A 137,197-nucleotide genomic window follows, 5' to 3' on the forward strand; every position below is an offset into this window, starting at 1 on the left:
AGGGAAACCTGGAGGGATCTGCATGAACTGATGCTGAGTGAGATGACCAGAACCAGAAAAACACTGTACACCCTAACAGCAACATGGGAGTGATATTCAACCTTGAAGGACTTGCTCATTCCAACAGTGCAACAATCAGGAACAATTTGGGGCTGTCTGCAAAGGAGAGTGCCATCTGTATCCAGATAAGGAGCTGTGGAGTTTGAACAAAGTGCAAGGACTATTCCCTTTAATTTAGAAAAAAAACAGATACCTTATTGTCTGATCTTGTTACCTCTTAGACTTCTGTTCTCTTCTTTAAGGATATGATTTCTTTCTCATCACACCCAATTTGGATCAAGGTACAACATGGAAACGAAGTAAAGACTGACAGATTGCTTTCTGTGGGGGGTGGGGGAGGGAAGCAAGATGGGGGGAAAATTGTAAAACTCAAATAATATCTTTAATAAAAATAAATTTTAAAAAATGAAGGGAAAACATCATCATAGACCTTCAAGCATCTCAGGAAAGAAAGTAGAGGTAATTGCATGACAAAAGCTTGATCTTCAGGAAAGTTTTTCTGGGATGTGGGTAGTAAGGTTTACAAGGGGAAGGAATTGGGAAAGAGAATATTAAATCTACTTTAAGTCTTAACAAAATAAAATTAAAATCAATTTTTTAATTTTACACTTGGGAATAGTACACTTGTTATCAGGTCAGAGGGGGCAGGTTTAAAGATGGAAGGATTCTTTTTTTTCAGTTTTTTTTTTTTTGCAAGGCAAACAGGATTAAGTGGCTTGCCCAAGGCCACACAGCTAGGTAATTATTAAGTGTCTGAGACTGGATTTGAACCCAGGTACTCCTGACTCCAGGGCCGGTGCTTTATCCACTACGCCACCTAGCTGCCCCCTCATGCCACCTAGCCACCCCCTCATGCCACCTAGCTGCCCCCTGGAAGGATTCTTAATCATGTCTAATGTGTTCATTTTATAGATGAGGAAAGTAAGGCCTAGTGGCAGCTAGGTAATACAGTAGAATTAGGAGGACCTGAGTGCAAATCTAACCTCAGACACTTACTAGCTGTGTAATGCTAGGCAAATCACTTAATCCCCTTGCCTCCAAAGTGGGGGGTGGGGGGAGGAGAAGGAAACTAAAGACTGAACAGGCTTTTTACTTACCTGTAGTCCCAAAGTAGTCAGTGCATATTGTCTCCTTCACTGAGATGTAAGGGTAAGAGCTATTTTTGTTTATCTTCTATCTTCAGAGTTTAGCTTTGATGCTGGGGAAAACTGTAACTGACTAAATTTTTGGGTGGAACATGGAAGAATTCGTGTAAAAGACTGACTCAGAAGAAATTTTAGAGATTAAAAAGGTTTATTCAGTATTGTTAAGATTAGCAGAAGCTAAGGGGAAAGAGAGACTAAAGGCAGGCAACCCTAAGCAACCAGAGCTACCATGGAAGGTTGAGTGATAAGGAAAGGTATAGGAGCAACATCAAAGACATAAGCTGTTATGAGAGGATGAGCAATAATGAAAAGTATAGGAGCAAGAGAAGTTATGTAGGGAATTACTCAGGCTGACCTCCCAAAGGGGGATAAGCAATCAGGGAATAAGTAGTAAAAAAGGGTATAGGGGCATCTAGGTGGTACAGTGGATAAAGCACCGGCCCTGGAGTCAGGAATACCTGGGTTCAAATCCGGTCTCAGACACTTAATAATTACCTTGCTGTGTGACCTTGGGCAAGCCACTTAACCCCATTTGCCTTGCAAAAAAAACCCTAAAAAAAGGGTGTGAGTTTGGGGATGATGCTCCCCAGGATTGGGCCCTCCCAAAGTTAAGATAAGCTACTTAACTGAGAAGTGAACTTTTTTCTTTTGGTTTTGCAAGGCAATGGAGTTAAATTACTTGCCCAAGGTCACACAGTTGAGTATTAAGTGTCTGAGGTTAGATTTGAACTCAGGTCCTTCTGACTCAGGTTTTCTATCCATTGCCCCACCCAACTGCCCCTTGAGAAGTGAACTTTTAAAGGGGCAGGAAGATAAGATAACTTGGTTATATTTTGATAGGGTAAGTAACTGAGAACAGAGATGAGGTAATACAGATGAAGGGTGATAAGATAAAAGATTTAATCCTTTCGGACTAAAGTAGGGCAGTTAGATGGCATGGTGAATAGAGTACTGGTCTTTGAGTCAGGATGATGGGAGTTTGAATTCAGCTTCAGACACTTGACACTCTGTGACCTCCACTTGTTCTGATCCATATCTGGCCACTGGACCCAGCTGACTCTGGAGGAGAGTGAGGCTGGTGACTTAGTACAGCATTCCATTATTCAAATTCAGTTCATGTACTTGTCATGGCATCACTTCCCTGATATCATAGTTTTCTTTGAGAGTGAAGAATTAATATTAGGGCAGGGAACCCTTGTTTTGTTGATAGAGACTTAATTTGTGCTTAGGGGCAGGGTACTTGTCAGGAGGGGCATGGAACTTAACTAAAAGTTCACTGACCTCATCTCATACCTTGGCTAATGGAATTGGGGAGGGGGGTGTGTGCTGGTGTTAATGTAAGGTAAGCTCGGAGGGAATAGATTATAAAGGATTTTTCTGTCCAATATCCCCCCTACTTTAGCCTAATGTCTGGCAAATAATTTTTAATAAATTCTTGTTGACTTGATCTGAATAGAGTTTTGCAACCCAGTCCTTCCACTTCAAAATATTACTTCATAAAAGCACCCCCAACTACAGAGTTCAAAGAAGATGAGACTGAAAAGAAAAGGTCATTGGATTTTGTAAATTGTAGGGCCCCCACTGTTTAGTCACTGATAATGCTAGAGAAGGCAGTGGTTGGGGTAGAAGTTGATTATAAGGAATTGAGATGAGTGGTTAGTGAGGGAATGAAGATCTTAGATGTAGAAATTTTATTCAAGAAATTTAGAAATGTGGGATGGTGAGAGATGAGAGGGGCCAAAAGAAAGTATTTTTAGAATTGGGGAGATTTGAGCATGGTTGCAGATATATGGAAATGAGCCAGTAGGCAAGGGAGAGCTTCTAGAAGGTGGAATGGATGAGTGTAGAGAGAGGTCTTGGAGTTGATGGACTGAATGGAATCAATCATGAAAGTTATGGTAGGGATGCAGTGTAAGAATTCTGTGAAAGAAGACAAAAACTAACTGCTGCTAATGTTTGAGGAGGGCAAAAGAGGGTTGAGGAAAATTGAGGTTGCCTCAATATTTTTAGGGGAGGAGTTTAGGTCATATGACAAAGATGTGGGGTTTGAGGTACACTTCATAGTTATGGAAAGAAGGCTACTACTATCTGAAGAGGAGTCCTCACTGAATTTTAACCTTAAAACTAATTAAATTCAATATGTGTCAACTCTCAGAGTTTGTCCTAATAAGGAGTAAACATTAACGTTTTGAGTTTGGATTTGGCCTTTAAAAAATAGAGCAAAATAGAATTAGGCTAACATATACACAAATTATTTCTCTAAATTTGCTGATTATGTGGGCATGTATGTGGGGTCCTGTAGAGAACCCCAAAATGGAATCATACAGTAGCGTTTTTATAGTTTTGACTATCAGTGTTTGCCCTTCACTCTTGAAGAAGACCATGACATCAGGGACATGACAAACATATGAATTACATTTGAGTGAAGAGGTGCTGTACTAAGTCGCCAGTCTCACTTTCTCCTCCAGAGTCATCTGGGTCCAGATGAGTGATAAGGAAAGGTATAGGAGCAACATCAATGAATCAGGATGACTGGAGATGGCCCTGGACATGAAGCAATCAGGTTAAGTGACCCCCAAAGTCACACAGGAAGTGTCAAGTGTCTGATTCCACATTTTAACTCCTGTCCTCTGGATTCCAAGGTCAGTGCACAGTCCACTGTACCACCTAGTTGCTTGAGGTGGGGGTGGAGAAGCTAGACATCAGACATTCCAGTAAAAGGAGTGCCCTGCCAGTTATGTTAAAGACCTTCAAAAAAGCATTGGGAGCTTTTTCCTTTCATACTCTAGGTGCTATCTAGGTGGGATTTGGAAGACCAGAAGGTCTTTTTTTTCTTAGGTTTAAGCTGCTATTTTTACATTCAAATTTATATCTGATCTCAAAGACTAGGTTTATCTTTTACAGTTACTAATTTGTTCTGATTAAAAGGAGGCTTTCTTAGTATTTATATGAAGGATGACTTTTGAACCAACTTTTCTGTTCTTAAAAGCCAAGTAAAATAAATTTCTCTCTCTCTCTCTCTCTCTCTCTCTCTCTCTCTCTCTCTCTCTCATTAAAAAGGGCAAAAGTCACCATTCACAGATCAAATGAAATAATAGTTAAGTATTTAGAACAATGCTTATGCCACCTAAATGGGGAATGAGATAATGAATATAATATAGGTAGAGGAAGATTGTGGAATAACAGGAAAGAACCCAGTTGAAAGCCCTAACATTTATAGGGCAGCATATATTTATACCAAAAGAAAGTAAAATTTTATGACTTTTCTCCAGTGATAGAGCAGATACAGAGAAAGTCAAAAATTATCCAATGTTTTATAATTCAGGAATGGTGGAGGGTCAGAGGGTAGTCTAGGGTGAGACAGTCAAATAAAACTTTCAAAGTGCTGAAAATTATTAACACATCTCACCAAATCTTCCTGTGAACAATTCTAGGAAGTGTGCTTACTTTTAATTATTTTTCCCCTCTTCACAAATGAAGAAGCTGCATCTCAGAGAGCTTAAGTGATTTGCTTGTGGTCATACAGCTAACTAATCCTCAAGGAAAGGATTAATATTGGCATGTCTCCCAACTCAAAGTTTGATGTTCTTTCCCCTGTGCCACATATCAAACCAGAGTCAGTGATAGGTAAACAAAGCAAGGTGGGGGGGAGTAGTCTATTTCACTTTTGGATAGTGCTGATCATTAGGAAGTTTTCCCTTTCATTAAACCTCAATTTGCCTTTCATGTAATTTTGCTCCTAATTCCTAATTCTCTTTTCCTGAGATCTAAAAGGATTAAGGCTAATTCCTTTTCCTTATAACAGCTTTTCAAATACTCGAAGACATATAGAAATTATTTAATAACCAATATCTTGAGGAGATTCAGGGTTCTCCCCTTTTTTCATTTTCAAAACTTCAATTTTCTTGAAGGACATTAATGTAAGAGATTGCATTAACTATCTTTTTGGTGTGACCCATCCAACTTTGCAAGAACTTCATTTTCAAAGAATACCTTGACATCAGGGAGGTGATGCTATGATAAGCATGTGAACTAGCTTTGAGTAAAGGGGTGCTGTTCCTGAGTCCCATCTGGGTCCAGTGGTTAGAAATGAATCAGAATGACTAAAATATGGTCCTGCATGTGAGGCAACAGTGACTTGCCTAAGGTCACACAGCTAATAAATATCATGTGTCTTGAGACCAGATTTGAGCTAAGGTCCTCCTGACTCCAGGATCATGCTTTATTCAATGTACCACCTAGCAGCCCCAGCAAGGATTTAATTTAGGGTGGGGAAGCCCACCCCATTCTACTTAAGTTTGAGTGGAAACAGATTCTTTTGTTTACAGTCTAAAGTTTCAGGTGGCCTGAGATAATTTCTCAGTTCCTAGTTAAACATCTAAGGATATGCAAACTGTGTGCCCCAAAACCATGGTTATCTTTGGACTAGGAGAGATGGCCAAATGACTAACCTTTTATTAGTCCATTCACCTTGTTAATAAAATGATTAAATTACCCCAAAACTGTGTCTCTTGAATCTTTTTGAACATCACAATATCATGACTTTCTCTCCACTCTGTGACTCCCCTCCCCACTCCCCCCCAGTCTTCTCCAGGATTATTGTCTACAGTTCCTTCAAGGGATTCCTACAGGGTATAATCTTAATGTCCTTCAACATCCCTGTTACTTTTCAGGATCTCTAGATTAAGACTCTTTCTAAAATATGCCTAAAACTGAACACAAAATTCCATATGTAGCATGACCAAAGTTGAGTACAACATGACAATTACTTCCCTGGTCTTGGTTTTCCTTAATGCAACCTAATATTAATTGTGCTTTTTTTTTTTGGTGGGCAAGTTGCTCTATTGACTTATACTCGACTTAGCACTTATAGTGCTATATAAATATTATCATTAAATTCCACTGAAATTCTCAGATCTTTTTCAGACAATCTGCCACATTCCACAGTACATACTTGTGAAGTTGATTTTTTTTTTTTTTTGCAAGACAATGTGGTTAAGTGGCTTGCCCAAGGCCACACAGCTAGGTAATTATTAAGTGTCTGAGGCTAGATTTGAACTCAGGTACTCCTGACTCCAGGGCCAGTGCTCTATCCACTGCGCTACCTAGCCACCCCAGAAGTTGATTTTTTTTAACCCAAATGTAATCTATTTTTGTTATTACGATTCTTTTTTTGATTCAATTCTCTATGTATTTTATTTTATTTTTTTGTCTTTGTTCTTTTAAATTTATTTTTTTATTCTCATTTTGTACAAATGTTTTTTTACATTAATAAAATATTCTTGTTTACAAGTAAACAAAATACCCCTCCTCCTCCTCCCCCATGAATATAGATAGACTTGTTTGGGCGAAAAAAAGTAAAGGGGAGAGGAAAAAAATTAAAATAAAAAAATAATAATAGTAATAATTGTAGGTATGGCCAGGTGGCACAATGGACGAAGCAACAGCCCTGTAGCCACGAGCACCCGAGTTCACATCCAGCCTCGTAAACCCAACAATCACCCAGTCGTGTGACATGCAAGCCACCTGATCCCCACTGCCCTGCAAAAACCAAAAAAAAGAAAGAAAAAAAAGACCCAAAATAAAATAAAATAGTAATAATAGTAGGGGTGGCTGGGTGGCAGACAGAGCATTGGCCCTTGATCCAGGAGCACCTGGGTCCAAATCCGGCCCCAGACACCCAAAGATCACCCTGCTATGTGTCTCCAGGCAGGCCATCCAGCCCTACTTGCCCTGCACCCTCCCCCAAATAATCATAACAAAAAATGCGCTTGAGTCTTTGTTCCAACACCAACAACTCTGTCATGGGTGGATCTCATTCTTTATGATAAGTCCATCACAAAAGTTATTTCCATATTTTTCCACCATTGCCATTGTTGATCGCAACTCCTTCCTCTCTTATTTCTCCACTACCATGTACTCTATTTTCTCTCTCCTTTCACTATGACTCTGCTGTAGGGTAGCTGAGTGGCGCAGCAGACAGATACCTGGTCCCGGGGCCAAGAAGCCCTGAGCCCCCATACCACCCCTTAGGCCCAGAATCTACCTGGCCCTGTGGTCCTGGGCAGCCCTTCCATTCCCAAGCCCCTTGCAAGAGGTAAGAAAGAAAATGTGTTATATCTGGCCACTCTCCCCCCATGGTTCATCCTCTCCTCCTTTATTCACATCCCCAACCCCTTCCCCCTGCTCCCCTCTCCTTCTTACTCCAGATGTCTATACCCCATTGAGTATATTTGCTGTTTCCTCTCCTAGCCATCTCTGATGAGAGCAAAGTTTCCTTCATTCCCCCTTGCCTCCCCCCTTCCATATCATTGCAATAGCTCATTGTAATAAAAAAAATCTTATGTGAAATATCTTGGACTATTCCCCCTCTCCTTTTTCTTTCTCCCATTCCATTTCCCTTTTTTTTCTATTGACTCCATTTTTACACCATATTTTCTCTTCGAATTCAGCTTTCTCCTGTGCTTCAACTATAAAAGCTCTCTCTACCTGCTCTATTAACTGAGAAGGTTCATATGAGTATTATCAGTGTCATTTTTCTATGCAGGAATACATGCAGTTCATCGTCATTAAGTCCCTCATATTTCCCCCCTCTCCTCCAATCTCCATGCTTCACCTGGGTCCTGTATCTGAAGATCAAACCTTCTGTTCAGTTCTGGCCATTCCAAAAGGAACCTTTGAAATTCCCCTGGTTCATTGAAAGTCCATCTTTTTCCCTGGAAGAGGACATTCAGCCTTGCTGGGTAGTTAATTCTTGGCTGCATTCTAAGCTCTCTTGCCTTCCAGTATATTGTATTCCAAGCCCTACGAGCTTCCAATGTAGCTGCTGCTAAGTCCTGTGTGATCCTGACTGCAGCTCCATGATATTTGAACTGTGTCCTTCTGGCTGCTTGTAATATTTTCTCTTTGACTTGGGAGTTCTGGAACTTGGCTATAACATTCCTAGGGGTTGGTTTTTTGGGATCTCTTTCTCTGGGGGATCGGTGGATTCTCTCCATTTCTATTTTGCCCTCTGCTTCTAGAATATCAGGGCAATTTTCCTGTAGTAGTTCTTTGAAAAGGATGTCAAGGCTCTTTTCCTGATCATGACTTTCAGGTATTCCAATAATTTTTAAATTATCTTTCCTAAGTCTGTTTTCCATATCAGTTGTTTTTTCAATGAGATATTTCACATTTTCTTCTAATTTTACATTTTTTTGGTTTTGAAGTATTGATTCCTGATTTCTGTTAAATTCATCAATCTCCCTGAATTCTATTCTTTGTCTGAAGGATTTGTTCTCCTCAGAGAGTTTTCTTATCTCTTTTTCCATCTGGCCAATTTTGCTTTTTAAAGCATTCTTCTCCTCAATAACTTTTTGAACTGTTCTATCCATTTGACCTAAGCTGGTTTTTAGCATGCTATTTTCTTCAGCATTTTTTTGGATTTCCTTGACTAAGCTGCTGGCTTCATTTTCATGTTTTTCCTGCATCTCTCCTTTCTTTTCCCAGTTTTTCTTCCAACTCCCTCATTTGATTTTCAAAGTCTTTTTTGAGCTCTATCATAGCCTGAGCCCAATTTCTGTTTTTCTTGGAGTCTTTAGATGCAGAAGCTTGTGCTTCCTCATCTTCAGACTAAGTATTTTGGTCCTTCTTGGGCTCATTTGCAAAATATTTCTCAATAGTCTTCTTTTTGTTTCTCTGCTTGCTCATTTTCCCAGCCTGGGCCTGGTTTTTGGGATGCTTCCTGAGCTTTTGGGACACTCCCACAAGGGTCTCAGTGTGTGAGGTTCTGTCCTCCCTCCTGGTCTGTGAATGACCATAAGCGCCCCCCTCTGCCAAGGGGCTGATGTGGGGGGGGCTGCTGTTCTATTGGGGGGGGGCCTAGACTGTGGTCAGGATCTGAATGTGGTCAGAGCCCCAGAGTCCTCTTTTAGGGGCAGAGGACAGAGCTAGGCAGTCTCTCTTCACTCCCCTCCCTCAGCTCAATGGGCTCATGCCCTGGGGGCTCCTGCTTACTGGCTCTGTCTGCTTCTGTTTCCTGGATCCCGGCTGGGGAAAGGGGATGCTGCCTGCTGTGTGCCCTGAGGGCTGGGCTCCACGTGCTCACTCTGGCAGAGGTCCCCCGCTGTTCCCCCACTTTGTGCCTGGTGCTCCTCGGGGTGCAGCTCAGGAGACTCTCCTGCTGCTGTGAGCTGAGGCTCCCAGTGCCCTGGGGCTGCCTCCGGGAGGCTGAAGTTCTTTGGCTCTGGTGGGCCACCCCTCTGGCGGGCCGCCTCTCCGACCCCGACCCCGGGGAGCAGAGACTTTCTGCTCTTTTCCAGGTTACCTTGATTAGGAGAACTGCCTCACTGGGTCCCTTTGTGGGTTCTGTCTCTCGAAAGTTTAGTTAGAGTCCTTAGCTGATGAATTTTATCAGAGAGCTCCTAAGACTGGATCCCTTCTTGTTGCCATCTTGGGTCCGCCCCCTCCTCTATCTGTTATTACAATTCTTACTAGATTCTAGTGAGTTAAATTGTCTTAGGAACATAAATGTCATAGTATCCTAACATTTCAGAGTTAGAAACTCAGACATCATTTAATTCACCCTTCCCATCTTTATAAAAGATATGTAAACAGGCCTAGGGTAAGTGACTTATCCAAGGTGAATAGGGCAGCAGCAGGATAATGATGAGCAGAGATGAGAATGGAACTTATGACTTCTGATTTTAGGTCCAATATTACATCTATATTACTTGACACCAATTAAAGAGATCACCCCTTCATTTTATAAATGAAGAAACTGAGGACCAGAGATGGTAAATAATTTCTTTTGAGTTCACACATTGAGTTAGTGGCAAAGTCCAATTTAGGGTTCAGCTGTAGTGTCCAACCCTCTCACTTAAACATGGAGAGAAATTCATTTGTCAAAGGTCATATACACAGATAGGTAACTGATGGATCCACAATATGGAGCACATCCACTGCTATTCATCACAAGGCATCCAGGTCTTTTTTCCTTTATAATTTTTGTACAGGTCTAGACTCCTCCATAGAGGAACTTGCCAAAGTCCTACCTTCCTGGGTATTCTGATACTGCTATTTCAGAAATATTAGTGCAATACTCTGGCTGTCCCTTGGCTTTTCTTTTTTCCCAGAAAAAGATTTTAGATATTGCTATCCATAGGAATGTCAAGATCTGCATCTATGTATATATTTACATATATACAAACATACACATAAATACATATATACACATATTTTTGATGATGCTTAACATCAGGAGAACTTAGTATTTTACTTACCAACTACAATTTGTAACCTTGAGGTAGAAGTATTTAGCTGGTGGGGAAGAATTTGTTTCCTAAGACCAGAAAGTTCATATTTAACCCCAATATAGATTGTGAGAAATATGTGGGTGTTTGGGTTCCACAAGAATATGAAGAGAGAATTGTTAGTTTACATTAGAAAGATTGGGATCTACCTATATTTTTGCCTATGGGCAGATAGCCTCAATCTAATAAATAAAAAAGTGAGATTAGGTCAGGTCCATCCCACCTATTTTTAAGTTAACTTAGGGTCTTGATCTCCTTTGCACATGTTCAAGGAGATAACTGTTCTTGCTCATTAGTATGATGAGCAGGGTAGGGGAAATGTATGGGGACCAATGTATCTATTAGATTGTGACCCCAGTCTATGATTGGCAGGAAATGACAGGAACAAGCCTTTCAAACTTACATAAAAGACCTTCCATTTCTGGGATTCCTTGCCCCTTTCCCAACTTGGGAGAGGTATGGCATTTTGTTACGATATCTTAATAAAAACCATTTTAATCATTCTGGACTAAGTATTCACAAGCCATTTATAACAAATTGGTCACTCGGGGTCTGGGATATTATAATGTAAAAATCTCTTTTTCCTAGTATTTTCCTGGAAGAACACAACAAAATGAGTGCACATGGCTTGATTTCAAGCCTACTTCCTTGTGTTCTTTGCTAGGGAAATATCTCAGAGATTCCTGGGAAGATTGGCCCAGGTTTGGAGTTGAGAGTGATTAAAATGTCTGGAGGTAAGAACCTCGTAAGGAGTGATCCCCAGGTTTGGTGGGTAATCTGGTGGCCAGAACTGCTCTGGCTGGCTCATAAATCCTCCAGGTGGGAGATCTATCCTCAAGGAGAGACCAGAGGATAATAGGGTGCCCTGAAGGGAGGGAGGAGGATTTGAGGTTTCCTCTCCAAGAATTTCCCCCAAATCTTAAAGCCCACTAAGGGGAAGGTGGCAGGCTGGACAAGGAAGCCACGTGGACAGTAGTTGGAAGCCAACCATGCTGGAAGGAAGACCATTGGATCCAGTCTGATGTATGAGCCAATTTGAATATTCCCTCAAGGGTGTGTATGTTTGTTCTATGACCTGTCTTGTGTAAGTGATCTGGGTTAGTAATTTCTGGGTCTGGAGACTGGCTCTAAGTTTTAAACTGGGGGAGCTGGGAGTTGGACCCAGGAGTTTTGGCAGGTGGGGGAGGAGGAAGTAGGTGTGCAGCGTCCCCCTTGTGGAGTTCAGCCCCTCCCTCACTGAGGTGGGGATAGCTGTGCTGGTAAATAGAGTTAAAGAGAGAAAGGGGAGGGGGACTCAAAGAGAAAGGCTGTGTTTGGGGAGAGTTTAGGAGAGAAAAAACTTGTAAGGGAAAGAGTGATAAGTTATAGGAGGGAAAGTTTCTTACCCTTATGACTGTCTGGGAAAGATCCCATGTTTTCTCCCTGGATTGGGGGAAGGGGGTGGTGGGTTGGACACTTGTAAGTCTTGATCCTATCCGCCAGCTTGTTAAGACCTAAACTCTAAACTGAGTTCAGTTGAGGAATGCCCTGTCCATGGGTGGGGAGGGGGTGGAAGAATTAAACTGCTTAAACCTTGAAGGTAAAGAGACTCCATCACAGGTGTGATTGGGAAAGGAAGAAAATATAAAATCCAGGGGTTAGAAAACACATTTATTGAAAGGAAATCATGAATAAGGAATGTCTCTGCTCTGGCCACATGGCTTAAAAGTCCTGACTTACTCCATTGTGAGGATTGACCCGTTTCTGAACTGGAGTTTTGGGAATCACTCTGAGGGTTGTAAAAGAGGGGAATTAATATTGCTACATTCTAACAAAATTTGTAGAGAATGGGAAGAATTAAATAATCTAGAATTTTTAGATGAAAATACTTAAACTGATTTCTTTTTGGCAAAAGCTCTAATTCATTTTAATGTTAAGCCTTATAATTGTATTTTTATTTTGGCAATTGCGTGGTTCCATTGTAAGATAACATTGATAAGTAAGATGTATATATCAGTTATGTGATATTCTTTTGTAACTGCAAAGAGATTATACTTCCAATATTTGGTTATCTTTTGTGAATATATAAACTATTTAAATACTGTATTGTTAATGCCTGGAATTAACATGATTACTTTGAAGGGGAATAAGGGAAATATAAAAACTATGACCCCTTTTGGGATAGATCTTTGGGTTTATGAATAATGTAATAATGGAAGGATTGTTTTATACAATCTAGTAATTTGTGTGTTATTCTTATTGCTGTTTGGTACCTTGGAATTAATAATATATGTTGGAAATTTGAACTCACCTAAGATGTTGTAATGGTTTTAAAGAATTCTGAAAGTAATAATTTGTATGTTAGAGAATAGCTAGGTGGAGCAGTGGATAGAGCATAGAGCACTGGCCCTGGAATCAGAGGACCGGAGTTCAAATCTGGCTTCAGACACTTAATTACCCAGCTGTGTGACCTTGCGTGAGTCACTTAACCCTAATTACCTTGCAAAAACAAAAAAAATTAATTTGTATGTTAAATATGGCTAGTTGCTTAAACAAGTTTATGTATAGAAGCTTCAGGCTATATATGTGAATTGGAAATATTTTATATTCCAAACCTGTGGTTGTCATTTTGAAATAAAATTACCTATATAAGATAAACACAAGAAAGATAATTTGAGATTTTTTTCTGTGACAATATTTAGCTTATGTGAGAATTTAGGAGATGATAGGCAATCTCCTGGCCAAAGGATGTATTTGTTTTAAAATACAACAAGCTAGAAGGAGGGTTCACTAGCCAAGGGGAATCTGATACACCATATTTATATCGGGATAGAGTAGATATTATTTTAGACAAAGGGATGTGGGTCTAGGGATCAGAGGCCTTGAGTAAGAGGTAGGAGATGAAATATGTAGGGCCAGCTATTGTTAGGATTCCTGGTTCTAGCAAGGATCCAGGAAGGATACTCAGAGTGTTGTGTTAAGTAGGGGATTTATTAATTGGGACCCCATTAAGACTATAATTGTAATTTAGTGAATTGGACTCACTGGAAGTTCCAATTAGGTAAAACAAATATTTTAGATCATGGGACTTTTAATCAATTTTCTCTTTTTATGTCATATACCGGAATGATCAGGAAAAAGGAAATGTTACTGGGTCAATGTGTTGTTCTTGGAGTCAAGGAAGCCAATGGGCTGAAGATGTTAGGTGACAAGGATGTATAGTTAAAGGGGTGGCTTTTCAATATGGCCTGAGACTGGACCCTTTTGACTTGATTTCCCCAATTGGATAATGACTTACCTGAAAGAATAAATCTGGCCTAAGACATCTGACTACACACATGACCACTGCTTGGATACTGACATTCAAAAATTATATCTATAAAGGTAACTAAGGAAATCAGAAAAAGAAGTTTTACATGAATTAGATTTAATAGCCCAGTTGGGTTAGGTGTGTGGTGCTGACACCTGCTATCAGCTACATAGGAATTAAATTTCCTTAATTTAAGGGGAAGAATGGGAAATTCTTAGGATAATTATAGTTTCAAGGTCTGATTTAGGGAAAGGAATGTGAGTCAGATAAGCACTTCAGGAAAAGGAAAATCTATGGTATTTTTGGGAAAAAAATTAATTCTGGTTAAGGATGTTTGAGTCATTGTAATGAGAGCAAAAGGTTAAGAAATGTATGTTACAAGCTTAAGTTAATATGGTAATTCTCAGTGGAGTTTACTGTAAAACTCTTATGGAAGTTTATTGTGTTAAAGTGAAGTGTGTGTCTCAATATGACAGTAAGGCAAAAGAATGTAAATTGTATTAAGCTCCAGAATCTCATTGTCTTGTGATGACAATGAATTTTGATCTGAATAAAATGTTAAGCAGTTTCTTTACCAGAAGAGGGGGTCTCAACAAGTCACCTGAGTTGGAGAGGACCTTCTGGAATAGAGTCAGAAGATGCAGAAGGACATCAGATGTTTCCAGGGGAGAAGAGAAGAGAGGAGAGACGCTGGACCAGTTCATCTCCACCTTCTCTCGCTTATGTGTACATCATTTAGTCAGGGGGATCTGTACCTGTAACTTCCCTTTGATTCTGTAAGTGCAACATCCCTACTTTTGCCCCTTTCCTCATGGAAAGGAGGAGAGGCAGGGTGAAGATGTTCTCCATTGAGAGAAAAGGAGGTTGAGGTTATTGGTTGGGATGATTATATCCTACATAAGTCTGTATATCCTACCTAGGGAGAGTGACTTAGACAACAGGGTATTAGTAATGGTGGGAGGAGAATCTAGCTGACATAAGTCATGTCCCAGGTTTGTGGTGTGGCTAACTGTTGGACTTGCAGTGATCCACAGCAGTTTGAGAATTGGCCTTGGGTGCCAGTATTTCTGGGTCCAGCCTAGATTCTCAGTTTCTGGTCAGAGGTGCACTGTGGCATAGGATTCTCTAACACCAGTGGCATAGGAGTGAGTCAGTTCAGGGTGACTATTATTTATATCAGTCTGGCCAGAGAATTTTCCTGGGGAGTAGCAAATGTCTGTAGACTTATCTGGATACACATATTCTGAACTGTACAACCTAAAGAGAAAGGTGGACTGAGGCCCATGTGAGATGTAATGATCCCTTAACAGGATCCATTATGGTAAAGGAAATTTATAACCACTGCATATACCCATCTACCAAGGGTTGGTCAGGAAGTTGTTATCTAGAATTATGGGCCTGCAACCTGGGCATAGGATGGGAGTTGGGGTGATGGACCCACAATTTATATACTGACTAGATTCTAAACTGTAGTGGAAACAATGACCAATTATACAGCTAGAGCCCTGGACTTTCTGGCTAAGCCACGCGAACAAGAGAGAGAGAGTTATTCAATATAGAATTGTATTAGACAATCAGTTGATTGAAGGAGTTTGTGGTAAATTGAATCTATCAAGTTGCTGCCTAAAGACAGATGACAATAAACAAGTAGTAAAAGGCATCATAAAGTTGGCATGTGCTTCTGTACAAACCTTGAAAATAGGACTAGTCCATGTCTCTAATAAGGAAGTAAAAATCTTGATAGAAGAAAAAGTTGGTAGTCATGTCAATAACAAAGACTGTGATTTAAGAAAGAAATCACTAATAAGGTGTGGAATTCCCAAGTTCTTATTATAAAAGAAGAGGGGGAGTTGTGAAGAATATGTGGGTATTTGGGTTCCCCAAGAATGTGAAGTGAGAACTGTTATTTTACATTACAGAGACTGGGCTCTACTTATATTTTTGCCTATGGGCAGGTGGCCTCAATCTGATCAAAAACTGAGATTAGGCCAGGTCCAGCCCACCTATTTTTAAGTTAACCTAGGGTCTGGACTTTCTTGCACATGCTCAAAGAGACAGCTGTTTTTGTTCATTATAATGAGTATAGTGGGGAAAATATAATGAGTATAATGTATCAATTATATTGTGACCCCAGCCTATGATTGGTATGAAGGGGCAAGAACAAAGCCTTTCAAACTACATAACAGACCTACCATTTCTGGGATTCCTTGCCCTTCTCCTACTTTGAGTTATTTTTTTTTAAGATATCTTAATAAAAACCATTTTAATCACTCTGGACTAAGCATTCATGAGACATTTATAAACTCAATACTGCTGCTAATAAAACTTTGTATGTTCTTTTCTTGGGTTCTGATCTCCTTGTATAGGTTTTCTCTGTCTCACACACACACACACACACACACACACACACACACACACAGACACACATCTAATTCTTCCTGAGTCTTCTGGCATATTTGAGAAATCTTAGGCACTTAATTCTTTTGAAGCTAGCTAAACTTCATTGAATTTTATTTTGAGAAAACTTTTTTTTTTTTGCAAGGCAAATGGAGTTAAGTGGCTTGCCCAAGGCCACACAGCTAGGTAATTATTAAGTGTCTGAGACCGGATTTGAACCCAGGTACTCCTGACTCCAGGGTCGGTGCTTTATCCACTGCACAACCTAGCCGCCCCTATTTTGAGAAAACATTAAAAAAACCTTCAAAAAACAAAGACTTCACAAGATGAGGACATCCCAAACATCAACAGTTCCAAAAAGTTATAACTGCAAGTGACCAAAAAGGCAGTGATAGACTGAAGCATAAATAACAGAAATCACTGTTACCCAAGATATGCTTTAAAAAAAAAAAGGATGGCCTTCAGTATGCTGGGTAAATCCATGCCAGATCTATAGAACATGAAATAATTATACAGTATTAGGTGGAAGTAGGTTGACCTCTACACCAATAATGCAGATTAAGCTCTATTAAACAGCATCAATGTATTTAACTATCAGATAGTTTAAAAAAAATTTCAAAATAAGATGTGTTGGATTCCTCAAAGGAAGATTGTGCTAATTTAGTTATTTTGCAAGTATATTATGCTAAAATCCCACTATGTAAACTACTGAACCTTAGGGCAAGAAGAATTTCAAAGTGTTTTTTGAATAGCTCTAATTGTTAGGAAGTTTTTCTTCCTGTTAAGATTGGGTGATGGATTTAAATGGGATAACTTTGAAAGCCTTTTTTTGGGGGGGGGCAAGGCAATGGGGTTAAGTGATTTGCCCAAGGTCACACAGCTAGGTACTTTAGTGTCTGAAGTGGGATTTGAACTTGGGTCCTCCTAACTCCAGAGCTGGTGCTTTATTTAACCACTGTGTCACCTAGTTAACCCTGAAAGCTTTTTTTTTAGGTTTTTGCCCAAGGTCACACAGCTAGATAATTATTAACTAAGGGCAAATTTGAACTCAGGTACTCCTGACTCCAGGGCCGGTACTCTATCCACCACAGAAGGCCTTTTGATGAAGAGAAATGATATAAAACTTCTATGTGACTGAGGGATTTCATTATATCCTCTGAATCCTGTATAAATTAAACATCAAGTTAATTGGAATTGGGAGGTTTCTGCAGAAGGGAGCAAGAAAGAACTTTCCAGCACGCTCCTAAAGAGCAAAGGTAAGACTGAGCTAGAGCAGAGAAGAGATACTGAAGAGTCATCTCAGGATGGAAGACTTGGGCTGAGGGAAGTTTTGAGAAAAGGCTTCTTAGTGTCTGTCTACCAAGTCCAGCAAACAATTTTGCTTTAACTCCAAATGGGTGACAGGTTAACTAGAGGTAGATATAAATGTAAATTTCGGTAGCTCCACCTCTGTTCAAATGTTAGTAATTTTACTAATTCAGGGCTTATAGTCATTGTGATTAAATTCATAACTTTTTGTTGAAAACAGAGGTTCTTAACTTGAGGTCCGTAAATTTATTTTTAAATGTATGTATATGTGTCTATATATGTGTATATAAACACAGAGACAAGTGAATTTCAATATTACTTGTTTCCTCTGTAATCCTATGTATTTTATTTTATACATTTAAAAACATTATTCTAAGAATGTACACAACAGGCTTCATCAGACTAGGAAAGGGACCTGGACACAAAAAAAGTTTAAGAACTTTTAGTCTAAAGTAAACTGTAAAATGAAAGGTGGTGGTAATGGTGAGGGAGTCTTAGGAGACATTTTGCCAGTGGGTTTTAAAATAAGCTAATCTAACAAGATGTTAGACTTTTATATTGGATAAATCAAGTTGTAGGTTTGCTGAATATTCAGTTTTTCTCCATCAGAATTTTCCTTTTATTCCCCTTCCTGTGGGTTTCTCTAGTTCAAGCCGCAGCAATTTGTCTCCAGACTCTGGTGATGCAGCAAACAAATATTGAAAGTCTAGTGTACAGAAAGCAAAGATCAACAGTCTCCACCCTGAAAAAGACAGTATTTGCATTTCATAAAGGCAAAATGGTTAAGTATAGCTGGAAAGAGGTTTAGAGATCTGCAAGGGGTTAGTAGATTGTAAACTAGTAGGAATCAACAGTGTGATATTAAAAAAAAGCAAACCAAAAAACCATGAATGGACCATATTTGGAGTTGGAAGATTCTTAAAGGTCATAAATTTCAACCTTCCCTCCACAGTGAACTGAGGTCCAGAAGGGTTAAGTGACTTACCAAGTGGTTACAAAGGTGTTAAGTAGCAATGGTTAGATTCAAAACCTTACTTTCAGAATCCAAATATATATAATTACCCCCCCATTATAATGTCTTTTCAAAATTGTTTTAACAATATTTCTCTATATAGTAATTCCTCCTAATATATTTCTATATGAAGATAAAAATCACATTTCTATATAAATTAAATAATTCTATAATTTTATAGATTTTTGAATACTACACTTAATTTGTGAAGTAAATGTCCAGCTAGTAAAATAATTCCTATTTCCTACACAGGGATATTTGACAAACTTTGTTATTAAAATTCAATATGGGGGGCAGCTAGGTGGCACAGTGGATAGAGCACCAGCCCTTGGAGTCAGGAGTACCTGAGTTCAAATCCGGCCTCAGACACTTATTACCTAGCTGTGTGGCCTTGGGCAAGCCACTTAACCCCATTTGCCTTGCAAAAACCTAAAAAAACCCAAAAAACAAAAAACTCAATATGGGAAGAAATCAGAAGCTAGGCTTCATAATATTCATAACAAAGTGAATAACAAGTCCTCAAATGAAAAACTAAATTTAGACTTTAATTTTTTTTCTAAAAAGTTTCTTCATATCTTTTCTTCCCAAAATATTCCACCCCCCCCCACTTATACCATCTGTTCAGCTATATGGATGTCTTAACCTATACTAATAAATGGGAACTTCAGTATACAGTTGATTGTGGAAGGTGGCTCTAAGACAACTTGGAAGCTGGCAAGTCAAGAGAAACAGCTGAAGGAGTATCTATGCTCCTCCCTGGTGGAGATCCATGTACCAATACACTGTAAAAGAAACCAACTGAAGACTTTTTGACTGACACCCACATTTCAGCAAAGGACAGGCCCAAACTTCAATACCAGGTCCACACACCATTTTAGGCTACCTTAAGAGGCCTAATACTTAGGTTTGAGGTGGTGATCTTTCTTGCTACTGTCTTCCCAATGGAAGTCTTTTGTGATAGTTCAGAGAAATATTTTAGGAAAAGCATTCAAATCTAAATCCATACTTCTTGTAAAGGACTCCACCAATATTGTAGTCACAAAATTTTGCAACTTGGGGATTATCCCCAACTCTTCATCACATTAATCCCTTTCTCCCACTCCCATTCCCAATCCAAACATTTGTCAAATCTTTTCAGTTCCACCTCCTCAACCAACATCTCCTCTCTACTTTTATCCCATCTATCCTAGCTCAGTCTCACCATCTGGACCACTGCACTGGGCTCTTGGGATCCTGGCACTCAATTTCTCCATGCTAATCTCTCTTCCATATAGATGCCAAATAACAATGCTTAAGAGCAGTTCTGTTCTGACAATGTCATTCCCCTTTCATAAGCTTTAATGACTTACCATCACTTTTTTTTAGGTTTTTGCAAGGCAGTGGGGTTAAGTGGCTTGCCAAAAGTCACATAGCTAGGTAATTCTTGTGTCTGAGGCCGGATTTGAACTCAGATACTGCTGACTCCAGGGCTGGTGCTCCATCCACTGCACTACCTAGTCGCCTTAAGATACAATGACATTTGATAACCACTCCCCTCTTGAACTCATCACTGTGGCTAAACTGTCCTACCTGCTGTTCCATGTACAGGTGTGTGCTCTTCTAAAACTTTGTATAGGATGTTTCTCATGTCTAGAAACATGTCTCACTCCTCACATCCACTTCTTAGGACCCTTGGTTCTCCTCAAGGGTAGGTTGAAATGTCACCTCCAAGGGGATTTTCCTAGTTCCCTTGTTAGTATTCCCCACTTTCCAACAGAAATGACCTTGTATTGATTTGGGTGTCCTACATCATGCACCCCCCCCTTCAGTAGAATATGAACTCATTGAGGGATGTTTCATTTTTGCATTTGCATCTCTAGTAGGCATTTAAATTTTGTTGCTATTTTTTAAATGAATTATCCTCATTTTATAAAGAATCTAGTGGCTCAAATTAAGTTACCTGCTTATGTTCACATGCATAGTACTTATCAGAGGTAGAATCTGGACTCAGATCCTCCTGATGATAAGTCTAGCATTACCCCTCCCCCTCCAATATATTCTCTCATGCCATGAGCACTGGCTTACGAAATGGAATATTTAGCAACTACCAAGATCCAGTTAATGGTTGTTTTTGTTATCTGAAGGGTTGTTATGCTCAATGGAAGAATCAAGACTTTGTGCTTTGGATCCAAAGTAGGAAATAGAAACCATGGCAATCTGACAAGAGTGGAAAGAATGCTACCAACTTGTAGTTTAGGATGGATGACCTCCCAAGTCTGTCCTAGCTTTGAATAATCTGATATTGCAAGGAAGCTAATTTCAATTTAATGTAACAAAAAATTCCTAACAATTTTAGAGCTATATGAAAGTGGAACTGGCAACTTGAGGTGTCAGGCTTTTCCTCACTATAGCTCTGTAAGCAAAGCCCAACTGGCCACCTGTTGGGCATATGGTGGAAGAACTCATGAGCTTCTGAGGTATTTCAATATGTGCCTTTCATCAGCATGGACAATTTCCTTTTCCAATGCAAATGTTCACACCTGGGTGCCTTCTTATTCTGTGATACCTATCTGTAAACTTTTCATTCCACAACCATGAAGCTGCTTATGGCTTTTCCTCAGTGATTCAACCCTCTCATTTTACTGATGAGGAAATAGCTCTAGGGAGATTAAATGATTTGCACATGGTCCTGACTCCAGAGTTAAAGCTGAGCCTTTCTGCTACAAAACTGATTCAGTCTTTTCTGCTAATAGGTATCATTTGATGTCTTTTATGTCAGTAGAGATATACAATCATTCAAACAATATCAAAGTGCTTAGATATACAAACTAGGTTACAGTGCATATTCTTTCTTTTTTGAAATGGATTGTATTCATTGGAGATGGCATTTGAACTGGTCCTAGAAGTCAGGCAGAAATTAAGACAGTAAGCAGGCAGAAATGAGAAAGGAAGAGAAAAAGGAATTTCACAAGGAGGGAACATTGTGACAAAAAAGAGGTGGAATGGCTTCCAATTTTGCTTCTCATGTTTTGCAGAAATCCACCACTCTTGTATCCATAATGCAAAAGATTTAGCCTTGACGTCTAAGATAGGTACATAGGCAGGTTAAGTTGAGAGAGTAAACTGTCCATAAGGCTTCAGGAGAACACTTCTGGATACACTTTTAATTGATTTGGTTTAATTATCTTAATTCAGAGTTAATAGCTCTGATACGAAAATATTGTTGAGGCAGAAAGAAAAAACATTTAAAATGGTGTGTGAACAGGAACACGTTTATTACAAAAGAAAAACCTCAAAACAAATAAAATTCACATTGTATCGAGCTACAATATGGGAGTAGATAAAAAAAATATTACACAGTTCAAGGTAGCCCTGGCAAACAGAATGCATCACTGTTGCTATATGACATTAACATAGGTTTTTAAAATATTCAGTAGCGGCGAGTAAAGCGGGTGTCATTAGGTCTGTTCCCTCTGTCCTGTTCTCCAAATTCTCCACCTTGCATTCCACCACCCTGCATCACATGGCCCCGGGAATTTCCACCTGCAAAGCTGCCACGCCTAGGAACAAATTCAAACTCTTTTTGTCCCCAAGATTCTTTCCCACCCCTGTAGGCCGCTACCTGTACATTTTCAAGGAGGACTGTTCAGTATGATTTGGAGCCATTAACTCTTTATCTATTGCCTTCCCCCTCTTGATCAGTTGCATCAGATGATAGACCCATGAGATTGCTTTATAGGGAACAACATATGACTGATCACACATGGCTTTAGGTAACAAAGGTTATTACTTGGAAAGATTTCATTTTGTTGTGAAACCTTCAAATCAGCAAGTTAAACAAACATGCAAAAAAGAGGCTGTTATAAAAGGAAGAGGAAGGGAAGCGTGAAGAAAAAGAAAATCAACTATCCTCGACGAAACTTCTTACCCCGACATCCCTCCTCGATTCATCACATGGCCTGGTCCAGAGTGACCAGACATACTTCTCTCACCACCTAAAAGACAAGACAGTTTTCAAACATCTGGAGAAAATTCTCCAGAAACTACAGTATTTTGGTATAATCCTTCCTCATCTTATTTCCCACTGAATGAAAATCTGAAGGGATTAGTAATTGGAATCTGGCTAGATGCTTCCTGCACTATTATTAATACATGTTACAATGACTGTAAAAGATATTGTCTACTTTGGTCCATGGCAATGACAAACTAGGCAGACTATCATTTGCTTTCTTTTACTTGTAACTTTTTCTATAAATATCTAAAATTACTCTATAGGTCTGTAGAGTCCAGATGTCTATAACATTTTCAGAAGTGTAAAAGGACAATTTAGAAATTTTAGGACTTCAGGACTGAAAATGACCTCACAAAGAATCTGTTTTTAAACTGGAATCTTTTCTGTAACACTCCCAAGAAAAAGTGATCAATCAACCTCTGCTTCAATAGTCTACTATCTTTAAGTAGTCTATTTTATTTTAGAACTCTTTTATTAGGTTTTCCCCTTATTTTAATGGCACTGAAGTTAATTTTCTACAATTCTCACCCACTGCTCCTAGACCTATTCTCTGGGATCATGCAGAACAATCTAACTGCTTGTCACCATGACAGATGTTTAACTATCTGAATATAGCAATGATATTCCTTTACCTTCCTTATAGGGCCTCTATCTGACTGCATCATCCCCAGCTCCTTCACCCTCCATCACCTGGCTGCCTTCCTTTGAATGAATTCCAGCTTACCAATGTCCTTCCTCAAGAAAATCTCCATAGAAGTATGTGGTAGGACCAGGGAAGAAGACACAGCTGCTACTGCTTCCTTAACTGTGAACCTTATGTTTTAACATTTTATAGCACACCACATGTTCTAATAAATAATCATCATCCCTCCTTAGGCACCATACACAACAGCTTAAGTAGAACTGTGAGTAGTACATCACCTTTCATTTTTGGTAGTTTACCAATTATTAATTAAGAGGATGTTTAGTTTTTTCCTTTCAATCATTTGGAACCAACTTTCCCCATTATACAAAGAATTTTGCATGAGAAAGTAGAAAGGAGTGGAGTCTGAGGGTCAAGATTCAAATTCTGCTTCTGCCACTTACTATGTGACATCAGGCCCTATCATTTGACCACTAAATCTTTTCCTGCTCTTTATCTATGATCATGTTATTGTAGACTTTATGTTTGTTATTTTTGAGTGCTTTCTTCACAGAATTCATTAAGACTCAAGGTTCTCTGAATTCTTATGATGCAATAATATTCTATCACAACCATACACCCCAATTTGTTCAGCTATTCTCCAATAATCAGGCACATAAGTTTCCAGTTTTTTATTACAAATAATACTACGAATATTTTGGAGGCTGAGTCAATTATTTCTGTCATTGACATCCATTAGGGATTTTAAAGATTATCTCATCCAAACCATTCTGAACAATCTTTTTTTCACATTATAAACTGAGAAGTGATCTTTTAGTCTTTACCCAATGAAGGGAAAGTAAAAGAAAACCACTACTTCCCAAGGCAGCACATTTCCTTTCTGGATAGCTTTGCTATGGAGTTGTTTTTTTTTTTTAACATCAAGACTATTTTCCCTTTTTTGCAACTTCCACTATTGCTTTGGATTTTGTTCCCTAACGTCAAGCAAAACATTTGACTTTTTTTCCATGACAGTTTTTCCAGTACCTGAAGATAACTGTTTTGTCTAAATTTTCTCACCTTTTCCTTTCAAGCTAAATATATATATTTTCAATTCCTTTATTGATCGTTATGGGGCACTAACTCAAGTCCTTTCACTATCCTTGTAGCTTTCCTCTGGACACTCTGGTTTACCAATGTCCTTCTTTAAGTGATGTACAAATATGGTCTGACCAGAGTAAAGTGCAGAAGGATTTCCCTAATTTCAGATACCAAGCTTCTCCTAATGCAACCATTGCCTCTCTTGGCTGCCAGAACACATTGTTGACCCATAATTAACTTGCATTTCATTAAAACCTTAAGATTTTTTTAGATGAACTGCTGTCTAATCATGACTACCTCATATTGTACTTATAAAGGGAAGGGCAAAAAAATTATTTCTTTTTTCATTTCAACTTCATTAATTCATTTTTTTTCGCAAGGCAATGGGGTTAAGTGGCTTGCCCAAGGCCACACAGCTAGGTAATTATTAAGTGTCTGAGGCTGGATTTGAATTCAGGTACTCCTGGACTTCAGGGTTGGTGCTCTATCCACTGTGCTACCTAGTTGCCCCCACTAATTCATTTTAAAAAAAGTCAATTTCTCTAATCTTTTGGCATCCTGACATTCAAAGTGTTAGCTTATCATTAGCTTTTTGAGTTATCTGGCAAATGTGATGAGCATGTGATCTGTGTCTTTTTCAAAATCAAGCAGGTATCTGAGATATTTTACTATAGAGACTTACATCTATTTGGGTGTGGTTGTTTAAATGATACAGAACCCACTAGAAACTATTTCCTTTTCCTATTAATAATATAAAAGATTTTGCCAATTCCTTTGTTAACATCTAGATTTACTTACAAGCATTCCCTATATTGGGTTTTGCCCCAGGCAAGAAAGAAAGTGAGGTTTTCCTGATAAGTCCATCCTTGATAAAGTCAGGCTAATTTTTTATGCTCATATGAACACCAACCATCTCCTTTCATAATAATGGGATCACATGTAAGATTGTACTTAGTACTCAGTTTTCTTTTGTATGACAACTTCTAAGAAGCAGTGGTCGCTTCCTCTAGTTTCCTATCATTTCTAGCCCAGGGCTCAGGTTCTCCTTAGTGATAATAATCAGATGCAGAATGTAATTGTTCTTGGCTCTTCATCACTAATATTCTGCTCTAGCAGATGTGTAAAATAAGTCTTCCAAATACTACTACATCATGCCTCCCTGCCAGATGTTTGTTTTTTGAATTCTCATCTATTTTATTTCTGTCCATTTGGTCTGTGATCTAGTCTTGATGGCAATATCACTTCTGTTTCTCCATTAACCAAATGCTCTACATGATGCTTCTCCTGATATTATTTTTGGTTATCTGATCATGACAGGGTCTTAAATTATAATACTTATTGTTTACCTAGCTTGTTTCTTTTGAACAAAGTATGTCCTTCAAGAACTCCTATATTCCAGTCCTAGATCTCATCTTAGTAAATCCAGATCATAACTCTTCAAATTTGTTTTGAGTTAGGATTTCTATTTTAAAAATAACATGGCAATTTTTCTCAAACATTTCCAAATTGTTTAACATAGCTCCAAGCAGGAGGAAATTGGTGTTTCCCAAAGTTTCTCCAAAAATGAATTTTTTCCTTGTTTGCATCTTTTTTCATTTTGAAGGTGATTATATCAAGAGTCATTTTAACTCTTGATCAGAACTATTTTCAAAGTTGCTCACAGTCTACATTTTTGAGACCTCTTCCCATTTTTTTGACCTTACCTTTTGGAGTATAGCTTAGAATTATGCAGATTCATGTCAACTGATCACAGATATTGGATGACTGATTTTTATTATAACTACAACTTATTTTAATTTTTATAAGTCTGTTTTGTCTTTTGTAATCTCTATCCTGAGTTTAGTTATGAATTTTTGATTTATTAGTTAAATCTTTTGTGATTCTAGTTTTAAAAATATTTAAATCATTTATCCACTTGTAATTCATTGTGGCAGTAAGTAATAGCACAAACCTATTTTCTTCCAAATAGCTTTTTCTTGCTTGAACCCCATCCCTTCTCCAGGAGCTTCTGTTCTCACTTATTTTTGTGATAACTATCCAAATATGGAATACAATTTGAGTTCTAATGGTGCAAGATTCTATTCATTCCTCTTTAAAAATTTTTCCTTGACATTCTTATTATCCAGTTTGCTTGATAAAACTTTGTTCTTGTTTTGTCTATTTCTATAAAATGTCCCCGGGTTAAAGAATAATGTAAGCAATGTTTAGACTGTTGTATCTTGACTAAGAAAGATCTGGATGAAAAGTCCTGCCTGGACCCTTCCTTGCTATGGGCCAAGTTGTGATCACAGCTTGTGAAGGGAGCACCTACATCAATGAAATCAGGACACTGTAGCCCTGATCTAAAGGAAGTTAGGTTCATCTAAGTCTTGAATACTTCTTGGTAGCTTAGGTCCCAGATGTTTTTTACTTCATGCAAATAGAATTTTTTATCTTTTCTTCTTGGTTTTGGTTAGTAACATAAATACTGATTGGTTCCGGCATTTTTCCATCGTGAGCAGTGCTAGTTTTGGATAAATGTTTTTGATAAGGACTGATCCTTTCAAAATATCAAAACAGAGACAGAAAACTGAGCAAGGATGCCTCAAAGAAAAAGGCTCCCTCCAGACCCAAGCAGAAGAGCTTCTAAATAAGGAAAGCTGACTGTGGTCAGACTTAGGACATATACAGATTAAAAAAAAAAAGTTCTGATTAAATGATTTTAGTTCTTTTACATTTTTGTTAAAAGGGACGGTTCTCTGGGGAGGGAAGAGAGGAAAGTATATTCTAGAAATGAAGGTGACACAGAAGAGCAAAATAGGGAAGCATGGTCATTTGAAGCCTCCATGCAACATCCTATAAGTTAAAAAGGAGCCCAGAGTGACTGGTCTGAAAACAAGTGGTGGCTTCTCTGGTTCTAGACCCAGCAATCTGCATCTGCTGCCTTCCTGTCTATGTCCAGGCAGATGTTATCTTTATGCCATTTTTCATTGATGATTTTACTTCTTTCTGATTTTTGTCTTACACAAAATAGAGTGCTTTCTTTCCCTGTTTTTGAGAAGACTTAATGTAGCACAGGGATCAATTAGTCTTTACACAGGATTTGTGATGAAAACAAATCACTTGTATATAACTCTGGCTTAGTCCTGATTTTTCTTTGGACTTCATTTATGGCTTGAAAAATTGTTTTCCCCTGAGACTCAATCACAAAGAATCATCATTAAAAATAATTTAGCAGATCAAAGAACACTATTTTCATGGTTTTTTCCTTTGCTTTTTTACAAAGCATTTCTTCTTTCACGACATGACATGACACAGAATGAATATATGACCACACATATAACCTATATAAAATTGCTTGTGATGTCGGGGGGGGAAAGGGAGAAATGTTGAAATTCACAATTATGTTAAAAATGATTATTAAAAATTGTCTATAAATAATGGGAAAAATAAAATACTACTAATTGGAGGAAAAATAATTTGGGTATTTTATAGGTTTGTAGATATTCTAATTCAGTTCCAATTTTGTAAGGATATGGTTTTATATAGAAGTTTTTTGATAATTTTCTTTGTTATGTAATCTCTTTATTTTGGGCACTATTTTTCTCACCTCTTTGGGCAGTCTTTAAAAACCAGCCTTTTTTTTAAATCACTTTTTTTCTTCAAATGTTCAACATTTCTTCTTTTTAGGGTTACCAACAGGGTGATATTTTAGCTTTTAAAATCACAGTTTGTCAATTCTTGCTTTTAACAGTGTCTTCAAGATGTTCGTTTTCCTTAAAAAGAACTTTAGTTCCATTCTATAAATTAAGGTACAGCAACACACCCTTCTTTCTTAATAATTATTGTTTCAATGATTTGTTTTTTGACATTCAGGATTGTTAATTACACTCAATTTGAGTCTTAATATTGTTCCTATAATTTTATTGTATTATGGTCTATAAAATGTATGTTTCCTGTTTTTCTCCCTTTACCCATTTATTTTTAAGTTCTTTATACCTTGGTATATGATCAATTTCTGTAAAGGTACCATGTGATGCTGAAAAATTTCACCATTACAGTTCAGATAAAGAATATCCTTATCTTTATATATTAGATTTAACAAACTATGAAAGGCAATGCTAAAGTCTCTACAATGACTATTTCATTCAAAGGACTGAGCTTGTATCAATTGTTAAGAGGTTTTTTAATCCACAAGGTAAAGAAAATAAAGATAGGGTGAAAATGTTTATTCCAAAGTAAAATTTGTGTCAGCTTACACATATGGTCCTTCTAGTGTTATACATAATGCAGTTTTTCAATGTTTCTAGAAATTATTTTTACTATTGACTTATCTGCAACTGTGATGCCACTTTTTCTGTAATTGCAAGTATACTATATTTCAATCCCTTAACTGTGACTGTTTTATGTTTTCCTTGTGTATGTGTGTGTGTGTGTATATATACATGCATAAATATATGCATATATAAACAAACTGTTGGGTTCTGTTTTCTAATTAATTTTGTAACTTTTTCTGATTTAAGGATGACTTGGGTCCATTAACATAAAAAGTCTGTAATTTTAATCTGTAATTTCCCCACCATCAAATTACCTTAAAAATAAAATGTAAAACTCAGCACTTAGTAACTTGCAGTTTATCTTAAAGTCAAACAATTTGATCTTGGTCTCTAACTACCCCACCAGATTCCTGGCTATAGCCTTTAAAAAAAAAAAGCAGGACCATCAAGCACCTTCATTGATTTATTTATTTATTTTTGCCAGAAACATTCTAGTCTCATTTCCTGGGGTCAGATGTTCCCTTCTTACCCTCTGGCTCAAATCAGGACTCCTTAGTTTTACTTGTCTTTCACTATCTTTAAATTAAAAACTTCCCCTTTCCCTTGTCAGTGCGTGCACACAACTCCCCACCCCCCCCACCCCCCCCCATTTCATAGGCTTTGTACATAATTGTTCTCTTAATAAAAGGCAAGACTTTTAGAGGAAAAATGTCTCTTTCCAGCATGTGAACATTTAATTTATCACTCGGTCTCTTGTTACACGAATTTCCTTAATTAGCATTTCAAATGCCTGCTCATCAGTTTTCCTTGGCATGAATTATGCGAATTCCTTCTCCTTACTGAAAATTCTCCATAAGAAAGAAAAAATAGATTATATTCGATTTTGTGATACTCTTTTGGATGCAAACTGAGATGCTTAGATTCCATAGCTCTCACATTCCAAGCAATGTACTTTACTTCTTGACTTTTAAGGAACAGTTCTATATGATTTAGTCAGGCTTCTTTGCTATCTGAAGGGTTTTCTTCTGGATGTCCAAAAAATTCTTTAATGTTGAAGTTCCAAATTTGATGACATTCTTGGTGCCTGGGGGAATAGGGTAGGGGGAGAAGGGTCTTCTCCAATTCTAGGAAACTATTGGTTTCCAATATTTCTAGGCAATTCTTTTTTGATTTACTAAAATAGTGTAGACTCTTTCATTGTGTTTTCATGGGACAATTAATAATTCTCTTATCTGATGAAGCTGTACAAGGTATATTCACTTAGTATGAAGAGACCTCAAGTGCTCTTCCAATTTTGCCATCTTGTTTTGTTCTGATAAGTCTTTGCTCCTTTTCTGAAAGTGAATTACGAATCTGTTTTTTTTTCTCACTGTTTGTTTCCATTCTTATACCAGACAGTCAATTCTCATGGCCTTGAATTCTTTGAGAGCACTTGTTTTCTTCCTTGGTTCTTCTTTCAATTTTTTTAAAAATAGAGCTTCTAAAAGACTTCTAATTTTTGGTCAGGTTTTCTTTCTTTTTGTTTTAAAGGGGATGGGTTTGTTCTTTTGCTTCACTGGGCGTATTTCTGGACGTTTTGATGTGTTGAAGGGGAGCAGGGTTCAGATATTATCAATCATTTTTTTTTACCAGAAATCCATCAAAGAGCTTGCACAGTATTAAAAGTCTCAAATCATTTTTCACATGAATTGGCTGTGCCATCCTAGATCATTAAGAAAATCTCATTTTATGGGTGGTGAAACTAAGACCCAGAGCGAAGTGACTTGCCCAAGGTCACACTGCAAGTCAGCTGAAGAGCTAAGATTAGGATACAAAAATCCTGACTCTCAGTTCTTTGCTCTTTCCAATGAATGTCCCAATCTTTCTTGTAGATTACAGCTTAATAGCAACAAAACTAAATCATAAAAAGGGACAGTCTCTACTAGTCAGTCTTTTACCTTGCCATCTCTCATGATCTCGACCCATCATTCCTCCATCTACATTTCCTTGCCATGAGCGATCTTGGTGGTCATCTAGCCTTCGACCATGGTCTCCCCAGTCTCGTCCCCTGAAAAATAAATAGCCACATAAATCTGAACTGGGGTTGAACTTTTTCCTTAAACATAAAAACATAGCATGCTATTTTTCCATAGGATACCTATGTTTGTTCCTTATGATTGGTATTCTTTTTTTAATAAAAGATTTTATTTATTTTGAATTTTACAATTTTCCCCTTAATCTTGCTTCCCTTTCCCCCACAGAAGGCAATCTGTTAGTCTTTACATTGTTTCCATGGTATACATTGATCTAAGTTAATGTGATGAGAGAGAAATATGATATTCTTAAGAAAATCAACCAAAATACTAGTTGAAAAAAATGAACTTTAGCAAAATTGGAGGATATAAAATCTACATAAAAACATCTCATTTCTATATTATTACCAACAAAGCCTAGCAGCAAGAGATATAAAGATATAACAGTAGACAATATAAAGTATTTGGGATCTTACATGGCAATATAAATCCAGAATTGTAAAACACTTCTCTTCACAAATGAAAAATATTGACTGCATATGGGTAGGCTGAGACAATATAATCAAAATATCAAAAATTATTATAAAGAGCTAGAAAAAACAAATTCAGTCAAAATTAGAAGAAAAAAATAATTTTTATATCAATTTTTCTGGTAGTCTTAATTTTCCATCAATAGAGATGAGTCAAATTTATAAAATTTTTTAAATAAAAGGGAAAAACAATCTGCTTGTAGAAAAATATCCAGCAGCTTTTTTGTGATAGAAAAGAATTGTAAATTGAAGGAACACTCATTAATTGAGGAATAGCTAAACATGTATCTAATTGCGATTGAAGACTACAGTACTATGAGAAATGATGAGCAAAACACTTTCAAAAAAGCCTGAAAAGACTTACACTAATTGATGCAAAGTGAAAAGAGCAAAATGGGAACATCAAACACAGTAACAGCATATTGACTATACAATGAATGACTTAGCAATACAATGATACAAAAAAAATACCAAAAGAATTCATGATGAAAAATGCTCCAGAGAAGGAACCGATACGTCTGAAGGCAGATCAAAGCATAGCTTTTTAAAAACCTCATTTTTCTTGTGTTTGTTTTTGATGTTTTTCTTTCACAACTAATATATTTAAATGTTTTGCATGCATGCACGCACATGTATAATTGTTTGCCTTCTCAATGAGGGGGAAAGGGGAGGAAAGGAAAACCATTTGGATTTCAAAATTTAAAAAACTTTTAAGGATATATAGGCAATATTTGGATTAGTATTTTCATATCCATTTTCTGATCTTTAATCAAAGGTGATTTATCTGTGAGGGTGATTCGAATTATGATTATCTAGGCTCTTTTGCAAACCAGTCTATTTCCTGGTTTTATTCTTGACCCTAAGATGTGCTGGAAAATGCTCTGGAAATTTTAAAATTTAATTTGCATGATTAATATTTTCTCCATCACTTTTTAAAGACTAAAACCAGATCTAGAATGTGGTATTGGTCTAGTGTTGCCAAGACAACCACAGGGGGAACTAGAAAGTCAATAAATTTAATACCCTTTTAAGGGTGAATTATTTGATCAAATATAGCCCATGAATGATATTATAAATATCCAAAAGGCCCCTGGCAGAAAAAAAACATTGCCCAGCCCTGGTCTAGACAATCAACAGCAAGAAAAAAAATCCAGATTTGTATTTTGTAGACTTGAGGTATAAAATATTCACATTGAAAATATAACAGTAGGCTTTCAGGGGTCCCTTTGAGCTGGTTTCAGCACACCTCTGATCTGACCTCACCAAATTATATTTGGAACTGAGAGCTAATATTATTACTTAATTAGAACATAAATTAATTAGAACATGACATTCTCCTAGTTATATGCAACACTCTTTACTATATTTCTATTAGGTAAGATTATGTACACAAAAGTTTGAGAACTAGAAACTAGAACACTTAGAGCCTGCTTTAAATTCACACACATATGCTTTGCTTTTATTCACACAGTTCATTCCTCAGCCATCTTTTCACCAGTTGCCCCTTTGCCTTTACAACATTTCAGGTATATAGGCCTCCTCCTTTTCAGTGACAGAAACTATATGGTACAAGGAGAAACTCACAACTCCCAGCCTGAAACTTCACTGTCCTCAATGATGGTTGCCCTACATCTAGACTTCATTTCAGCCATTTATCATTTTTTATGCCTGACCATTACACATGAACCTCTTTACCCACCTTCAAGCTCTGAATCCATAATCAAATCCAATCTGTTGTTATTTTTGGAAAGTGTTACCGTCTACTCCCCTATGGCTCCATGCATCACAGCTAGACTTTCTAAACCAAAATACCTTTTTCTGCCCACCAATATACTTTTTATGAACTTTGCCCTTCCTTCCCCCACTTTGAATGTAAGCTTCTTGAAGGCAGGAGCTGTCTTTGCTTTTGTATTTGTATTTCTAGAGCTTGGCACTCAGCAATTATTTGATATGTGCCCTTTCTTTTTCCCCCCACCATTTCCATCCAATCATTAATCCATATACTTTCTCAGTATTATTATTACTGGCTCCAATGAGAGGGACAGGGAGGAACGTAGTATATTTTTCTTTTAATTTCCCACAGAACCTCAAGAACTCATTAATTCATTTAACAAATATTTAGTTTTGTTCATTTCTTTGCTAACCTGGGTGGAGGAGGTAGCCCTCTTCCTTTGCTCATTCTCTTCTCAGATCCATAACTGCTCCACTCATCTCGGGATTCCCGACCACGGCGATCTGGTCCTCCACGGCGTTCTGCATAGTGCTTCAAGATTAAACAGACAACAAAGGATTCTTTAGTACCAATTTATATGTCAGTCTTCCAGGCAACACAGTAAAGTAAATTAACAGTAAAAATGACCTTAAATGTTACTGGCTCACTTAAGAAAAATATTTTATCATTTCTATTACAGATTGGAGCTGTTTCCCCTCTATGGAACCACATTTTATAAGTTCTTCAGATTAATCTGCATAAGCACAGATACTAGAAACCCTTCTTCAATGTACTGAATGGTAAATCAATTTTTTAAAGGCTTTAAGCTAGGGAAGAATAAACAACAGTATTCCTTCTTGCTGAAAACCCTCTTTACTAATTTTTTTCTCTAGATACCCAATGGAGGCAGAAAGAAAAATATCCAAATTCCATTAAGTTCCATTCAACTCACCTGTCCATCTCTGTCTCCCATCATTGACCTTGAACTTTCTCTCCTGAGGGAAAGAGCAATTATACTTGTCATATCATTTAACCAATGGATGATTCTTTTTTGTCTTGAGTTTTTTTTGCAAGGCAATGAGATTAAATGACTTGCCCAAGGTCACACAGTTAGTTAATTATTAAATATCTGAGGCTGGATTTAATGATGCTTGTTAATCTAGGTTTTTTTTTAAGGTTTTTTTTTTTGCAAGGCAAACAGGGTTAAGTGGCTTGCCCAAGGCCACACAGCTAGGTAATTATTAAGTGTCTGAGACCGGATTTGAACCCAGGTACTCTTGACTCCAGGGCCAGTGCTTTATCCACTACACCACCTAGCTGCCCCTAATGCTTGTTAATCTAAAAGGAAAGTGATAATAAAAAATAAGCTACACCAAAATTAGAACATTCATGGTTGTTTATACAAGTCCACAAATATCACACAAATTGCTTTTATTTTTTATTTAGGAATCAATTCCTATACATTCTCTTAAAAAAAAAAAAGGGTCTCCATTACTTCTAAATTACTTCTCCATTACTTCTAAAGTAAATCCATTCATACTTGCAATTGTCAAAAGGAGAAGCTGGCTCTAGGAAGTGTTTTTTTCCTGTATTCTTTTCTTAAACATGAACAGGCAAAGCAAATCATTTTTACCCCAGACTACAGTTTGCAATATACCAACCTGTCCACTGAATGATCCTGGTACCGGCCACGATCTCTATGGTCAAAATCATGGAAGCGATCTTGGCGGCTAAATTCAGAATGATATCGGTCATCCAGTGCTGCCCTCTTTCCTTCTGGCCAATAGGAATCATCCCGCCTAAAGGAAACGTACATTCACTTAGTTTAGTGAAGAGAAAAAATAGCCTGATTTTATTTCGATCTAAATCTCATTGATGACTATTAAGTCATGCAGAGGAGATGAACTAAATTTCTAAACTACCACTTGATGCTGTTATTAAATGGTTTCAGTAATAAACTCAACAATGGGCTGTACAATAATTATATTAAAAAGGAGTTTAACACTGTATGATCATCCAGCTATGATGGACTTAAGTTCCTCCCAGTCATACAGAGATCACAGACAATGCTAAAGAGCTTGTGATGGGAAATGCCATCCATAACCAGTGAAAGAACTATGGCGTTTGAATGCAGATCAAAGCATACTATGTTCTCTTTCCTGGTTTTTCTCTTTTGTTCCGATTCTTCTTTCACAATATGACCAATATGGAGATATGGTTAACATGATTACATACATATAATTTGTGTATCAGATTGCTTGCTGTCTTGGGGAGAGGAAAGGGAAAGAAGGGAGGAAAAAAAGAAAATTTTACGAAATTGTAAAGTTGAAAACTATCTCTACACATAATTGGAAAAAATATTAAGATAAAAAAATAAAAGGAACTGGAAAAAAGTTTAAGAACATATTTTATCTTTAAAGAACACTAAGTCTTGTTTGTTAGAGAAATGAAATGAAGCTTTATTTCAATGTACCACAGTAGCAGTAAAGATATTACCATGGCTGCATGACCTTTCAAAACTCTAGGCAACTCTTACAACTTGCAAACAGAGGTGCTCTCCTGTGTCTGTAGAGGGATTTTGCAGCCAGGAACACTTTAAAGCAACGGAATCGTAGAAATCATAGATGTGGTGTTTACTCCTAACCCCAATTTCTATTATTGACTTAAGAGTGGGGTATAATTAATGCTTTATTACTTAAAACTCCCAACCTTCCCATGCTCCACATGTTCTTTTTAATAAGCATATAAAAACCTGTGATTTGAAATATGAAGGAGCAAGAATTTTAGAACTATTTAAATGTTAACTATCATTACTATTGTAACTGATGTTACATGACTTCAAACCATCTCTGTAAAACAATATGGAAGTTTCCTAAGGATCGCCTATCATTAAACATGTAACACAACACTAAGTCAGCTTTTTTAAAAATTCATTCAATATTTCTCAGAAATAAAAACTTACTTACCTGCCATCCACATCATAGGGGCGTCTAATTGCAGGTCGTCTTCCTTGTTCATAACGGAGTGCCTGCTGTCGGCGGAGTTCTTCCCTCTCTCTATGAATTCGCTCTTGTTCTCTGCGCCTCTCATATTCTATATGCATCCTCTCCCTCTCTAGCCGCTCTCTTTCCATTCTTTCTCTTTCTAGACGCTGTCTTTGAACAGCAAGTCTTTCACGAGCTATTTCCAGGCGTTCTCTTTCTTCTCGTTCCTGTAAGGCTTGAATTCGTTCCTCTCTCTCACTCCACTCACATGCCCTAGGTTAAAATAAGAAATAGCCAAATCTTTTCAACTCTGAGACACTCTATATATAAGCTGATATGATTATGTGGGTCACGTAGATAAAATGTTACAGAATATTTGAGGTGGAAGCAAGCTAGAAGATCAAGTGTGATTCTCTTACACCTGTAAAGGAAAGTAAGGCACAAAAATAAAATAATTTCAGAATTTATGTTTTTTTAAATATATACATCAGAATCCAAATTTGCCACTTACTAATGTGAGAACTAGCTGAGATGAAAATGGGTAATGTAGCAGGAGTGGCTCTGGCATGATTCTGTTGAGGTCTATATGCTCTAAATCAGTTCACATTTTTCAGCTTATATTTAAGCTGTGAAGGGAATGGAATAGATAATTGAAATTGTTCCTATAAGAATTAAATATATTCCTTCAATTGGAAAAAAAGTAATGAACATGAAGCGGAGTAGGGGAGTAGGTAAGTAGTAAGTCACTCTACCAGAATGATGACAGCAGAATGTAAAAGCACATCAGAAGTCTTCCCAAGAATGATATAGTAGAGAGGATCCCTACCCTAGTATTTTTTTGTTGTCTTCCTCAAAATAACAGCACTCGCATGACTTATCAAACATGACAACTACTCACTCTTGGTTTACAGAGGCATAGTAATTCACACTAAGAGAAGGAACTCAAAACATTTTCCTAATGACTATGAAGTCTTGGGCAAGAAATAAAATCATCAACAAAAGAGCTGTGTTTTCCTAACTACTGCTTACTGAAATCAGGATGCAGGAGAGAAATTAATTTGCAAAGTGGACAACTGGACAGTGAAGAAGGTGTTATTTGACACTTCAAATTATCTACACAACAAATGTCCAAAATTTAGTCTACAATGAGGAACTAGAGTTCTTAATGAAAAGTAGGAAATCTTGTTTCAGTGATACAACTGGGACTTGTTAGCATGAAATCTATGAGTAAACTATGGCTTTGGAAATGTATACTTTATTTCAAAGAAAAAGTATAGATTAAAAAGGGAGTGGAAGAGATAGCAATGTGTATATATTCATGTAAGTAAATCCAGGAATAAGAGTAGGGAAGCATGACACAGAATATTTGGGTTAAGGCCTAAGGAGGACAAGTAAGAGATCCTGTCAAGGCATGTGCTAGAGACCACATAAACAAAGAGGAAATATAGAAGCAACTGTTGAAGTTGATCACACGTCTGGCACAGCAGTAGAATAATGACTGCACAGTAGCTAACAATTCTTAATGTAATGATTTCATCATATGAAAGAAGAACCAACAAAAAAGAATTCTATTCTAGATATGACCTGGATCCAAGAACAATACATAGATTTGATAAGTTCCTTTGTTTTAGAAGTTTTTAAGCAGTAGATTGACACATCATTCATTGATTACATATATAGTGGAGATTCCTTTAAAATATGGTATGAAATATATATGTAGAGTATGAAATAGTTTGTCATGGAGGTCCTTTCCAACTCTCAAATTTGAAGATTCAATACTCTCCTGGAAAATCACTTTATTGTGTAAGAGAGAGATGTACATTCATCAATGAGATCTATTTAACTTACTCTGTTATTCATAAAGTTCTTAGGATAATAAAAATAAATAGCACAAAATCTTTGAAGATAGAACTCCCTTGGAAAATCTGGGCTCTCCCAAATTAGAAACAAATGGGTTGGCATGAGTTGAAGAAACAGTTGAACAAACTAAAGCATAGGAATACAATGTTATATTATTGTGTCTTAAGAAACAATATAAAGAATTCACAAAGGCTGGTATGAACTGTTGCTGAGTTGAGGCATATAGATCTGAGAATATTCAGAAGGTCTAAAAAAACCAAAATGAAAAGAACACTAAAATGAAGCTGAGCTAAAGATCACTTGAACTCCAAAAACATATAATGAAACATACTTTCCTTTCTTTTGTGAGGTAGATGCCCAAGAATACATTTTATTGTATTCACTCTAAATCCTAGTTATGGTATTGGTTGGTTTTGCCTAGTTATATTCGCTACAAGAAAGAATCCAATGGAGAAGTAGAGGTGGTTGGTGGTGGTGTATGTTATATTTGGAAATGACGGATATTGAAACAAAAAGTATTAATAAAACAATTTAAAAATCTGAGTTCCTAAAAATGGTGAAGCACTACTAGATGATTTATAAAGTTCTTTTATGCTGCAAATCCCGATTCTATATTGCCAAATTACTCACAAATTGATGTATAATCCTAGGAGACATATAATGTAATAGCAAATCACAGAAGGCAAGCAATATTTCTGACTGTTAACTTACCTTCGGGACTCTGAATCTCTCATCTTACGCTGATCTCTAGATTTATCAAAAGACACAACAGACCGTTTTTCTCTACTGGCAGATTTGCGATCTTGGCTCTTTGAGACCTGAGTTTTAAAAAGTGAATTATAAACTTTTAGGTGGCTAAGAAATTGAGAAAGTAAACCGAAGAGTAGATATAGAACTTTTTAGCATTGAAAAGACTAGAAGAGGGGCGGCTAGGTGGCATAGTGGATAAAGCAATGGCCCTGGAGTCAGTCAGGAGTAACCTGGGTTCAAATCCGGTCCCAGACACTTAATAATTACCTAGCTGTGTGGCCTTGGGCAAGCCACTTAACCCCGTTTGCCTTGCAAAAACCTAAAAAAAAAAAAAAAAAAAAAAAAAAAAAGACTAGAAGAACGAGATATTCTCTGACATGTCAGATAAATTCTTTTTTTTTAAATTTTGGTTTTTAGAAGACAATAGGGTTAATTGACTTGCCCAAGGTCACAATAGCTAGGTAGATTTTTTTATTCAACATCAAATAAATGAGCTGCCTCTTGGGTCAGTTTTCATATTCACCATTAATCAAAGCAGAGGAAATGGATATCGAGACTGAAGTGGTTTACAATGTGGGTGCAAGTTGGGCTAGATGACACCTGGAAGTCTTAATTAACTATATATCTATGTTTGATTCTATAAACCAACAAATTAAATGTTTATTATGTAGTCAGCACTATGCAAAAACAGAAAGCATAAGGAGTTCTTTATGCAAAGAAGTTTCAACTTTTATGTCTATTAAGATTTCATCAGATTAGGAGTTCAATAGATAAATTTTCATTTTTACCTAATGTATTTTTCCAAAAAATTTTTTCCAAAATACATTCTTAAATTGCAAATGCCAAGTAATGAAGTGTAGTAATATGTAAATTAAATATGCTGTCATATGAAATTTTTTAAATGTATAATAACAGACCTATAATTAACAAGGGGAAAAAAATGGAGTTATATTTTTGCTTTTCTTTCCAAAATACAAAATAATAACCCCAAAGCATAATGGGATGAAATCTCAACATAGCTAATCTAATTAAAAGCTGTAAGGTATTTTTATGAATTTACCCAAATACACATAAAAGTTATAAGATGATCTTGATGAAAAAATACTTACTCCCTCTTTTCCTCCACTTGTTTTTACACTAATAACAGGTTCTCCTTTGGATTTGTCCATTACTACAGTCCTCTCTGTACCTCGACTTCCTATATGTAATACAATCAGAAAATCCAAGATAAGCAAAACAACCTTTAAGTGGCAAAATATCTCTCTTAATGTATAAGCAATTGACCAAAGACAACCAATGGGTTATACTTAATATTATTTTATTATTACCTGACTTGGTAGCTCTAGCTCGATCAGATCCAGGTTTCTGTTCATCTTTATCCTTCTCATCACTTCCATCTTCTTTTCTAGTGTCATCTTTTTTATCCATTTTATCATCTCTTTTTATGTTGGTAGATCTAGGAAAAATATCACAACCCATAATTATTAAATTAAGAAATCATATTTGGACATTTCAATATCTATTTCAAGATTAAAAATGACTATTATTTTTTCTTTTCTTCTCACTCAATTAGCAACGTGCCCTTTTAAGTAACTTGTGAGAGGTCCCAGGGGCTTCTCAACTTCAACTTGTCCAAAATTAAGATTATTTGCTTTTCCCCAATTAATCAATAAACATTAAGTACTAATGATTTGCCAGATACCCAATCTTTCATGTTGGAAACTTCAACTGTATACTTCCTTTTCTACTAAGTTGCAAGTTTATTCTAGTTCTGCAACACCTCTCCCATCTAGTCCTTTCTTCTCTATTCCCACAGCAACAATCTTAGTATAGAACTCTGATATAAATCAGGGCAAATTCTAATATATTCTTAAGAGATCTTCAATGTTCTTCTCACTCCTCTTCCAAGATAACCTGGATATCATCTCTCTTATGAACTGGTGTGATGTGTGCCACTGCTCAAAAATCTTCAATGGGTTTCTGTCTACAATTAAAATGTAATCTTAGGTATAATCTCAAGCACCTGACAACCAACCACCTACTTTTCCAGCATGATCCTATATATTCCCCTAGTCCAACTGGTCTTATTTGCTAAATGAATATTCTCAGCACTTTCTCTGTCTGCTATGCTCATAATGCTCCATATGCTTAGATGCTCCTCACTCTCAGCTTCTCAGGAATCAGAATCAGGAGTGACCTGAAATCTAATTTTGCTTTAACTATGGATATACCCCAAGGTTATTTGGGCCCTTTTCTCTATACAAACACACACTGCAATGCCTGTGGATTTAATCATCTCATAGTTCTCAGACATATGTATCCAGTCTATGTCTCTGAGCCCCAAATTCATTTAGGGAACATTTCAAAATGAGTATCTTTTAGGCATCTTAAACTCAACCTATCACTATTCACTATCTTCTCCTTCTATATTTCCCTATTTCTACTGAGTCACCAGGTTACAATCTTGGAATCATTTCTAAATCCCTCACTCATGTAGTTTAACTGTAAAGACCGATCCATTCCACTTCTAAATCTCTAATATCTGGTTCCTTTCTCATGGACACCACCTTAATTCAGGTGTTATCACTTCTCTGGATCAGTCCATCACTCAAGTCTTCCTGATTTAAGGTTCCTCTTTCTCTAGAAATTTAAAAAGTCCTTCTACCTGGCTTCAATTTAGTCGTCTTTATTATTACCCTTCACATTCTCTGTAGTTCAACCAGAACGAGTTTTTCCTCACATATGATACTCTAGATGCCGTCTCTTGGATTTTCCCAACTGTCCATAATGCCTGGAATGCACTTCATATTCCATTCTGTTTCTTTTTTTGAGTTTTGCAAGGCAATGGGGTTAAGCCCAAGGGCACACAGTCAGGCAATTAAGTGCTTGAAGCTGGATTTGAACTCGGATCCTCCTGATTTCTAGGGCCAGTGCCCTATCCACTGTGCCACTTAGCTGCCCCTCCTTTGTTTCTTTTTTTTTTTGCAAGGCAAATGGGGTTAAGTGGCTTGTCCAAGGCCACACAGCTAGGTAATTATTGTCTGAGGTTGGACTTAAACTCAGGTACTCCTGACTCCAGGGCCAGTGCTCTATCCACTGGGCCACCTAGACACCTCCTCCATTCTGTTTCTTAAGAGAAATCTTCCATTTATTTTTTTTCGAAGTTCAGTTCAAACAAATCTTCTGAGAAGCCTTTCCTGATCCTTCCAACTACAATCCCAAACCCTACCCCTCAATTATCTTATGTTTATACATGTTTATACACCCCCTGTAAAGAGTTAAGTTCTTTGAAGATAGGAACTATTTGATTTTTGTTTTCCCAGTACTTAGCAGTACCTGATATATGGTAGGTGCTTAATAAATATTTGTTGAATTATTGCTCCAATTATTTTGCCTCTTGATTTCAGTTTCTCATTTGTAAAAGAGGGATCAAATAAAAAAAAACTGGGCAAAATGCATAATAAATTTTAAGATGTTCTCTCAAAGAAATCAATAAATATTTACTTGTCTACTAAGACCTAATGCAAATGCAACCTCCTCAACATGGCTTCCCTTCCTGTTGTATCTTAAAAACTTGCATTCTGTATCTCACTTGTGAATTGTTTTGGATTATAGAACTTTGATAGCAGAGCACTAGGAAAATATGGATCAAATATGGACCAAAAATTTTTTAAAAATTATGTTTTCAGTTTTCAAAAGACCTGTCACTGTTGGTTGATTTTTCTCTCTTCCCATCACTTTCTCTCTTGTCTGAAGTTTTCTTCCCAGCAGGTTCATTTTTTGTCTGAAATCATATTAAGAAAAAAAAGAAACCAAAAAAAAATCAAATTACAGAATATAGAATTGCATGAACTAATTTATTATAAGTAATTGGACATACCATCCAAAACAAAACAAGATTCAGAACTTACTTTTTCTACTGAGATCATTTTCCCATGAAGCTCTGTCTTGTGAAGATGATTAATACATTTTGTTGCTTCCTCAGATGTGGACATTGTGACAAAACCATAACATCTAGCCCCAGGACTTCGAGCATTAGTGACTACCTTTGCACCAACAACCTTTAGAAAAGAGAATACACACCAGGCATTTCTATATATGTCATGCTTATTAAAAACTATCACATAAAAGGAAAGGAAAAGGCAATACCAGCAAAACAATATCAAAGAGAGGAAGATCCAACACTCAACGCTAAAAGCTAGATGTACCAACCCTATGTTCTTATACTTTTCCTTGATATAATTTAATTATTAATTAACAATTAACTTTCATTATGTTGCTGGTAGAAGATGGAAAAGAGACTAAACCAGAATATAATACATATAGTTTGACAGATGAGGGCACAACACATGTTTTTCTACTCTACTCCAACACTGCTAAAGATTCATAATTCCAATACATTTCCTTTACTAAAGCAGGACTAAAAATCCATCTTGATCCTAGTAGACAGTCTCAAGGATTGCTAAAATAAACAAAAACTCCCCAGTCAACTGGTGGACAAATTTTCAAGCAATGAATTTTGATGTACTAATTGAGCTAATCAGGCCATCTGACAAGAGTGTCGAAGTCTAGAATGTGAAAGCTTTCAGATTGCCTTTGAAATGTTCCCTTTAAGAACTTATCTTCATGCCACAAGAAGATATCAAGAATGGGATTTTAGGGACGTTTTACTACTAACCACCATTAATAGATAGAGGAAGACTGTGAACCTCTTCCAAAATCAGAAACAGCTGGTATGATAAAGTAAAATAGTGGATAGGGAGGTCCAAGTGAATGCAATCACAAATTCTTTTTTGAAATTGTAAGCAAATGACTATCTTACACAAAGAGTAGACATCCATATTATATATAAGCGTTTACTAGTGAGATGAAATTAACACAAATTTAATAACATTTTGAATAATTTTTACTATACTACAAATTAGGTGCAAAATTCCCATATTTACATAATCAGATCAATAATTTAATTTTTTCCCCCTTTTCTCATTTTACTGTTCATTTTTTATGCTACTGATAATGGTGAATTTTCCCTGAATCTGCTATTTAGTCATCAGTGTAAACAAGAAATGTTCAAAATACTTTTTTACAATTTACCACAAAGGCCACACAAGCCACACTCCCTTTGACCCTGTTAAAATACTCATTTGTTTGTTTTTTTAAACTGATGAACTCTTGTTTTCAAAGAGGAAAAGAAATAAAAGCAAAGAGGACTTGAGTATTTGAAGAACACAAGTTTATAATGAGTTTGAAAGAATCCTGAAAAGGACAGAGGAAGAAGCTTTCCCCAATTTGGCTTGGAAATCACATATATTAAATGGGATATTCTTTATTCTTTCATTGAAAGAAATATGAAGTTGACTACTTAAGTTTTCAATTTTTTCAAAGTTTTGTTTTATACATTCTCTTTCACTAAATTTAAAGTGAACAACACAACACACAAATATGAAGTGATTAACATAGCCAGACTCATGTACTCAAAAATGGACTCTTAAAAACCTTGAGGTTCTCTATATACAAATTTCAATGACGTTCTCATGGTTCAAAATTAGAAATGCTGGCAGAAAACATCTATGAAGAAAACTCTCATTATTCCAGTCAAACATTAATGCACCCGTAAAATATTATTACCTAACTTGATTACCCAACCATATGGATGTAGCTCCAAAGAACTTTTAGCTATTAAAGAAAAAATCAAATGTAAAAGTACTCTAAGGATGAAATCTTGCCAACAAGATTATAAAAATATATCATAGACCCAGACTATTTTGAAAAAATAAACATTCATTTAGATGTTTAAAACCTGGAGTGATTATAACAAAAAAAAAATTAGTTCAACTTCTTTTATACTCCATACAACCTATAAAGGCTTTAATTCTTACCTTTCCATATTTGCTGAAAAGATTCTTCAAATCTATAGCTCTAGTAGTAGAAGAAAGTCCACTAACCCAAAAATTTCTACCACAACTGCTAGTGGCATGACCTGGTTTGAAAGAAAGTTGCAGCCAACAGTTAGTGTTTGGGAAACTCTAAAAATTAAACTCTGAAAGGAAACTCTGAAAGATTAAAGGACATAAAAACACATGTACACACAGACACAAACAATTTTTAGACGGCAATAACATATAACAAAAAAGATTTTAAGGGAGTTGTAAAGGATGAGAAGAGGCACGCTCAGTTATTACTAAAACCCATTTTGCTCAAGTCAATGAGAAAACACAATATTAATATGAAAGTTCTCTAGAATGTCACTCCCTGTTGCTTTGCTCTAGTGTATTCCTTTTTCTTGAAACTGTTTCACTCAAATTAACACATTAACCAGCAATTACAGACAATAAAGATATTTTCAATTAATGGCACTAATATAGGATTGGATAATCCAAATACTAGATAATCCAGAATTATTTGATGTTAGAATTTTTTTTCAATGTGAAGGACATTTGGTTTTCTTAATTATGGATTTTCAAAGTCTACTATCACAGTTCCTTTTCACCATAGCTATTTAAGCTGAGAAGTCACCTAAAAATGTACAAAATCTAAAATGTGTGGCTTAATAGCCTCTTGCTAACAAAGAGTTATTTTAACCCTGAAGTATGAAAATATGCCTTGACTCCATAGGACATTAGGTAAAAGTTCAAAACGGGTAAATTTAGACTGGATATAAAGAGAAATGCTTCAAATTTTCTAGTTAGATGGGTTTGTCCTTGTGGGAGGTGGGATGCCCAGCACTGGATATTTTATTTTTTTTTTAGGTTTTTTGCAAGGGGGTTAAGTGACTTGTCCAAGGCCACACAGCTAGGTAACCAGTAAGTGTCTGATGCTGGATTTGAACTCAGGATCTCCTGACTCCAGGACGGGTGTTCTATCCACTGCGCCACCTAGCTGCCCCTGCAATGGATATTTTAAAACAAAGGCAAATAATCACCTCTCAAATAAGAGAGAAGATTCTTGTACTGGTCAAAGTCAGACTAGAAGACCTCCAAGATTCTAAACAATAATGACTTGGGTTGAAATTCTGGTTCTTGTCCACAACTTTCTGCTTCTTTGGGCAAACACTCAACTTTTTGGTACCTCAATTCTCTAGTCTATAAAATCAGATCTTAAGTCTGCTCTGGATCTGTATAATTTAGATTTGAATATGGTCCCTTCTAACCCCTTTGGGATGGAGTTTTCTCACCTGGGGTAGTCTATGAAATAAATGTCAATCAAATATGAAAAATTCCTTCCCCGGTAAGAAAAGCACAAATTTCTGTAACAGTGAATTTATTATGAGGTACAAGTAAATCCTATAACCACAACTGAAATAAGAAAGACTGCTATATCCAATCTGGCACTGTACCTTTTTCATCTTTGGAGACTCTTTTGGTATCTGAGTCCTCTTCAATAGAGCTAGAGACAAAAGTTAATGTTATATAAGCAAGGAAAAAACATACAGAAAACTAACTAAAAAAGTATGTTATACGTGCTAAAGTTGCATACCTACCAGAAATTTAGTTTTGAAATAAAAGAAAGATACCTGGCAAACTTGCACTGGAAATCTGACCCAAGAACTAAGATGTCAGACTCTTAGGAGTTAATTAATTGTTCGATTAAAGCTAACTAGGAAAGATTATAGAAAACAACCATAGTAGGTTGAGAAAAGGGAAAAAAATTATAAAATGTTTTTAAACACACAAAGAAACCAATCAGATTTTTCTATAAATAAGTTACAATTTCATCAGTCTGGCTGGCCAATTGAAGAGAACAGCTTATGTGTGTCATTAAATGACCAATGAAAAAAAGATAGCATCTGGTCTAGAACTGAGAAAAAACAAACCTCATTTTCTGATCACCGCCCTCATTGGTAGAGGACTCTTTAGTGGCAGATGAATCTTCATTATTAGCTTCATCTTCACTTTTCTTAACGTCTTCTTTGCTATCTTTGGTTTCAGGACTTGAGACTTTCTCTGGAGTTTCCTGGGCTTCCTCGCTAGAAACTTCTGCATTTTCTGATGCTTTGCTATTCTGATCATTCAGGTTCTCTACCACTACAGTGTCAGAGTCCATTTTCTCTTCATCTACATTCTGCTCGCTTTTCTCCCTTTTCACTACATCTAAGTGCTTTTCTGCCTTCCTGGCAATTGCTTGTGTTGACTCGCTGTCCAAATCTAATGCATCCTCCTCTGGATGAGCAGTGTCAAAATTGTCCTCTTCCTCTGCAAGCTTTTTGTTTGGCCCCACGCTACTTGCATCCTGTGAAAATGGCTGCTCCAGGTCGGAACCTTCTTCTTTTAGTGGGTCAGACTTACAAGTTTCCCCCAAAATGTCGAGTATTTTCTCATTTTCTATGGATTTAACAGGAATAGAATGGCACAAGGTTTAATTACCAGGGAAATAAAGCAATCACAAATGCGGAACTGGCACAGTTGCCACACTAACACGAAGAGAACTGCTAGCTACACAGAGATTGGAAAACCCTGATGTACACAAACTTATACTGTTTAAAACTACCTGCATTTCAAAAGTCTAGTATATTAAGAATGTGTCAACCTAGAGGGAAGTGAAAAGGATCCCAGAGATTAACCCCTAAAAACCTTCTGGCTGATTCTTGACAGTCTTCATTATGTTGCTGTTTATATATGGCTCTTCAAAATTTAGCTTCCAAGTCCAACGTGTATAACTGAATGTACCATCATTCACTGACAGCTCAATTTCGAAATTTCTTTTGAAATTCTTTTAATAGAACAGTCCAATATGATAACCCGAAACTCTTCCAACGGTGCAGAAGTATTATTTGCAGTCCAGAAAGTGAACAGTATTTGTTTTGACATTTCATGAAGAAAATCTTTCCTCTTCTGGAATCCAGTTACTTCTTAGTATTTTAAATTTAGTTCCCCATAACAGCTTTAAACTGCCTGAACTATTTAATCAAAACTATCAAATAAAGATATTGCACAATATCACAAGATCTGTTTTGGTGTGTACAACCTTTTAAGAGTAAGGCAAACTCTTTACAACATTTAATTAATATTTATCAAACTGAATGGGATAATTCACTTCCCAGACATTGTGATATAAAATGATAAACACTCCACTTTCACAGATCTGGTGATATGACTGGGTTTCCAATCTCTATGATCCTGGTATGATTGGGATTGTCCACCATCAGAACATTGAATACCATAGTAAGGTAATTACTAGGAAATAATAACATTGATAAAAATTAAGGATTTAAAATGTAGTAGGTGGAAAATTGAAATGGTTTCAAACCCTCGCTTCTGGTTTCTGATTTAACAGTACCTGGCTCCAAGGATGGATCTTCAATCTCCTGTAACACAAAAAAAAAAGAAAAAAGACATTGCCAAACGAATGACACCTATAGTTTTTTTTAAAATACTAAAGAAGAATGGCAAAACTACAATTTTGAAGAACAAAAATTATGAAGCAAAAATGGTTTTAAAGATCCAGGTAAGGTAAATTGTTCACCTGGAGGAAGAAAACTCTTAAGCAGGTAATCTAATCACCATTCAGCACCCCATTCTTCCAAATTTTGGAGATTGGGCCTTCAATAACACTAAACTGAATTTGTACATTTAAGCTATTCTTTCATTTAGTCATAGGCTTTTTCAGGTATTTTTGAAACCACAGCCAACGATAATTCATTTGATTAGAAATGCAGATAATCAAATATGCAAAATATTTGAACAATATTTCTACATGCCTTAAGGATATGTTTTTGTACTTACATTTGAGAACTGGCATGTCTGATGATCTGAGAATTCATGTCCAACAAAATAACAAAATTCTATTATGAAGACCCAAAGGTGAGCTAGGTATCTTTTAGGTTTTCCTGCTTTATGATGTTGTAGAAAGAGAACTGAATTTGAAATCAGAAGATCTGGGTTTGGATTCTGGTTGAATTATGGGTAATTCAGTTCACATTTCTGGAGACTTCTCAGCCTCAGTTTCCTCATCTAGAAAATGAGATGGCTAGACTAGCTGATATCTTAAGTTCCCTTTTAGTTCTAACTGTATCTTACTTTTACTGTGAAGCTCCTCTTTCAGTGCTGCAAAGTGCCAGTCTAAAAACTAAAAATGTAATTTAAAAAGCCTCAAAGGGGGGGGGGCACGCGCGCACATGTTTGGATTTCAAACTATTATCTTGGTGAAATAGACACAGGTACCATGTGACATCAGGGAAAAAGGAGTCCCTCTGGTTTATATATAGGAATTATGCAGTACTACCATAATCACACTTGAATTAAGATCCCCACAGCCAAGTTGTAAGCATGAATTAGCATGAATAACTGACCTGAAGTTACATTTTTCTGTTTTACATTGCAAGAGTAATAATAATAATAAAAATGATAGCATCATAAGATCAAATCTAGTCAAGCTACAAACGAAACTACTAATCTTATTTGGGATTCTGGAAGATGTTTCAAAATCACATTTGATTAAATTGTCATACTGATCATAAAATCCTTATTAATTTATAAGTAATGAAAATATTCTGTAAAGATCAATTGAACCTACATTTTAAACCCCCTTGTCCTTTGCCAATTTCCAATTCAGAATGGAATGCATCTAATTTGATTGATAAAAAAAAAGTTAGGTTCCTGGTTCATCACTTCTTTAGGGGTGGGGCAGATGCTTTGGCATAATTAGGGAACAGAAATAGAAAAAAATAAGATCTGCAAGAGCTGACTATTTTTTCCTATCTGTTACAGATGGGTCAATATATATCCCTTGAACTAAAGAGCAGCAAGAGAATAACTCATCGTAAAAGGGAAAGAAAACAATGTTGATATGGAGAAGTAACAATACTCGTTGCATGGTTTATCAATCATAAAATGTCTCAAAGTCCTGACTTCAAGCAATTCAAGTTTTGTTTGTTTAGATACCAAGCTGTGACATTATTAACCCAGGCTACCTTTTGAGATTTAGTACATATTCTTATTTCATTTGACACAAGAGCTGTTCTAGCTCAATAAGCCTACTTTGGACTGTTCCCTTATTCCATATGCCTGCAACTGTCATGCTCCTCACTTAAATGCTTTGTCTTTTTTTTGCAAGGCAATGGAGGAGAGTTAAGTGACTTGCCCAAGATCACATAGCTAGGTAATTATTAAATGTCTGAGGCTGCATTTGAACTCAGATCCTCCTGACTCCAGGGCCAGTACTCTAGCTACTGTACCATCTAGCTGCCCTAACTTTAAGTTTCTTTATACAGTTTAATTTTCTTCAAGGTGCCACTGCCTACCTCAGACCTTTTCTAATAAATACTTATCTCTCCAAGTACAATTTTAGTTCCTTAGTAGTTTTTAGAATTTCAAAAACAAAGCAGCCACAGTACCATTTGGGTACATATGGTCTTCACAAGGAGAATTTCATTTCCTGAAGGTATGGATGTTTGTTGTTTGTCTTTATTTCCTCAAGGTACATGGCAGGTGCTTAATAAATATTACTTGTGAAAATACTTTGTACGACACAATCTGAACTCATAGTAATTGTTAAAAGAATTTTACCTGCACCACAGTGAAGTCAGATGATGAAGTATCTAAATTGTTTACACTCTCCTTGTCGGCCATCTGCAAGATAAGCAAAGAAACATTTTATCACTCAAAAGGAATACTAAAACCATGCGTTCAAAGAACCACTCAAAATTCTTTATCCAAAATATATAATATTTCATATGACATTGAACATTCCTAATCAAGTCTGCCAAAGCAGACAGTTCAGAAGGTAATGCTTTTATTGTGATAATCCTAACACTCCTCAACACTTATTTTGAACCAATTTTTCAGTCAGATATGAAAACGTGTATCATTTCATGTTCACACTTCCTTTGAACCCCCAAAGAGCACAAATTTGTCCTGACCACTTACCTTATTCACTAGACTTGAATTACTTTGGATCTTTTCCTAAAATTAATTCCAACACTCAAGTACAAAGACTGGACAAAATGAAGGCTATTCCAAAGCACATGACAGGCTCTGAAGGCATTTCCAAAAGAGAAGTTCCATTTGGGCAAAGGCAGCATATTGAAAGGAACCTTAAAAAATGAATTCTGAAGGGTACAACACTCACTGCAATAATGTAGAATTTGTTTCTAAAATCACACCTTTATATACTAATATATAAAGATGCCTAACTTCCATAGGAAATGCCACATTCTCTTTTTTGACTGCCTTCCATTCTGTGTGAAAGATCAATAGAGTGTGCCTCACTTTTATGTGCCAGTGATGTAGTGAAGAAAATATACTGGACCCTTGTTCCTATTCTGTTATTGCCTCAAGACTGAGCAAACAATTAAAATTTCTGGGTATATAGTCAACTTAGTTGTAAAATGATCAAGTCTCATGAGATCATGTCTCAAGGTCCCTTCCACCTCAATTTTGTAATTCTACCTCAAATACTATCAGATTCAAATCTAACAGAATAGCCAGGAGACAAAGATATACTTTTTCCCACCATTATTTAATCCCCCCATTTTATGTTTCCAAAATGAAACAAGCTTTGACTGAGTAAAGCTTAAAACAGCTACAATTATGGCCCCAATCCAAGGGACTATGTAAGAAAAACTCAATCTTGAACATGTCTTTTATTCCAGTCTTATGGTGGCATGTAGGCCTGCATTTGGCCCAACTTTCAAAATGATTTTCTATTAAAATTTAACGTCGTATATAAAAGGATAGCACACAAACAGAGAGAGGCATTTAGCTAAAAGATGTTACTTTTGAACAAAACAAGACCACTTTGGGGATGTTTTGCATTTATTGTCATGTACCAGTGTTCTATTTCATTGGTCATTAAAAACAATTGGATTTCACACACTTAAGAGATGTATTCCACCAATGATGGTAGTTTTTAGGATTACCAAAATAACGCAGCCACAGAACCATTTTGGTACATTTTTGAGATGTTTCCAAGTTACCTACAGCATGTTCTGTAAGCTGATCTGGAAATTCCTTCATTTCTGCATCAGCATTTTCTTTACTATCAGATAGGGAGTCAAGAATATTATCAGCACTGTAGTCCTCTCCGCAATCTACAGCACTCCCATTATCTATTTCGGCTTCATCTAAGACACTGATATCCATCATGTCAATATCTCGAAAATTATCCAAACTTGTTTCAACATCTTCCTGTAAGAAGAAGAATGGGGGGAAGGGGGGGGAAAAGCATGTGATAGGTATTTGGATTAAAATGCTTAACTACTAATTTGCACCTTCAATCAGAATCTATGTACCTGTTCATCTCCAGAATTTTCCTCCAATCCATTATCTTCAGCACCCTCTTCTTCTGTTTTTCTTCCTGCTGAAATAAGTTTGTAATATGAAAAACCATAATAAAGGTTTATCAGAACATATATAATTTAATGACATGTACATACAAGTGGGAACTTTTAATATTTTTTCAAAGGGCAATCTAACAAAATTTTATCACTTTAGTGCAGGGGTGGGGAATGTCTAGCCTGCGGACTTGTATAAGGCCTATGAAATCATTTGGTCTGGCAACACCACAGCAAGTGCAGGTGAGACTTAAAACTCACCAATTCAAGGTTTAAAGTGTGAATTAATTAAATCTTGACCAAATATAACAGGTTAAATTTTAAGTTGATAACATTTATTTCACTTGAGTCTATATACTAGCTGACAATTTTATATACATATCTCCCATTTATTACAAATTAACAATGCCCCTTTCAACATCTTCCTTTCAGATTCCAAAGGGACAGAACTCCCTCAATTGGTTAAACAGGGAATGGACCTGTGATTTCTTTAGTATAGGAACTTCTGAGGTAAGGACACATCTTTTACACATATAGGTCAGAACTGAAATACTGCCTACTATGGATCAGTGAAATCTAAACATAAATCTCTCTTAATAAATTAAAATGACTAGCAGTCTATGAAACTTCATTTGAGTTTATTCTTCAAAATAGACGCTTGGTTAACTTATTGTCATCATCCAAAATGGTGTGGGAACAATGCAACTGTGAAAAATCATTTTGCAGGTTAGGTTATATGTGTATACCCAATTTTCAGGAGCTATAAAAATCATTTAAAATGTGGTTTTGTATTTCAAAGCAACAGAGAAAGTAAATATGAATAGAAAATGAATATGATTTAACTATCCTATAGTCCAAGTTAAGTCTGAGTTTGCTTTTCAAGGCCCTCCTTACAGCACTATCTATTCCACACAACCTGGTCATTAATTCCTTATCAGAAAAACTTTCCTTAAACCCTTCCAGTGCTTACCTGGTTTACAGAAAGTGAACTGACATCTCAATGCTGATGACTAAATATTCCATAACAAAAATGTTGCCTCTGGCTTACGTTTCATTATGTTAAACATATCATTAAACATACAAGGCTAAACCTGCCCTTTAAATGACGGCAACAGTTCACTAAACTATGCTTTATTAATGTGAAATTTGTAATTCCAAAGTTCTAAAATGGAAAAGTTTGTTATACAAATTAGTTTATAAAGATTTTAGGGCAACATTTAAATCAGCAGCACTCTAAACCCAATTTTGCACAGAAAAACAATGATTTGCTAATAGAAATCATTCATCCCAAAAATTCACCTCCCAAAATTAAAAATTCATTATTTAGCTGTTTTAGACTGGTTTCTTTACACAGAGGTCAGAATTTTATTATAATGGTTTGTACTCTTGATTTAAACAGAAAAACTAAGTTGTTTCATTTGCCAGAAGTACCTTTCTGGCACAAATCAATGGATAATATGCATTCAATAATTTTCTAGGAAGGCTATATAAAAGATCATGTACATACATAGTGATGAGTATATAAAGTGGATTTAAAATACATTAGGAAAATCTGAGAATGAGATTCAACTGATTATTTAACTTACCTTTCTGAAGAGATTGGAGGCACTGGCAAGGGAGGAATCATATCTTCTTTCTAACATCCCTACTGCCAGGACAAGGCCTTGGCCATAACTGGTACTCAATAAATGTTTATTGAATAAATTTAATTGGCTCATTCTTGAAATAGCTGAAGTTCAAACAAGTCTACATCATTATGTAGAGCCATTTCAATGCTCTCAAACATCTTATTTATATTGTCTACCAGGGAAAATTTTTTTTGTTAAGCTAAAGCAATTAATTCATATATGAGAGGGAATATAAATTCCTAAGGGCACTGGGGCTTACTGGCAGTTCTAGTGAAGAAAATAAATGCAACAGGGAATCATCCTTAGCATTATTTGTTCTTACTACTCCTCTGAGTACCTCTGATACCATGGAAACCAAACGCATTATAGGCAAAGTGGCAAAACTCAACTACCTCACTTAAGCACTACATCAATCTTCTGATCAGAGAAGCAAGATTCTTACACAAAAGTAAAGCACACTGGAAGGAAAGAAGCAAGAACAGTTTGAATTTGGTTCTTAAGGTCAGATTAAATGTATTTTATGACTTATTTAATACCTTTGCTGGGTCTCTTTGGAGTTGTTTTCTTGCTTCCTTCAGATGTAATTTCAATTTCATCAGGATTACCTCCTTCATCTTCAATTGCCTATTAGAAACAGAGCACATGTTAACCAAAAATGTTAACATGTAAAATTTAAAAGTTCCTGATTACTAGTCTTAAAAGGGAATATAGTATCTAATCAAAAATAATTTCATTAGCTTATAGTCAACATTTCTATATAAAATCATTTTAAGACAAGTCTATTGGAGCTATTCATTTGTAAAATAGGGGAACTGAACTACATTACTTAAAATTCCTTGCAACTATCTATCTAATCTAGCAGAATTGGAATGAAGCGCTATTAAAATAAAAGGAAGCTCTCTACTTAAAGATGTGAAGAGGGTTTGAATTGCCCTTTAACCTTCTAAGCTTTTATGGGGGGGGGGGGGTAATTCTGCTTCCTAGACAGAAATCTTTTGGCAAAAAATTTTTTTTCTGGCCAGTTGAGCCTACAAGGAGGGAGATGGAACATCAATCCAAATTTTTCCAATAAAAATGATACAAAGTGATATAGTTACTTAATCAGTGTTGTAGGGAACTGCCAGCTGAGCAAATTTGCCCTACCAATTCTAGTCAGCAGCTTCCTTTCAAAGGAGACTTGCCTAAAGCATTAAGCAGTTGAGTGATAGGGTCAAGAAATGTCTAGATTCAGATTTAGGTCTCCCTGACTCTGAAGCCAGACCTTTTCCCACTTGTTGACAGAGACAAATCAAAAGCCACTGCCTTCCTGTGGAGTCTTCTAACAGAGTCAGGAAAATCACCTTGTAGGGTATATCATTATATATAATCCTTTCACTTAGGGGTTGGGGAAGATGGTTGTTGAGGTCTCTCTCCTCCAACTGACATTCCACGATTAACTGTAAAGTAAGGGAAACGTTCAATCTATGCCTGAGACCAGATACTGTCAGCTAAATTCTACTGACGGCAATCAAACCCCATATTGTTATTTTTTTTTTATGTGTAAAATTGCAGAGAACTACATACAATATTTACCATGGGACTATAGTAATTTGTAATTGGCTAGTTTCAAGTAATTCAAAACCTGTAAGAAAAAAACTAGTTTACTGCTTAATAGTAATGGATTTGGGAGTAGGGTTTGTTAAGTGTGTCATAATTTATAAAGTAAATAAAAAAATTAATTGTAGAACCTAGAGGGAGAAGGCTTTTTGTTTTGATTTAGAGAATTAAGTCTCCTTAGTGGAACCAGTACTGAAATCAAGACTGAGGAAATATCGGGATTTAAATCCCACCTGACATTAACCAGTAGTATGGCCTAATTTCTCTAAGTTTATCAGTAAAGTGAGAATAATACCACCAATAATATTTGCCTCACAGAGTTTGTTTTGAGGTTCAAATGAGATGTATGTACAATTCTTTACAAACTCAAAGTGCTACATGGATGTTGGCTATCATTATTTTACTTTGTGTCCCCAATGCCTAGCTCATAAGATGAATTTTTCCCAGTGTTAGGTTTACCCTGGAAAGAAAACACTGTCAAAGTATCCTACCTCCCACTGAGAAGCAACCAAGTGAATCAGACCAATATGCCCAATTTTAAAAATGAAACAAAAATATCAATGCCTCTAAGAACAGAAGAATATTGAGTTGACCTAGGGTATTGCATGAACATTCCTCTCCACCTCAAAAGCTGGAAATTTGTACCCTTGCATCCCCCCCCATATGAAGTAAGTTAACATAAAGGATATGAAAGAAGTTACAAAATTTCTGTGCTTTGTAAGATGTGTTCCAATGTGATCTAATCTAACAGCACTAGACTTCTTGAACTTCTGAAATGAAGTTATATATTTTTTTTAATCTTTGTATCTACTTCTTTTATCTTCCATTTCAATCTAAGGTAAGTTGGATGCTTTTTACCTTTCAAATGTGAACAATACTGTCTCATCTTTCTGGCATTGTTTGAGTCTACTATTGTTTCTCACCATAAATTGTTACTTACAGAAGGCCAAGTTCAGTGTCTTTTTTTTAAAAAATCATTTATCTACTGATGAGAAAATTATCTCCTGATCTCAAAGTCCAGTCCAACTAGTGTTGCTGTGCACAAAATACTTTTAAGATGACTCCTATACATATTGTATCTCATCCCTTCAATAGAATCTAAACTTCTAAAAAGACAAGCACTGTTTTATTTTTGTATTCCCAGTGCCTAACAGTGTCTGGCACCTAGGTGGCATCTAATGCTTATGAACAGTTAGGGCTCACAAATGGTGGTTTTTTTCCATTAAATGGCTGAAGGACAGGAGACAATGTCGCAAAAGCTCATGAAACCATAAAAGGTGTTATCACCTCTGCCATGGAGGAGGGAAGAGATTTTGCAAGTAGATCTCACCAGCCTTCTTGGCTTAAAGAAGCAATGTCTTTTTATTGCCCCGGTAAAGTTCAATTTCCTCTTACTGGCACTGGGGAAATTTCCCAATCTGACTCCACTCTCCTCTCAGGTACTTACTCCCTCCTCCCGTGAACCCTCTGCTCCAGACATACTGCATTACTTTGCCCACAGTACACAAAAAGATGGGCTCTCAAATCTCCGGAGACAAGGCAGCACAGTATACAGTTTGGCACTAGAGATGGACTAGGGTTTATGTTGTAGATCTACTTACTAGCTCTATGAACTTAAGAAGCTACTTTACCTCTCTGGGTCTCAATTTCCTCACCTGTAAAATGAGATTCAGTTCAATAAACATTTTATTAAGTATATCTACCAAGTATTAGCATTGCTAGGATGGAGGACTGCCAAGACCAGCCCCTTGCCCTTAACATCTGGTCTTTGCTCAAGTCCGAAAATCCCATCCCTGGGCCCCACCTCCTCCGGGACCCCGACTGGGTTCTCTCCCCCCGGGGCTGCACTTTGAGTAAGGAACTAGAGCTGCGTCTGAGCCCCCCGCCCCAAATCGATTATACAAACTCCCACAAGGCGCGGGGCCGTCTCACCTCCTATTTCCTTTCTCCTCCAAGACCTCAAAGTTCTAAACCGTTTTTTTGTCCGGGCGGCGAAGCCGCCGCACTCCCCCCGCCAAGTTCTTCCGCTCTTACCCCCGACGACCAATGACAGCCGGAGTGGATTCTTTCTCTCCACGCCCCTCCCCCCAGGGCAATCCACACCCCACCCCACCCCCGCCTAGCGGATCCCGGCCCCCTCCCCCGCCGGCACTCGCTCCTTAGCCCCTCCCTCTCCTCCCCGTTCGAGAGCGGGCGGGGCGGGGGGAGCGCGAGGGCCCGCCCAGCCCCCCAACGCGCCTGCGCGGCGAGGCCCGCGGCTATGGCGACCCGGCCGCTGTGGCCCCCTCCCCCATCTATGCTCCCGACCCTCACACACGGCTAGGCCCCAGGAGGCTCCACCTTCTTGAGTCGGTCCATCAGGACGCTCTTGTTGCCGCCGCTATCTAGGTTCCGCTTCCTCAGCTCGGCCCGGAGATCGATCACTCGCAGGTCGCTGAGCCTCCGGGTTCCGGTCTCGGAGGAGGCGGAGCTGAGCCCTGCCGAAACAGAACCAGAATCGCCTGTGCCTGACAGAATCTCCGCCATCCCGAAGGGTCCTACCTCCGCTGCCCAACTCGCACGATTCGGGCGACTGCCACAGCTAGGAACACAAAATGGCGCCGCCTGCGAGGGAGCGGCACCAGCCTCCCCCCACCCGTGGCGTCACTGCGCGCGCGCCGAGAAGGTGGTTCTTTTTCGGGAGGCTCCCCCCCGTCTGCCTCGAGGCGCATGCGCCAAACCGCTCCGTAACCAGGAAGGAGGGATGGAAGGAGCTTCACCGCGGAGGTGCGCAGGCGCCCACAGCCCGAGTCAACGCCCGCCCTCCACCAGCGGTGCACATGCGCAGCACAAGCTGAGGGGGCGGGGCCAAGGCTACGACTTTGTGTCTCGTGGGCGGTTGCGTGCAGTCCCGCCGCACGCATGTGCAAACGCTATCCGAACGGGGAAGAGGAAAAAAAGGCCCAGTCGGTTGGCGCGCATGCGTAACCGGAAAGGAGGCAGGCTAGTGCGTTTTCCTCGCAAACGGCGCCATTTTGTGATCGGAACTGCCGCAGCCGCGGCCGTGGGTGAGGTGGGCAGCGAAGGCAGAGCGTCCAGGATGGCAGAGGCTCTGTCAGGGGCGGGCGATTTGGGATCTGGCTCGGCGGGTCTCGGCTCCGCCTCCTCGGAGGCCGGGACCCGGCGGCTGAGCGACCTGCGAGTGATCGACCTCCGGGCCGAGCTGAGGAAGCGGAACCTGGACGCCGGCGGCAACAAGAGCGTCCTGATGGACCGACTCAAGAAGGTGAGGGACCGGGGCACATCCGGGGCCCCCGCGCTCGGGTGGAAGGGGGCGGGTGGAGGCGACGGGGCCGCTGCGTGAGCCGCTCGCCGCGCACGCGTACTCAAAGTTGGGGCGAAAAGGGGTGCGCGCCCCCCCCCACGACCGGGCAATCCTTGTTAACTTGAGCGCTCCTCTCCAAAAATAAGAGTGAGGGTGCGAGCGAGCCGGGACGGGCCCGGGGGCCCGGGGGCCCGGGGAGCCGAGAGGCTGGAGGGAGGGAAGCAGCCAAAGGGTCCCTTTCACCTTCCGCCCCCCACCCTCCCCCCCGGCGGCGCCCTCCGCTCACACAAACAAAGTTGGGACAACCTGTTGGTTTCTGTGAACTTTGGGGAAAAAACGGGTTGCGTTCGTTTCCGTATAAAGGAAGGGCCCGGGTTTGGGTCCAGTGGCCGCCGAGCAGTGCGAGCCGTTTGGGGAATGTGACCGTGAAGTTTGCCCCCCTGCCTCCTGGGCTCCCTGCCCGCCCGGCAGAGCAGAGCTGGGGAGGCCCCGCTAACTCGCTCTTGTGGAACTACTGTCTTGATAGGCGATTGAGGAAGAAGGGGGCGACCCGGAAGAAATTGAGATTGCATCCGAAGCCGCCAGCAAGAAAATCCCCAAGAGGTGTATCAAAGGTATGTGTGTGACCTCAAAATAGAAGTGTCAGGGGCCCGGCCCAAGGCAGAGCACTCCCTTTCTGTGTTCATGTTGGCTATTTTTCTTTTTCAGATTAATGTATTTTTGATTTTATGGTTCTTTTTTTTTTTAATGACCTTAGAGTAGTACTTAGTTGAATTAGGCAGAGAGCCAAGCAGGTGCTTTCAATTGCCCGCAGGGTTATAATATTACCGGTGTACTTGATTTCAGTCTTTAACATATACTTTTTTTTTTCTTTTTCTTTTTTTCTTGTTTGTTTTGTTTTGCAAGGCCGTGGGGTTAAGTGGCTTGCCCAAGGCCACACAGCTACATAATTATTAAGTGTCTAATTATTAAGTGTCTGAGGCCCTATTTGAACTCAGGTACTCCTGACTCCAGAGCTGGTGCTCTATCCACTGTGCCACCTAGCCGCCCCCAATATATACTTTTTTTTTAAAGAGAGATTTTATTTATTTTGAGTTTTACAATTTTACCCCTATTCTTGCTTCCTTCCCCCCACAAAAGGTAGTCTTTACATTGTTTCCATGGTATGCATTGATCCAAGTTGAATGTGATGAGAGGAATCACATCCTTAAGGAAAAAACAAAGTATAAGAGATAGCAAAATTACATAATAAGATAATGTGTTTTTTTTCCTCCTAAACTGAAGGTAATAGTCCAATAAATACACTCTTGATAATGGTGAAAAGTTTTTATATACCTATAGCATTTAAATAACTTAAGTACTTTGACTTGCATTATCTTCAGTTGGCCTTGACCATATCTTTGAGATAGTTGGGGAAGGTGGAATTTATATTGCTAATGTTCAAATGAGAAAGCTCAGAGGTCAATTTATTACTGTTCGAGGAATAAACAAATTTTAGTCATTTTGATTAGGCATGAAGATGTGAATTAACTAACTAGTCCTTTGAAAATAGTGTTTTCAATAAGAACACTTGCCAGTACTTTGGATCATCAAAAAATATTGTTCACATTCCTTTGCCTAACCAAATTATGCTACATTTTAGGACTGATGAGAAGAGCAGGTTAACAAATCTGTGATTATTTGGATAAGGATACTTATGTTTCATTTTATGGAATTTTAAATTTCCTGTCAGAGTTATTATGTAAACATACCCTATTGTTGATTTTACATGGTAACATTTTTGTTCAAGTCCTACATATTTTTACAATTTTATGGGGCAGCTAGGTGGCGTAGTGGATAGAGCACCAGCCCTGGAGTCAGGAGGACCTGGGTTCAAATGCGGTCTCAGACACTTAAGAATTACCTAGCTGTGTGGCCTTGGGCAAGCCACTTAACCCCATTTGCCTTGCAAAAACCTAAAATAAATTTTTTTTATTATGACCTAAAATATTTCTCTATACATGGAAGAACATGAGAGGATTGTATATGAAACAACTCTTCATACTGCTTTTTTTGAAAAAAAACCTTGAAAGTTTTGTTATTTTCAAAACTGTACACTCTGTACTTCTTTCTAAGCATTCTCCTCTTCCTTCCTGCCTGTGCATTTTAAAAATTGTTTCCATTACCCAGTTTTTTTTCCTGGACATTATTTCTAACAATCTTTAATCCCAACTCTTTTCTCCCTAGTTAAAAGCTGAGGAAAAAAAACACCCTTGTAACAAATAAAATAGGCAAGCAAATGAGCCAACATAGTAACCATGCCCCTAAATAATATATGTTTGAGTCACTCACCTCAGGACTTGGTTAGGAGTAGTTAATATGCTTCCCCATATGTACATTCCCCATATGTACCCTAGGAAACTAATTGAAAGGCAAGAACTCTTGTCAAAACAGTAACCAGTTATTTTACTGTATTGTCCTTGTGTGAATTGTTCTGTTTCTACTCACTTTTTATCAGTTTATACCACCCCCAGGATTTTCTGTAGTCATCTTTTTTGTCATTTCTTATAGTGAAATATTGTTTCATTAATTCATATACCATAATTTGTTCTGCTACCTGTGGGTAGCCTCTTAGATTATAAATTTTTTTTCCCTTTTAATCTACCCTTTCATTCCCACTCAGTACATTATCAAATTTATTTTCCTCATGGGTGTTCACCTCTGGGTATTATCTTCCCTTTTAACCTTTTTTTCAAACTACCCCACCTCCATCCCTGCTTGTTTGTCTATTGTTTGATGTATTTTTACACCAAATGATGGGTATACATTCAGCCCTACTTTATCCATTTCATGAGTGAACTTCCATCAAAAGTCTGCTTCCTCTCCTACTTTTTTCCTGTTTTTATATACTTCTCATGCAGTAAGTATGAGAATGGCAGGTCTTACCCTTTCATTCTCTATTGGTGTATTTTTTATGCCTTCTCTTTTCCCTCTTCAAATCCTCAACAAAATCATTCTCTTCCCCCAAAAGCAAATTTTATATTTTATTTAATCACACATTTTTTTCTCTATTGACCTTCGCCCTTCCACTGGGGAATAAAATCCTTGTAACAAATACTGAATAATGAGGAAAACATTACTTAATTTTACTGAATCCTAGAAATACTATCTCATTCTCCACCCTGAATCCTTCACATCTTTGGGTAGCATGTTTCATTATGGGTCTTCTAGAATTGTGTATACTCATTGATAGAGTTATTAAGTTGTTATTAAAAATTGTTATTTTGTCATTACAGTGTTACAGTTATTATATGTTATTTTTCTCATTTGAATCATTTCACACTGCCTCATTTTTTTCCTATGGCAAAAAAAAACTGCTTTAAATGTTTTTGCACATACAAGCCCTTTTTCTCTTTGGTCTCTTCAGGGTTTAAGCCTAATAGGGATATATCTGGGTCATAGGATACTCACAATTTAATAATTTTATGGCACAGTTTCAAATTGTTTGCATAGATAGCTAGATCAGTTCACAGCTCCTACTGTATTAGTTTTGTTTTCTTTCCAATACGGGTCAGTTAACTTTTTTGTACACTTGCTAATCTGTAATCTGATGGGTGTGAACTAGAGCTTCAGAGTTACTTTCATTTGCATTTCTCTGATTAATGATATATAACATTTTTTTCATGACTATAGATAGCTTGAGAATTGCATGTTACTATCCTTTGACCATGATCAATTGTCAGATAGCTCTTTCTCTTATAGATTTGAATCAGTTCCTTATAGATCCTATAAATGAGACCTTCAGAGAAAATTTGTTGCAAGGGTGTCCCCCTCCCGGTTAACAGTTTCTAATCTTTGTTGCATTGGATTCTTTGTGCAAAAGCTTATTTTATATGATCAAAATTTTCCATTTTTATCCTAAATAATTCTGTCCTTTGGTCATAGAATTGAAAGGTAATTTTCACCTTGTTCTTCTAATTTTTTTTTTATAATGTCCCTTTTTATAGCTAAGTTGTGTGTTCTTAAGTTTGAAAATCTGGTACTATTAGGTCCACTTTTTATTTAAAAAAAATTTCCCATGAGGTTCTTGACATATTGCTTGACCAGATGAATTTTATTATTTTTCTAGTTCTACAAAATGATCCTTTGATATTTTGGTTTGGCATTGAATAAATAAGTTGATATAGGTAGTATTGGCATTTTTCTTGTGTTTGTATTTCAAAATAATTTCTTTATCTCTAATCTTTATGTCAGATAAGCTTGAAACCCTTGTAGTCCATTTTGTCCCCTTTATAGATTGTATTCAACTTTGCAGGGTAAGTTATTTTTGTTTGTGAGTCAATCATTTGCTTCTTGGAATGTTCCAAGATCTCCTCTCATTTATAGTAGATGCTTCTAGGTCTTGTGTGATCCTGATTGGTTTCTTGGTGCTTGAATTGCTTCTTTCAGGATGCTTGCAGTATTTTTTTTTTATTTAAGGTGGGGATTCATAATTTTGCCTATAATTTTTTCTGGGACTTTATGTTTTTGGATTGTTTGTTTTGGTTTCTGGTTCTAATAGATCAGTCACATTCCATTTATGATTTCTTGAAATGTAGTGTTGAGGCTTTTTAAAAATGACTTTTAGGGAGTTCAATGATTCTTATATTAAGACCTCCTTGACCTGTTTTCTAGATTAGTTGCTTATGATGTCAGATAGCTTACTCCCTCCCACCCCAGTCTTTAGATTTTGATCTAATATTTCTTGCTATCTACAGAGTCATTGATTTCTGTTTGATCTGTTCTAGTTTTCAGGGATTCTGTTTCTTGGGTAAGATTTACCACTATCTTCTGAACTATTTATTCTCCTTTTTCTTTGCTCCTCAATTTTTATTTCCTTTATTATTATTATTTTTTATTTCTTGCTTCATTTCTTCTAGGTATTCATGTAGTGTTTGTGGAAAATCCATCTTTTCCTTTGAGTCACTGCTTGCAGTTGAGGTGGCGCTGCTGTTGAGAGGTCATATCCAGGGCAGTCAACTGAACACTATTAGCCCATTCACCTAAATTATGGTATAAAATATTATGACATCATTATGAAAATAAAAGATTCCTTTTGTTTGTGTACATGTATTGTACTAAGGAATTTATAAATAAGACAGGACCTTAGTATGTATTTTTAAGTTATCACTTTTATGAAATTTAGAAAGACTAAAGAACTTAGATTCTGTGTACAAGCACTGAGGTGTTCATTTTCTTGGGAAGAAATAAAAAAGCAGCTATTATTAATAAAATATGACTCTACTACAAGCAGTGGAGGACATTGTTTAGAAAGTCAGAATAGAAAATTATTGCTGATACTATACAAAATTTTAACTTAGATTAGTTTCATTTTTTTTTATAACTCTACAGCTGTCTTTGGAAGTTGAATTCTTATAGGGATTAAAGTCCTTGTAAAATTGGATATGTTTTCTAAAAAGCTAAAATTTTGACAGTTTGTAAGGTCTAAAAATTAGCTGGTTTTAAAAAGAATCAGTCATAACAAATTTAAACATCCCCATAGGCATCTCAGATACATTATGTCCAAAGCAACTCATCGTCCCCCCCCCCCAACTACCCTTCCTAATTTTCCTATTTTACTTGTGGACATTGTGGTCCTTCTAGTCCCCCAGATTTACAGCCTTGTGTTTCCTCATTCTTTTATTCCACATAACCAATAATTTTCCATGATTAGCACTTCATACTTATACTCTATGTTCTCAGTGGATTGACTCCTGGATTTGGAGTCAGGAAGACCTGAATTCAAATGTGTCTTCAGTCTTAAACTGTGTGACTGTGTGACCGTGGATACTTAACATAACTTCTGTCTGCCTAGTTTCCTCATCTGTAAAATGAGAATAAAATAGCACCTGTGTCCTAGGGAGATCATGAAGTTCAACAGAAATAATCTTGGTAAAGTACTTGGCATAGGTCTTGGCACAGAGCAGGGCTAATAAATGCTTCTTCCTTTCCTTCCTCTCTTTTCTCCTCTTCCCTCTCCTCCCCTTTTCACACAGGGACCACCAATCCAAAAAAAAGTGATTTTCCTAAAGCAGATTTCTGACCAAGTCTCTCCACTATGGTAAAGTCTGAAGGAATAGAAAGTCCTGTTTGGTATTTAAAGCCCTCACAAGCTATCTTTCCAACCTTTGCTTCACAAACTAGGGTCTTTGTCTTACTGTCTCTCACACAAGACTCTCCTCTTCGGAATGATGGTTCCTCATTTCTGAAGTGCATTCCCTTGCACCATCCCTTTACGTGAAGTCTTTTTTTTTCTGATTTTTTCCCAAACAGGACATTTTTTTTTCTATATGCTTAGACCTTGTCTCTCCTTAACAGCAGGGACCATTTGGTGCTTAGGAACTCAGAGTACACAGAGTAGGCTCTTCACAAATGTTTATTGGGATTCCTTGATACTAATAAAATCCCTATTTTCAATTTTCACTTGATTATGAAGAAGAGAATACTGAATAGTTGCAGAATGCTAATTTCATTTGTCCTGGGGAAATTTAAATAATGCTTGTGGTCAGATGTTAATCAGAAGTTTGGTTATTATGCAGCTCTGAAACTTTTCAGTATGATTTGTGATTTCTCATGCAGTTGAATGTAAAATTCAATATTCAAGCCAAATTTATGAGCACTTAAAGTAAGAATCTGGAATACAACAAAACTTGGATATCTAAGTTTTTCAAATTTCTGCCTAGATGTGGCTCAATTAAAATTTTGAATGACTCAAAACTGTTCAGAGTTTAATTTTTTTCTTAAAAAGTTCATATTAATATTCTAGGTTAGAAATAGAAATTTTTAAAAGCATTATGATGGGGTGATGCTGGATATCTTAAATGCGTTTTTGATTAGGTCCAATTCTGTTAAAATTTAACATGACTGTCTTAAGACCTTCATTATTCTGTTAAGAAATTATATTGTCTTTTGGAAACTGTGGGCCACAATTGGACTCATTCCAGCAACTTGAATAAACTCCCTTTCTTTAGAAAGATAAAATATTGCAATTGAACTCACTTTCTTGTTCTTATATCTGGTGAGTTGCCTCCCCCCTCCATTTTTAAATCTTTTTTGACCTGCATATTTCCTTCCTCCCCTCTTATCCTCTCCATAAGTGTTCTAATTTTCCTTTGAATAACAAAGGCAGCTGTACAGTACTGTGGACAATTTTGAAGGAAAATTGCTTATGTTTATATAATTAGTGATTTTAATCACATTTTTGTTGATACATTTAGTTGTATGTCTCATCCTGCCCTTCTTTCCTCCCTTTTTGCCTTAACCCCCTCCTCCCCCATTGCCAATTGTTTTACCCTAATCCTGGGACCTACCCTATTGTGATTGTTTTTAAGACTGTTTAAACATTTGTGGTACTTTGTATAAGATGCAGTGAATTTGATGTCTAAGGTTTCACTGTGATTTAGAGAACTTTTTAGGATCTTGGAAACAGTTGGTGTCAAACAAGAATTTTATGAGCAGATTAAAGGGTAGTGCCGATTTTATTTTTTAAAACCCTCACAGAACTTGAGTTTGCAAGCTTTTTAGCTGTTACTCTAGTGATAACTAATATTAAACTACTACTACTGCACAGCAAAAAGAATTTGAATATTTAATGAAATTCATTCTTAGTTTGAATTCTACTAAGAGAAGTTGAATTGTTAAGTCTTTTCTAGTTTTTGAAAAGATGAATTAGGTATGAGAAAAGAATTTCTATAAGAATGTATGATATTTCACAATTATGCTGTTGTTAGGGCGTAAGCCAGAGGAAGAGGGTGCTGAAGATAATGGACTAGAGGAAGATTCTGGAGATGGACAGGTAAGAGGAATCATTTTGGTGGTACAATATACTAGTTCTACATTTCAGTCCAAGTAGCTATTATATATACTTTTTTTGTTTTTACAGGAGGACAATGAAACAAGTTTGGATAACTTGCAGGATATAGACATGATGGATATTAGTGTGTTAGATGAGACTGAAATAGATAATGGCAGTGCTGCTGACTGTGGTGAAGACTACAGTGCTGATAATATTCTTGACTCCTTGTCTGATAGTAAAGAAAATGCTGATGCAGAATTGAAACACCTTCCAGATCAGCTTACAGAACATACTGTAGGTAACTTGGAAACATCTCAGAAATGTACCAAAACATTTTTAAAATTCATAGAATAGAAGCATTGCTATAGCATCTCCTACCCATGGGGAATCAAAGTATTTTAAATCAAATAGATATTGTTATCATTGTCAATAAAGACTTAATTTGGGGACTAAAAATTTGTGGGAAATGAGAAAAATGATGTCCATTTAAAACTTATGTAGAGCTTAATTGTAAAGGATAGCTTGAAATTACTTTCCATGATCAATTTTTGACCTTTTATCATATGTTACATATTTGGCAGGGAGATGGGTTTAATCCTTTCAAGTACTTACTACATTATCTGCATCATAGTAAAATTGTCTTTGGACTGATTAGATAATACTTCAACAAGAATCCTTTTTTGGCAGCCTTGGGACCATCTGATCATCTTGGTGTGAACATTTTATACTGGAATTAACAGTTTTTGTAAGATCCATATTCAGTTGTAAACTGTAATGAATTTGAATTATAGGATTCAGTTTAAATACTTCAGAGTTAAGGGAAAAAAGGTTAATTCTTAGCATTCTTACAGCTGAGAATAAGTGAGCAAATAGAAATTGTGTAATGGGACTGTGTTGTTTCTTCTTTGAGACTTGTATCAACATTTCTGTGTTTGCAGCATCTATATTTCTTTGTAACTCCAGTTAACATTTCAACCTTAGAAAATAGAAAAAAGAACTATTACATAACACAGATTAGTTATGTGTTCATGGGAAGATAGCTTTTGCCTTCCAATGCTGTAGAGCCTTCACATTAATAAAGTAATACCTTGAGTGCTTTTTCTTTCCTTCCCTTCTTTCCCCTCACCTATCACAAACTGAAGATATTTGGAATTTTTCTTAGCAGTTTCCCCTAGATTTAGATATTCCTAGATTTTGAGGTAGAAGGAACCTCAGATTTAATGCATTTAAATCTTGAATTTTAAAAGTGTCTAATTACTAAGTTACATTTTAATTTGCAATCTTACAACAGAAAAAATAGAAATTGAAAGTAATGTCATTTTCCTTTGCCATTTTGATTCATATCTACTCTAGTGTGGCCCAAGATGTCTGGGAAATAACACGCTGGAGGATTTTTTTCCTCATAAAATTTTAATGTCTTAGACATCTGATGACAAAGGTATGATTTTTATTTTCTGTGAGGTAACCTTTCATTTACTCTTTCAGGTGACTAGAGAAGGAGTTGGAAACCGTGTGGATCCTTCATCATCAGACTTCACTATAATACAGGTAAATTATCTTTTGGTTCATAAGATCTAGATTTAGACTGGAAGCGACCTCTGGTTATTTAATTTATCCTTTTTATTTTATAGATGAAGGAATTGTAGCCTAGAAAAATGAATTGTAACCTAAGGTCACAGTTGTAGTTTAAGTAGTAGAACCAGAATTTCAAGCCCCAAACCCTCTTATTCCAGTATCTTTTCTAGCATTCTTAATATTGCTGCCTTTAAGTTCTTTCTACTTTTCCTCCAAAATGTTTCTTGCTCTTGTCCTCTTCTATTCTATCTTTTCTCATTGCTACTACCTTGTTGCAGGACCTTATTACCTCATGATGAGTTGAGACAGGGCAGTTATAAGAAAAGGAGAGTGATCTCAGACCATATCAGTACATAACTATTATAGGAATAATTGTAATGAATGTTTGGGATAGTGTAAATTTAGGATCTAAATATCAAGTCAAAAAATTTGAAGTAGGGGCAGCTAGGTGGCGCAGTGGATAAAGCACTGGCCCTGGAGTCAGGAGTACCTAGGTTCAAATCCGGTCTCAGACACTTAATAATTACCTAGCTGTGTGGCCTTGGGCAAGCCACTTAACCCCATTTGCCTTGCAAAAACCTAAAAAAAAAATAAAAAAGTTTGAAGTTAGAGGGATTTGTAGGAAATCTAGTTCTTCCCTTATTTTAGATATAAAACATTAAAGCCCAGAAAGATTGAATGACTTTTGCCTATGGTCACTCAGATACTATGTGGCTGATCATGGGGCTTAATTCCCAGATTCCAAATCCGTTGTTTAACACACAGTAACTGCAAATTGATTTGTTGGGTAAAGATAGCATTAGGAACTCTTAACATAGAATTTGCTAAACTTAGGTCAAGTGAAAAATGTGTGGAAATAGTCAGATGTGAAAAATGTCTGGAAGGTACCTGAAATTGAAAATCAGACGAATGAGAACAACAGAAATATGTAAGATTTTTTTTTTTAAAAGATTCATTTCATCAGTATTTGGTATGCTCTCTATGGATGCAGATTTTGACTTCCCTCTATGAGTCTTAGTGCAGGGGTGGGAAACCCTTTTTCTGCCAAGGACCATTTGTATATTTATAACATCATTTGTGGCTATATTTTTTCAAACAGTTAATTCACTCCTAAAAAGAGCCTAGATTTATTGAATTTAGAGAGTCCTGCCTGGTTGCTTTGGTAAAGCCAGACACTGTGACCTCGAAGCCAGCAGTTGTCTGCTCTTGCCTTAGTGGATAGTCTTCATGGGTAGGTAAGACTATAAACAGTCAGTTACATAATGGCCAACTTTCTGGTGATGAGCCCCTTGTAAGTTAACTAGTCTCGTCCTCAAAGTATATAAAGTCTACCATTAGGCCTATATCTAAAGATTGATTTTCCATCCTATTAGGATCTGAGTTTGAGCACCATTTGGCTTAGCCTCCTCTAGTCTAAGATTATAGTTTTGCATTGGTAGAAACTTGTGTTCTGATATTTCATAATAGTGAAGATAATTTTTTAAGTGAATTAATTTTGAGTTATATCCATTGTTCTAAATGATTGTTTTTGGCAGCTTTACAGGCTAATAGTTTTCTGCTTGAACTGGGCAAAAGCAGATCTACATAGAGACAAAATTGAGTGAGTTCAGAAAGAGAGGCTTTAATAATTGATGTCTTGAGTCTCAAAAATGAGGATTGAGACATGACCCCCCAAATAGCCCAATGGAGGGTGAGAAGTTGATTCAAATGTTACCCTCCTTTCAATAACCAATCATTGGACTTAACCCATACCTAAAAAGCAAAATTCCCTAACATTCCAGCCCCCATCCTGCTTTTTTAAGCTCTCTTCTCCCCTCCTATCATTTGCCATCAATGCTTCATCTCAATTAAAACCTAAGGCTGCCAAGGCCTCCTAGCATACCTGCACAGGTACTATTAGGGAAATTCCCCCTCTCCCCCACTCCCTGCCCTCCAGGTTATCCCTTGGGGAGTTTCATATTTCCTCCCCACCTCCACCCTCAGTCTCTACTTTGTTTTAGGTGGAACTGTCACAGTATTATGTCTTTGATTTATGGATATATATACACATATATGTGCGCATATATATATATATATATATATATAGTATATGCTGAGAAATTTTACAGATTGAGGTATGTACTCAGAAAACATGGCAGACCACAGTTCTGTACCAATTGATTCTTGTGAATTATATGAAGAATTTGTGTCAAGGAAAATGGAATTGGCATTCAAAATGTCTAAAGCTAACTTGAAATGATTTTTTAAGTGTAATGTTTTGTTTTTAGGGGCATTGTCCTCTCAATTATTAGGTAAATTGTTCCTCCTGTCGAGGAAAATGATTGGTTATGGTACTTTGCTTTGTTTTCTTCATAGGATAATGAAGAACCACCCTTGGAGCCAGGTACTGTTAAACAGAAACATGATAGTTATGGCTTGGCAAATTCCCCACTAATCTTTTTTAAGCTTATTTTTTTTTAAAGAAGTGTGACTGTTATGTGTTATTTTAATGGTGGACAATCCGGATCATACAAGGATCAGAGATTGGAAACCCAGTCATATCACCAGATCTGTGGAAGTTGTGTTCTGGTTAGTTGAGGTAAAATATTTGTTGGGATGAAATGGTTATTTACATCTCTTTAACCATATTCTTTTAACTGATGTTGAAATAATTACCCAAGTCATTCCTTGTGCTTCTACACATGAAACAGATCTTGTGATATTGTGCAGTATATTTATTTGGTAATTTTGATTAAAGCAGTCAGGCAGTTTAAAGCTGTTGTAGGGGAAGTTAAAAACATAAGAAGTAACTGGATTCCAGAAGAGGAAAGACAGTTTCTACATGAGAATTCCAAACATATTGTTCCCTTTCTGGACTGCAAATAATACTCCTGCACCGTTGGAAGAGTTTCTGGTTTTCATGTTGGACTGTTCTGTTAAAAGAAATTGAAAAGAAATTTGGAAATTGAGCTGTCACTGAATGGTGATACTTTCAGTTAAAGACCTTGGACTTTGGAAGCTAAGTGTGAAGAGCGAGACACGAACAACAACATAAAGAAGAATACCAAGGAACAGCCAGAAGGGTTTTGGGGGTTAAATCTTGGGGTCCCTTTTAGCTTCCCTGTAGTTTTTGAGGCTTAGTATACTAGACTGTTGGAATGCAGGTAGTTTTAAACAGTATAAGTTTGTGTACATCAGGGTTTTCCAATCTCTGTGTAGCTAGCAGTTCTCTTCGTGTTAGTGTGGCAGCCGTGCCAGTTCCGCATTTGTGATTGCTTTATTTCCCTGGTAATTAAACCTTGTGCCATTCTATTCCTGTTAAATCCATAGAAAATGAGAAAATACTCGACATTTTGGGGGAAACTTGTAAGTCTGACCCACTAAAAGAAGAAGGTTCCGACCTGGAGCAGCCATTTTCACAGGATGCAAGTAGCGTGGGGCCAAACAAAAAGCTTGCAGAGGAAGAGGACAATTTTGACACTGCTCATCCAGAGGAGGATGCATTAGATTTGGACAGCGAGTCAACACAAGCAATTGCCAGGAAGGCAGAAAAGCACTTAGATGTAGTGAAAAGGGAGAAAAGCGAGCAGAATGTAGATGAAGAGAAAATGGACTCTGACACTGTAGTGGTAGAGAACCTGAATGATCAGAATAGCAAAGCATCAGAAAATGCAGAAGTTTCTAGCGAGGAAGCCCAGGAAACTCCAGAGAAAGTCTCAAGTCCTGAAACCAAAGATAGCAAAGAAGACGTTAAGAAAAGTGAAGATGAAGCTAATAATGAAGATTCATCTGCCACTAAAGAGTCCTCTACCAATGAGGGCGGTGATCAGAAAATGAGGTTTGTTTTTTCTCAGTTCTAGACCAGATGCTATCTTTTTTTCATTGGTCATTTAATGACACACATAAGCTGTTTTCTTCAATTGGCCAGCCAGACTGATGAAATTGTAGTTTACTTCTAAAGATTGTTTTATTTCCCTTTGTGTATTTTTAATGGGTGATTTGATTTCTTTCCTTTTCTCAACCTAACATGGTTGTGTTTTTAAATTGTTCCTAATTGTTATCTTCAGCTAAAGAGAATTGATTTTAGAAATCTGACTTATTACTTTTTGTCAGATTTCCAATACAAGTTTGCAAAGCTGTCTTTTAAATTTTTATTTCAGACCTAATTTTCTGGTAGGTATTAAGTTATAGTACATGCCATACTTTTTTTGAGTTAGTTTTCCTTATACTTTTTCCTGCTTGAGTAACATTAACTTTTGTCTCTAGCTCTATTGAGGACGACACAGATATAAAGCCAGTCTTAAAGGATGACAAAGGTATGCTTTTACTTATGGGATGGATAAATTGATTATGTATTTTCCTTATTTCAGAGGCAGAGGGTTATTCCTTAAATTTGTATAATTTCAGTCAACACTTTTTTTAAAGATAAGACTCAAAGATAGACAATTCAGACAGTTTTGAAAACCAGTTTTCCACTAATGCTTTTGAGAGGACTGTAGGTGGCTATCATCTGCCAGTAAAATGCTAAAAGGTCATGTTAGAGCGTTGTGATCCCCCCCACAACAGCGAAAAAAATTGAAAATTAATGTTAAATTTCCAATCTTAGAAGGGTTACCTGACAAATAGAACACATTTGTTTAGGACAGTCACTTGCCTCTTGTAATGAAGTTTGGTGCCACACAAAATAACTACCACAAAAATTTTTTATTTGGTATCCTGAAAGCTTTTGAACTTAGTAAAGAAGTTGAAATTGTGCTCAAGTGGGGTTTTTTGGTTTGTTATTAAATAGTTTCTAGAAAAGCAGTAATATCTTCTTTTTGAATTAGGTCGTGCTAGTAGCAGTTCTGGTAGAAATTTGTGGGTTAGTGGACTCTCTTCAACTACTAGAGCTACCGACTTGAAGAACCTTTTCAGCAAATATGGAAAGGTAAGGTCCTTTACCACTCAACTCCAAGGTGTAATTATATAGAAGTGGACAGATTTAACCTGAGATTGGAGAGATAACAAATTTGAATCACTACTGTTTTCTTTGTTTATATCACTTTCCCTTCAGAGTGAAGGCCCTTTTCTTCCTGTCCTTGAAAAGAAACTTCCTTTAAAACAAATAATGAAGGGGACAGCTAGCTGGTGCAGAGTTTAGGACCTAAGTTCAAATCTGGCCTCAGACACTTAGTTACCTAGCTGTGCGATCTCAGGCAAGTCACTTAACCCCATTGCTTTAAATAAATAAAATGAAATACAAAAAAAAAATCAAATAGTCAAGCAAAATAACCATTGGTCTGTCTGAAAATGGCAAGCCCCCTTCTGTACCTGTTAATGATCACCACTCCTGGGGGGTAGGAGGTCAGCTAATTTCTCTTATCCATCTCATGTCTTCATTGGTCTACATTGATCATAATTGTGAAGAATTTCCATTGTGTTTGCTTTTACTTTATTTCTCTTTAATCGACTTTTCCAAGTCTCCAACTTAACTTTTGATCTTTTGTTTCTTGATGAAAAAAATTTATCATAGACTCCAAGTGTTATCTCATGGACATTGTGTATTGAATTCATCTCATAAAGGTCTAATCACAAACAACCGAAGTGACAGTGGACTTATTAACAGCTCTTGGCTGTTGACTGAGTTTTTGCTGAGCCATCTCTATCCTGGGCATGCATGGCAAAGCAGGCCAGAGGCAGAGTGCTAGTAAAGCAGATAGTGGTTTATTAATTACATTCTTAGTAAGGAACTGATTTGCAAATCATGGTAATTACTCCATTCCTTGGAGCTCCATCTTGCAGTTGTGAAACTTTGATGTTTTATAGCTGATCATAGGTGGGAAGGTAGATCAGAAAGCAATCAGATTTGGCACTTGAGTGATCTTTCCAGGACATGTCCACCATGCAGGACAATACAAGGATTCTATCTAAGTAGGAGTCCCATGGGAATGACTGGGTTGATTATATAGTTTTGGGGCTGACAATACAGGTTTATACTGATACACTTCACAAAACATAGGCAGACACAATTCTGGGGAAAATGCAGGACCTGTCATGATTAAAACAAATGACTACTTTGTTTTCTCAGTTTCCCAGGCTCAGAGCCTGCTTGCGAAAAGGGTCTCTAGAAATTAAATTCATTGCACATCTCATATTAATCAATATGAAAAATCATAATTCCTTTAATATGGTATATAGGACCTAACCATTGAATTGCTGAATCCCTGATGCCCAAAATAAAACTAGTTCTGCTGATGAATCCTGTTCATTTTGTGTGCATGCAAGGTAACTGGTTGGAAAATTGATAAGTAGTTAAATTGTTGAAATGTGCTTTTTATTAGGACTTGAAAGAACTTAAATGATGATATCCCATTACATTCCCTTATTTTACAGATAAGGAAAATTGATTTCTAGAACAAAGTCAAGTGACTGCTTTGTGTGCCAAGTACTGAGTATACAGCAATAAAAATTTTAAAGCAAGGAAGAGGGCACTAGAAAAAAAATTTTTAAAGGACTTTAAAAAAAGGGAGGATAGAATGTGGATCTGGGGTTATAAGACCTGAATTTAAATCTTACCTCAAACATTTTCTAGCTATATATGACCCAAACCTTACTTTTTAGCATCTATAAAATGGGGATAATATCGGGTGGCTAGGTGGTGCAGTAGATAGAGCACTGGCCCTGGAGTCAGAAGTACCTGAGTTCAAGTCTGGCCTCAGACATTTAATAATTACCTAGCTGTGTGGCCTTGGGCAAGCCACTTAACCCCATTGCCTTGCAAAACCTAAAAAAAAAAATGGGGATAATAATGGGTCAACATATAATAGGGTTAATAACACATAAAGTGTTTTTCAAATCTTAAAGCACTATATAAATTTTAGCTACTGCTATTATTATTACTGTTGTTACTATTTGTGAGGTGAGGAGGACATTCCAACCATGGGAGAAGAGCTTAATGTTAATGAATTTTGATAAATGGTATAGTAGATAAGAGCACTGGATTTGGAGACAAAGACCCAAGCTCAGATTGAACCTCACATACTTGTTTAAGGCAGGACCCATACATTTACTGTCAGACAATAAAGACTCTAAATACAAATTTTTAACAATCCTAAGATTTTTCATGGAGTTCTTGAGGCTGTTTTTCCTGGACAATTTTAACAGAATTAGGTGTAACTTCTAGAGAGGAACTGAGAAGAACATTATACCTAGAAGTACAGCAGGAGTAGTTTTATTGAAGCAGTGTTATATCATGCATAGAGAGCTGACCTCAGAACCAGAAAGTCTGATTTTCAAGTACCATCCCTACCTATACAGCTCATGACTAAACTTAAACCTTACAGGTGACCTAGGCAACTTGTTTTGGTAAATTGATCCATAACGGAAGAGCTTTCCCATATGGTTGGGTTTTTTTTTTAATTAACTGCTTCTGTTCTTTTGGATTTAACTTGTCATAAACAAAGGAAACATCCATGTAAAGCAAGTTTGGGATTTTAAGGTTTGCTCAGTGAAAGAAGTGAGAATTCACATATACTGGCAGTGTGGTTCCCTGAACACTACTTGGTCCTATTTCCTATCCTGTGAAGTGGAAAGGATCTTTTCTTTAATTTGAAGGATCTGGCAGGATGTTAAATGTTAAAACAAGGAGGAATAAGAGATCATTTGGGTCAAACATTGTTCATATGAGGAAGTTGTATAAGAACTTGTCTAATGGTATACTGAATATTGTTGGTAGAGTTCCCTCCCTGGATTGGAATGAGAAACTTGGTGCTGATGTGTTGCTATATTGCAGTACTCTTCTTTTTTTTGCATTTTGCTTTATCTTTAGGATGATTTCTTAGAGACTCAATGTGAGGGCCTTTGTAGCTTAGTGTATGGTATCACTTTTGTGCAGAATTTTTTTTTAAAAATTGTTTCTCTACAGGTTGTTGGAGCCAAAGTGGTAACTAATGCTCGTAGTCCAGGGGCACGGTGTTATGGTTTTGTTACAATGTCTACATCTGATGAAGCCACAAAGTGTATTAATCACCTTCACCGAACAGAATTACATGGAAGAATGATCTCAGTAGAAAAAGTAAGTAGTGGCAGTTATGTATTGCTTTGTATCGTGGAAATGAAAGATCTTTGCTGTTCATCATTTCTGGCCAAATTAATTTTAGGCCAAAAATGAACCTGCTGGGAAGAAACCTTCTGACCGCAAAGACTGTGAAATAAAAAAGGAAAAATCCAGCAGCGGGGAAAGACATCATTCCACTGACTCCCGACCTGAAAGGTAGTTTTTAAAATGTTGCTCTTAGTTACTTAAGGAGGTATGGGGTAGGGTGGAGGGTTTCGGAAACTATACTAATAGTAGCAACACTAGTGGAGAAAATTACTGGAAAGCATATTTTTGACAATGAGATTTGTACTTAGAGATCATGGGATCAAAGATTTATGGCTAAAGATCAGGTAGTCTAAGCTCCTCATTATAAATGAGGCAGCTGCAGCCCAAAGAAGTGAAATGACTCAAGAATTATAGAGTGTAAGTGAGGTATTGAGGTTTTGGCTCCCAGGTGAGTTTTTTCCCACAGTGTTGTTGCTGGTTCTCAGGGGCGCATTTGCCTTTCACTTATTTGTTAGAATTAAGCATACGTATTGTGGCTAGCTTCTGTACTACACCAAAATGTTGTTGAAAAGACAGGAATTTATTAAATCATGAAATAATTCATTTATTTTGGTATTTGAATAAAATCATTAAAATTGTGTATTTTTCTTTTTCACTCTATGAAGTATGATTTTTAAATAAGTTTTTGTATTCCCACATTTCATAGTGTCTTTCTATATAAGCCTAGCAAATGCTTCCTATTTTCCACATAATAACAGCATGATTTGTTTGTCATTGTTTAGTTTAATTCAAATTCTGAAACTGAACTTCATGAAAAATACTTGAAAGGTTCACAAAACATTCAGAATCATTTTATTTTTGTTGCTCTCATAAGTTTTTTAAAAAGTAGAATTGTCTACTTGCATCATAATTACTGCTAGATCTTAGACATTAAATGTGGAACTGTAAGCTTTCATCACCTTGATCAAACTGCTACTTGTAGGACAAGCTGAATTAGCTTTTTGTACTTGGGAATGAAACCTATAATTTCATAAACATTTTTTCATATGGGACTTTGTAGAGAATATTGGCTAGAATCTAAGGTGGTAGAATATGGAAGCCTGAATTATTGGATGTTTTAAGTTCCCCAGCGTGCCTGGAGAGGTTAAAGAGGATACCAGTGTATTCTCAAAGAGTTTACGATGTGAGATTAGAGATCATGGGATCATTGATTTATGGTGGTGATATGAGAAAGCATCTATTAAACAACTAAGAAGTAATACCAAATACAAATGCTGAAATGCACAGTACAGTGAGAACATGTTGATGGTCAAGAAGAACACCATAGTGGGAAGACTTGGTGGAAGAGGTGTAATTTGAACTGAATTCTGAAGAAATAAAAGGATTTCATTAGGGAGGTAGGAAGGTTATAAGAGCAATAATGATAGTAATAGCTAATATTTTTATAGTCCTACAAAATGCCAGGTATCGTACAAAACGCTAGAGTACAAGAAAGGTAAAAGGCACCCCCTGCTCTTAAGGAGTTCACATTCTAATATGAGACACAGTGCAAATAAATATATGCAAATAAGCTCTCTATGTCCTAAGTAGGAAATCACTAACAAGGGAAGCCACTAGAAAGAGATTAGCAAAGATATTCTGTAGAATGTGCAGTTTTGACTGAGAATTAAAAGAAGCCAGGAGAGAAGAGAATATTCTAGGTGTGGGGGACCCCAGAAAGGAAAAATATCTTGAGTATCTTCTTTAAGGAAATGCCAGAAGACCAGTATCATTGGATTCAAAAATCCAAAGGTGAAGTGAGTGAAGGCTGGAGTGGGGCAGGTTAGGAAGGGATTTAAGTCACTGTGGATTTTGTATTTGATCCCAGTTGTGATAGGGAGGCCCTGGAGTTTAGGAGGAAAGGGTGTGATGTGTTCAGTTCTATTTTGAAAAGTACAGTGCTAATTTTCAGGTACTTGAGGATTAATACTCTGCCTTTTTTTTTTAATAGAACTGTGATTAAAAGTGAGAAAAAAGATGATAAAAGGACTGAAGACAGGAAGGATGAGAAAGACCATGATGAACTGAAACCTGGGTCGACAGATCGTTCTAGAGCCACCAAATCAGGTAAATCATGTCTTGGGTTTAATTAAAAGGAACTAAACTATTCATTGCTATTAGGTATGTCCTGAGAATATATCTCAACAGTTGATTGCTGAGTTTTACTATTTATAGAAAATTCAGAAGAGAAGTTACAGGTGAAAATTCAGGAAAGCAGTTTTTCTTCAGTGATGAAATTGACTTGAAGAAAAAATAAAAAATTAAAAGTTTATGTAATCAACAAAAATATACATATGGGGCAGCTAGGTGGTGCAGTAGATAGAGTGGTCAGTAGGACAGGAATTTGAATCTGGCCTCAGACACTTGACTCTAACCAACTGTGTGACCTTGGACAAGTCATTTAACCCTTCTCCAGGGTGTCTCCAGTAGTCCTGTGGATCCAGATATGCTCTGGAGGAGAAAATTTAGCTGGTAACCTAGCACAGCACCACATGACATCGCCTCTCCTGATATCATGGTCTTCTTCGAGAATGAAGGACAAACATTAGGACATTTGTGAAATTGAAAATTGAAATCCACAGGGTGATGGAGGGTGTGTGTGTGTGTGTTTCTCTTACTAGAGAAACCTAGGTTGAAGAGTCTATTTTAATTCAGTTTAAAAATAGCTGATTGAATATTTGAAACTCAGCATGAAATCTTGAACTCAAAATTGTAAAAAATTGTTTCAAATCTTAACATTTCTACTATGGTTACAAGAAATAGTAAATGTTGGATGAGAACTATTTTCAATTAATAAAAAAAATTTTTACAATTTTAACCCCAAATTTTGAAGATTGCATACTAAATCATAGAAAATTGGAAGACAACAGCAGAACTAATGTGGTTTTGTTATGTTATCTGAAGGAAGCAGAGGGACAGAACGGACAGTTGTAATGGACAAATCAAAGGGGGAACCTGTTATTAGTGTGAAAACCACAACCAGGTCTAAAGAGCGGGTAAGTGTTATTTATGTCTGGGTCCTATTTCTTTTTTGAGGGGCATGTAAAAACACTTTGGATTTATATTATGTAAGTTATTATTTGATCTTGTAAATTAAGAGTGTCCTAAGGCACTTTTTCCATTTTATATTTTGGAGAGATAGAGTGTAGGCATTTGTTGGTTTTGTATATGTTTAAATGATCCAGCCATGCTGGACTGACATGTAAAATAGATCTTTCAGTATGTTCATCTTTAAAAGAAAATAAAATCTAAATTTTATCTTTTAGAGGGGAAGGGGAAGAGAATCAAGATGAGGGTCTTTCAGTGAAGGCCTAGGGGGAGGTTATGAGGCAATGCAATTGTCTTAGTATAATTTTTGGTTAGGAAAATTTAAGCAGTGGTTATCCTTAAGTGCAAGAACATCATGACTATTCCTTCTTAATTATAAACTTTCATATTCTTAAGGCAGTTATTCCAGTTCCACTTAACAGTCCATTTTATGAATCATCCAACAAGTATAGATCATCCCAATACATCCTTTTCTTTAACTGAAATTATATGTCCGTACACAAAATTAAGATCTAAAATATGTTTTCAAAATATCTGCCCCCATTTTGCTGATACTTCATCAGACCACACCTCCTTCTGTGAAGTAAATTGACACAGGAAATACAGCTCACCATTGCAGGGGAAAGGCACAGACTTTCCAAGTTAAAAGGTAAGTCTTACTTATTGGTTAATTTAATAGCAGTTTAAATTTTTTTTGGTTAATTTAATAAAGCCCTATTAAATTAACCAGAAAGTAAACTAGAACTCCTTTTCAAGTTGTCTTCCATACTTATCAGATGGTGTGCTGCATTTCCTGTGATCTTGTGTTCTACATTTAGATATTTAAAATAGTAGTGTACTGTTTGACTTTTTTTTTATGAAGGTAACTATGACCTTTTAAAAAAAAACCTTTATCCATTGTGTATAGAATGCTTATTAAATTAGAACTGTACTTTTTCTTAGCTAATTCTCATAAATTGATAAGCTTCAAATTATCAGAGAATGTTAGGATGTGTGGAAGTTGACTCATTCAAAAGGTCTATAAAGCAGTGTTAGGTTTCTTAAAACTTTTTTGTCCAACCTGAATAACTGGTAGAACTTCTCCCCCCAAATCATAGTAGTTATTTTACTGAGAACTGTTCTAAGTAACTTAGTGTCAACTCTATTAGAAACTAATTTTCTATTGAATAACAAAATTATTTTGCCCCAAAAATATTCCTGAAGGAAAAGATTGATTGTACATGACTTCTGACACTTCTGAGTTTTTGTTGTTGTTGTTGTTGTTGTTGCTGCTGCTGGGTTTAAACAAATTTTGAAAGCCTGATTTTCTTTATGTATTTAAATGAATGACATTAGCTGAAATTTACTTAATTAGTGGACTGGATTGCCTGCATGTATTCAGTTAAACTCCTTAGATTTATATTTTATTTGCACTCTCATCTTTAAACCTCTTTTCTTATTCAGGAATTATGATACTTCATATAAGTTAAATGGGATGAATAATTTAATATTCAAATATGGATTTTATTTTCTCTGAATTTTTGCTGTAATTGCATCTGTGAAATAATTTTTTTTAAAAAATTTTGATAACAGAGCTCTAAAAGTCAGGATCGAAAATCAGAAAGCAAAGAAAAGAGAGACATTTTGTCATTTGATAAAATCAAAGAACAGCGGGAGCGAGAACGACAAAGGCAACGAGAACGAGAAATCAGAGAAACTGAAAGGCGTAGGTGAGTAAAAAGCCAAAATAAATTATTTTCCCTATGGAGTAAGTTATTGTTTTTTTCTCATCAGTTTTTGGAGTGAGGTTTCCATTTCATTTCAGGTTGGACACTTGAATACATTCACATGTTTTTATCACTAGCAGACCAGATCACCAACTTTTAGAGCATCTCTGTTCTAACCATTTCTCCTACAACATAACATGGCTAACAAATAGGAATTCAGATTTTACTGTCTTCAGTAAGGGAGAATTTGCTACCTCTCAGGACAGTCCATTCTGCTTAACTATCAGCTTTTTCATCTAACAGAAGAAAGGACAGTAATTTAAGTAAATTGTGACAAAGGAACTCCATGAAGAAGTTGAAACTTGGTCTCTGTAATATCAAATGGTTATTATTTTGATGAAATGGTCCCTTAGCCTGCTGAGTCAACATTATTAAGTGCTGACTATGTGCCAGACAATATACTAAGGAATACAAAAAAAAGGCCAAAACAGTCCCTGTCCTTGAACTTACCACTGATCCTAAAGCTATTCTTAAATAAAAATTAGCAATTTGATAGGTCATGGTTTCACTGTACCATTGGAAGAAGACAAATCAGTGAGATTTTTTTGCCTACATTGAATAGTAGCAGTAGCAGGTAATTGTCCTGCTGAAATAAACCTTTAACTACCAAAAAATTCCCATTCTTCCTTAAAAGAGCCTTGATTGAAGAGTAAAAGTCTGAGTTTTTGTAGCTTTTGATTATCATACTACCTTAGGTTCTAGGCTTTTAATCTTAATGTTAGATTATATTTTTAATCATCATTTAATGTAATAAGGGACTTCCAGGCTACCCAGCATTTAAGAATACTTTAAGCTGATAACAGATTGTCTATTTAAAAAACCATATATTGTAAGTCTCATTAACTATATAAAAGTTATTGACTTCTATTCCCCTTGACCTTGGTTTAAAAGAGGTAATGGCATTTCATGGTAGAAAAAATGTTAAGAGAAAGTTCATATTCCAGCTCTAATTATAGGAGTATAATCCTGAATGAGTCAATTTAACCTTCCTCAACCTTTATTTCTTACTTGGTAAAATGGGCATGAGACTTAATTATATGTAATAACTGCCTTGGAATTTGTGTGAGGAGGAGACTAAGAAAAGCCATGCACATGTAGTTATCATTTTTAGGGATGTTCATTAAGCTTTGTAAAAGATGACCCCCTCATAGAAAAATTCATGTACTTAGAAGTGAACATCTACACTCTGTGTGTAAAAAATTTCACTTTTTGGTATAATAATGTAAAGTGCTTCATATACATTCTTGTGATTATACCGAGTTTCTTAATAGCCTAGTCAGGTGAAGTTTTAATGAGTGTTTTTTCCCTTAATTCTCTTTAGTTCATTCTGTAATAGTAAACATTTTTTTCTGTTAGTGTTTTTCCACACAAATTATGGATCAGCATTGACCAAATGAGTATGAAGATCTTGGCTACTTTCTCACTGGTTGAATCGGTCAAGCAGTGTTTTAAAAAAAAAAAAGACCCAAAACCCATACATTTTTGCATTCTCCCTTATAAAATAATGTTCTTCCTAAAATTGTGAGCTTAATGAGGAGAGTTCCCACTCAGCAATATTTGTATTTAACTAGAGAACGAGAGCAGCGGGAGCGAGAACAGCGCATTGATGCCTTCCGAGAGCGAAAAGAGAAAGCCAGGTTGCAGCGGGAACGTGTGCGACTTGAATGTCAGAGACAGCGTCTTGAACGAGAGCGAATGGAGAGGGAGAGACTAGAAAGAGAGAGAATTCGTGTAGAGCAAGAAAGGAGAAAAGAACAGGAACGAATCCATAGGGAGAGAGAGGAGCTTCGGCGCCAACAGGAGCAGTTACGCTATGAACAGGAGCGACGGCCTGCTTTGAGAAGACCTTATGATGTAGATTCAAGGTAAAAGCAGCTGTTGTAGATAAATGATTAATCATGCCCCATGTTTTTACTTGTGCATCATTTAGACCCCTGGCTTCTGCTTCTGGCCTCCTGGCTCAGCTATACTTTCAGAGGTATAGGAGAATTAAAGAGTCTGAAGGAGCTGGAAAAAGTCTTGAGAGTTATTTCAGTTCTGCAAGCTATTTAAACCTTTCTGTTTGTAAGGTGCTAGGGATACAAAGGTGACTATGACATAGATAGGCCTTATCTATCAGTAAGGCATTTACAATTCAAAAGAAAAACAAACACAAATAACTGATAGAAAAGGGGAGTGGGGTGAGTCCAGTCAATTTTGACCTCACATTGACTGTATTAGGTCAGGCTTCATGGAGGAAGTAGCATTTGAGTTGAAACTTAAAGGAAGTTGAGTACCATAAGAGTCCATTTGAAAGGTAAGAGAAATAGTGTTAAATTATTTTCATTTCTTTTGCTAGTTGATTGAAGTACAGTAATAGAAATGTATTGGTTGCCATCTTGATACGTTGTTTGGAACGCATCAGTAACTCATAGAAATTTATAATTTTTTCTGCTATGAAATTCTTGAGTGATTTATTTCTTTTGGATAGATATAAGTGTTCTTGGTAGTTGATATTTTTGAAGGGATCTTAACTAATCCTTTTAAGTCTAACTAATCTTATGGTTGAGAAGTACCTTAGGAAACCTCCCTCCCTCCTTGAAGAATAATTTTATTAAAATCCCCTAAATATTGATTATGCCTAAATTGCTTTGTAGCCTTATTAGTCTAGTACATCTTTTGTACAGTTGAAGAAGGAATGAGTAAAGGATATTAAAGAAATTTGTTTGTGGATTTAAAAGTAAGTATTGAACTTCAGTGTATCATAGACATTGCTAATTATCATTCTACTGGCTGCAAGTCTAATTTTTCCTGTAAAATTCAACAAAAGATAATTGGATAATATCCTAATGTGTATTAGCTACTCTTAATTCCCTTGACATTACAGGAAACTTGGGAGGAGGAGGCTCAGTTTAGGATAGGTGGACATTCAAGGTAAAAAGTTATAGTTTATCATTCCAGGAAAATCAGATACTTCATTTCACTCTTGTTTGAACACATGCAGGGATCAAGGTATTATCTGTCTTGATAACAATTAGTTCACAGCAGTCTTTTTCTTGAGATTGTCAAATTAGAATGCCAGTATGCCCCTTGGCAGTTTGAGGTATTTTAATTTATCAGATCGAAATGATAATGATTAAATGTGCAGAGATTAGCCCTGCAGGACATTTTAAATGAAACTTGGTCTAAAGAGAGTGCTTTTTCTTTTCTTATTTTTTTTATAAATTAAAGACTTTTTTTTGTTGTTGTTGGGTACACCAACAGACGAGATGATTCATACTGGCCAGATGGAAAACGAACCGCTATGGATGACAGATACCGATCTGAGTTTAGCCGACAAGATCGTTTTCATGATTTTGACCACAGGGACCGGAGCCGGTACCAGGACCATTCAGTGGACAGGTTAGCCCTTCTCAATCCCTTCATGTTCAGAAATGGAGATCCATGCATTTAGGTATTTCATTTTCTAAATAGAACAGAGATGGTGAGTATAAAATTGTTCTTTGTAATATGTACTTTACTTTTGGAGCACAGTAGCCAAGAACCTCTGACCCTCCTTAGATACAATGAACAAATTTGTATAACATTTAGAAGTTTCTGAGAACCCTTAATGGAACCGGCATTTCAAAGCTCATTTTATAGAAGCTTAGACCCCAAAAGATTATTCTTTCCTTGAGCACAGGCAGTTAATGATTTCCAGAATTTAGATCTCCTGATTCATATTCCAACACTCTTTATACAAACCAGGTTCTTGGTCAGATATTTTGGTGTTTCCTTTTAGGTCCATTAATCTGTTTAAAAAACAAATAAATTAGCATAAATTTTCAGGAAAAATTAGATCTACTAAAATTTTTGTTTGAGTCATCCATATTTACCCACACCATTTTCCTTCTTCTGTGTAGCTATGCCATATGTTCTAGACTTCCACATTTTAATTTTAAAAAATCAAGTATTCCACGAATATACCTAGGGCTCCTTCACAGATCTAAAAGATAAAATAAAATGCAAGGGACAGAGTATATTTCATCTCTCATTAGGATCTAAATTTTGGAAGAGCAGCCATATGAGTCAGTCCTTATTTTATTTTATTTATTTATTTTGTGAAAGATTTTATTTATTTTGAATTTTATAATTTTCCCCCTAATGTTGCTTCCCTCCCCCCACCCCTACCCCTCCCACAGAAGACAGTCTGTTAATCTTTTTATTTTTCAGTCTGTTAATCTTTCCATTGTTTCCATGCTATATATTGATCTAAATTGAATATGTTGAGAGAAATCATATCTTTAAGAAGAAAAAAATAATAAAATATAAGAGATAGCAAGATCACATAATAATATAACAGGTTTTTTTTTTTTAATTAAAGGTAGTAGTCTTTGATCTTTGTTCAACTCCACAGTTCTTTCTCTGGATACAGATGGTATTCTCCATCACAAATACCCCAAGATTGCACTGTTGGAATGAGCAAGTCCATTAAGGTTGATCATTACCCTCCTGTTGCTGTTAGGGTATATAATGTTCTTCTGGTTCTGCTCATTTCACTGAGCATCAGTTCATGCAGATCCTTCCAGGCTTTCCTGGATTCCCATCCCTCCTGGTTTCTAATAGTACAATAGTTTTCCATCACATACATATACCACATTTTGTTAAGCCATTTCCCCAATTGAAGGACATTCACTTAATTTCCAGTTTTTTGACACCACAAACAGGGCTGCTATGAATATTTTTGTACAAGTGATGCAGTCCTTATTTTAGATAGGGAATGTGTCTGCTTTGTAGAATTAGTGCCAGATTTTTCATTTTGTGAAATATAGCTCTACTTTGAGCTGCCTGTCTTTTGGCCATTTCAGTTCTCATTAGCTCTTCTAACAGAGGGAAGAAAAGAAAAAAAGATGAAAGGTGAATTACAAGGTAGTTAATTTCAATATTACTGTTTGAGCTGGGAAAATATTTGGTAAAGAGAGTTGGACTTGTTAGTTAACAAATCAGAAGTTTTGGCCTCTCTTTGGACTTAGTATTTATCTGTGTGGTTTTTGTTCCCCTTTGACCACTTTTGTTTCAGTAGTATAAGGTTTCATGTCAGAGAGATATGACTAGATAAAAGTGATTGTGGAATATTTTTCTAAGGATATCTAAGCATTAGAGTCACTTTATTTTTTTCCCCTGGAAAATTAGTTAGGAATGAAATCTGTGCCTTTTGGAAATAGTGTTAGATTTCCCTTGAGACATTTGAGACTCCATGGGAATGATAGAAAGAACTGCCCATTGGTATTTTAATAATTGTTTTTGTTTCCCAGGAGAGAAGGTTCAAGATCAGTGATGGGAGAAAGAGATGGGCAGGTGAGTTAAATCTTGAGATCTCCTTCTTGGCACATTCTTTCTTCTTGGTAGTTTTAGAAAATTTTAGGCTTGAGCTCCACCTGATTGTTAGTCTGGCAGAATGAGTGACAGGGTGGGATGGTAGAGTGGAGCCTTTGACTTGAAATCAGAATACCTGGGTTTGAGACCAGACTCTGGCATTCATGAGTTCTGTGATCTTGGCTAGATTTCTTAATTCCTTTGGAGATTAAATATAGAATAGGAATAATAATACCTATATCATATACTTCATTGAATGGAGGGGAAGGGGAGGCAGAGACAGGAAAGAGTACTTGGTAAATCATAAAATGTGAGTTATGTTTATTTTTTTAACTAGAGAAACAAAATAATTGATAAGAAGCTGATATTTCTTGTGTCTGCCATTAGACATTCTACATAAAGGGTTAGGGGAACAGGTTCTAAAAGAGTATGGCATAGTGTCTTACTTGAAGGCTTCATTATTATGAAGAAAGCAATGTGTTTGTGATAATGTTAATAGTAATATTAAGGGTCAACTGAATCTTTTTATCAGAAGGTACTATAGGAGCATAGATTTTTGAACTGAAAGTGAAGGGGCTGATCAGCCCCTGCTTTTATAGATGGAAGAACTGAATCCAAGGGGTTAAGTAATATACCCAGGGTCACAGGACTAGTTTGTGTCAGATGAGATCTGGGAACCAATCTATTTGCTGGTGTCAAATCAGCATTGAAATGAGAACCACTAATCTATACATGTGGATCCCTGTGATCTACATGTTGACTTACTTTAAAAAATGCAAGTTGGCCATGTCTTACTGTATTTTTATTCATTTGTTGAATTTCATCTCCCAATTAATTTTAACCTGGTTCAGACTGCAGTTAATAGTGCAGTAGGCCTATGGGTCACATGATTGACCCCTCTGCTCCACTGTCCTGACTCTCTAACAGATAGTGTGGCCCCATTTTTTGTTGGTGATGAAAATTACAGCTTGCATTTCTTTATTGTTTTATCTTTTACAAAATGTTTACTTCTGCAGGGCCAGAAGTGGGTCAATGGAACAGGTCCCCAGAGCAGTCTCTGGCTCTCAATGTAGAGTGTGGAGTGCAAAAGGAGGGCCAGAGTAGAGTGGGCTGGTGGTTTGGTGGATTAGGCTGTGTTTGATGCTTGTAATATGTTAGTCAATATCAGATCCAAGGATTTAGGAAGGCATATAAGAGATTTGGATCATTTCTGACTTTGATTTGTCTTGAATATTTTCCAGAGCCATGATTCATACTCATGATATTAATAGTTTTCATTTCCAAATCTATCTTTTTACCAGAATAGTTTTCTTTCAAGGGTTTGGTGGTAGTATTGCCAATAGCAATAACATTTCTAACCAGAATTCTTTATCTTGATAAAACCTGTGTCAAGGTCCAAATATATTTTTCTCCCTTTTGATGTTGATTTTTTGCTATTGAAAGGGGAAATGATGCTCCCTCATCAAAGTTTGAGTGCTGTGTTCTTTGTACATCAGTATTATTTTATTGTTTTAGTTGCTTCTTGGTTTTCAAGGTTATAATTATTAAATATTTATATTCAAAAGAACAGAAATAAGTTTTACCCATTAGTTGAGGAGGGGAACCAATGTTTTTTAAGAGCCTGCTATATACCAGATGTCATGCTAAATACTTTACAAATAATCTCTCTTTTAACTTTAATAAAAATTCTGGGAGATTGATGCTGTTATTATTATCCTCATTTTACAAATGAGGAACCTGAGGCAGAGATATTAAGTAGTTTGCCCAGGATCATCAAGCTAGATAAATATCTGCCATAAGGTTTGACTTGAGCTTCATCATCCACTACATGCCCTAGCTGAAAGGTCAGAAGTTATTCTTGTAGCTATGGGCTGGAGTGTTAAAGGCAGAGTAGGGAAGGGGAAAGGTGCCATTAAGGAACATCGTTTTCCTCTAAAAAAATAGGTTTCATTTGGGGGGCCGTTGAGGAGGTCTTGCAACATAAAAAGATACTTTTAGCTAGATCCCCATTAGTAGGACTAACAAATCCAGGAAAGTTTTATTATTTGAATTCATACTACATGATTCCCATGATCAGAACTAGTTGCCATATTTTATATAATTTTAATTTTAATAGTACAAATTTGAATATACATGCCCACTTGATAGGATTCATTTACATTCATTGGGATCTAGCTGTGTTAAAAAAAGTGTTCGAGCTGATAGTCAAAAAATAAAATAGTAAGGAAATGAATTTTAAGCTAAAACTTACATCTTAACAAAAGTCAGTAACAGATCTATTCAATGAAGCATAACTTTGAAATATCTCAACGTAGAACTGTTAACAGAAAAGAAGTGGCAAGGAAGTTTTTTTTAATATATTTAGGTCTTTTTTAAAAAATTTATTTTTGAATTTTACAATTTTTCCCCTACTCTTGCTTCCCTCCCCTCCCCCCATCTCCCAGAGAAGGCAGCCTGATAGTCTTTACATTGTTTCCATGCTCTACATTGATCAAAATTGAATGCATTGAGAGAGAAATCATTTCCTTAAGGGAAAAACAAAATATAAGAATAGCAAGATCACATAATAAGGTAATTTTTTTTTTAAATTAAAGGTAATAGTCTTTGTACAAATTGCACAATTATTTTTCTGGATACAGATGGTATTCTCCATTGCAGTTATGCCAAAATTGTCCCTGATTGTTGCACTGATGAAATAAGTCCCTTAAGATTCATCATCACCCCCATGTTGCTGTTAGGGTGTACAGTGTTCTTCTGGTTCTGCTCATCTCACTGAGCATCAGTTTATGAAAGTCCTTCTAGGCTTCTCTGGATTCCCATCCCTCTTGGTTTCTAATAGAACAATAGTGTAAGGAAGTGTTTTTCAATTAGTAAAGGTTCAAATCCTAGCTCTAATAATGCACTAACTGGAATGATGTTGGGTAGTTTTGGTTTCCTCATCTTGCACATAGGATTCTCATAAAGAAAAATAGCTTTGGAAAGTTAACAGTATAAATGTGAACCAGAAGAATTGATGTTTGTTCTGCATCAGTATTACTCAGCAATCTAAAGAACTAAAAGAACATTGTTGTGATTCTTCTCTAACTTTCAGCACTATGCAGATGATCGCCATGGAGGACCTGAGCGCCATGGAAGGGACTCAAGAGATGGGTGGGGCAGCTATGGTTCTGACAAGAGAATGAGTGAGGGGAGGGGGCTGCCTCCTCCACCACCCAGGTTAGTAATGTTAGGAGAAAAATTACATGCTTCTGATGGTTTTTTTAGGGGTTTTTTTTTTTTGGCAAGGCAAATGGGGTTAAGTGGCTTGCCCAAGGCCACACAGCTAGGTAATTATTAAGTGTCTGAGCCCAGATTTGAACCCAGGTACTCCTGACTCCAGGGCTGGTGCTTTATCCACTACGCCACCTAGCCACCCCTTTCTGATGGTTTTTGTAAAAGATGTTATACTATTGGCAGCATAGTGGCCATCCTAATCCTCTTCAGGATTTAGTTTAGTGTCAGAATTTTGTCTTAGAAGTTAATCAGTATGGAGCAGGCAGGCCTACTTGGTTTTGACTTGAAAATCTAGGAATTTTGCCGAATTCTGACTTTTTTTTTAACTGCCTGATATATTCAAGATTATTTACCACTAAACAACTAACCATCCTCAAAGCAAAGACAAAGGTGCCTAGCATCATGTATTACAATGTCCCAGACAAGAATAGTACTGAAAATCTATTAAGTTTATTTTAGTTGCTTTTTTGATGGAAATTTAAAATATATATATGTGTGTTCATACACACACACACACACACACACACACACACACCCTCAACTTTCTTAGACTATAATGAACATAATTTTGACCATTTTTTATTGGTGATGAAAATTACAGCTTACATTACTCCACAGCAAACTTGTGAAGCGGGCAGTTAAAATATTGTTTCTAATTTGCAGGTGAGAAAGTTGAGTCTTAAAGAGATGTCAAATCATTTGCCAGAATCATTACAACTGAGATTTGAACCCAAGTCTTCTGACTTCCATCTAATTACTTTTCCAAGTCATTTGTCCTGTTCATCACTCTTCCTTAGTGTAATCTAGTATTTCAATTCTTCTCAACTGTTTTGTTGTAAGATCCCTTGACCAGTAACAGAGTTTCCCCCTGCCCATTTTAACCCCATTGTAATGTAAAGACCTTCATATTTGGAATCTATGGATTTAGATCCTGTTTTGGTTTAGTAATCGTGTGATCTTGATTAGTCAGTTAAGTGTTTATTAAGTATGGACAGTTATCCCTTTTTTACATAAGTAGACTGTTCCACTGACCCCTACAGAAAGCAATTTTTATGTAATGCAAATTTGCTCCTACCCACCCACTTCACTTAACGTATATAACAAAGGCATTCACAAAATGTTAGCTTTATGCAAGTCAAAAAATGTACTGGAATGCAGATATATTAAATACCATAAAAATAAAAGAATTATGAAATGAAAGGCTCAAGTTGATAATCAGGTATGCGTAGAACTGTACAATCCACTTAACTCAGGTATGTAGCAGCCTTCATCACTGGGGGCTTTTTGCACAAGCTTGGATTAGGGAAAAAGTAATTGAGAATGTTTGGAGGTGACTCTTGTTTCACTCACATGATGCAATGCCTCTGCCACTTAATTCATTGTGTTTGAGTTTGGTTCAGCAAAGGTTCTCTTCCTCAGTCAGATCCTCACTGGACAATTCTCCATGAGACTCAGTCAACTCCATCCACATCATCTACTTCTTGTGCTAATTTCACTATCTTGTCACTCAGTTCATTGAACATTGCATTTTTGTCAAATCCACAAAAATTGGTAATTGTGGACAGTTTTTTTCCCCTGACTTTTTCATGAATATTTCTGTTACATCTTTTTTTTTTCCCTCCCTTAAGCAATTTTCTGTTTAGTTCCTCTTGGGAAGTGGAAGCCCCAGATGGATTCCCTCCCTCCCATCTTGATGAAACTCCTACCTGTGCCTTTCCCTCATTAGAATTTTTTCCATAGTCTGATTTGTATAGTATCAATTGATATAAAGCTTGAACCTTCTGTAATTGCCTACTGTATGCCAGGTGCTGTTCTAAGTGCTGAGGATTTAAAGAGAGATGAAAATTAGTCTAAATCCTCAAGTATCTCAGAGTTTAATGGGAGTATGAAATATATACAGATTAGATGAAGACAATCAGGAATAGTATTCTATCCTCTGAGGGATAGCCCTTTGAAAAAAGGTGTTTCGTTTCCTTTTACTCTTTCCTTAACTTTACAATATTGCTTACAAACTCATCATTCAACTGAAACTATTCTCTCAAAAGTTACCAGGGAGTTCTTTAATCTCTGAAACTAATGGCCTTTTCTTAATTTTCAGCCTTCTTGACCTCTTTTTAAACTTTGACACTGTCTGCCTCTTTGTCATTCACTCTTCTCAATTTTCATGACACTCTTTTCTCCTGAGTTCTCTACTACCTGTCTGATTTCTCCTTCTCAATCTCTTCTATATTTTCATCTAATTTCTTGCCTGCTGTTGGTGTGGGTCTCCCCCCAAACTGTCTTTTTTCCCCTTTCAATAGATGTTTTATTTTAATTTTTCCACTTACATGTTTTAAAAGTTTTTCAACCTTCATCTGCATACATATGAGCATTTTTAAGTTATATGATTTCCCTCCACCCTTCCTTCCCACCCCCTTCCCCTCAGTGACAGTCAAGTGAATATTGTACGTACACATTTGTGTTTAATATGTTTACAAATGAGGAATTAGTATTAAGGGAAAAGAAAGAAAAAACATGAAATAGGAAAGAAATACATGAGAGGAAATTTTTTTAAAAAGTGAAGGTAGTGTTCATTCAGATTCTGTAAGATTTCTGTTCTGTTTATTTTCCTCTGGATAAGGGATAGCATTGTCCATAGCTGATTTCCTGGGGTTGTCCTAGCTCTCTTAACTGCTAAGAGGAGCTGCATCTATTAAGGTTGATCAGTTCACAGTGTTATTAACATTCACATTGTTCTCTTTTTCTGCTCCCTTTGCTTAGCATCAGTTCCCATGCTTCTCTAGAGTCTGACCATTCTTGGTTTCTTAAAGAACAATAGTATATAATTATCAGATTATTCAGCCATTCAACCCTAGCCTTTACCCCGATCACCAGTCCCACAGCTCCAACTGCTTTTTAACCATCCCTAGTTGGATGTCTCCTAGACAACTTCAACTCAGTATGTCCTAAACTGAACTCGTCTTCTCTTTCCCCTCTCTCCCCATTTGCTAAATTTACTGCTGACAAGCCCTTCATAACCTTGTCCCTTCTTAGCTTTCCAGTCTTCTTACACCCCAGTCCCCACCATGTGGTTTATGGACCACTCACCCTGGCTACTTTGCTTTCCTTGCCTAAGACAGCCCTTTATCTGTCTGAGCATTTTCAGGAGGTGTCCTTCACACTTGGAACTCTCATCTCCTTATTTTTCAGACCTTAATTTTAGTAGCTTCTCACTGTTGTTAAATCTCTCCTGTAGGTTTTATATATGTAGTTATTTGTTGTCTTCCCTTTAGTCTTTGAACTCCTTGAGAGCAAGGACAGTTTTTCACTTTTCTTTGTATTTACATTCTAGCAGAATCCCTGCACATAGTAAACAATAAATAATTGCTTCTTGGCTTGATTTATAACTTAACCTTTAAAAGAGAAGTAATTAAATATATCTGAGCCTTATTTTCCATGTCTATAAAATGATGGCATGGGAATGACATATTTCTTGGTAATTTTTTTATTTTTGCAAGGCAATGGGGGTTAAGTGACTTACCCAAGGTCACATAGCTAGCGTAATAAGTGTCTGAGACCAGATTTGAACTCAGGTCCTTCTGACTCCGGGGCCAGTGCTCTATTCTAGCTGCCCTGGATTGATATATTTCTGAAGTTTCTTCTGACTTGAATTCTTTTTTTCAAGTTTGGAACTTAGGTTCTGATAAACAATTTTTGCTCTTGTGCATTGGTTTTAATTATTTAAGTAGCAAGAGAGAGTCTATGGGAGGTCAGTTTAGTCTGATATTGGAGATAAGTTTGTGTAAATTCTAATTTAATCATTTTGCCTGAAAAAAATCAATAGAAAACTTAAAAGATTTGAGGATGTGTCCACAAGAATATTAAACTCATGATGTTTTATTATGATAAGAGACTGAACATGCCTGATAATTCTATGTCATTACAAAATTTTGTGTTGTTAGTCTTAAACTTGAAAATGAAGTCAATTAAGCTTTCACTTGCTTTGCTTTACCTATGGGTTCTGCTGATATTATACATGGGCAGTTATAAAATTCAAGATATTTGTTGGATCTCAATGTGTTTATCCTAATGACAGATTGACATGGGCTCTATAAACTGGCTATCAGGATTTTAATTTTAGGATACACAATTTGCTTATGTAATTATGGCATTACAGTTTGGAAAGTAGCAGCAGAGTACCTGTTGGTCTTTATTAAATCAGAAGTAGAAAAGAGAACCATATTCTCTTTATCTAGTCCTATTCCTTTAATAAAGGAAAGAAGCCAGGGCCCTGAGAAATGAAATGTCTGCGTGATATAGCACCCCAAAATCTGGCCTTCAAACTTTTTACAGCTCTATCTCATTTTCATTTAGAGGACTTGAATGTTATTAAATACCATTAAGAGGTAGTTAGTTACATAATAGCCAAAGCTAAATAATTTTATTTTATCATTTATTTATTGTAAAAGGGGTGGCCGTGAGTGGGGAGATCATACCCAAAGGATAGAGGATCATCAGGATCGTTCTTGGCAGGGCAGCGTGGATGGAGGAATGATGGGCCGAGATCATGAGAGGTGGCAAGGTATGGGACCAGTTTATTGTGTAACTTGTCAATTTGGAGATTTCTTAATGTGACCCAGGTCCCTTTTTTCTTTTTTCTCACATGTGTACCATGAGACCCCTGGGAATCTCAATAAAATTATCTTCTAAGTTACATTCAAGTATTTGAAAACTTTTTCTTATTTCCTAGGTGGTGAGAGAGGCATGTCTGGTCACTCAGGACCAGGCCATATGGTGAATCGGGGAGGAATGTCGGGGTAAGAAGTTTTGTCCGACGATAGTTGATTTGTTCCTGCTTCTTCACTTGCTCTCCCTTTTAAACACACAATCTCTCTTTTGCATGTTATTTCAACTTGCTTGGTTGAATGTTTTGAAAACAAATCAGATATTTCCAACTTATGCAAATAACCTTCTTCAGTTTCCTGGAATTCAGTGTATATTTGTAGTGCTTTTCTCATCTGGTGCATCTGATCAAGAGGGGGAAAAATATCAAGAGAGATGTAAAATGCTGCAGAATCATTATGAACAATGTTGCAATGAAAACTTTTTAAAAAACACTTCAAGGAAAACAGTTTGAATTTGTTCCTAGGCGTGGCGGCTTTGCGCAAGGTGGAAACTCCCAGGGCCACGTGATGCAGGGTGGTGCAATGCAAGGCAGAGGATTTGGAGGACAGGACAGAGCGAACAGAGGCAGTCACCCTCACTTCACCCGCCGATACTGAGTAGTAACTTGTTGTTTTGGTGTTAGGTGGTGGCAGTATTGACTTCTTTTAGCCAGGGTTCCCTTGGACTTGTGGGTATTTTTTTTAAGTCTGCCACCATATTGTAGCTCTAAACAATGTGAACTCACTTGGGTTTTTTTTGTAATAAATGTGTTTTTGTTCATACTTTTTTCTTTTAAAGAGTTTCTGTTAATGAAGCATTCCATTTTCCATTAATAAAAGTTTACAGTTACTGCTGTTCTTTGTTTCTCTGGTGTTTGACAAGCTTTATTACATAATCAAGATCCAAAAATGGGCTGTCTGGCCCTGTCATTTATCTGTTGGAAGCTGAAACTAGTTTGTTGAATGTTTTACACCATATTCTCTTCCCTGCTGGGCTCCCACAAAAATCTGAATTACACAACAATTTAACCAAATGAATGGGGAAATCTAGACCCATAAAAAGGTTACAAGTAACATCATAAAGCAATTCACTGGTGGGAGTGGTGCTGGAATTCATATTTTCTGGAACCCAGACAATTCCCTTTTCCCTATATATTTCAGAAATTCTAGTTAGTAGGGCATGTGGTAATATAGCTGTATCTGACAGTAAGGAAAGATGTTGATTGAAAAAACAGTCAAATATACTTTCAAACTCTAGGCCAACCTCCTGCCTCTAGACGCTAATACAAACAAAAGTCACATTATTCCAGCCTCATTAGCATATGACTCCTTTTCCCTGCACACTGTCCAATTTTACCTTGCCTGGTCAAGGATGCTACACACAACACACAAACTCACTCACTCTTCCTCCCACCTCTGCCTCAAAGAATTTTCAAAATGGCTCCAACTCTTATTTTCTGTATGAAGCCTCTTTGATTGTACCCCGTCTACCCCAGTAGTTAGTACCCACCTTTATTCCCTAACCTACCCTGAATTGATTCTGTGTTTTCTTAGGTATTCTATGTTTTCCGCTGTTAAACTTTTCTGTGTCCTTGTCACCACATACAGTGCCTGTTACATAATGGGAGGTACCTAATCAATCTGTGATTGAATCCTAAATTTGCAGAAAGGAGATGATGAAAGGCTTACAAGGTCTCCAGGGCCTGGTACTTTTGTGCCTTTTATATCCTTGTTAAATTGTCACTTCTAAAACAGAATTTTGGTGGGCACAACAAGATTCTATATACAGCTTTCCCCATTAGAAATCTTAAAACTTTCAAAATAAGTTTTGGGATAAGAAGTGAACAACTTAAGCACGTTGTTAGGTTCCTCAGAAACCGTGTGCTGAGCAGTTTCAAATGATAAAAGTCATAGTTAAAGGCCATTTACTGAGAACTATTTGTGTTGAGTATTTCAGAGGTGTGTGATTTTATTGGCATTCATATATCCTCTTCTGAAATAGCTACAAAGCTCTGCATAGCTTTCTTAGATTTTTTTCATTACTATGATCAAAAACTAAATCTTACTGTCAGGTTTCTAGTCATCATTCCATGATTCCTTAGGCTGTTACCAGATGACAGTCCATTTCCAAAACCTTAGGTGAAAAATCTTTTTAGTCCCAAAGGACAAAGGCTCACCTCAGCAGTTCGGTGTTGGAAAGGGCTTGAGAGGTCATGCAATGCAATCCATTACCTTAACAGCAATCTCCGTAAGACTGGTAGGCATCCAACTTTCGCTAGAAGGACTGCATCGAGGTCTTTAATGGTGGTATTGTAAAATTGAAATAATTCATAAGTCTTAAGTTTTCAGATTTCAAATTAGGGACCTTAGAAATCACCTGGGGCATTTGTTGTCATTATGCAAGAAAAGGGAGGTCAAATTCAGGTCCTTTGATTGCAAACTAGGACTCTAGATATCTTCCTAACTTCTTCAAAGGCTCATAGTATTAAAATCAGAAGGAACATTATGTGATACAACCTTCCAGTTTTAAGGGTAAAGAAGATTAGGAAGTTCAAATGGCTTGCCAAAGATCATACTATTAGGGTCTGAACAGCTGACATTCAAACTTGTGAATTGGAATAATACTTTTTATGTATATGAAAGGGGATAATATCATTCCTAGAATGATCATTTTTGTGGGACTGGGAGAGGTAGAGGCATGGGCCTATTACATTTTTCAGTAAGAAACCCATTTTTGCAAATGAGTAAAGTCTTAAAGAATTGGTTGGATGGGTCAGCACATAGCTTTGGCTATCAGTACAGATATCTTGGAGACTACTGATGAACAACGAACTGGACTCATGTAATAAGAGGATAGCAGGCTGAATTCCATTTGGGAATAGTGCAAGACTTTTAATGATCCCAAGTTTCTCCCTGAATGAAGCTCATCTTTTTAAATTTTTAAAATGAATACTTTTATAGAGCTTCTTTGTAATCCCCCAAGTTCTTTACATTGTGCTTAGCACTTGGTAGGTACCTACTTGTTAATTTGTTGATAGCTCCGAACTTAAAAGTCTTCAGAAATTCAAGTTTCAGGCCATTCAAAATTTAAGGGAGAGATGCATAGCATTAGTAGGCTGCAACTTATAAAAGAAATATTGTTCTGAGTTGCTGAGTACCATCAGGAATATTAAGCAATGTATGACTAGAAAGGTAGGCAACATCAAAGTATTGCCAATGCTTAACCATGACTTCATGATCCATTGGTATGGTACCCACAACATGTGAAATGCCACCTCTTAAAGAGACCTTCAGTCACTACCACACTCTGACCCTGTGAAATAGATTTTTATTTAGTTTGCATTTATTCATGCATAGATTTTCACCAGTAGATGTAAAGCCCTTGAGATCAAGGAACCTGTCATCTGTATTCCCAACACCCAACATAGTTTTTAGGTTAGTTTTTTTTATCTGTGTGATTTAATTTCTGAGAGCTCTCAGCAAAAATAAAAGCTCTGCCCATATTGATTGGTAACAACTGTGGCATAATCTCTTTCCCAGCTACTGAAAAGTTAAATGACTTGTCCAGGTAAACCTACAGTCTACCAGAGACAAGGTTAGAATTTCCAAGTCTGCTTTCCACTTAACTAGCCTAGAAAATAGTTGATGCTTAAATGCTTATATAATAAAAAAACCACATCCAGACTTAAAGGAAAACCCGTATCAATGGGTGCATCACTTGTGGAAGATGTATGAGAAGTTATAGACAAGAGTTACCTTACACCATTGGAGAGAGTAACTATATTGATTTGAGCACAGATCATCAAATTGCCAATATACTCAATTTGATTTTTTTTAGCCTCTGAAACTACTGGAGACTTATTAGCCAACCTTAACCATCTCTGTGGTGTTAGGGAAAGGAGTGTGGAAACTGGATTCAAAGATCATTAAGGTGAAAATTGCCTCCAAGGGCATCCAGGCTAATCTCATGTTGCAGATGAGAAAACAAGTGTTAAAGGAAGGATTTGAAACCAGGATCTCTGACTCTAGAACCAGTATTCTGACAACCGTCTCAGGGGAGACAGTACCATAGTGTCTGCCACTAAGAGACCAAGGTCCAAACCCCAGCTCTGATATGACTTATAATCTTGGTTGAGTCAATGTCATTGTATTTGTATTCCCATAGGGAATGCAGGGTTGTGAGGAAAGGTTGCTAAATCTGAAAATGCCAGAGTAATGGAGTAGTTATTCCAGTTACCACAGGGGGTTTTCCAGAGTTAGGTTCAAGGTGCCATCCACCATCAAGGATGGTCATCAAATCTTGAACAGTTTTTTCATACCCCTCAGCTCCCACACCTCCCATATCTGCAGCTGACGCTATTTTTGATGGGTTTTAGAATGGATATATTCCTAGTTTTTACTCTGAACCAAATTATTTCCAGTCAGTTAAGAGTTAAAAGTGGCCAAATAGGACCCTAGAACCTGGCCCTCCCCTCCATTGTCCCTAGAAGTCTTGACAACATCCTTGCTTGAGCTCCTGGAACAATTGTTCCTCACAAAGTGCTCCACATTTCCTTTTAGCATGTTCCGTTCTAAAAGTGAATCTGAAAATCCACTCTCCAGGTAGCAAGCGAAATCAAAAACGTTAAAAGCAGGTTGGTGGATACACCACAAAGTTTTTGTGGATTGGAATAGCAATTCTCTGAGCTTTCCTGCCTAAGTTGAGGCTCTGAGTCATTTTTGGAGAGCTCTCTACTCTGAGCCTGGTGTCATGCTGGAAAGCCTGCAGGCATAGCTGTCTAAATTCAACATCCCTCACTCTACTCTTGCTGTGGACTTGGAAATAATTCTTTCTAGTCTCCAAAGGGGAGACTTTTGGGTTCTCACTGGGAGTTCTGGTTAACTGAAAAACTGAAATTGCGACAAACTGACTAACACTGACTGAAGTTATATAACTGACTATTGAATCTGACCTGCTGTTTGCAACCTTTGGAAGACTGTCACATTGTTCAAATCAATGCAATTTGACAAACATTTATTAAACACCATGTGCTAATGAAACACCAGAGATAACAAAGACAAAAAATAAAACAGTCCCACACTCAGACTTCTCAAAAATCTTATATTCTAATTGGGAGAAATCTCATGTACTCAGATAAGTAAATGAAAGATAGATGCAAATGAAAATTTTCAGGTTTGGTTTTAGCATTTAAGTTGAGACTTGAGGGTATCTAAGGGTATCAAGTGGTAGTGATGAGAAAGGACTGCTTTATAGGCATGGATAGATAGTCTGGGCAAAGGTGCAGAGGTGGGAAATGTGTCATGAACAAGGAACATTAGCTAAGTCACTGATTTATTGTTTCTTCATCACTTGATCTTTAATTATTCAATTCCCCTCAGGATGTTGGAGGTTGGAATGGGAATCATGTGATAAGAGAGAGACAACAGGGCAGCTAGGTTGCACAGTGGATAGAGCACTGGTCCTGGAGTCAGGAGGATCCAGGAGGAGTTAGTTATGTGACCCTGGACAAACCACTAAACCCTGATTGCCTCACATCCAGAGCTATCTCCAGTCATCTTGATTCATATCTGATCACTGGACCCAGATGACTCTGGAGGAGAAAGTGAGACTGGTGATTTAGCACAGTATCCTTCACTCAAATCTAATTCTCATGCATGCCATAACATCACCTTCCCAAAGTCAAGGTCTTTGAGAACCACAAGAGAGACAGCATAGTCCTGAATTTGAAACCCAACTAAACCACATACTATGCAAACTTGGGCAAGTGATTTTACTACTAGGAACCTCAGTTTCCTCATCTACAAAAGAGTCCTTCTCAATCTCACAAAATGGTTGTCAGAAAATGTAAATGAACCATAAGACTAAGAGAATAAACATTTTAGATATCATTTACTACCCCTTATTTTATAAATGAGGCTGCTGATCCTGAAAGAAATAAGTGATAACATATACCTAAAATCACAAAGATAGTTCAAAACAGAACCAGTATTCAAATATAGGCCCTGTAATTCCAGATGCAATGTTCTTGCCATTTTGACTCTTTGTAAATTATACTGTACTTTTAAGGTTTTTAAAAATTTTTTTTCTCAATTATGAGTAAAAATTTTTTGACATTTTTTTAGTTGAGTTCCAGATTTTCTCCCTCTTTTCTCATTTTCCCTCTCCCTGAGATGGTAAGCAATTTGATATAGATTATACATGTTTAGTCATACAAAATACTTGACCATCATGTTATGAAAGAAGACATAAACCCAAAAGGAAAAGAACATAATGTATGGGCTGCATTAAAAGAAACATAGCTTCCAGGATTGAGGAGATAATAATCCCAATATGGTCTGTCCTCACTAGACTTCATAGAGTATTGTGTTCAGTTTTAGGTTCCTTGGTTAATGAAGGGTAATGATCATATAGACTGTATTCAGGGGAGGGCAATCAGAATGGGGAAGGGCATTGAACCTATAGAAGTCTTATGAGCATGAAGGAAATGAGGCAAAAGACGGGGGGATATGATAACTGATTCAAATATCTAGGAGCAATAGGTAGAATTTGAAAAGAGACAAATTTAGGCCTGATACCATGAAAAAAAGACATTTGGATGTCCAAGACAGCATGGGCTATCTAGAGAAGTTGCAAATTCTCTTTTCTTGGAAATTCTCAGGCAGAGGCTAGACAATCATTTGTTCAATAGGTAATGGTGGGGATTTCTTGCATGTTTAAATTGATCTTGATGCTTGATGAGATCCCTTCTATCTCTTCGATTCTGTGATTCTGTGTACATAAATATATACAAAATATACAGAGAAAATCTATGAGGAGAAGGCACTAATAGCTAGGGGATTAGAGACACATGGAATTGGAGTCAGAAATATTCAAGTTCAAATCCAGCTTCAGGTATTTACTCTATGTCTCTGAGCAAATCACTTAACCTTTCTCAGCTTCAGTTGCCTTATCCATAAAATGAAGATAATAAGATTCCACCTCTTAGGGTTCTTGTGAGTAGGGTCAAATGAGAAAGTTTTTCATGAACCTTAAATTGGTATAAATTCTTCTTTTGACTATACTGCAGAGCATTGAAAGAGGAGTAATGTATAATAAAATTGGAAAGGTAAGTTGGTTTCAGGTTGTGAAGAGTTTTAAAAATAAAAGAGGAGCTTATATTTGATCTTAGAAGCAATCCTTCCTAAAGACAATCTAACCTTCCCCTTTTCCCCCGTTTAATTCTGTGTCTGATTCTGTATTGTACTGCATTGTCTGTCCCAAATATACACAATGATGGATAAGTTCTTGTCATAATCGGCAATAAACATTTTCAACCACTTGATCTTTTCCCGAGTGAATGGTCCAACATAACTTTTGAGTGATTATTAATCTCTTCCAGGAGACTCCCCAGTACTCCAGGGCTTTATGCAACCAATATAATGTCATCTGCAAATAGAAGCATCGGAGGACCTCATTATCACAAAAAAGTTCTCTTTTATTGGATCTCTCCCCCCATAGTGGTGAACACCTTTGATGTGCATACATCCTCTTGTTTTACCTTCCATCTTATGACACTAAGATCCCTCAAGACCCAGGCAACCAAAAAATTAGTTGATGCTGATGATAAGCCAATTAAAGAAACTCTTCTACATCGTATGAGCTGGGGAAGACAACCAGAACCAGTTGTAAAATATCTCTACCTAGTCCACAGTCTCTCCAAAGAACTCTCCTTACACATCAGCTAGATTCCCCGAGAAGCAAGCCCCTTATTATCTTCCACACAGAGAGACTGAATCAGCTGATAAAACTGATGTGACTGCACAAGTGTAGACCTCTATTACACTCAGAAGACAATTGTAATGGCCTCCCCTGAGAACTTTTCTTTCCTAGGACCAACAATCTCCCTGTGGCATAATCCTCAATCTCCTTTTCCATTCAGTCACCATTTTTCTTTGGATCAATGTCTCTCCCAAATTGAAATCATACAAAATATTCCATATACGTTTGAACTAGGTCAGGTTGAACCATAGAGGGGAATAATTACAACATTTTTAGCATTTAGCATCTTAGGGTTTGCAAAGTGCTTTATAAATATTGTCTCATATTATCTTAACAACCTGGGTAAGTAGATATTATTATTATTATTTTATTATTATTATTTCTACTTTGCAAATGAGGAAACTGAGGCAGACAGGTTAAGTGACTTGCCAAGATTCAATTAATCAGCAAGTATCTGAGGCCACATTTGAACTCAAGACTTCTTAACTTCAGATCCAGTGTTCAATCCACTATGTCATCTAGCTGCCTCAAAAGATTTCCATAGATAGACTTCGGTGGATCCATATGACTGTTTTAATATAATTGGTTTCCTTTCAACTCCTATGGATTTTATTTTATCCATTGAGAAATACTCTAAGAAGGGATCACTAGGCTTCACTAGACTACCCAAAGAATCCAAGATACAAACAAGGTGAAGACCCCTGAACTAGGCAGTCTTTAAAGTCTTTCCCAGCTCAGATGTCTATGAATGATTCCTCTATCTCTTCTGAAGCAGCATGAGGAAGGTTAGTCCCCTTCCACTTGATTCCTCCCCCCCCTTTGCATTTCAGCAAATAACCACTGCTAAAAATAATTCCCAATTCGACAATGCTTTAAATCACTTAATCTCTCAGGGCTCTTGGCAACTCATACTGTAAGTTTACAGAGAAGGTGCTCACCTGCATTTCACATCAATGAAATCACAGGTCTAGTGCTTATCCTAATTTTCCTTAAGGTTATTGAAACAGTTTCACAACAGCCTTAGGAAAGAGTTCATACAGGTGTTATTGCCCTCATTTGACAGATGAGGTAAATGGAATTTAATGAGAGGAAGTGATTTAAACCATGTAACTCAGCCAGTATGTGTCAGAGTTGGGATTTGAATCCACATCTCCTGACTGTACATCCAGTGTTCTTTCATCTATCCAGTGCGATCTACTGTGGGTATTAGGACTGCTTCAGGGAAGCTAACATCCATGTGACCAGCTTTAATTGCTCCATGTCTTGCCATCCCCTCTAGTTCTTGTCCATGGTGTATCAGTAATTGGAAATTTTGTTGTTGTGTTCAGTCATTTTTCAGTCATGTATGAAGGAAAGTGGAGTGGTTGGCCATTTTCTTCTCTAGCTCATTTTACAGATGAGGAAACTGAGGCAATCAGGGTTAAGTGACTTGCCCAGGATCATACAGTTAGTAAGTGTCTGAGGTTAGATTTGAACTCTTTCTGATGAACTGTCTTTCTGATTCTGGTTCTTTTTAAAAAGAGATCCTTCAATATTCTTCGGATACTAGAACAGGTCTCAAGCTATCTATTATCTTTCATTTTCTTTACCTAAAGACCATATCTCCTCTCCTAGCCATACATTTCCTTAATGGTATCCTTTATACCACATCTTATGTAGAAGCCCTCATTAGAGCTATGACAACATATACACACCATATATCTTGTGGGTCATCTGCCATTTTACATCTTTGGAGATTGTAGCATTTCCAGGATTTGCAGGCAGAAAGCATCATTAGAAGAATATTGGTTTTATGACCTGAATGAGCTCAATGTTATTAAAAACATTACATAATTTCTCAAATTTGATCCAGCCTCTGCCTTTTTTTTTCATATTCAGTTCTAGATCTGTTTCATTGTCCATGCATATAACTGATAATTTAATGGGTTGCCATTCATCCACAAGTTGTTAGGCAACTCTTATCTATTTGGTTTTTCCAGTGTGGATTCTATCTTTTTTTTGAGTGCTCAAGAGTCTCATCTAGGAGCTAAGTAGTGTATTGAGCCTAATCAATGAGAAATTAAGCCAATAAACATTTGTTAAGCACCTACTGTACTAAACACTGGGGGTATAAAGAAAGGTAAAAACCAGTCCCTCCCTCAAGGAGCTCACAGTCTAAGGAGTCTAATGCAAGCCAGTATGTACAAACAAGATTGCCATCAATCAAATTGGAGAAAAGTTTGGAAGGAAGACAATGTTAAAGGGGATCAGGAAAAACTTTTTGCAGGGGAGATTTTTAACTGGGACTTAAAACCAGGGAAGCCAGTAAGTAGAAATGAGGAGGGCATTCTAGGCAAGAGGGTTCAGCCAGTGAAAATGTTGAGTTGTGAGAAGACAAAAGGAACAATAGAAGACCAGTGGCACTAGATTGTAGAGGATATGCTGAGCAGTAAGGTCTAAGAAGACTAGAAAGGTAGAAAGGGGCAAGGCTATTATAAAGGGTTTTAAAATCTAAACAGAGGAAATGATTGAGTAGGGGAGGGACATGGTCAAACCTGTACTTTAGAGAGATTGATTTGATTAGTTAAGTGGATGATAGTCTGGAATGGGGAAAGACTTAAGAGATTCAATTACAATAGCTCAAGTATAACATAATGAGGACCTGTTCCAAGATGTTGGCAGCATAACAGGAGAGGAGTTGTGAAGGCAAAATTGATGGGCATTGGTAACAGACTGGATATGGGGGATGTGAGAGTAAGGAAATGAAGATGACGTTTAAACTGTTAGCCTTGGGAACTGAGAAGATGGAGGTGCCCTCTCTAGTAATAAGAAAGGAAGAAGGAAGGCTTTGGAGGGGAAAAAAATGAGTTCTGTTTTGTACATGTTGAATTAGAGGTGTCTATAGGAAATGAGAACAATTTCCTCTCCAAGCAGGAATATTTGGTGGACTTGCCGCCAGCAGTCTGGCCTGTTCCTAGGTATGATGAGAGCTGGGTTGAAGAGAGAGAGATACAAAAACAACTTAATGTTGTGGATAGCTCTCTTTTAACTTTACTGTTGAAAATCCACTCTCTTATAACAAACCTTGTCTCAGACATGACAAGTCAGTCGAAATCCAGCTGCATGGCTCCCTGGTTAAATTTACAACACTCGTGCTTTGAAGTCTTTTAGAATTCTGTATCAGAATTTTCCCACTACACTCCGAGCTCAGCAAATGTATAGGTCAGGGTTCATTGGTGAGCCAACCATCCTGTTAAATGAGCAGGAATATATGCTTGATCTCTGGTAACCTTCCTCCCAGGGACTTCTGCCTTCCAACTCCACAGAAGCTGGCCCTCTTTGTGGACTTGTTCACTGCACTGATTCTTCTGGTCATACTTTGCTCAAGGCATCCTCCATGAAAAGGACAAACACATTTGGTGGGCAAAAACTTCCCTGTTTTGTGCCTTACTTGAGTCGTTGAGCCAAGGTATCTTTATGTTTGCAATTATAGATTCCTGTGATTTTAACTTGTGCAAGTGATCCTTGTTGTTAGAGAAGAACTTTCGAGGCTGCCTTTCATATAATCAAGTTAAAAGCTTTTTTCAGAATCAATAAGGGCAGTGGGATCTTGTGTCGTCTATATTGATGCTTGACTCAGAAAATCATTTCTGAGAGCCTACCTGGGGACACAGCAGTTAAAAAACAACAGAATTACAGTTCCCATGTTAATAGGGATGGGAAACTTCTACATCTATAAGTTGAAGGAGATGTTTGCTTGAAAAGGAAGGAATCACCAAAGAGTACCAAGCAACTCTTGGAGAAAGGGACCATTTATAACTCAAGGAAGATAAGGAAGTCTTCATGAAGGGGACCTCCTAACAGGTCTTTCTAGTAGAATCTTTCTATAATCACTCCTCTACCCTCACATCAGCAATGCCTAGGACCAGACTCTGTACATAATGTTTAATAAATGTTTGTTGATTATCAATTGAGTGGTTCTTTATTGCCTTCTCTATTACTTCAAATTCCTTGGTCTAGAATTCAAGGGTTTCTATGATAAGAATCACAGAATTTCAGAGTGGAAGAGACCTCTGGGGTCATGTAGTCTCAACTCTTACAAACTATCCCTTAAGCATGGTTGTCCAGTTTTTGCTGAAAGATCTTCCATGAGGAAGAGGCAGGTCATTCCACTTCCTAATTCTTAGAACTTTTTTCTGACATCAAGACTGAATTTAATTTTGGGTAACTTCCTTCCTTTCCTCCTGGTCCTACCCTCTTGGGTGGAAACCAAAACCACTTCTACCCTTTTTCTCAAGTCAACCCTTCAAGTTCCTGGTGGCACTTCTTCCTATACAATCTTATTTCATTTTTCTCCTTTCAAACAGTCTGTTTCAATCAAATGGGATAATGCCTAATTCCCTCACCTCTCCTACTGACCATGATTCATGCTTTCCCATCTCTGCTTTTGGACTGTTCCTTCTGTCTCAAATGGGTCTCTTCCCCTTATTGGCCCATTCCTACCCAACCTTTTAAAGCTCAACTTCACCTCTTCCAGGGAGACGTTCCTGGTTCTGTTTTTGATATTGGCCCTTAATAATATTTTTTGTTTTAATTTAATTTAATTTAATTTAATTTAATTTAATTTCATGTTCATTTTCCAGTGACAAATATTTTCTCTCTTCCCAATAAAGAAATAAAAAAGAAACAAAACTCTTGTAATAAGTATCCAAAGTCATTTCATATGACTTCAACTCTGGACTAGCCTAAGACTCCTGTACTCTCTCATGCCCTACATCCAATTGTCAACTTCTCTTCTTTCTGTATTTGTAATATCGCCAATATGAACATTATGGAATGCAAAATGGATAAATTTGATTACACTAAATTGAAAAGTTTCTGCACAAACAAAACTAATATGAAAAAAGATTAAAAGGAAAGTAGAAATCTGGAAAACAATTTTTATTGTGTGTTTCTGATATGGCCCAATTTCTAAAATATATAGAGAACTGAGTCAAATTTAAAGAATACAAGTCACTCCTCAATTAATAAATGGTCAAAGGACAGGGTTAGGCAGTTTTCAAATGAAAAAATTAAAGCTATCTCTAGCTATATGAAAAAAATGTTCTAAGTCACTACTAATTAGATGCAAATTAAAATAACTCTATGCTACCACTGCACACTTATCTGATTGACTATTATGACATTTATTATGATAAATGTTGGAGGGAATGTGGAAAAACTGGGATACTAATGCACTGTTCATGGATTGTGAACTGATTCAATCATTCTGGGGATTAATTTAGAATTATGCCTAAAGGACAATCAAACTATGCATGTCCTGTGATCCAGAATACCATTATTAGTTCCATATCCCCCCAAAATGATCAAAGACTCACATGCCCAAAAACATTTGTAGCAACTCTTTTTGTAGAGGCAAAGAAGTGGAAATTGAGGAGATGCCCATCAATTGGGAATGGCTGAACAAACTGTGGTTTATGAATATAATGGAATATTATTACTCTAAAAGAAATGATGAGCTGACAAATTTCAGAAAAACCTGGAAAGACTTACTGAACTGATGCTGAGTGAAATAAGCAGAACCAGGATAACAATCCTCTCAGTAATACAGAAATCAAAGACAATTTAAAAGGACTATGGTAGAAAATTCCATTAACATCCAGAGAAAGAATTATGGCATATGAATGCAGATCAAAGCATACTATTTTCACCTTTTAAAATGTGTTTTTGTTCTTTCCTCCTTGTAATTTTCTTCCATTTATTCTGCTTCTTCTTTTACAGCATGATTAATATGGAAATATGTGAAACATGATTGTAAATGTATAACATGTATCAGAATACTTTATTCTAGGGTGAGGGAAAGGAAGAGTAGGAGCGAAAAAACTTTACAAAAATGAATGTTGCAAACTATCTTTAAATATAAATGAAAAATAAATATAAATTTAAAATTACACACATACACACACACACACACACACACACGTGCGACACATTCTCTTCTGTCCTCTGAAAGTGCTACCACCCTGGTTCAGGCCTTAGGAGACAACTACCATTAATGGGTGTGATCTGGATAAAGATCCAGCAAAGGAAACTGAGTAGTATAGTAGTCAAATAGGTAGGGAGAGAATAAGAAGAGAAATATCATGAAAACCTAAAGAAAAGAGCATATCAAGGAATAGAGTGAGTGACATAGGGTGAATGTTCTGAGGTTAAAAGGAATGAAGACTGAGAAAAGGTCATTAGATTTGTCAATTAAACCATTAGTAACTTTGAAGAGAGTAGTTTCAGTTGATTGATGAGACTGAAAAACCAGACTTCAAAGAGAATAAAAGGAAAGGAAGTAAAGACTGTGAGTGTAGATGGTCTTTTCAAGGAGTTTAGCCATGAAAAGAAGGAGAGATATGTGATGATAGCTAGAGGGTAGGGACAAACCAAGTGAGGTGTTGGGATTTGTTTGGGTTATTTTTTCTTTTGGTTTGTTTACTTTGTTTTTAGGATAGAGGTAGACATGGGGATATTTGTAGGCAGTAGGAAAGCATCCAGTAGACAGGGTACAATTGAAGACTGATGAGAAAGTCAGGATGATAAAGAAGGCAATCTATTGAAGGAGATGCAGTGAAATAGGATCATAACCCATGAACCCCTTATTATCTTGTGCCTTTCCCTTGTTCTCCCATAAATTGTTCATTGAAAATCCTTTAGATATCCTTAAATTTCCCAGATACTAATGAACTATCTTCTCTTTCTTATCCTACCTTTTGGAATGATTCTCCTTTCTCAACTCTATAAATCCTGGATTTCTCTACACCACTTCTCTCCTCTACACCACTTACTGTGTGCAAATCCTCTTATAGTAATGCCAGTGCCTGGGGTTAGCCTATGTTTTCCTAATACACCAGTCATGGAATATGGTACATTCAAATTATTTCTTTTTTATGTCACATCCTCCTACTAGACTCCTATTAGAGCTTTCAGGGTATGGATCAGATCTTGCTAAATTTTGCGTTCCCTCAGATAGTCTGCATAGGATTTTGCCTACATGAGGGGATTCTTTTATTGAAGGAAGGAAGGACGGGACCAGGGAGACAAGGCAAAAGAGGGCCACCATGTCATCTTCTCGGCAGGGCCAGGGTGCTGGCAGGGGAAGAATTTAATTTCTGCCAAAGGGAGTCTGTGAAGTGTGTCTTCAAAATGCTAATTTGGTTAATCATTCTGCTCCAACACCTCCCCCTGGGGCTGAGTCACTTAGTGCCAGTATGACGGGAAATACTAAAATACCATCTTAATAACACTGCCAGGCCATGGATTAGGCAGCCAGCAAAGGCTGGAGACAACCCCCCTTCCCAATTAACTTTGATTAAGGAAAACACCAGAAGGTTCCAGGAGGTGATAGTTGGGAGTAGCTCCGGGTGTGGTAGAATGGGGAGACAGAGACAGAGACAAGAGATGGCATGTAGCAGAGAGAGAAGTGGGGGAGAAAGATGGAGAGAAAATATGGCTAGACAGATGTGGGGGGGGGAAGAACGAGAAAGAGACAGGAGGGTAATAGAGAAAACAGAAATAGAAAGGAGATAGCTATAGAAGTGTACAGAGAGAGAAAGAAGAGGCAGATAGATAGCTAGAGAGACAGACAGAGACAGGGAGACAAAGCAAGACAGAGACAGAGACAGAGAGACAGAAAGGTAGAGAAAGAAGTAGAGGGAAAGGGAGAAAAGAATGAAGCAGCAAAGAGAGAGGAGAGTCCCCATTACCCCTTCTCACTACCCCCACTCTCTGCCTCCCATCAGGTCTGACTCTGGGGATTATGGAGAAGAAGCAGCAGCAGGATGGGAGCAGGCTATTTCTTAACCCTGGCAGGGCAGATTGGCCTAGGTGCCAGGCAAAGTGGCCCAACTGGCAGGAAGATAGGTTTTGGGAAGTAGGTGCGCTTCCTCCTTGCTTCCATCAGGTGGCGCCAAAGAGTCATGGTCTGCTCCATAATGCTCCACTTCCCAAATTCCTGCCTCTGGCACTTGCAGCTCTCGAAAAGTTACCTGCTTGGGTACCAGGTTTTTTAGATTCTGAAACAGATATCTTTGTGCCATCTCCCCAGCCTGACCTGTCTGCAAAGCGACCAAGACAGTAATAGCAGCACCGGGAATCACTGGTCCCAGCACCTCTCTCTGTCTCTCTCTCTCTCTCCCCTGTTTCTGTCTCTATCCTCCTTCCCCACCTCTGTCCTGGTTTCTCTTTTTCCCTCTCCTTCTCCCTCTGTCTCTCTCTCCTTTTCTCTTTCCCTCCCCTCCTCCTCCTCTTCCCTTTTCCCTTCTCTTTCCCTTTCCCCTTCCTCTCCTCCCCTCCCCTCCTCTCTTTTCTTCTCTTCTTTTCTTCCCCCTTCCTCTCTGTCTCTTTCTTGCCTTGTCTCTCAAATAAAATTTACAATCATTGATTAAACACCTCTTGTACAGAGAACCCCTATGCTGGGTGTGCAGGAGATAAAGAATCTAGAAAAGATTCAATCCCTGTCCTCCTCTAGCTCACAGTCACAGATGGGGTAAGACAAAAAAGCAGCAAATGAACAGGGCAGCTAAAATGGACAAAGTACCACTTTGGGGAGAAGATATTATTATCCACTAAGAGGATAGGAAGAAAGATGTGGCTGTCTTGCAAGGTGGCATCTGAACTGGGTTACAAAGAGATTTTCCTTAAGAAAGGATTCTTTAAAGATTTCAAATCCCTGCCTCTGAAGACTTCCAAAGACTTCTCATCAGCCCAAACTTTCTGAGGTGGGGGGTGCAGGGCAGTTGAGGGAAAGATTGTTCAAATAAGAATATGTGGTTGCTATGGGACAGTGTTGTCAGGGAGTTGGGAGAGAGACCAAAAACCTTCCCCTTCCCTTCCTTCCGTTTTCCAGGTATAGAAATGGAAAACTTTTGTGAGCAAAGTCATGGAATCTGGAGAGCTGTAGGAGAAAAGCTATAGGGGAAGGGGGATGTTTGTGGAGTGAAAGGGAGTAATATGAGAGAAGGCTGGAAAGTAAAGTTGCATCGGGTTGTACAGGGTTTTGAATGCCAAGCAAGAGTTGGGGCGGGGTGGCTAGGTGGTGCATTGGATAAAGCACGGGCCCTAGAGTCAGGAGTACCTGGGTTCAAATCCGGTCTCAGACAATTACCTAGCTGTGTGGCCTTGGGTAAGCCACTTAACCCCATTGCCTTGCAAAAAAAAAAAAAGCCTAAAAAAATAAATTAAAAAAGAGTTTGGGCATTCTTTTCTCCTCCTCCTCCTTCTTGTTCTTGTCCTCTCCTCTTCTTCCTCTTCCTCCTCCTCCTCCTTCTTCTCTTTCTCTTCCTCCTCCTCCTCCTCCCCATCTTCTCCTCCTCCTCCTCTTTCTCCTTTTATTCTTTTCAGTCTCTTGTCTCTGTCTTTGTTTCTACTAACTTCCCTACTCCATCTCTCTCTGTCTCTGCTTATCTAACTTCTTCTCTTTCCTGTTCTGTTTCCCCTCCCTCTCTCCACCCCTCAATCTCTCTAGCATCTCTCTCCTTGTGTCTCTGCCCTTCTCCTTGTCTCTGTACATCTGTCTCCCACTACTCTTCCCTACTCTGTCTCTCCTCTACCTCCTCTCCTCCTCCCTAGTCTTTGTCTCTTTCTCCCTCTCCCATCCCCCTGCCTTCTCTAATCGTTGCCTGTCTCTTTTAGTCTCTCTTCTGTTTCCCTGACAACACTGTCCCATAACAACCACATATCCTATTTGAACAGCCCCTCTCCCAACTACCCTGCAGCCCCCCACCTCAGGAATTTGGGGCTGATGAGAAGTCTTTGGAAGTCTTCAGAGGCAGGGATTTGAAATCTCTGCCTGGGGAGGTGCCATTGCCCTCTCTGATTTGAATCACATCACTACCTGTGATATTTCATTCCCTCTTCCCCTACACAGTATCCTTCCCAACCTTATCCTCTAATGATCATGTTGGACCAAATCACACATCTGCAGGATGCTGACCTGAACGCTGGATGGCAATATTCAGTAGCAAACGCTCCTCTCTCCCCTCCCCTGCTAGCCCAATGCTCAAAATTGTTCTGTATCTGAGACATTCTCTTCCAGCCTCCCCATGGATCCTCACACTTTGTCTTCAATTATCACCACTAGACAGATGATTTGGAGAAATGGCATTGGATTTAGAATTTGAAGGTCTAGCTTTGATCCTACTTGCTACCTATGTGAACTTAAGGAAGTCACTTAACATCTATAGACCTCAGTTTCCTCCTTTTGTAAAAAAAAAAATAGGCACTTGGACCAGGTGCTCACTAAGGTTCCTATCATCTCTAAACACTATGGTCCCTATGACTCTCAGAATGATATTTCCATCCCTCCCCCAGCCTCTCTTCAGAGCCCCTATACAGTATTCCTGTCTGTTGGAGGTCTCTTAGCTCCTCCCCCTTCCCACCCCAACATTCCCCCAATCCATCTGCCTAAAGTCGAATTATTACCCTCCCTGCTAAGCCTGCCCTTTCTCCAAGATTCCCTTTTCTGTTAAGGGCACTGCCATTTTCCCAGTCATCCAGGCTGGAAATCTCAGCCAAAGTCATCTTTGACTCTTCCTGCAGTCCCCCACCCCCATTCTGTATTCATTCTGGTCCTATGTCCTGCTGTTTCAATATTTCTCTCTTCTCCATTCCTTCCTCTCCATTCCTGATGCTTCTTGTGAAAGCTTTCTAATTGCTCACTCTGCCTCCAGTCCCCCTTCCGCCCAGTCCTGTTACCTCTGTAAATCTTCACAGAATCTCAGAGCTGGAAGGACCCCCAAGGGCATCTGGTTCAATTTATGCTTGGACAGGAATGCAATCTGCAATATTCCTCACAAGTAGTCATCCAGTCTTCTCTTGAAGGCCCCTAGGGATGGGGAACTCACTACTTTAAGAGATAGCCCATTCCATTTTTGGATGGCACTAATCATTTATAAGGTTTTCCTATATATTGAGTCTAACTTGGCCACTCTGCAATTCCAAACTACTGCTGCTCTCTGGGGCAAAGCAAGTCAAACTTAATCTTAATCTCTCTCTCTTGTGCAGGATAACCCAGAAGTGAGCAAAATATTTCAGATGTGGTCTGACTAGAGTAGAGGACAGGAAAGTATTATGGGGAGGGGTTGTTGTCTGATACTGTGATTCATCAGTGTAGGGGCACTCTTGATGTGGAAATAATCCCCTTCACTGAGGCACATTAGCAACTTGTCTGTAGCTTCCAAGTCAATAAGCATATATTAAGTACCTACTGTATACCAGACCCTGGACTAAGGATCTTAGCTGTCTGTGTCACTGAGAGGTTATAACTTGCCCATAGTCACTAAGCCAATATAGGTTAGAGACAGAATTTGAATCCAAGACTTCTTGATTCCAAGATATACTCTAACCCCTACACTATACTGTCTCTCATGCCTCCATTAACTTAATAGAGCCTGAATTTTCCATATTGCCAAATATTTGATCAATTAAAACTTTCCTCAGACTGTTTTTGCTTCCTGTCACACAATAAATGTTTAATAAAACTTCTTGTTGATTGATCCTCTCTCATTTGTCTGTTCAAAAATCATCATTGGATCTCTATTGCCTACTAGTCTCCATTCTTCTTTCCAGTTTCTGTTGTGGATAGAGTCAGGTCATGGGCTGGAAGTCTTCCAACTGGAAGGTTCCAGTCCCTGCCCTGTCACTGGTTCACTGTGTGACCTCATCTCTCTGGACTTTAGGTTCCCATTGTGGAAAATGGTATAGTAATCCTTGCCCTCCTAATCTTTGGGTGTGAGGGAGAAGTAAGGTCTGGAATGTGAGGGAAGGGAGAGAAAGGGAGAGGAGTGGATGGAGACGAAGAGAGAAGAAGGAGAGCAGAGAGAAAAGAATGTATAGAAGGAGAGGGAAGGGAAGGGCAAGGAAAAGGCAGGGGAAAGATAAGAGGGGGAGGGGAGAGAAGCACTGTGGCAGTAAAACTACCTTGTCCTGTGTGGCCAGGTGGCACAGTTGATAGATCATCGGGCCTGGAATCACAATGCCTTAGAAACTCAGTAATAATATGACCCAAGTCATTTAACCTCTCTATCAGTGTCTCAGTTTCCTCCTCTGTAAAAATGGTGATAATAAATAATACCTACTTCCCTGTGTTGTTGAGAATAAAATGAGATAATATTTATAAATACTTTGCAAACTTTGAAGTGCTACATAAATGCTAGTTTATTATTATTATTATCACCCTGACCAGTTATTACTTTGTGGTGATATGAAAAGTATGCTAGATTTGTGGCAGCTAGGCAGGCGGCTGTGCTAGAGTCAGGAAGATCTGAGTTCCAATCCAATCTTAGATAATTACAAGCTGTGTGACCCTGGGCAAGTCATTTAACCACTGTTTGCCTCAGTTTTCCCATCTTTAAAACAAGGAAAATAATAGCAGTGACCAACAGGGTTACTCTGGGGATCAAATGAGATAATTGTTAAGTGTTTGACTTAGTGTCTGATACATTGTAAACACTACATAAAGATTAGTTATTAGTATCTGGTGTCAAAAGGCCTATGTTCAAATTATGACTTTCCTACTTACTATCTTGAATGACTTTAAATTACTCAACTTCCTATGGCCTCAATTTCCTCATTTGTAAGATGAGGATGAAATTCAATCCTTTCATTCTTCGGCTCAAATGCATAATGTCCATATGGTATTTAATAAAGCCGAGCTTTCACATCACATTAGGTCACCATAAATCCCATGATATCGTATCCTATTTGGGAATTCCATAAAGGGAATGGAGGGACCCTGGGATTTAGGGGTGCGGAGTTGGGACAGAGAAGGGAGGAACTTCAAGGAATAATAGATCTATAAAGAGAGCAAAAAAAAGTCTGTCTACTTAACAGAACAGTTTGATGATAACTCATATAGAGCTATGCAAATGATTATGCAAATGATCATGCTACCAAAGTCAGGTTTTTGTCAGCCTAGCTCTCAATTTATCAAGGAGGAAAAAATCTGAACATCCCCTGGTAGGGGAGTCTAGATTCAGCTTGAGGTGTCCTCACTGGGGGATGCAGCATTCTAAGGTTCAGGGAATTTCTTTGTTCATGAGTTCTCAGTCTTTCCAGCCTAGAGAAATGCAATCCTCTCATTTTTGGAGATGAGAAAAGAGAGGCTCAGGGAGAGGATGGAATTTGTTCAGCATCACTCAGCTAATGCACAGCAAAGTCAGAACAAAAAACCTAGAATTCTGACTTCATACCTGGCATTTTCCCCATCATGTATTACACTGCCTTGAAATCTCAGAGACAAAGGATCATCATAGAAGTTAGAGCTGGAAGGAACTTTAGAGATCATTTAACCCAGCTGTTTCACTTCATTTATTTATAATTTAAATTTAAATTTTTAATTAGTAAAAATCTATTTTTTTCCTCCCTCTTCCCCTTTGAGAAACAAGAAAGTCAAAAGCCTTGTAATAAATATGCATTCCAATACTTTATCTGTTGAATCTATGGAGAAAGGAGAAGTTTATGAACAAACAAGAGATAGAGAATATCATAAATTGCAAAATAGATGATTTTACTACTTTAAATTAAAAAGGTTTTGCACAAATAAAACCAATGCAGCCAAAATTAGGAGTGCAGAAATCTGGGAAATAATTTTCATAGCTATTGTTTCTGATAAAGGACTCATTTCTAAAAATATAGAGAACTGAATCAAATTAATAAGATGACAAGTCATTCTCCAAATGATAAATGATCAAGGGATATGAACAGGCAGTTTTCAGATGAATAAATTAAAGTTATTTATAGTCATATGAAAAATGATCCAAATCATTATTGATTAGAGAAATGCAAAAAAAAAAAAAAACAACCCAACTCTGAGGTACTATCTCACACCTAACAGATTGGCTAAGATGACCAAAAAGGAAAATGATCAGTGTTGGAGAGAAAATTGAGACACTAATGGTGTTGTTGGTGGAGTTATGAACTGACCAACTATTCTGGATAGCAATTAGAAACTATGTTCAAAGGACGATAAAAGCATAAACCCTTGATTCAACAAAACCACTACTACAAAAATATTTATAGCTATTCTTTTTTAGTGGCAGGAACTGGAAATTGAAGGAATGCCCATCAATTGGGGAATGGCTGAACAAGTTATGGTATATGAATATTATGGAATAATATTGTTCTGTAAAAAATCATGAGTGTAAAATCTTTAATTTAAAAAAAAAGAAATCATGAGTGACCAGAAAATCATGGAAAGACTCATATGAACTGATGCTGAGTGAAGGGAGCAGAACCAAGAGAACACTGTACATATTAACAATAACATTGTGAGATGATCAGTTATGATGGATGCACCTCCTCTTAGTAGTTCAGTGATCAAGGACAATGCTGAGAAACCTGTTATGGAAAATGCCATCTACATCCAGAAAAATAACTAGGAAGTCTGAATGTAGAGCAAAGCATATTACGTTCACTTTTAAAAATTTCTTTGTGTTTTTTTCTTTCTTTCTCATGATTTTTTTTCTCCCCTTAGTTCTAGTTCTTCTTTCACAGTGTAGTTAATATAGAAATATGTAAAACACAATTGAATATGTACAAGTTTTACCAGATTGCTTTCATGAGGAGGGAGGAGGGAAGGAAAGGTGGTATAAAAATTGTGGAATTCATCAACTTGCAAATGAATGTAAACTACCTTTGCATGAAATTGGTAAAATAAAATAAAATTTAAAATAAAAGCAAAAAAGTTAATAAATATGCAGTCAAGTAAAACAAATGCCTTTGTTGTACATGTCTAAAAAAGAATATATCTCCTTCTGTACCCTGAGTCTATCACCTCTCTGTCAGGAGGTGGGTAGCTCCTTTATTACTGGTCCTTAGGAATCAAGGTTGGTCATTGTATTACTTTCAGGTCATTCAAAGTTGTTTTTTTTCTTTTACAATGCTGTTTTCATTATATACATTATTCTGGTTCTGCTCACCTCAGTCTGAATCTGTTCATGCAAGTCTTCTTAGGTTTTCCTGGACCCATCTCTTTTGCCAATTCTTACAACAGTAAAAAAAAAAATTCTTACAGCAGTAGTGTCAAATTTAAATGTAAATGGATCCCTCAAAGCTATAAATTGACTTGGAAAAGCTTAAATCAACATTATCTATGTTATGTTGAATTTTTTTTTATTTATTTTGCTAAACATTTCCCTATTACATTTTAATTTGGTTCAAGTTTGGGTGTTGTGAGCCCTTTGTAGTCTGAGTTACCTGTGTGATTTACAAAACTTTTGTATCATAAGTTGTTCTGCCATTCCCCAATTGATGGATGTCCCCTCACTTTCTAGTTATTTGACATCACAAAAAGAACTGCTATAAATATTTTTTCTCCACATGTGTACTCTTTTTTTTCCCCTTTTCTTTTTTGATCTCTTTGGGAATGTAGCCTGTTGCTTCATTTTAAAGAGGAAGATATTGAGGCCCATTGCTGACTTTCTTTTATCACCTTCACAGTCAAGCTCTAATCATTCTATTTCCATTTTATCTTCTGCCCCTGCCCTCATTGTTACCTCTGTAGCTCAAGCCCTCATCACTTCTTTCCTGAGATATTTCAATAACCTTCTACCTGGTCTCTCTGCCTCCAGTGTCTCTCCTTTTCATTTTCTTCTTTCCAGGGCAGTTCTCCAGTTCAAAAAGCTTAAGTGACTTTTTATTTCTCCATAGGATAAAATAATCAGCTTCTTCTTGCCCTTTAAAGTTCTCCACAGTCTGGTTATAAATTGTTCTTCATCCTCTATTCTTGTCCACCACTCTACTGCCTCTAGGTATTCCTACAGGTTGTTCCTTAATCTGGAACCTGATAACCTGTAAGGTGCTTTCTAATTTTAAATGTATGCTTCCATCTTCATTCCTGCCTGTGGACATCCTTCTCTTTTAAAGTGTAGTCCAACTTCCACTTCCTCCTAGAAGCATCCCTTCATTCCCCAGCTGAAAAATTGTCAATTTCTCCTCAAACTTTTTGTCCTTTGCTTGAATCTCAGCTGAGCATCCTTCACATTCTCCTATCATTCTTACTTACGCCCAAGTAGTCTCTTCTCTCTTCCCCCTCCCCTCATCTTTATTCCTTGACCTCAGACAAAGACTGGACCATTTTTCACTTTTATATCTACAGTGCTGTGCATATACTAGGCTTAAACATTTGTTGAATCAAATTGAGGTGCAGTGTACTTGAATTTGATTCTTTACAAAATTCTGGAATGAATTATTAAAAGGGGTGGTTTGTGAGTATTTAGAAAGGGAAACAGCAATCATTAAGAGCTAGTATGACTTCTTCAAGAATAGGTCATGCCCAACTAATTTCTTTTCTTTTCTTTTTATGGACTGGGTTACAAAACTGGCAAATCAGGGGAATGCTATAGATCTTATATATCTAGATTTAAGGCAGGCATTTGACAAGGTTGCCTGTTCTGGACTTGCTAGCAGAGAATTCAGAATTGCTAATATTAGCAGACCTAAACAGTAGCCATTTAATAGGCGATATCTACTTATGACATCTCTGGCAGGGGGTTCCAGGTATCCATTCTTGGTTCTGTGCTGTTTAATATCAATGATGGATAACAGTGTAGGTGGCAGTGTTCTGGATAGAGTGCTGGGCCTGGTAAATGAGAGTAATGATAGCACTTACCTTCAGGGTTGTTGTTAGGATCAAATGAGATATTATTTGTAAATAGCACTTTGCAAATCATAAAGTGCCATATCAATGCTAGCTGTTATTATCATTTTATTATTATTTAGTGAGAACATGAGGATAAGGAGAGCTAATATGATAAATGAAAGAATCAGTATCTAAAAGGATCTTCATAGGCTAAAATAATATACCACATCTACTTAGATTAAGTTTGACAGTGATGAATGTAAAATATTACCTGAAGGTTCAAAACTGCAACTAGTTCATGTGAAAAAGATCTGAGGGTTTTAGTGGATTTTTTTTGACTCTATAAGAACTTAAATGGTTCGCAGTTGCTTTTTAAAAAAAAGCTAATGCTTTTTCCTAAGTCTTCATTGAGAGGCCAGGTAACACATGATGAAACATGCCTCCCACCTCCTGACAAAGATGTGATGGACTCAGGGGGCAAGATAGAGATTTTTTTAAACATAGCCAGGGAATTTATTTTGCTGGACTATACATATTTGTGGGAAATAAGGTGATCAAGTGGATAAAGTGCTGAACCTAAAGTCAGGAAGACCTAAGCTAGAATTCAACTTAAGATACTTAACAGCTAGATGATTTATCAGCTGGAGAAGGAAATGACAAATTATTTCAGTATCTTTGTCAAGAAAACCCCAATGGGGGCGGCTAAGGTGGCACAGTGGATAGAACACTAGCCCTGGAGTCAGGAGTACCTGAGTTCAAATCCGGTCTCAGACACTTAATATACCTAGCTGTGTGGTCTTGGGCAAGCTACTTAACCCCATTGCCTTGAAAAAAGTAAAAAAACAAAAAACAAAAAACAAAACCCAATGGGATCACAAAGAATCAAAAATGATTGAAATGACTGAATAATAATAACCACAATATATTTATGCTATAAGGATTTGGGTTTTTTTTTCTTTTTCAATATGTGTGTGGGAAAGGTTGCTCATTGAAAAAAAATTAATTGAAAAAAAAAAGAGAAGCCTAGAATACAGGACTAGAAGGGTGAACATTCCACTGTGCTCAACCGTGGTCTAATCCCATTCAGGGTCCTGTATTCCATTCTATGTGCCATATTCTAAGGAGGCCAGAGACAAACTGGAGAAAATGCAGAAGAGGAAGATTTAGACAGTGAAGTGACTGGAGACTTTGTGTTGGATGAATAAACTGGAGATGTTTGACCAAAAGAAGGCAAGACTTAAAGGCAATGTGATGACTAATTCTTTTTGAAACAATGAGTTGAGTGACTTGCTCAGGATCACACAGCTAATAAGTATCTGAGATCATATTTGAACTCAGGTTTTCTTGACTTCAGGGTCTCTATCCACTGTCTAGCTACCCTGAATATGATAGTTATTTGTGACATTTGAAGGACTGTCATATAGGAAAAGAATTGAATTCATTCATACAAGTTTTGTCTCTATAGGGCAAAACTAGGAAAATTGGGTCAGAGTTGCAAAGAGGCAATTGTGAGTCTAATTATTAGAGCCATTCCAAAATGGAATGAACTTCCTCAGATGATAGCAGGTCCTCATTACTGGACAGCACCCAGTAAAGACTGGGTCATCATTGATCAATAGTATCATAGACACTATTCTCAGAAAGGTCTGGGTACCATCAGATGATTCTTGAATTCTCTATGATTCTGGGAGTCTAGAAATCAGTACCACTGAACTCAGAACCCAGGACAGACAGACAAGTGTCTTGGGGGCCTTAAACTTACTCTATATGCAAAAAAGGAACCTTCTAGGAGAGAATCAGAGAAGGGACCTCAGAGTTGAAAGGGACCTCAGAAGGCATTGAGACCAATCTGCATTTGGGCAGAAGGCTCTCTGCATCATACTGACAAGTGGTTGATTAGAATCTGCTTGAAGTCTCACTCCAATAACAGGGAACTCACTACCTATTCAGATGACCCATTCTACTTTGGGATGACTTTCATTGTCAGGATACTTTTCATTATAGTGTCTTTCCTGTATATTGTATATCCCCAAGTTCCATCTTCTAGAACCAGGATAAATAAGGTTCATCAATCTTTAACAAGGCAATTTCTCTCTCTTTCTCTCTCTGTGTGTATATCTGTCTGTCTGTCTCTCCTTTTCAGCCTCTTTCTCCCTCTCTTCTCTCTCTCTCTCTCTCTCTCTCTCTCTCTCTCTCTCTCTCTCCACTGTCTCTCCTCTCTCTCTGACTCTCTCTCTCTCTCTCTTCTCTGTCTCTCTCCTCTCTATCTCTGTCTCTATCTCTGTCTCTCTCTGTCTCTTTCTTTTACTCAGAGTCACACAACTAGTAAGTGTCTGAGGTTGGATTTGAACTCAGGTTCCTCTGACTTGGGCTGGTGCACCACCTAGCAGCCTCCACAGGGAAATTATTTTAAAATTAAAAATTAAAAACAAAAATATGATAGATACCAAAAGGTCTGAGTTTTAATTCTGTCACTCAAGTCCCTCCCCCTCTCTGAACCTTAGTTTCCCCAACTATCAAATGAGAGAGCTGGGATAAATAGTTTAGAACCTTATTGAGCATTGCAGCTCACAGGGACCTTCAAGACTCTCTATAGATTCTGGTACACATTTTCTCTGGCTACAAAAAAAGGAATAATAACATATACCCTGCTGATCTTCCAAAGGATATTGTGAGAGGACAAAAGAAAAGGTGTAAATCTCTGTCCCCACTTGTTATTATGAGACTTTGTGAGCTCCTACGTATTTAGAGATCATTAGTTTCCAGGGAATGAGTGAGGTGACTCCTCTATGCTTGAGGGGACTTATATGCACCAGCAAACCAACATTTGATGTCTATCTCTGCTGCTTCATCATTTTTCCACCTGTTTCTCTGTTATAGTTCTAGGCAGGGATCTCTTAGCTGGTCAGATGAATTCTCACATGCTTGATTGTTTTTCCTTACAGGGTAGGGCTCAATGGCTACTAGGACTATTTTTTTTTCTCCCCATTGCGAGCCTGAAGCTGTTCCTCCTCTTCCTCTCCCAAACCCAGGTTCCACTGTCCTGAGGACATGGAGCATTAGGTGCTGGGACTTCATTAGTCTTGTGTTTCAAACACAAGAAAGGATTCATCCCTTGGGCAATCTAGCTCGTTTTGTCTCAAATCCTCTGGATGACCATGGGCAAGTCACTCACCTTCCTGAGAAATCTCAAAGTCTCAGCTGTCCTTCTAGCTCGGTAATTTTAAATTTCTATTATTCTAAGGGTCCAAGATTCTATGATTTTAATATTTAAGAGTGTAAGAGTCTACCATGTTACATTTCTAAAGATCTCCTATTATCAGGTTCTGGAATTCTAAGGTTCTGCTATTCTAAGTATAATTCCTGTGTCTGAGACTCCATCTTTTTTTTTAGAATTTTTTTTAATGGAGCAATGGGGTTAAGTGACTTGCCCAAGGTCACACAGCTAGTAAGTAGTATAAAGTGTTTAAAGTTGGATCTGAACTGAGGTCCTCATGATTCTAGGGCTAGTGCTCTATCCACTGGGCCAAGGGGCTCCCTCTTAATGAGAAAGTTTTACTTTGGGAAATTCTCACTTAATATGGATTATTTTTCCTGTGGGGTAGGAAGTGGCATCTTCTGGAACTCTCCAGTGGTAGCACCATTTCCCCTTATAAGCACTCTTTTCATTTGGCTTAAAATAAAGAACATATAAGATTTCTACCTTGGCCTAAAGAGAATTAAAGGAATTCCCTTCTGGGGAGACAGACTTCCAGACCTCAAACTATTTTATAAAAGAATAATTATCAAAAGCATTTAGTACTGGTTAAAAAAAACAAACCAGCCCTGAAAAGTACAACAAAGGAAGAGATTAGAAAAAAAAGAATCAGAAATAATTGAACTCAATAATCCAGTGATAAATCCCAAAACATAAATTACTTAGGAAAGAATTCCTTTAACAAGGACTGTTGAAAAATTGGAAAGTAATCTGCCACAAATTGACCTAGACCAACATTTTACACTGTCTTCCACAATAAATATGAAATTATGACATCAATAATAATATTCCATACACAAAAAATTAAAAGAGGAGCAGCTCATATACTTCTCTCAGCTATGAGCAGGCAATGAATTCTTAACGAAACAAGAGATAGAGCCAATTACAAAAGATAAAATAGATAATTTTGATTACATGGAATTGAAAAGCTTCTGCACAAACAAATTTAACACATCTGGGAAGTAACAGACTTTGAAAAAATATTTGTATTAAATATCTGTGATAAAGATTTGCTATTCAAGCATTATAGACAACTATAAGAAATATATGAGACCAAAAGACATTCCCCAATAGTGAAGACAAGTCAATAAACATTTATTAGGATCCTTCTATGTATCAAATACTGTGCCAAATGCACAAAAATATACAAAGCAGGGTAAAGGACAGTTCCTGCTCTCAATGTAATAGGGGATTACACCTATTTACAAACAAGAAATGCACAAGATAAATTGTAGGTAACCAAAAAAGGGGAGGAGGGACTCTTATGGGAAGTGGAGAAAGGTTTCTTGCAGAAAAAAGTGGGATTTTAGCTGATACTTGAAGGAAGCTAGAGAAGCCAAGTGAGGAGTAGCAAGGAAGTCAGTGTTACTGGATCATAAGCAAACAGTTATCTTATGGGTTTTTTGGTTTGTTTTTTTTTTTTTGCATGGCAATGGGGTTGAGTGACTAGCTCAAGGTCACACAGCTAGGTAATTTTTAAGTGTCTAAGGCTGTATTTGAACTCAGGTCGTCCTGACTCCAGAGCTGGTGCTCCATTCACTGTGCCACCTAGCTGCCTGAAAACAGTTATCAAAAGAAGAGTGATAAGATTATTAACAACCATATGAAGAATGCTACAAATCATTAATAAGAGTAAGTAAAATCAAAACAATTTTCCCCCTCAAAAACTAACAAAGAAGGCAAGAGATGAAAAATAGGGTTGATGGGATGTGGAAAGGCAGACACACTAATGCATTATTAATGGAGCCATGAATTAGTACAACCATTTTAAAAACAGATTTGGAATCAGGTGAATAAAGTGACTAAAATGTCCAAATCCTTTGACTCAGTGATTCCACAATTAGGCTTATTTCCCTAGAAGGTCATTGATGAGAAGCAAGTTCCCATACACAACAGAATATTTATAGTAGCACTTGATGTGGTAGCAAAGAATTGGAAACAAAGTAGATGTCCATTGATTGGAAAATGGCTAAATAAATTGTGGTACATAAATGTAATGTAATATCACTGTAAGAAAAGATAAACATGTTGAATACACAAAAGTATAGAAAGACATAAAATGATGCATTGTGGAGGAAGCTAAGCCAGGAAAAAAAAAGACTACAGCAACATAATTGAAAAAAAAAGCACCATGAAAATGGTTGAAACTGATCTTTGTGAAATGATAAAGAATATTCTCAATCCCTAAAGAAGAGCAATCAAAAGACCCTCTCCTCTCCTTGTTCCTTTGAAAAAGGGTGGGGGTGGGGTCCACAGGTGTGGAACATTCTCATAATATCTTAAAAAGACATGTTTATATTGGTTTGTTAGATTTTTTTCTCTTTATTATCTTCTGAAAAATCTTTGTTATAAGGCATGATTTTTTTTGGGGGGGGAGAGAGTTATAGGGAGAAACATAAGCAATGTAAAAACAAAGGATATAAGTAAAGCTCTCATTTAAAAAGAAGGATTCCTTTTCCCTTTTCTGATGGGTCTCCTTCCCCCACCCCTTACCTTAGAGACCTATACAGTGTAACTTATAATGGTTCCTATAAGGGGAAAGGTAAGAATAAACTCTTACCTTCTTCCCCATCAATTATCAGAGTAGCTTTGTCTTTCATCAGCATCTACCAGTCTACTCTCTCTGCCCAATTATCTCTAAGGGCTCACTAACTCAAGCAGTGGGACAACTGAGCTAGTTGTGCTAGTCAGTCAATGGACATGAATTAAGTCTTTAAGTATTAAAGCATTGTGCTGGGGTTATAAATAGAAATGAAAACTAAGACAATACCTGACTTCAAGGAACTTACAATCTATTAGGTGAAGGCAAAACACAAAAGGAAGCTGAAAGAGGGTATGTGGGGGAGAAAATACTGGGGAGGTAACAGTAACATGGGGGTGATGATCAATCTTAATGGACTTGCTTATTCAATCAATGCAATAATCAAGGACAATTTCAGAGAACCTGAGACAGAGAATACCATCATCTGTATCCAGAGAAAGAACTGTGGAGTTTAAAGAAAGACCAAAGTCTATTACCTTCAATTTTTTTAAAAGTGTTTTATGTTTTCTCTCAACACATTCAGTTTCGATCAATGTATAGCATGGAAACAAAGATTATCAGACTGCCTTTTGTGGGGGGATGGGGGAGGGAAGGGAGGATGGGGAAAAATTGTAAAATTCAAAACCCTACAAAAATGATAGGGAGAAACTACTGTTGTATATAATTGGAAAACAAATAAAATATTAAAGAAATAAAAAAAGAAAATACTGGGGAGGGGGAAGGTATCTGGTACAGGAGCATGATGCAGAAGTCCAAAAGCAGTGTAGCTGATGGGAAATAGGATACAGCAATTTTTCCCTTTAGGAGTCAGACTACCTCTTGGCTATTTCTATCTTCTTTTATAGTTGGGTCCTAGAGTTGTACTGAGCACACAAAGTCACCTTAGGTGACTGTAAGAACATGCACTCATCTTATTTGACCAGTGGAGCATTCTGCTCCAGCCTGGTTCCCAAACTGCCCCTCACACTAATAAGTTGAGTCCTCAGTGGGTGGTTGACTACTTCTTCCTTCAGAATTCTAGGAATAACTCTGAGAAGTCAAGGGCCATTTCTAGTTACTCAAGAGCTTCCATCTGGTGTGTCCCTCCTTCCTCATCACATATTATCAATTATCCAGCCAAAGGTAATTAGCTCTTGGAAAAGGGTATTTATTTAGCAGGTATAAGATCAGTTGTCATAGAAACAATTTCTTTTAAAATCTAGGTCATACTTTGCTTCAACCCTTGCAAGGTTCCTGGGGAGAATGGGTTCAGGCTTAGAAAAAACATGGGGCAAAGGAGTATCTCATAGCTCTTGGTTGTTGAAAATCCCTTTCCCCCTTTGTTACTTCCTTCTGAAATCTCCTTTAGAACATGTTCTTTCTATTGGGCTCTTAGCATTTGTGACAACTCCCCCTCCCCCCCACCATAAAGCTTCCTTTCTTGGTAGTCAGTCAATGGATATTATTATCCTAAATCCTCAATGCAGCAGTTGCCATTAACCATTGCTATTCTTGGTATATTGTGACAGTACCAACTGGAAGTTTGTACTTTTGACTTTTCAAAGTTCATCAGGTCATCCTTTGGGTGGTAGTGTGCATAGGGGGTATGGAGTGAGTGGTGAGGAAACAGAGACTGTCTTCTCTCTCCTTAAGCAATTTCCTCTGAAGGTTTTGGCTGGGGTTCCCTGACCACTGAATTGGTCTGCTACTGGAATCTAGATTTTGAACTGACTCACTATTTTAACCAATCTTCATAGAGTGTGACTGACTTTCTTCAACTAACCACAAGACATTCCCTGTCTGTTATAGGCTTTCCTTCAATTCTTGCTGTATGGAGTTTGTACCTTTGATTGATTGATTCAATGGAGTTCTATAGGAATTTGATCACATTAAGTTTACATCTTTGATTTATTCTATAACTTAATCAAGTAGGTGTCCCATTTGATAAAGGCATTAGGGTGCAGAGCACCTTACTAATTACATAAATTAGGGTTGAAGGAGAGGGTTAACCCTCTTTCCTCAAGATTCTATTTCCCACTCATGGCTAGCTTAGAGTGAAAACATACACCAAGCAAATGCACTCCCTTCCCCAGCATCCTGCTCATGTCAGCATCCCTCTAGAATATATGGCAGTTGGGGAAGAGTGTTGGAAAGGCACTCTGCTCCTTTCTATTTGCCCTTCTGCCTTTTACCTTCCTCTGGGACTATTGGGGTGAGTTATGTAAGCTGACCTGAGTTACTACTTGAAGAAAGGGGTGGAGTGGTAGACTCCTTCCACTGCTGGCATTTAAGATTCAGAGATATAGAGGCAGCCAAGACCCAATGGTAAAGATTCATGTCCCTGATACATAAGATTCTATAATTTTAAGATTCTAAGGTTTAGTATTCTAATTTGTCTTGGAGTTAAAAGGCAACCTATTCCAGACTCAAGTTCTTTGAGAGTTTGTTTCCTCATCTGTAAAATGGGGCTAATAATACATGTTTTAATTACCTCATAAGGTGATGTGAGGATCCATAAAGCAAATGTCTGTATACAGTATAGTGCTTGGCAAACTCTAAGGCTACATATTAAATGGCTAATTATTAATATTCTAAGGTTCTAATTTCTAAGATTCTGTTATTCTAAGGTTCCACAATTCTATGAGCTCAAAATTCCCCTGCTTGGACCTTCATAAGGCTTTGCCATAATTGCCAGAGACAGATCATAAAGTATCCCCAGGCAAGACCAGGCTTCTTAATATACTGCTCCAGTCACTGTGCCTTTTTCCCTGCTGTCCGCTTGGCTTTTAATAACAGTTTAATGAAAAATCCAGAATTAATTGGAAGTGGCACCAGACACTCTTGGGGCCCACTGCAGGCTTCTTGACATCCATGTTTTATAAACCATGTGCCAGAGTGAGTTTGCTGTTCCCAATCCCTGAGGACAATGAGTCAGATGGGAGGAGAGCAGGGACCAGGGGGGAAAGGGAAATGCTGAGCCCTGACATGGTGGCTGAATCCTTAGATGTAGCAAGGAGATGTTCCTTCCTATAGTCATTCCTTCTCTGAGTCCCTGCTGGGGACCTCCTCCTCTGCCCAGGTTAAGAGTGAGACAGAGATGAACAAAGCATACTCTAGAAGTCATCTTATCCATTATCATCATTCTACAAAAGGGGAGACTCAGAAAGGCCAAATCATTTGCTTTAAGTCTTTGATTTTTCTGCTGCGAAGGTAGAGGATTCAAAATGTTTTTTGTTAATTTTTTTAAGGCAAGGGTTAACTGACTCGCCCAGGGTCATACAGCTAGGAAATGTCTGAAATACGATTTAAACTCTTCCTCCTGATTCCAGGGGCAGTTCTCTGTACACTATGGTGTCACCTAACCATTCCTTATTGGTTCTTTTTCCTTTGTTTAAGAATAGGAGAAAGCTGAAAATGGTTGAGGAAGAGGCAGGGGAGGAAAGGATCCAATGGAGAGGGAGAGATTGGTCTTGGGAGAGAAAGGAAGGTTATTGGGGCACTTTCTCTGAGTAGCGAGTTCAGAAGAAGAGATCCAATTGCCCAAGTGGAGGGGTAAGCCTTGGCAAGATATCTTTTCCTCTAAGACACTACCATCAACAGCAGTAGAGAATGCTGATTTAAGTACCATCCATATCAATAACAAAATCAACAAATTATTTATTTATCTCAATAGATACAGAAAAAGCTTTTGACAAAATACAGCACCCATTCCTATTAAAAAGACTCGACAGCATAGCAATAAATTGAACTTTCCTTAAAATGATAAGCGTTATTTATTGAAAAGCATCAGCAAGCATTATCTATAATGGGGACAAGCTAGAAGCCTTCCCAGTACAATCTGGGGTGAAGCAAGGATGATTATTATTAACTCTATTATTTGATATTATACTAGAAATGTTAGCTATTGCAATAAGAGAAGAAAAGTAAATTAAAGGAATTAGAATAGGCAATGAGGAAACAAAATTATCACTTTGCAGATGATATGATGTTATGCTTAGAAAATTCTAGAGAATCAATTGAAAATCTATTTAAAATTATTAACAATTTTAGTAAAGTGGTAGGATACAAAATAAACCCACACAAAGCATCAACATTTCTATATATTACCAACAAAGTCCAGCAGAAAGAGATAGAAAGGTAATTGTAAATAATAGGAAATACTTGGGACTCTACCTGCTAAGACAAACCCAGGAATTATATGAACAAGACTACAAAACACTTTTTTACACAAATAAAGTCAGATATAAACAACTGGAAAATATTAATAGTTCGTGGGTAGACTGAACCAATATCATATGATGATAATTCTTCCTAAATTAATCTATTTATTCAGTGCCATCCCATTTAACTATCAAAATTATTTTATAGACCTAGAAAAACAAGAACAAAAGCTGAAGGATATCAAGAAATTCAATGAAAAAATGCAAAAGAAGGTGAGCAAGTCATACCATATTTCAAATTGTTTTAAAAAACTGTAATTATCAAAACAATCTAGTATTGACTAGGAAATAGAATGATGGATCAGTGGAATAGATTAGGTACAAATTCCATTACAATAAATTACCATAGTAAACTGCTGGGAAAACTGGAAATCAGTATAGCAGAAATTAGGTATACATCAACATCTCACATCATATATAAAGTTAAGGTCAAAATGGGATCATGATTTACACATAAAAGATGATAAGCAACACAAGAGAGCAAAAATAGTTTATCTGTCAGATTTATGAATAACGGAAGAATTTAGGACTAAAGAAGCTATAGAGAGCATTACAAAATGTAAAATAAATAATTTTAATTAAATAAAATTAAAAAACTTTTTGCACAAGTGTATAGAGCATGGCCCTGGAGTCTGGAACACCTAAGTCTGGTCATAAGACACTTACTAGTTATGTGATCCTGGGAAAGTTGCTTTACCCTAACTGCCTTTTAAAAAAAGTTTTTGCACAAACAATATCAATACAATCAAAATTAAAATGAAAACAAAAAATTGGGGAAAATTTTTTACAAGTATCTTTGATAAAGGTGTCATTTACCAAATATAAAGAGCACTGAGGTAAATTTATAAAAATACAAGTTATTCTTCAATTGATAAATAGTAAAAGGATATGAACAGGCAGTTTTCAGACAAAGAAGTCAAAACTATCTACAGTCAAATAAAAAAATTCTGTAAATCACTATTAGAGAAATGCAAATTGAAATATTTCTAAGGAACCACCTCAAATCTATCAAATTTGTTAATATGACAAAAAAGGGAAAATGTTGGATGTTTGATAGGGGTGTGGGAAAATTGGGACACTAATGCACTGTGAGTGAAGTTGTAAACTGATCCAATTGTTCTGGAGAAGCCAAAGGGCTCTAAAACTGTGCATAATCTTTGATTTAGCACTACAACTGGTGGGTCTTTATTCCAAAGACATCAAAAAAAAAAAAGGAAAAGGAACTATTTATACAAAAATATTTATAAAAGCTTTTTTGTGGTGGCTAAGAAGTGGAAATTGAAGGGATGCTTATCAGTTGGAGATTGAATAAACAAATTGTGATATATGATTATAATGGAATATTATTGTAATATAAGAAAATAGATGATTTCAGAATAACTTAGAAAGTTATTCCCTCTGCTACAGAGGGCAGTGAACAGATTCAGGAGATACTGTATACCTTGTATATAGTAACAATATTGTTTTATGCAGAACTGTGGAAAGACTTAGTTATTTTCAGCAATACAATCATCTAAGACAATCCCAAAAGACTAATGATGAAACATACTTTCTTCTTCCAGAGAAAGAACTGATATTGTTTGAATACAGATTGAAGCATGCTATTTTTCACTTTCTTTCATTTTGTCCTTTTATTCAAGTTTTCTTGTATAAAATGATTAATATGGAAATATTAAACATAATTGCACATGTATAACCTATATCTGATTGCTTTCTATCATGGGGGGGAAGGGAGAGGGGAATAAAATTTGGAATTCAAAACTTTAAATAAAAATGTTAAAAAAAATAAAGAACCATTCGTGTTCAGAGTACTATGCTAATATAATGGAGATGGTGGGAAGTTATAGCCTGGTCAAAGAATAATACATAGACACAGGTAACCTATACATAGCATCACTTGTCAAGGTATGGTACCGAACTGATGTCATTTCTCAAGCTAAACTGCCAAGCATTTAATCTGCAGAGAGTGCAACTTCAATGGACTGGTCACAGCATTGGAATATTAAATGTATATTTACCTAAAAGGCTTTTTTAATGGAGAACTCACACAAGGCAAGTACTCGAAGGGAGGTCAGGAGGAAGCAATACAAGGACACTCTCAAGGTCTTTCTAAGAACTTTGGAATCAATTATATGACAAGAAAGACACTGGCAAAGGACCACTTAGCATGGTATGCTTTCATCAAGGCAGGTGTGCTCTACGAGCTAAGTAGAATTTCTGTAGCTCCAAAGAAAAACAAGATGCACAAATTTATAGACATTTCCACTTTAAATATTCATGTGGACTATTTGTGCCTGACCTGTGATAGACCCTCTGAAGCTAATATTGGTCTGATCAGCCAGTTGGACACATTGTACCTTGACCCCTACATAAGTGATGTCATTTTGATACTCTGAAAATGAAGGATAACAACCAATGTAATAAGAGGCATTGGGGCCATTTTTGTTGGAGAACCAGTCTCAGAGTTAGGAACAATAATGATTAATAGCTAGTACTGATAAAGAAGTTTAAGTTTCTCAAAACACTTTGCAAATATCACATTTAATCTTCACAATAACTGCATCATCTTTTCATTTTTTTATCCATTTATTTATTTGTTCATTCATTCATTCATTTTTATAGATGAGGGGGCAGAAGCAAACAGAAGTTGTTTCATTTGCTCAAAGAACACCTAGCAAGAAAATGTCAAACTTGAATTCAGATCTCCCTGACAAAGTACAGAATTCTATTTACTGCATCACACCTAGCCACCTAGGGAGACCTGTATTCAAGTGTCATCTCTGCCATATGCTGGCTATATGACATGACCTCAGGCAAGTCCCCAGGTCTCTCTAAGACACAAATGTGTCTATCTCTATCTGTGGAGGGAGTTTCCTTTTGGGTAGTTCCTTATACTAATGAAAGTACAGATTAGGTCTCCCAAAGTCATATGATATGTTCAGTAGAAAGGTGTAAAGTAAAAATTTACTTCACTTTACACTTTTGGATTTGCTTGTTTTTTGACAAGTTTTTTTTTTTTTTGTTGGCAAGGCAAATGGGGTTAAGTGGCTTGCCCAAGGCCACACAGCTAGGTAATTATTAAGGGTCTGAGGCCATATTTGAACTCAGGTCCTCCTGACTCCAGGGCCGGTGCTCTATCCTAGCTGTCCAGGTTTGTTTGTTTTTTAAGAATGGTGCTCCCTATTTTGCCCATGCTGGAAATGAAAGGAGCATTTATGGATCTAATCCTAATACTGATTGGTACAGAAACTTTAGTCTGCCTTGTTTTTCTGACCTGGGCTGGTCTATACCTCCTTGGGCAACCTGAAGGCCTTCTGCTCTCAGAGGTTTGCTGTATTGGTTCTATATTTAGCTTAGACACCCAATGAACTTGATCCTTTGATTCAAAACTCCTGAACTCAAACAAGCCATCAGATCTCAACCTCTCCCAGAAACAGAGATTATGGGCATGCACCACCTCCTGGCCCTACCTCACGTCTGTAAAAGGATGATTTGTGAACATTTTTCCCCATAAGTCTTCTCATTATGTTTCATTGTAATGACTCTGGGTTTTTTAAAGCCAGGCTAACAGAGTTCAAATTTTGTCAGATTCTACCATGAGTATGCTCTTGAAACCAGATCTGTTTTGAAGGATTAGTCTAGTTCAGTGTAGAAAGGTTCAATAAAGCAAACCTAGTGACTGGCCACTAGGTAATGAATTCTTTGGCTATGGTAATCCACAAAACAAAGAAAAAAAAGTCCTCAATTCTTTTGGGCCATCTGCTTCTGTAAAGATGGTGGCAGAGTAGCAGAAATGAAGACAGATGGTGCTAAGAATCACAGAGTTTTTAGATCATCTATAAATATTAACTTAACCATTGGGACTCAAAATACGAGATCCTCACATTGGTTCAGCAGACAATGGATTGATCCACCACTGGAAGAACTGAATCAAATAATTTTTGGGGATTCTTGGTGTAAATGAAAACAGGTGATTTAAGGAAGTTGAAACTCAATGGAAGGATGTCTCACAAGTAATCCTGGGAGAGGTGAGGCTGATTTGTCATATGCCCAAAGGCAACCACAAATATTATTATTTGTATTCCCAGAGCCTAACAGGGTTTGTCATATACTAAACCCTTAATAAATACTTTTAAATTTATTTTTTCATGGGACATTTGGTCATCTGCCATTGCAATGCTCGTAATAAGTGTAAGCAAAAAAATCAGCATGAAGATAATTGCAGCTTATTTTCCAACAGCTGTTGCAGAGGATGAAGTTGTAAAGAAATTCTATTAAGAACTTGATAATATACTCTAAAGTAAATCAACATATGCTTTAATACTTAGAGGTTTCAGTGAGAAGGTGGGAATAGGGGAAGATACCAAAAAAATATGGAAAATATGGATCAGGATCAAGAGACAAAAGAGAACAACATAGACTATGTGGAAGTCCCTCTGGATATACATAAACAAAAATATATATATATATATATATATATATATATATATATAATACTTTATAAACAGAGAGAGTGAGATGGGGGAAGAAGAAGAGGAGCAGAGATAAGAATTTGGGGATATCATGATCTAAAAGAATCAACATTTTGAGTCACACGAAGGACAACAGAGAGGCTTATAGTACAGGGGTGGGGGTGTGGAGAGGGAGACCATAGGCAGCAGTACAATAGCAGTAAAATATTGTGTTCAAAAAGATAAAAGGAGTTGAGCTAATTATGTAGTGAGAGCAAGAGATAATGGACCACCCATGTACTCCATTAAGCATTGATACTCACATAATAGTAAGTGATTTGGAGAGGATAAATCTGTGGGAGGTTTATGGGGGAATAAGGATAAAAGTGCTATGCCAGAGAAAGGAGACATTATATTCTACTATGTGTGATCTTGAGTAAGTCACTTCCTTTGTGCCTCAGTTTCCTCTTCTGCATAATGTGATTGGATTAGTTTATCTCTACTAAAGATCAGATAGAGATCATCTCCCAGTTCTAAATCGATGATTTTATGGTTCCTTTCAAATGAATATTAATGTGAATTTGTTAATGCATACCACCAATGACTATGATAGTTTGTGGCTTCCTTTTCTAGAGATATCTGTATTCCCATAGGGCACCTAGACATCTTTAAGAAAAGACCCATGAAAAGTGAATCTGTATGGAACTGTGAAATAGTCCAATTATTCTGCAAAGTGTAGGCTGACAGGTGATACAGATCTTGAATTAGAAAGATGCGTCTTCCTGAGTTCAAATTTGGCCTTGCTCACTTAATAACTTTGTGATCCTGGGCAAATCACTTAACTATGTTTGCTTCAGTTTCCTCCTTTTATAAAATGGATGGAGAAGAAAATGGCAAACTACTCCAGAATCTTTGATAAGAAAACCAAGCAAGAAGAGTCTGATATGACTGAAAAAAAATGACAGAAAGCATTTGGTACTATACCTCCCAAGTCATTAAACCATGCATCTCCTCTGACCCAGGATTTTGCCACCAGGCATTACTCTCCAAAGAAATCAAAGACAATGAGAAAGGATCCATTTGTACAGAAATCGACATGGCAATACTTTCTGTTGTAGTTGACATTGGGAAACAAAGCAGATGCTTTGGGGCATGGCTGAACAAATGATAGTATAGTACTTTGATGGAATATTATTACATTGAAGTTGCCAAAAGGAAGAGATTCAAAGATACTGAGAAAGATGTGTATGAACTGATACAGAGTGAAGTGAGCAGAACCAGGAGAACCAGTTATATGATGACAGCAGTAAGGTAAAGAAAAACAAACTCTGAAAGACTTAAGAAGAATGATACTAGGGTTTCAGAAGGCTGATGGTAAACCATTGCTTCTCACCTTTTGCTGGAGTGAGTAAAGAAGGGAAGCATCAGGGTATGGATGTTTTACTAGACTAATCTTATTTATTATAAGGGAGAGTTTTCTCTCTGTCTCTGTCTCTCTGTATGTGTGTATCCTCTGACACACACCTATACACATCACTTAGAACTGAGAAGAATATGATTGCAATAAAAAAAAAAGACAAGTAAGAAAGGAGCACCAATGAAACTACGGAAGAGATGAAGGAGAGAACAAAAGGAAGTCAGAAGGTGGCGGGATTAGTAGAGCAGTGTTGGCACTCTTGTGTTGTCTAATACACACTTGAAAAGAGAAAGCCATCTACATAATAGAGATTTGTGATTCAACTGCAACCTTCACTTTTTGTTCTTTGAATCTGGAAATGTTTGCTTGTTACACTTTCATTTAAAAACAATTTAAAAATGAAGTTATTATAGAAGAATTTCAAGGCCCTGGGCAGACAGAGGGGGCAGAGATAAGATATTGTTCTTCAAAGACATCTCCTCTTTAGTGAACAAGGAAGGTGTCTCTTGCTCCCCTGGGTCTCCTACCTGTCTGACAACTTCTCAGTCTCTCCTTTGTTTGATCTGCTTCTGGATCATGTTCATTAACTGTGGGTATTCCCTACAGGTCTGTTTTTACTCTCTTCTCTTCTCCTTTTATACCATATCAACTCCCATGGATTTAAGTATCATCTCTATGCAAATGATTCTCAAATCTATTTATCTAGCCCTAATCTCTATTGTGATGTTTAAAAAATTCAAGAGGCATAGTTTCTGGGTAATTAACCATTTTATTAATAATGCTAGCATATTACCAATAAAATGGGTCAGTGAGGCAATTGAATGTCAAAGACAAATTGTGGCCGATGGGCTCACAGTATATGCTTTTGGAAGAGTGGATGTTCCTGAGGGTGGCAATCAACTCTCATTGGTTAACAATTAATGAGAAAGAATGAATATTAGATTGAGAGGTTGACCTATTCTAATGATGGGCTGAGGGGAAAATGTCATTTACTTCTAAATTGCCCAGGCTTGGGTAATCTAATCAAAGAATTCATGCCCACCTAAACCGGAATAGAACACAATGGGTTTCCCCACCTTAGATTAAATTCCTTACAAGAAGGGGTGGAGTCTGACTAAGACTGGGGAGAAAGTTAATTCAGTCTCATTACCAGCAAAATCCTTCAAAAACTGAGTCTTAAAATAAGGACTTTAGAAAAAGGGGAACTCTGGATCTCTTCAAATCATTGGTTGTTAATAACCATTTCTTTCCCTCGCCTGATTTTAGTTTCACTTCTCTACCTATTGGACTTCCTGCATTTGGATATCCTATAGACATATTCTCCCATCACACTGTGAGTTATTTTTAATGTGATTTTTCTTTTTTTTTTATCTACATGTAAAGATAGTTTTCTAAGGCAATTTATTTTATTTTATTTTATTTTATTTTTTTAAGGTTTTTTTTCTTGCAAGGCAAATGGGGTTAAGTGGCTTGCCCAAGGCCACAAAACTAAGTAATTATTAAGTGTCTGAGGTCAAATTTGAACTCAGGTACTCCTGACTTCAAGGCTGGTGCTCTTTTCCACTGCACCACCTAGCCACCCCTAAAGATAATTTTCAACACTCATTTTTTGTTCAGATTTTGAGTTCCACATTTTTCTCCCCTCCTTCCCTTTCCTCCCTACTTCTCTTGATGAGTAACATATTTCCATATTATAGACTCTGAGTTCTTATAGAGCAGGGGCTGATTTTTGGGGGGAGAGAGGGGAAGGCTTGCCTCTCTCTATGTATCTTTGGAACTTCCCACAATTCTAAACCTATAGTAAGGGCTTAATAAATATTAGCTGTCTGGCTGACTTCTTAAACTCAACATGTCCAAAATCAAATTTAGACTTGCGTTCATACCCTCTTCTGGATTTCAAAGGCATCACAAGTGCTCAAATCACCCAGACTTGCACCCTAAGGACCCACACCCAAACCCTTATTTGCATGTATCACACATTTCCAACATGATTCTGCAGTTTTTACTTTCATAGTATTTCTAAAACATTTACCTTCTCTCCTTTGACAGTGCCATCACCCCAGTCCATCTCATATCTAGATTATTGCAATAGCTTGTTGTTCTCCCTAACTAAAGACTCTCCCCTCACTGCAATCCATCATCCACTCATTTATCAGTGTGATCTCCCTAAATTATAGGTCAGACCATGTCATTCACCTAGTCTGTAAACTCCACTGGCTATTACTCCAAGGATCAAATATAAAATCCTGTTTGGCTTTTAAAGCCCTTTAAAAACCTGGCTCCTTCCTACCTTTCCAGTCATCTTACACCTCACTCCCCTCCAGGAACTCTACAATGCAAGAACATCAGCTTTCTTTGTTTTGTTTTTTTTTTTTCTGGAAAAAAACCCATTATCTCTGAACTGTGAATTTTCATGCACTAAACCTTTTGCCGGGAATCTTTTCCCTCCTCACTTCTGCCTCCTGGTTTCACTTGCTTCTATCTAGACTCATCAAATCCTACCTTTAGCAAGAGGCCCTTCCCAATTCCTCCACTCCCTCCTTTCCCATTTTGAGACTATTTTCCACTTATACTCTGCTATGATTGCCTGTTGTCTCCACTATTAGAATGTGAGCTCCTTGGGGTCAGAGATCATTTTTATTTTTGTTTTTTTAAAGTATTCTTTGTAACCCCAGCAGTGTTAGGTATAGTAAGTGTTTAATAAACATTAACTTTTTTTTTTTTAACTTAGGCCTGTTTAAGGGATGGATAGACAGATATGCTGTTAAATCAGGGGATTGGACACTAGATGATTCCCTTAAGTTTCTTCCAGCCCTAAATCTATAATCTTATGGAAGAAACATGATTGGGCCTGGGCTTAGTCTTAGAAAAACATGATGTTTGAAATTATCAAAGAAACTGAAATCACCAGCATGAGACCCTCAAATAAGAAGTGAAAGGGTCAATCTTACAGGTTCAGTTCCCTCATTTTATGAAAGAGAGAACTGAAGCCCAATAGGTTAAATGAATTGACCAAGGTCACAGCAGTATTAAAATAGTCAAGTGACTCAGTGGAAAGCTGAGTCTGGAGTCGGGGAGATCAGAGTTCAGATCAGACATCTTGGGGTGGCTGGGTGGCACAGTGGATAGAGCACTGGCCCTGGAGTCAGGAGGACCTGAGTTCAAATCCGACCTCAGACACTTAATAATTACCTAGCTGTGTGGCCTTGGGCAAGGCACTTAATCCCATTGCCTTGCAAAAAAACCCTAACCCCCCCCCAACCTCCCCCCCCCCAAAACAGATCAGACATCCTCCACTTAC

At 37.2% G+C, this 137,197-nt stretch overlaps 2 protein-coding genes across 10 annotated transcripts; one reads left to right on the top strand and one right to left on the bottom strand.

Moving 5' to 3' along the window:
- Window positions 1-21,731: 21,731 nt before the first annotated feature.
- Window positions 21,732-57,473, bottom strand: LOC141500581 (scaffold attachment factor B1-like). 8 transcript variants are annotated; one of them, XM_074203889.1, is made up of 22 exons: window positions 57,153-57,473; window positions 54,557-54,652; window positions 53,753-53,840; window positions 51,547-51,611; window positions 51,236-51,442; window positions 49,823-49,885; window positions 47,595-47,622; window positions 46,132-46,639; window positions 45,655-45,704; window positions 44,198-44,298; window positions 42,230-42,379; window positions 42,020-42,102; window positions 39,647-39,774; window positions 39,428-39,516; window positions 38,280-38,386; window positions 35,691-35,981; window positions 34,386-34,523; window positions 33,677-33,719; window positions 33,158-33,276; window positions 30,409-30,518; window positions 22,409-22,475; window positions 21,732-22,040 (listed from the first exon to the last, which is right to left on the bottom strand). In XM_074203889.1, the coding sequence occupies exons 1-22, from the start codon at window positions 57,336-57,338 to the stop codon at window positions 21,911-21,913; spliced, it is 2,847 nt and encodes a 948-aa protein (XP_074059990.1). In that variant the 5' UTR covers window positions 57,339-57,473; the 3' UTR covers window positions 21,732-21,910. The 8 variants fall into 8 exon arrangements, with proteins under 8 accessions (XP_074059990.1, XP_074059989.1, XP_074059993.1 ...); XM_074203888.1 differs by having other exon boundaries at window positions 51,547-51,614; window positions 57,153-57,472; XM_074203892.1 differs by lacking the exon at window positions 57,153-57,473 and adding an exon at window positions 56,444-56,880 and having other exon boundaries at window positions 51,547-51,614.
- On the top strand, window positions 57,266-94,519 carry LOC141500580 (scaffold attachment factor B2-like). 2 transcript variants are annotated; one of them, XM_074203885.1, is made up of 21 exons: window positions 57,266-58,077; window positions 58,643-58,730; window positions 65,865-65,929; window positions 66,017-66,223; window positions 67,415-67,477; window positions 69,860-69,887; window positions 70,814-71,321; window positions 71,750-71,799; window positions 72,310-72,410; window positions 75,387-75,536; window positions 75,622-75,734; window positions 77,557-77,672; window positions 78,510-78,601; window positions 80,226-80,362; window positions 81,991-82,284; window positions 83,663-83,800; window positions 85,693-85,735; window positions 88,845-88,969; window positions 93,475-93,587; window positions 93,756-93,822; window positions 94,155-94,519. In XM_074203885.1, exons 1-21 carry the CDS (start codon window positions 57,556-57,558, stop codon window positions 94,285-94,287), a joined length of 3,153 nt encoding a protein of 1,050 aa, XP_074059986.1. In that variant the 5' UTR covers window positions 57,266-57,555; the 3' UTR covers window positions 94,288-94,519. The 2 variants fall into 2 exon arrangements, with proteins under 2 accessions (XP_074059986.1, XP_074059987.1); XM_074203886.1 differs by lacking the exon at window positions 66,017-66,223 and having other exon boundaries at window positions 57,267-58,077.
- The last annotated feature ends 42,678 nt before the right edge of the window (window positions 94,520-137,197 follow it).

The sequence above is a fragment of the Macrotis lagotis genome, chromosome X (assembly GCF_037893015.1).
Source record: "Macrotis lagotis isolate mMagLag1 chromosome X, bilby.v1.9.chrom.fasta, whole genome shotgun sequence".
In the NCBI taxonomy this organism is placed as follows: domain Eukaryota; kingdom Metazoa; phylum Chordata; class Mammalia; order Peramelemorphia; family Peramelidae; genus Macrotis; species Macrotis lagotis.

Bases quoted from the DNA above. Each gene is read 5' to 3' on its own strand.
- LOC141500581 (XM_074203888.1), bottom strand. From the start codon at position 57,338: ATGGCGGAGATTCTGTCAGGCACAGGCGATTCTGGTTCTGTTTCGGCA. The intron at 54,653-57,152 runs GTGGAGCCTCCT...CTTACTTTACAG, and splicing joins TGATGGACCGACTCAAGAAG to TTAATCGTGGAATGTCAGTT. The intron at 39,775-42,019 runs GTCTTTTGAAAA...TATTTTTCCTAG, and splicing joins AAATCAACCAACAGTGACAG to ATCTACCAACATAAAAAGAG.
- LOC141500580 (XM_074203885.1), top strand. From the start codon at position 57,556: ATGGAAGGAGCTTCACCGCGGAGGTGCGCAGGCGCCCACAGCCCGAGT. The intron at 80,363-81,990 runs GTGAGTAAAAAG...GTATTTAACTAG, and splicing joins AGAGAAACTGAAAGGCGTAG to AGAACGAGAGCAGCGGGAGC. The intron at 82,285-83,662 runs GTAAAAGCAGCT...GTACACCAACAG, and splicing joins CCTTATGATGTAGATTCAAG to ACGAGATGATTCATACTGGC.